The sequence below is a fragment of the Xenopus laevis genome, chromosome 7L, assembly GCF_017654675.1.
Source record: "Xenopus laevis strain J_2021 chromosome 7L, Xenopus_laevis_v10.1, whole genome shotgun sequence".
Lineage (NCBI taxonomy): Eukaryota > Metazoa > Chordata > Amphibia > Anura > Pipidae > Xenopus > Xenopus laevis.
The window spans coordinates 137,685,042-137,828,020 of NC_054383.1; the positions used below are offsets into that span (position 1 = coordinate 137,685,042).

The 142,979-nt window shown below is 43.3% G+C and overlaps 4 protein-coding genes across 11 annotated transcripts; 2 read left to right on the top strand and 2 right to left on the bottom strand.

Moving 5' to 3' along the window:
• Positions 1–1,456: 1,456 nt before the first annotated feature.
• Positions 1,457–5,099, top strand: LOC121395687 (serine/threonine-protein kinase N2-like). Its single transcript, XM_041569875.1, has 5 exons — positions 1,457–1,591; positions 2,182–2,324; positions 2,603–2,710; positions 3,576–3,656; positions 4,294–5,099. The coding sequence occupies exons 2-5, from the start codon at positions 2,184–2,186 to the stop codon at positions 4,489–4,491; spliced, it is 528 nt and encodes a 175-aa protein (XP_041425809.1). The 5' UTR covers positions 1,457–1,591; positions 2,182–2,183; the 3' UTR covers positions 4,492–5,099.
• Positions 5,100–20,425: 15,326 nt separating this feature from the next.
• On the top strand, positions 20,426–30,548 carry zbtb17.L (zinc finger and BTB domain containing 17 L homeolog). Of its 2 annotated transcripts, XM_041569876.1 has the most exons (15): positions 20,426–20,579; positions 21,848–22,054; positions 22,132–22,323; positions 23,371–23,499; positions 23,586–23,681; positions 24,074–24,456; positions 25,200–25,342; positions 25,413–25,713; positions 26,627–26,714; positions 26,800–26,916; positions 27,004–27,124; positions 28,793–28,923; positions 28,998–29,225; positions 29,344–29,433; positions 30,072–30,548. In XM_041569876.1, exons 1-15 carry the CDS (start codon positions 20,450–20,452, stop codon positions 30,332–30,334), a joined length of 2,619 nt encoding a protein of 872 aa, XP_041425810.1. In that variant the 5' UTR covers positions 20,426–20,449; the 3' UTR covers positions 30,335–30,548. The 2 variants fall into 2 exon arrangements, with proteins under 2 accessions (XP_041425810.1, XP_041425811.1); XM_041569877.1 differs by lacking the exon at positions 23,586–23,681.
• Positions 30,549–34,046: 3,498 nt separating this feature from the next.
• LOC108696848 (msx2-interacting protein) lies at positions 34,047–85,548 on the bottom strand. 6 transcript variants are annotated; one of them, XM_018226528.2, is made up of 15 exons: positions 85,159–85,548; positions 77,171–77,491; positions 73,974–74,444; positions 54,523–54,683; positions 54,143–54,343; positions 52,589–52,740; positions 51,188–51,358; positions 50,891–51,004; positions 50,094–50,207; positions 49,032–49,132; positions 40,864–48,529; positions 38,083–38,451; positions 36,381–36,575; positions 35,939–36,097; positions 34,047–35,190 (listed from the first exon to the last, which is right to left on the bottom strand). In XM_018226528.2, exons 1-15 carry the CDS (start codon positions 85,239–85,241, stop codon positions 35,059–35,061), a joined length of 10,410 nt encoding a protein of 3,469 aa, XP_018082017.1. In that variant the 5' UTR covers positions 85,242–85,548; the 3' UTR covers positions 34,047–35,058. The 6 variants fall into 6 exon arrangements, with proteins under 6 accessions (XP_018082017.1, XP_018082016.1, XP_018082018.1 ...); XM_018226527.2 differs by having other exon boundaries at positions 54,523–54,686; XM_018226529.2 differs by having other exon boundaries at positions 51,233–51,358; positions 54,523–54,686; positions 85,159–85,547.
• A 29,602-nt stretch (positions 85,549–115,150) lies between these two features.
• On the bottom strand, positions 115,151–138,659 carry fblim1.L (filamin binding LIM protein 1 L homeolog). Of its 2 annotated transcripts, none has more exons than XM_018226525.2 (8): positions 138,447–138,658; positions 129,871–130,063; positions 124,165–124,382; positions 121,793–121,967; positions 121,517–121,686; positions 118,276–118,454; positions 116,630–116,747; positions 115,151–115,659 (listed from the first exon to the last, which is right to left on the bottom strand). In XM_018226525.2, the coding sequence occupies exons 2-8, from the start codon at positions 130,058–130,060 to the stop codon at positions 115,549–115,551; spliced, it is 1,161 nt and encodes a 386-aa protein (XP_018082014.1). In that variant the 5' UTR covers positions 130,061–130,063; positions 138,447–138,658; the 3' UTR covers positions 115,151–115,548. The 2 variants fall into 2 exon arrangements, with proteins under 2 accessions (XP_018082014.1, XP_018082015.1); XM_018226526.2 differs by having other exon boundaries at positions 115,171–115,659; positions 129,883–130,063; positions 138,447–138,659.
• Between the last annotated feature and the right edge of the window lie 4,320 nt (positions 138,660–142,979).

Consider the following 142,979-nt stretch of genomic DNA (forward strand, 5'->3'; position numbering starts at 1 on the left):
TGTCCAGAACATCCATCGAGGACTATGACCTGCAGAAGTTACTTGGTGAAGGCGGCTTTGGAAAAGTGAGTTGATCTGTCCTTAAATAAGATAAAAAGACAAATGAGCAAATCTCTGGTTACTGAATGCATTTTCTTCACTGTTTCTATCACTCCAGGTATACCTTGCCCAGCACAAATCTTCTAAGGAAAAGGTTGCCATCAAGGCATTAAAGAAGGAAGGCTTACAAACAACTAAGCATGTTATGAGGTGAGTTATAGGGGAATGAATAGGGATATTTTGTATCTGTTGGGGGCCAAGCAGTTGGACATTATGCATTTTAAATGGAGGGCCAATCATTTAGCCAATGAGTGGAAATTTAATGTCATATTCTTGTATTTGTTTAATTTTTAAGGCTAAAACTAGAGAAGACCATCCTTGAAGAGGCTGAAAGAGAGAAGAACCCTTTCCTTGTTGGCCTATATGCCTCATTTCAGACCAAACACCACTATTGCTTGGCAATGGACTACTGTGCCGGTGGTGAATTAACCACCTATATGAAACCCCGAGCCTTTCCAAAGGAGACAGCTGTGTAAGTAACATTCTACTGTTAGGGACCTTCTAAGGGGTAAGATTTGTGCAGCACAATAAGTCCTGTACCCATGCAGTGCCATTGGAACGGGACCTGCTCAACATCTCAGGCTGAGCTGCAGATAGGGGGCTTCTGTTTGCTCCCCCAGAACCATTCACAGACAAGTTTCTGTTTTTTATTGGGAAATCTGCCCTTTATGTTTAATAGGGTGACCCTGTGCCCATTTGAGTGCAGGGAAAGTAATTGGGAGGAAATGGAAGTGGAAATAGAGAGCCTGGCTCAGTGAATAGAGATTCAGCAATAGTCACTCTGCATTTCTACATCAATAATATTATGTTTAGGAAACAACTCACACAAGTCTTTTTTGCTTTTTCTTTGTAGATTTTACGCCGGCTGTGTTGTTTTAGGCCTACAGTTTCTGCACGAAAGACACATTATTCACCGGTAAGTATGAATGAAATTTTACTAGCCACGTGCCCTTAAGGCAAACATGATTTATTCTCACGTTTTGATCAAGTGCTGTGAGTCCCAAAGCTGTTCCTATTGGGAAGGACTCAATCTGCCCTTGTTTCAAATATAATGCCCCCCCTGCTAGTGACTCCCATTTCCATTCCCTTTAAAGACCCCCGTTCCTTTGCCCGGGACAGATGTGATGTCACTGACTTCATAAAAACCAGCCCCTACTCATTTTACAGATGGATATAGAAAACTCCCTCTGTACCTTCAGCTCGAGACTTTGTTACCGTCACATAGTGCAATTATTTATTCCCAATCAATATTTATAGAAAATAATCTAGTGATCAGGAAAAAATGGATTCAGTTCAATCACTGCCTTTTTCATGATCATGTTTTGAGAAAACACATATTGAAAACCCCACAGTGATAATCCTGATTTGATAGTGTCCCTGTACTAAAGTAATAATGTTCTTTTGTATTATTGCAGAGATATAAAGCCAGATAATATCTTGCTGGACCGTGATGGCTACGCCAGGCTCGCTGATTTTGGCATCGCCAAGAAAAGTAAGATTTGGATCTTTCTGGGTGGAGGGTCAAGCAAATACATCTGTCCAGGACCTATTATATTTGAGACCCACACACCACATTTAAGTCTATCAGTCTTGGTACAGCTCATTGTTTTATATGTAGCAATTTATCTTACCATGCGCCTGCCACCATAACTAGTAACAAGCCTAAATAAGAAGAAAATACATATTCATTTATATTACACAAAAGCCATGAATATCTTGTAAATTATATCCTTATAAACGGTGACTAGTGATGTCATCAGTTATAAACGGTGAGTAGTGATGTCATTTTTGCCACATGACTCACTTAAACTTGTGTCTTATAATAAATAAAGTTCCCGTTGTTGGGTAATATAAGGATATTAGAAGTCACGTTGGAATTCCATGACCTGTATTATATGATCATGGAACATGACTTATAATATCCTTATATTTTACAATAGGAGGGACCTTATTCACTATATATTCATCTATTTAGATTTTGAGTAGACAAGAACATTGGGAACATGAATTACACAACAGTAAAAATGTAATGTATAAGGGGAAGCTGATTTCCAGCTACATTATGTGTTGTCTCTGTTTCAGCTATGGGATTTGACGGCAGAACCCGCAGTAATATAGGAACCTGTTACTACATGGCCCCTGAAATCCTCCGTTACCATGGCTACCGGAAATCCGTGGACTGGTGGGCACTAGGGGTGGTGATTTATCAAATGCTTCTCCACAAGGTAAGTGTCTGTTTCCAGTAGAATTGTTATTAGTTGTACATGGAAAGTAGCGCTGCTCATGTGCATCTTGTGCATCTCAAGTGGGATTAGTACATATTTATTGTGTCCGTGTTGTCGGCACATTTTCTTTGGCCTGTCTATACATATATATGAGCCAATAGTGCAGCATCATTGGAACTGAATGATCAGCTTCATGTAGTATTAAACTGTAGAACACTAAAACTTATCCTCTTAATGCATTGTTTCCTTTGTAACCAAATACCATTGTTCTTCTGTAGAAGCCATTTGATGGACGTAACATAGATCAGATTTTTATGAGCATCAAAAACAAGGAGCCAAAATTCCCAAAAAAACTGGATGAAGACGCCACTAGTCTTATAGAAAAAGTAAGTGTCAGCAATTTGTATACTGGGCTGTTAGTCTTTGTGTTAAGAGATATTGACACAGTCAGCGAGCGAGCCCACAAAGGGTCTCAATACATTTTGGAATGTTGGAGCCAAACATTAGAAATTCTACAATAGTACAACTATGGGATCCTATATCCAGAAATATATAAATTACTGGAAGTCCATTTCCATAGACTCAATGTTATGCAAATAATTCTAATTTATCTGTCATAACAAAACAGAACCTTATCCTAGATGATAACTAAGCAGCACAAAGCCATATTGGTGGCAAAACAATCCCAGTGGGTTTTAAAAGTTGATGTAAATGTCATTGGTATATAAAGTCAGTGTTTTCTGACCAATGAAACCATGTAGCAGGTTGGCTTGTGAATTCAATGCAAACAGATGGGCAGATCCTGCTTTTGATCACAATGACATTTACAGTTTAACTGAAAAGCATTGAATAAGTGTAAATGATATATACTGTATATTAGAAAGCTGCTTAGAAACAGACGGATACATTTGCTCAGTGTGGGACTGGCCCACCGGGATACCAGGAAAAATCACGGTGGGCCCAGGGGTCAGTTGGCCCTTGTGCTGCTAAATAAGCCTATTTCATGGCCTTTTCCTATTTCTTTGAGAACAAAGAGGCTAAATAGATGGAATAATAGATGATAAAATGTAAAGAATAGAGATTAGGAGAATAGAGGTTGAGTGAGGAGAGGAAGAATAATAATACTGAGAGTGGTCTATGGTTCTTTAGTGGGCTCCTGGTATAAGGATTTTGGGTGGGCCCCTGGTGTCTCAGTCCAACACTGCATTTACTTCTGGGTGTATAACGATATATACTTATATATATTTATAGCTCTTGAGGAAAGACCCAGACATACGGCTTGGAGCAAGCGAACGTGATGCAGAAGAACTAAAGGAATGTTCCTTCTTTAAGGTAAGTTTATATTTAACACATTTAACAGTCAGTATAAGAGAAATCAGTATATAGATTGTGACTGTTTGTTATTTTATTGAGGGAGGGGTAGAAATCATTACAGATCAGCCCCCATATTTATAGCAAATGAGAATTGTAATGATCAAGCAGGGCAGGTGCAATAGGGGTGATTCACATTTGTAGTGCTTTGTCCCCCTAAACCCCTACTGTAAATATTGTCAGATGATTCTTGATTCTGGAATCAGTTGTAGAATAGGACATAATTAGAGACTTTTATCTGTAGACATTTGTCTCAGTTATCAGCAGTTTTTAGATTTTAAGTCCATCTGAGCCAGAGACGCACACAGCTTAATATCTATGGGTGATGTTAATATATATATATATAAATAGATTGCCAAGGCTAAACCCACTTAAACTGTACAACATGTGCTCCAACTTGACTACATTATTAAAGTTATTGTGTCCCAGCAGCCATAATATTATATTTATTGCCATTGATGAGAACTCTAAATCCCATCATGGAACATATGGATCATTTGGCTAATGCCATGTCTGCTTGCTATTGACTTATAGCTGTGAATTATCATTTAACATGCACAGGATAGTAATCTTGTTACATTTATAATCTATTTTGAAGGAACTGGACTTTGATGCCCTTTCGAAAAAACTCATCAAGGCCCCGATCATTCCCAAACAGAAAACACCTGGATGTTTCCATAGAGTATTTCCTAGAGGTCCAAGGCAGGTTGTATTATCAGGAGAACGATATAAACCAGCACTTAAATTTGTAGAGAAGGAATTTGGAAACTTTGCTTGTTCTCCACTTTCACAATGACGGAATGCCGACCATCTTCACCAGGGTTGGACTGGGGGAACCCCCTCTGTCCTCCCTTTCTGAGCCGGCGTGCTGTGCTGCGTGTGCATGAGCGCCGCGTGTATTGTCCTTTGTCAGGCATTAGCAGCAGGAAGAAGGTGCGGATCTGACCCACAAGAGCCAGGGGCCCACCGGGTTTTTTCCTGGAGTCCCACCGGCCCAGTCCGACACTGAAATCCTGGGAAAAGAAAAGGTACAGTATATCATTGAGGTAAAGAACGGGACATCGATGTGGTCATGATCGGACTAGAAGAAGAGATTACAAGGTGACCAGGTGTAGAAGACAGGCCTAGGAAGAGGAACATCAAGCTTCTATGACTTACAATAATCCCCTTTTTTGTTTAAAAAAACCCTCCCTAACACCCCCTGAGCCTACTGTTCCCTCTTATGATTGGCACCATTACTGCCCAGTGGCCTCTCAAACAGTCGGCTGAGGGGGTGTTGGTGCAATAAATCAATAGGTTCTCCGACCTGTTGATTCATTGTAACGACCCCCAAACCCAGTTTAATGGCAGGCCATAGAGCCAAAGCAACTGGGCAACATTCAAACTCATGCTGGTGAGGGGGTGGGTGTGTGGGTGGGGGGAGGGTAAAAGCTTTTGCTTTGCAGCAAGGGTTAAACAAAGAATGTACTTTTGGGGATTATTGTAAGTTCTATTAAAAATTCTTATTATACTTCTTAAATTACTCAACATTCAATAAAAATCATTTTCTTTACAATAACCATGTGACGTTTATTTTGAGGATTCATCATTTTAGAAGCATTTTAGTTGGGGGGAACTTTGCCAATAATATATAGTTCTGTGTATTTGCTACAGATACAGTTCTAATAACCTTCTTTCAGTAGCACATGGGGAATCCAACAGTATCTCACACTTGATTTGTACTTAAAATGTTGTGCTCTCTTTATAGGAAATATTTCCAATGGGGAGGGTTTTTTTGTTTGTATAATTCAGTTTCTGTAACAAAACGTAGCCTTTTATTTTATGTGCAAAAAGGCGACTGATTTGGAAAGTCACAAATCTCCCAAATATGCCAATTAGAACTTTGCACCTCCCTGTGCAGGCAATTTGCAACATTTATTGTTCCCACACTTCTACCCCTGCTCTTTGTAAATGATAAAGGAATCCCATATTTAATAATTGATGTGGATTAAGCTCTGCTATAGTTCAGCACTACCATCAGGTCCGGACTGAGAATTAAAATAGGCCCTGGTATTTCAGGTACACAGAGGCCCAATCAGCCCACATAGAGGCCCAAACAGCCCCCACCAGCCCACTACATACTGACTTTCTATGGGACCTTATAGCAGCCCCTCTGGCATTTGCCAGAACCCACAGATTGCCAAGAGAACAATACTTCTCTTATCTAATATCTACTATGTCCTCCAAACCACAGCAGCTGTTTGCCACATTTAACTCACTCCTATGCCCCCCTCCACCCCCTCCACCTATTAATGTTACTGCCCAAGACCTTGCTCATTTCTTTAATGAAAAAATCGATCTTATTAGGCTGAGCATACCGTCCGACAACAATCTCAGACCAACGTGCAGTCCACTCACATCTACTTTGCACTCCTTCACCCCTGCAACTCTAGATGAAGTTAGCAAACTTCTAGCCAACTCAAAACCCACCACTAGAGATGTCGCGAACTGTTCGCCGGCGAACTTGTTCGCGCGAACATCGGGTGTTCGCGCTCGCCGGAAGTTCGCGAACGTCGCGCGACGTTCGCCATTTTGGGTTCGCCATTGTTGGCGCTTTTTTTTGCCCTCTCACCCCAGACCAGCAGGTACATGGCAGCCAATCAGGAAGCTCTCCCCTGGACCACTCCCCTTCCCTATAAAAACCGAAGCCCTGCAGCGTTTTTTCACTCTGCCTGTGTGTGCTGAAGAGATAGTGTAGGGAGAGAGCTGCTGCCTGTTAGTGATTTCAGGGACAGTTGAAAGTTTGCTGGCTAGTAATCGTTTTGATACTGCTCTGTTATTGGAGGGACAGAAGTCTGCAGGGGTTTGAGGGACATTTTAGCTTAGGTAGCTTTGCTGGCTAGTAATCTACCTTCTACTGCAGTGCTCTGTATGTAGCTGCAGTGGGCAGCTGTCCTGCTTCTGATCTCATCTGCTGACTGCTGCAATAACAGTAGTCCTTGTAAGGACTGCTTTTATTTATTTTTTTGTTGTTTTACTACTACTACTACTACTACTACTATAAGAGCCCAGTGCTATTAGTCTAGCAGTGTTGGGGAGTGGGACTGGTGTGCTAATCTGCTGCTCCTAGTAGTTCAGCAGCACCAACTTTAATTTTTTTTTTTTAATATTCATTTTTTTTTTATTTTACTTTTTTTTATTTTACTACCGCTGTAGTAGTGTATAAGTTGACCTTTTAGGCATTATTTGCCCTGTAGGCATTATTTGCACACTGTTTTCTTCAACCCGCCATCGAGCTGTGTGACCTTGTTCCCATTCTGTCTAAATATCCATAATATTACCGTCTCCAGAAAAAACACCGGAGTCACTTTTTTCAAGCAGCATTCATATATTTTACGTAATCCGTATCCACCGCTGTAGTAGTGTATACGTTGGCCTTGTAGGCATTATTTGCACACTGTTTTCTTCAACCCGCCATCGAGCTGTGTGACCTTGTTCCCATTTTGTCTAAATATTGATAATATTATCGTCTCTAGAAAAACCACTTGAGTTACTTTTTTTCAAGCAGCATTCATATATTTTACGTAATCCGTATCCACCGCTGTAGTAGTGTATACGTTGACCTTGTAGGCATTATTTGCACACTGTTTTCTTCAACCCGCCATCGAGCTGTGTGACCTTGTTCCCATTCTGTCTAAATATCCATAATATTACCGTCTCCAGAAAAAACACCGGAGTCACTTTTTTCAAGCAGCATTCATATATTTTACGTAATCCGTATCCACCGCTGTAGTAGTGTATACGTTGGCCTTGTAGGCATTATTTGCACACTGTTTTCTTCAACCCGCCATCGAGCTGTGTGAGCTTGTTCACATTTTGTCTAAATATTGATAATATTATCGTCTCTAGAAAAACCACTTGAGTTACTTTTTTTCAAGCAGCATTCATATATTTTACGTAATCCGTATCCACCGCTGTAGTAGTGTATACGTTGACCTTGTAGGCATTATTTGCACACTGTTTTCTTCAACCCGCCATCGAGCTGTGTGACCTTGTTCCCATTCTGTCTAAATATCCATAATATTACCGTCTCCAGAAAAAACACCGGAGTCACTTTTTTCAAGCAGCATTCATATATTTTACGTAATCCGTATCCACCGCTGTAGTAGTGTATACGTTGGCCTTGTAGGCATTATTTGCACACTGTTTTCTTCAACCCGCCATCGAGCTGTGTGACCTTGTTCCCATTCTGTCTAAATATCCATAATATTACCGTCTCCAGAAAAAACACCGGAGTCACTTTTTTCAAGCAGCATTCATATATTTTACGTAATCCGTATCCACCGCTGTAGTAGTGTATACGTTGGCCTTGTAGGCATTATTTGCACACTGTTTTCTTCAACCCGCCATCGAGCTGTGTGACCTTGTTCCCATTCTGTCTAAATATCCATAATATTACCGTCTCCAGAAAAAACACCGGAGTCACTTTTTTCAAGCAGCATTCATATATTTTACGTAATCCGTATCCACCGCTGTAGTAGTGTATACGTTGACCTTGTAGGCATTATTTGCACACTGTTTTCTTCAACCCGCCATCGAGCTGTGTGAGCTTGTTCACATTTTGTCTAAATATTGATAATATTATCGTCTCTAGAAAAACCACTTGAGTTACTTTTTTTCAAGCAGCATTCAGATATTTTACGTAATCCGTATCCACCGCTGTAGTAGTGTATACGTTGACCTTGTAGGCATTATTTGCACACTGTTTTCTTCAACCCGCCATCGAGCTGTGTGACCTTGTTCACATTTTGTCTAAATATTGATAATATTATCGTCTCTAGAAAAACCACTTGAGTTACTTTTTTTCAAGCAGCATTCATATATTTTACGTAATCCGTATCCACCGCTGTAGTAGTGTATACGTTGACTTTGTAGGCATTATTTGCACAGTGTTTTCTTCAACCCGCCATCTAGCTGTGTGTATTATCGTTTCCAGAAAAACCAACTGAGTTTTTGTTGTTGTTGTTGTTTTTTTAAAAATAATGCCAGGCAAAGGCAGGCCGCCACGCAGAGGCCGTGCTAGGGGCCGTGCTGCTATGCAATCCTGTGGCCCTAGCAAATTGCCCAGTTTTAAAAAGCCAATGACCCTGAACTCCCAAAATGCTGAAGAGGTAGTTGACTGGCTTACACAGCACACCCCATCCTCTACCGTTTCTAACTTTACCACAACATCCTCCTCATCCTCCACTGCTATGGCCACCCCACGTAACACTTCCTCCACCACCGGTGCCCCTTCTTCACTGGGGTCAGAGGAGTTATTTTCCAATGAGTTTCTTGAACTGAGTAATGCGCAACCATTATTGCCAGAAGAAGATGAAGGAGATGAGGACCTTACACCAGATTTAATTCTGGCAGAGAACACGATAGAGATGGACATAATGAGTGATGAGGAGGAGGTCCCCGCTGCTGCTTCCTTCTGTGATGTGTCAGAAGAAATTGATGCATCTGAGGAGAATGATGATGAGGAGATTGATGTTTTGTGGGTGCCTAGTAGAAGAGAGCAAGAGGAGGGTAGTTCAGATGGAGAGACGGAGAGTCAGAGAGGCAGTAGGAGAATAAGACTTAGAAGAAGCAGGGAGGACAGCCCGCAGGGATCAGTAGGGCAACAACATGTATCGGCACCTGTGTTCAGCCGGCCAACGCACCCGCCATTGCCGCCAATACCGCCAACTCCGCCAACTTCTACTGTTACCGCCAGATCGCACACTTCCAAAAAGTCAGCAGTGTGGGATTTTTTTAATGTGTGTGCCTCTGACAAAAGCATTGTAATTTGCAATGAGTGCAGTCAGAAACTGAGCCTTGGTAAGCCCAACAGCCACATAGGCACAACTTCTATGCGAAGGCACATGAGCGGCAAGCACAAAGCACTTTGGGAGCAACACCTCAAAGGCAACAGGCAAACTAAAAGCCACACTCCTTCTGGTCCAGCATCTTACTGCTCTACCTCTGCTCTCCTTGACCCGTCTGAACCACCCTCCACTCCGCCTTCCACCTTGACCACCTGTTCCCATTCCCAGTCATCTGCCACCAGCCAAGTTTCTGTGAAGGCCATGTTTGAGCGTAAGAAGCCAATGTCTGACTGTCACCCCCTTGCCCGGCGTCTGACAGCTGGCTTGTCTGCACTCTTAGCCCGCCAGCTTTTACCATACCAGCTGGTGGACTCTGAGGCCTTCCGCAAATTTGTAGCAATTGGGACACCGCAGTGGAAGGTACCCAGCCGCAATTTTTTTTCTAAAAAGGGAATACCACACCTGTACCAACATGTGCAGAGCCAAGTTACCGCATCTCTGTCACTTAGTGTTGGGCCAAAGGTCCATATGACTACTGACGCATGGTCCTCCAAGCATGGTCAGGGCAGGTATGTCACCTACACTGCCCACTGGGTGAACTTGGTAATGGCTGGGAAGCAGGGAATGGGTAGCTCAACAACAACAGTGGAGTTGGTGTCACCGCCACGGATTGCACGCGGTTCTGCCACCACCTCTACTCCTCCATCGCTCTCTACCTCGTCTTCTTCTTCTTCTTACTCTGCTGCTGGGTCCTCCTTCTCCTCCTCCACACCTGTGCACCCCCAGCTCCCCCTAGGCTATTCGACGTGCCAGGTACGCCGTTGTCACGCTGTCTTGGGGATGACGTGCCTGGAAAGCAAAAACCATACCGGATCTGTACTCCTGTCATCTCTGCAGTCACAGGCCGATCGGTGGCTGACCCCACACCAACTGCAGATCGGAAAAGTGGTGTGTGACAATGGAAGCAATCTGTTGGCAGCGTTGAGACTAGGCAATTTAACACATGTGCCCTGCATGGCACATGTGTTAAATTTAATAGTCCAACGTTTTGTCTCCAAGTACCCAGGATTCCAGGACGTTCTCACCCAGTCCAGAAAGGTGTCGGCCCATTTCAGACGTTCCTACACAGCCATGGCACGCCTTGCTGACATTCAGCAGCGCTACAACATGCCAGTCAGGCGTTTGATTTCTGACAGCCAGACTCGCTGGAATTCAACGCTCCTTATGTTGGAACGTCTGCTGCAACAACAAAGGGCCGTCAACGAGTACCTTTTTGAACTGGGTGGTAGGACTGGATCTGCACAGCTGGGGATTTTTTTCCCCCGTTACTGGGTGCTTATGCGCGATGCCTGCAGGCTCATGCGCCTTTTGAAGAGGTGACAAATATGGTCAGTCGCACCGAAGGCACCATCAGCGACCTAATACCCTTCGCTTTCTTCCTGGAGCGTGCCGTGCGACGAGTGACAGATGAGGCTGTAGACCAGCGTGACGAGGAGCTGGAAGCGCACGATTTCTGGTCGGAATCACCAGAACGAACCCAGGCACCTGCTGCAACGCAGGGAGAGGTGCCAGAAGTGGAGTCAGAGGAGGAAGGTGGCTTTGTGGAGGAGGAGGAGGAGGACCAACAGGAGCAGGCTTCCCAGGGGGCTAGTGGTGACCTTTTGGGGACCCCTGGTCTTGTACGTGGCTGGGGGGAGGAGACCGTGGATGATGCAGTCCTTGATAATGAGGAAGCGGAGATGGATAGCTCTGCATCCAACCTTGTGAGAATGGGGTCTTTCATGCTGTCATGCCTGTTGAAGGACCCCCGTATCAAGAGGCTTAAGGAGAAGGACCTGTACTGGGTCGCAACGCTACTAGACCCTCGGTACAAGCATAAAGTGTCAGAAATGTTACCAACATACCACAAGTCCGAAAAGATGCGGCATTTACAAACCAGCCTGCAAAACATGTTGTACAATGCTTTTAAGGGTGATGTCACTTCAGGAACTCATCAACATTCCAGGGGCAGAGGTGCCAGTAATCCTGCCACGAGCACACCTGCAAGGACAAAGCCCTTTGGCCAGTCTGTAACGTCAGACATGCAAATGTTTTTCTGTCCAAGGCAGCGCCACAACCCTTCTGGATCCACCCTCAAAGAACGCCTCGACCGGCAGGTAGCGGACTACCTGGCATTAACTGCAGATATCGACACTCTGAGGAGCGATGAACCCCTGGACTACTGGGTGCGCAGGCTTGATCTGTGGCCAGAGCTGTCACAATTTGCCATGAACCTCTTGTCTTGCCCAGCCTCAAGTGTGCTCTCAGAAAGGACCTTCAGTGCAGCAGGAGGGATTGTAACTGAGAAGAGAACTCGCCTAGGTCACAAAAGTGTCGATTACCTGACCTTTATTAAAATGAATGAGGGGTGGATCTCGGAGGGTTACTGCACGCCGGAAGACTTGTTCTGACTTCTATGCAGCTGTCCTTCTCTTCAAGCCTCATGACTCCACACACAGCTGTCCTTTAGCGTCCTCCTCCTCCCTCCGCCACCGTTACAAACTAGGGTGCAAACCCTACTGGTTTAATTTTTTCTGGCCTCTGTGCTTCAGTGGCTGCAACCAAAAAAACTGGGCAAACAATGTCTACAAGGTCAACGTATGGCAAAAAATGACTATTTTCAGCATTTATATGGCATATTTTTTCTGGCAACTGTGCTTCAGTGGCTGCATCCAAAAAAATGCATATTTTCTGCATTTATATGGCATAATTTTTCTGGCCTCTGTGCTTCAGTGGCTGCAACCAAAAAATGCATATTTTCTGCATTTATATGGCATAATTTTTCTGGCCTCTGTGCTTCAGTGGCTGCAACCAAAAAAATTTATGTTTTCAGCATTTATATGGCATAATTTTTCTGGCAACTGTGCTTCAGTGGCTGCGACCAAAAAAATTACTATTTTCAGCATTTATATGGCATATTTTTTCTGGCAACTGTGCTTCAGTGGCTGCGTCCAAAAAAACTGGGCAAACAATGTCTACAAGGTCAACGTATGGCGAAAAATGACTATTTTCAGCATTTATATGGCATATTTTTTCTGGCAACTGTGCTTCAGTGGCTGCGTCCAAAAAAACTGGGCAAACAATGCCTACAAGGTCAACGTATGGCAGTTGTTTAAAGAGAACAGTAGATTACTAGCCAGCAAAGCTACCTAAGCTAAAATGTCCCTCAAATCCCTGCAGACTTCTGTCCCTCCAATACAGAGCAGTATCAAGCAGATTACTAGCCAGCAAACTTACTATCATCTGTCCCTGAAATCACTAACAGCTCTCCCCCTACACTATCTCTTCCAAGCACACACAGGCAGATTTTTCAGATACATTTTTGCCCTTGATCCCCCTCTGGCATGCCACTGTCCAGGTCGTTGCACCCTTTAAACAACTTTAAAATCATTTTTCTGGCCAGAAATGTCTTTTCTAGATGTTAAAGTTCGCCTTCCCATTGAAGTCTATGGGGTTCGCGAACCGTTCGCGAACCGCTCGCATTTTTGCGCAAGTTCGCGAATATGTTCGCGAACTTTTTTTCCGACGTTCGCTACATCCCTACCCACCACCTGTTCCCTCGACCCCATACCCTCTCGCCTTCTCCACCCAATCTCTGATACACTCTCTCCTGCACTTACCCACCTATTTAATCTTTCACTCTCTACTGGTACCTTTCCATCATTATACAAACAAGCACTAATCACTCCTATCCTCTAAAAACCTTCCCTTGATCCCAGCTCTCCCACTAACTATCGACCGGTCTCCCTTCTTCCATTCGCATCCAAATTACTAGAAAGTCTTGTTTACAAACGCCTGATCCAGCATCTCACTCACAACTCCCTCCTCGACCCCTTGCAATCTGGCTTCCGCCCATCACACGCGACTGAAACTGCACTCACCAAAGTAACCAATGATCTTCTATTGGCAAAGTCTAAAGGTCATTATTCCATTCTAATCCTTCTAGATCTCTCTGCAGCCTTTGACACAGTTGACCACACACTCCTCCTTGACATTCTACACTCATCTGGCATTCAGGACACTGCTCTTTCATGGTTTACATCTTATCTGTCTGACCGTTCCTTTAAAGTTTCCTTCTCTAACTCTACTTCTACTACTTTCCCACTCTCTGTTGGAGTTCCTCAAGGCTCTGTTCTTGGCCCCCTGCTGTTCTCGCTCTATACAACTTCACTAGGGAAACTCATTCAGTCATTTGGACTTCAGTATCACCTTTATGCTGATGACACCCAACTCTACTTGTCTACTCCTGATCTTTCTAATTCTGTCCTTTCCCAAGTCACAGACTGTCTCTCTGCTGTCTCCTCCTGGATGTCACAGCACCACCTGAAACTGAACCTTTCTAAAACAGAACTCATTATATTTCCTCCAAGATCTTCCCCTGTCCCTCAGATATCACTCACCGTACACAACACCACCTTTCATTCCACCACACAGGCTGCCTAGGAGTCATCTTAGACTCTCATCTGTCTTATTCACCACACATTCAAACACTTGCAAAATCTTGCCGTATTCAACTGTGCAACATTGCTCGAATATGATTAAAACACTGATTCAGTCTCTCATCATCTCCCGCCTTGATTACTGCAACTTACTCCTCACAGGTATTCCAACAAGTCACCTTTCACAATTCCAGTCTGATCTAAACGCGGCCGCTAGACTCATTCATCTATCTCACCGCTCAACATCAGCTGCTCCCATATGTATGTCCCTTCACTGGCTCCCAATCTCCTCTAGAATCAGATTCAAATTACTTACACTCACATTCAAGGCCCTTAATAATGAAACCCCTCCCTATATTTCATCTCTAATCTCCAAATACTCTCCTTCACGAAACCTTCGCTCTGCTTCTGATCTTCCCTCACTTCTCCTCTGATCACTTCTGCCCATTCTCACCTACAAGACTTCTCTCGGGCTTCTGCTTTTCTCTGGAACTCTCTGCCACAAGCTGTCAGACTTTCTCCTTCTTTCCAAACTTTCAAGCGCTCCTTAAAGACCCATCTGTTTAAAGAGGCTTATTCGATGTACCTTAATTAATCATTGCTGTATCATAAATGACAAAATGTTTATATAATTGTAATGTCTCAATTGTACCCTAACCTTTTAGTTTGTAAACTCTAATCTCTAGGTCCTTCTAACCCTATTGTATCTGTAATCCTTGTCTGTTATCCACCATTTGTTCCCTGTTTGCTATAACTGCAGTAAAGCACTGCGTATCTTGACAGCGCTATATAAATAAATGATGATGATGATGACTACCATAGTTATATTCTATCTATCGGTTGGCTGCACACAGGTTCGCGGTGCTGGGGCAGCTGTGCGGGGGGCTTTTACATGTTCCTATGATTTTTATAGGAATTTGCCAGTATCGCTTTAAGTAAAACCTGTCTAAATTCTAGCTGATACAATGGAAGGAGAACAACCCCTTCTAAAGCTTCTCCAATTTGCTTCAAAATATTTTTCCTGACTCCAAGATGCAATTGGACCATTTTCTGGATTAACTTTGTACAAAGATCTTTAACCCTGTATTTCCTGTATACCCCTCACCCAGAAAGCAGGATGGCACAGTATAAATCCATGTTTAAATACCCCTAGAACTCATAGAAGAATGGCAATTCCAAGTATTAATACCCCAGAACTTATATCCAGATGACACAGTAGCAATTCCATGTATAAAACCCTCAGAATTCACAGTAGGATGGCACAGTTCAATTCCATGTTTAAATACCCCCCAGAACCCATAGCAGCAGTATGGCAAAGGGGAAATTCCATGTATAAATGCCCCACACTGCCCATACCTGGAGAAGAGACAAATAGATTAGTACAAATTAGCAGTGATTATCAGCCACTCACTGTCACCTAGAAACATTCTCAAGGGTGCCTGGTGGAGAGGTGGAATCCCAGTTAGCCACAGATCAGTTGCAAATGCAGCAGTGTGTACACAACCCACAAAGCCCACCCATATACTACCCACATAATCCTGCAATAAACAGACCTTATAACCCAACAATATACAGACCACTTAATCCACTAATATATAGCCCACATAAACCAGGAAAATGCAGCTCTTATAGCCCATTGATATACAGTTCACATAACCAAGCACCCAGACACTTGCAAACCATATTTTGCTGGATGCAATACAATGCAATTGCATAGACATCTGCCTTGATGTGCCAATGCCATGGTGCTCTGAAGCAAAACTAGTTAATGCTGGGCCCGGGCACAGGATGTGTCCCCAGTGCTACTTCTCCGCTTGCTCCCCGTAGTCACGCCACCTGCCTGCCACTGTATCTAATAGTAACTTTGTAAGTTAGGTTTAAACTTTTAAGTCTATATATAACCTGAATATGAGCTATCTTACATATCCCTGTATTCCCTCACTTGCTAAACACTATCCATTGATATATAGTTCACATAACCAAGCACAATGCAATAGAATGCAATTGCATAGACATCTGCCTTGATGCACCAACGCATGGTGCTCTGAAGCAAAACTAGTTGATGCTGGGCCTGGGCACAGGATCTGTACTGTCCCCCATACCCCTCTAAATGTGCTGGCTATTTTATGATGTGGCGCGATCTCTGTCTGGCCGTGGGGGAAGGGGGAATGGGCCCCTGTGCAACTTCTCCCCTTGCTCCCCCGTAGTTACGCCACCAGCCTGCCACTGTCTCCTCTTCTGGGCTCCCTCTCTGCAGCAGGTGGGGCTCACAGACACACACCAGCACACAAAAAAACAGCAAAAAAGAAACCCCTTCCAAATCGGAGGAACATTCAGGGGGGCTAGATCCTCTTTGGCCCCACTGGTTCCGACGCCTATGGTGCCAACTAACTATGTGGATGCAAGTGAAGAGGGGTGAACTTGAAAAACACTAAGCCAGTCCTGTTTATGTCCAGGATTGGGCCCCAGGGCAATTAGCCTAACCTCTCTATTAAGTGTTTAACTGCCAGTTAATCCAGAGGAAGAACATTTCAAGCCTCTCCATTTGCCTCAGAGGGGGGAAAATTCCTACCTGACTCCAAGATGCAATGGGACCAGTCCTTAGATCAACTTGTACTATGAGCTCTCTCCCATATCCCTGTACTCCCTCACTTGCTAAACACTATCCAACCCCTTCTTATAACTAATGTATCAGCCTGTACCACTGATTCAGGGAGACAATTCCACATCTTTACAGCTCTCACTGTAACAAACCCCTTCCTAATATTTAGCCAGAACCTCTTTACTTCTAATTGGAATGGGTGACCTTATGTCAGCTGGGAGGAGCTACTGGTAAATAAAGCATTAAAGTCTATGGGCGTCAAATTCTGTTTTTTTTTGTTGATGCACAATGCCATACAAGTATATGAGCATCATTTCCACGGCAAAACAAGGCAAAAAAGTTTGTCCGGCCATAATTATTATATGATCCCCTTATATATTTATACATAGTTATCATATCACCCCTTAAGCGCCTCTTCTCCAGCGTGAACATCCCCAATTTGGCCAGTCTTTCCTCATAGCTAAGATTTTCCCTTTACCAGCTTAGTTGCCCTTCTCTGTCCCCTCTCTAATACAATAATGTCCTGTTTGAGTGATGGAGACCAAAACTGAACGCCATATTCTAGATGGGACCTTACTAGTGCTCTATACAGTGGGACCCCCTCCTCCCGTGACTCTCTGCCCCATTTAATACAGCTCAAGACCTTATTTGCCCTTGATGCTGCTGACTGGCATTGCTTGCTACAGACTAGTTTATAATCTACAAGGACTCCAAGCTCCTTTTGCATTATAGATTTGCCTAGTGCAGTCCCATTAGGGATATAAGTGGCTGCATATTGTTACATCCCAGGTGCAAGACTTTACATTTATCATCATTGAATCTCATGTAACACTTAACTGCCCAGACTAACAGTTTGTCAAGATCATGTGCAAGTGCCACATCCTGGATGGAATTAATTGGGCTGGATAGTTTTGTGTCATCTGCAAACACTGAAACATTACTAACAATGCTCTCCCCTAAATCATTAATGAAAAAGTTAAAGTGGACCCAATTCAAAGCCCTGAGGCACCCCACTAAGAACCTTACTCCAAGTAGACAATGTTCCAATATTAACATGATATATATATTTGCCCTATGATATAGAGCAGGCGTGTCAGTGCCATGGAGTTTGTCTTGGCTTCTTTCGATCAGTCCAAAACTTGTATAGAACACATTTAATACAGAGCTCTGTCATGTTGTACTGGGGCCCTGGGGCCACATGGGATAAAGGGATGGCCTGGGATTCCTTATGCTCTCATTTTCTACTATTGCCCCAAAACATAGTCATAGACTGATTTCCCTTATTCTGGTATAATGATTTAAAGGAGCCACACTCTCAATCTGCATCATTTTACAGTTAATATACTTAAAAACCCTTTTGGTGTTAGTCTTAGCCTCTGCAGCAATGCACTCCTCATTTTCTATCTTTGCCTTCCAGATTGCACAGCATTTATTATAGTGTTTATATTCATTAAATGCAACTTCTGTCCCCACAGACTTGTAGTTATTAAATGCCTTTCTCTTCTTTCCTATTAACTTCTTTGTTTCAAATTAATTGAGAACAGTAACAATTTAATATCAGTTTAAATGACAACTATTTTGGTTCTGTGTTTTTAGCAGAAAACATAATGCCCCATTCTATGGTCTGAAGGGCAGCCTTCACAGTATTAAAATTAGCTTTTCTGAAATTCAGGGTTTTTGTTTCCCCAGTGTATAAATAAGATCACATTAGATCCCTATTACCCAGGGGTTTAATTACTTGCACATTTGCTATAAGTTCTGGGTCATTAGAGATCACTAGATACAATATAGCATTTTTTCTGGTTGGCTCCTCCTCAACAATTTGTGCCATAAAATTGTCATGCAATAAATGTATAAACGTATTCCCATTTACTGATCTGGCAGAACTGTTGCTCCAGTCAATATCTGGGTAATTAAAATCCCCATTAGCATTACCTTCCCCAAACTAGCAGCCTTTTCTATTTGCATCCGGAGGTTATCCTCCTCCTTGTCACTTACATTAGGGGGTCTATAGCGACTCCTACAATTAATTTGTTGGACTCTTTACAATCGGTGAAGAATTCCACCCATAAGACTTCTACCCCCTCATTTTCTCATCACGTAAAGTCTAAATAATCAGTATGGCGCAAGGTCACCTCTATTAAAGAATTTCATATGTATCAATCTACCTCTATCCAAGATAAAGGATCCAAGGTAAATTCCGGGACAAGACTCCTTAACTAGAGAACTGGGGTGGAGAGTAGCACAATTGTGTCACTCCCAGACAGAGGCTTACATAAGTCAGAATAAAATATGTCTGCAGGGATGTTTGTACTAGTTCTACTGTTCTACTGTTCCAATGGGGAATTGGGTCTGTAATTCATGGAGGTAAATTTGTAATTTCACGCCTTGGCCTTGGCAGGTGAATAACTGACTGATAAAATATAACCATAGCCTCAAATGAACCCAAAACCACAGTTTCTAGGATCACTGTCTGATTATCTATTGTCCATGACAAGCACCAGTGTGTATATACCAACTGCCTGGCTAACAAATAGAGTATGAAGTTGGGCAATGCAAAGCTACCTGCCATCCTGGGGGATTGTGAAGTGCCAAAAGGGGGCCAATCCTCTGCCCCTATGAATTTTGTACTATACTGAATAAATCACTGCAGTCAAGAAGATTTGGGCGGCACCTACAGGAGCTGTCACGCAAGGTTTCCTAAACCCAGAACAAGAGCCAAGGTACAGGTCACGGCTCATACTTCTGCCTATAACAGTCGCCTTTTGGACTGGGAGGAGTCCCCGCTTATTGGATGGCACCTGGTGTTAAACTGAGAGAACCCGGGCACAGGATCTGGGCAGGCAATGGAACCAGAGCGTAAACAGGAAGAACGGGGTAGAAGCAGAATGTAGGACAGGCCGGGGTCAGAACCAAGAGAATAGTAAGGTATCAAGTTAGAATCCAGGAACACAGTGGAAGTGCAGGAAAAAGGGTCAGTACAGGCAGCAGTTGTCAAGGTCAGAGTCAGGGACAGGTCAATACACAGGAATCAATACAGAATCACACCAGGAGCTATACAAGACAGAACCTACGTTTGGCAGCAAGAAAGGGACGGGTGCCCTTAAATATTTGAATTTCACACCAGCATGATGATGTATAAATGGGCGCACACAATCGGTGCACAAAAGGGGAGGGATGGGTGTCCCCCACTTCCCCAGGTAATATTACAGAATCTTAGGGAGGTAGATCAATAAGTTGCCTCTCATAGACCCACAATGTTACATATAGAACAATGCTCCGTGACTAACAGTATAACCTCTGGCTACTAACAGCTAAGGGCAAATGAATCATATAACACTGTATGAAAGTGGTGAATTAAACTTTCAGAACATTCCAGTTCCTTCATCAAAGCGAATTACCTAAAGTTAACGCTTGTTATGATTATCATCTTAGCCAATAAAGGTATCGCCTTTTTACCACCTTTGTTATGCCTCATATCAAACGTTTTACCCTAAACCTGCTAGAAGAGAAATAGATGAGAAATAAAGAGAAATAGAAGAGGAATAGAAGAGAAATAGAAGAGAAATAAGGGGACAGTCTTGCTTGTTGGCTAAAGTTAGAAGTCACTAAGTGTCAGTTCTTCATGGAGTCTGCTGTGCAGTAATATCTCCCACATATAAGGTTGTGCTGATACACAGCAATACCCATAGTAGGCAATCCCTAAGAATTCTATAGTTATAATTGGAAAATGGGTGGTTTAATTGGAATATGATCTACTAAAACTGTTTAAAACAAGTCTTTTGCCAGGTACAACAATGGTAGCTCTGGCATCCGGGGCATCGCGCGTTATCAACACGTCTGATCATGACGTTCCCGGAAATGCGACTGACGTGCAAGCGCTGTACTTCCGCCCCGACTGAAGATGGCGGCGCCCTTTGTCAGACCGTAGGTGTGAGCTCTGGTATGCGAGATCTGAGCCGGTCCGGGATCTCAGGTACCGGGAGCTGAGCGGGAAGTGCAGCTGTGAGGGCGGGGAGTGAAAGAGCCAGTGTCAGGGACGTGTCTGCCTCTGAGGGGTCCCAAGGAACCTGTTTCCCTCTTCCGGTCAGACTGGGCTTTGGGCAGCTTCCGGTGCAGCTGAGTCAGATGGGGAGTAGCTGAGGGCCCAGGGCAGTGTTGGGGTGCAGCTTCTATATGGGACACCCCGGGGCAGGACCAGGAATTGGGCCCCAGGGAATGCAGAGCTGTAGGGGCCCCAGGGAATGCAGAGCTGTAGGGGCCCCAGGGAATGCTGAGCTGTAGGGGCCCCTGAGAATGCAGAGCTGTAGGGGCCCCTGAGAATGCAGAGCTGTAGGGGCCCCAGGGAATGCTGAGCTGTAGGGGCCCCAGGGAATGCAGAGCTGTAGGGGCCCCAGGGAATGCAGAGCTGTAGGGGCCCCAGGGAATGCTGAGGTGTAGGGGCCCCAGGGAATGCTGAGCTGTAGGGGCCCCTGAGAATGCAGAGCTGTACGGGCCCCTGAGAATGCAGAGCTGTAGGGGCCCCAGGGAATGCTGAGGTGTAGGGGCCCCAGGGAATGCTGAGCTGTAGGGGCCCCAGGGAATGCTGAGCTGTAGGGGCCCCAGGGAATGCTGAGGTGTAGGGGCCCCAGGGAATGCTGATCTGTGGGCAGTTCCCAGTATAGATGTGACTGGCCCCTGGGTACATAACACAGGCAGGAGTTGGATTTCTTTGCCCTAGAGCAGGGGGTACAGTGGCATGTAGGGGCCCCAGGATATTTTCTCACTCCCTGTGATTTCAGGCACTTACAACTGGCACTGAGCTGAACACTGGTGGTTGGTCTCCTGTGGCCCCTAGTCATGGGGTACAACAGATCATTGCTGGGGCCCCAGTGAGAAACAGTTGTCTCTGATTGTGGCCATAGACGCATCACCAAACGAGCGGATCTTTCCCCGATATGCCACTAACGAGCATGACTATATCGGGGGTAATCTCATTGTTTGGCCGTATGGTCGAACGATCCGATTACGATGTGCAATGGGCTCCGGCGGGATCAGTCGGGTCAAAATCAAACCAGACCGATATCCGCCGGACGAAAGCTGTCGGCACTCTCCACACGTGATCCAAAAATCGTACAAATCGTACGAATCCTCAGTAGGATCTGTGTGTCTATGGGCAGCTGAAGTGGGTGACATGGGCCCCAGGTTATTTCTCTTGTTACCCAGCGTGTGTGACCCTCCCTGACCCTCCTTGTGTTTCTCTAGCCATGGATTTCCCTCAGCACAGTCACCTGGTTCTGGAGCAGCTCAATCAGCAGAGGCAGTTGGGGTTGTTGTGCGACTGCACCTTCGTGGTGGACGGGATCAACTTCAAGGCCCACAAAGCCGTGTTGGCCGCCTGCAGCCAGTACTTCCGCATGTTGTTTGTGGAGCAGAAGGATGTGGTGCATCTGGATATCAGCAACGCCGCAGGTACCGCCCACCCCATGACATCACTTCCTGTACCCACTGTCTGTGGCATCAGCTCATCCGCCTGTTCTGTTTGTCAGGCCTGGGGCAGGTTCTGGAGTTTATGTACACGGCACAGCTCAGCCTGACCCGAGACAACGTAGAGGACGTCCTCACTGTGGCCGGATTCCTCCAGATGCAGGAGATTGTAAATGCCTGTACTGCCCTGAAATCTCTCAGTATTACCCCCGGGGCAACTGCCACCTGCCTGGAGAGTCTCACACCAGTGCAAGGTAAGTACTGGGGGAGATTGGATTCACTTACCCGGTGGGAGGTTCCTGTCTGACCATGGGAAAGAGAACAGCCCAGGAGCAGGAAGTACAGAGAATCAGAGCTCTGTACCTGGGTAAGTACTGGGGGAGATTGGATTCACTTACCCAGGGGGAGGTTCCTGTCTGACCATGGGAAAGAGAACAGCCCAGGAGCAGGAAGTACAGAGAGTCAGAGCTCTGTACCTGGGTAAGTACTGGGGGAGATTGGATTCACTTACCCAGGGGGAGGTTCCTGTCTGACCATGGGAAAGAGAACAGCCCAGGAGCAGGAAGTACAGAGAATCAGAGCTCTGTACCTGGGTAAGTACTGGGGGAGAATGGATTCACTTACCCAGGGGGAGGTTCCTGTCTGACCATGGGAAAGAGAACAGCCCAGGAGCAGGAAGTACAGAGAATCAGAGCTCTGTACCTGGGTAAGTACTGGGGGAGATTGGATTCACTTACCCAGGGGGAGGTTCCTGTCTGACCATGGGAAAGAGAACAGCCCAGGAGCAGGAAGTACAGAGAATCAGAGCTCTGTACCTGGGTAAGTACTGGGGGAGATTGGATTCACTTACCCAGGGGGAGGTTCCTGTCTGACCATGGGAAAGAGAACAGCCCAGGAGCAGGAAGTACAGAGAATCAGAGCTCTGTACCTGGGTAAGTACTGGGGGAGATTGGATTCACTTACCCAGGGGAGGTTCCTGTCTGACCATGGGAAAGAGAACAGCCCAGGAGCAGGAAGTACAGAGAATCAGAGCCCTGTACCTGGGTAAGTACTGGGGGAGATTGGATTCACTTACCCAGGGGGAGGTTCCTGTCTGACCATGGGAAAGAGAACAGCCCAGGAGCAGGAAGTACAGAGAATCAGAGCTCTGTACCTGGGTAAGTACTGGGGGAGATTGGATTCACTTACCCAGGGGGAGGTTCCTGTCTGACCATGGGAAAGAGAACAGCCCAAGAGCAGGAAGTACAGAATTCTTTCTGATTGGATGGAGCTATGGATTGTGATGATGGTATTTTCCACAGGTGATGTGGCGCAGGGAGAGGGAGCAGTTCCAGGCTCTGCAGAGAATGATGGGAACAGAGTGGGAGAATGTGATGAGGCTGCAGTAATAAACCAGCATGGTCGGCACAGTGAGGAAACCTGTGTAGAGGGTAAGAAGTATTTGGGTAGGTTACACGTGGGGTAGTGTAAAATGTGCAGATTGTATAGGAATAGCCCCTGTGCCCTTTCTCTGCAGATAATGACATGAGGGATGAGAATCACAATGAGGAGAGTTTGGCTACAAGTGACTCTCCCCCCTCAGAGGAGCCGGTGCTCTTGGACCAACATGAAGGTGCCTCTTGTCTGGTGTCATGTGCTGGGAGTGTTGCAAAATAAGGGCATGCGGGGGGATCAGGTTATTATGGGGATCAGGAGATTGTGCAACTGGGTGACCCCTGCAGCTATACCTGCTTCCAGCACACAGTATTTATCTGTACTGAGCGACCCCTGCAGCTGCTCTCCTCTCTGCCTGCTCTGTGTGTATTTAACTAAATCTCTAGCTTGGGGGTAAAGCCTCTCACCCCCAGCTGAGGCACTTAGCTGTAACAATTTAGGGCTCTGGGGCCCCCCTATGCAATCACCACACCCATGTATCCTATTTAGTGATGTTGATTAACCCCTGATGTGCTGCTGCATCCACTATGAGCTGGGGTGACTGAGATGACAAGGAATGTTTCTGTTTAGACCCCCCAGATGTGGATAAGAAAGAAGTTGGAGTGAGAGCGGTGCCCCAGAACCAATCAGCCTGGCACGTCCCTGCTGGGGAGAAGGAAACAGGACTGGCCGAGGAGATATTGGCCGGACAAGCGAAGGCTGAGGCTCAGCAGGTGGGAGGGACTCCTGCAGCAGGACAAACAGACGAGCTGTGTGAGCAGGAGGAGGCGGAGGGACAAACTGAGGAAGATCCCGGGAGAGAGAATAAGGAGGCGACAGATGAAAATGAATTCGTAGCCACGGACTCTGGACAAGACACCTCCGGGGATTCCCTGCACCCACGATCTGAGGCAACTCCCTTCAGAGATCGTAATGAGTCCAGGCCCTACAGCTCCACCACTCACAAGTGTAAGGTGTGTTGTCTGTCTGTCTGTCTGTGCACACTCCCTATACCCTCCATACTGTACTGTCTCTTTAAAGGAGAACTAAAGCCTAACTAAAGAAGTAGGTAGAAGCCCACCACAGCCCTAAAGCAATAAAGATCTGTGTCTCCAAAGATGCCCCAGTAGCTCCCCATCTTCTTTTCTGCTGATTCACTGATTCACATGCTCTGTGCTGCTGTCACTTACTGAGCTTAGGGAGCCACTCACAATATACAGTACACATAGAATAGAAATGTCACAATATAAGGCTGATTAGTAATTAATACACATAATTACTACATGGCAGCACAGAAACCAGTGCAATTAGCATCAGAATTGAATAATCAGCAAACCTGTAGCATCAGCTTATATTACAGCCAGGGAAGCTCATTTTCTGCTGGATAATTAGTGACGAGCCCTAAGCTTAGCTTCTCAACAGCCAATCAGAGCCCACTGAGCATGTGAGTGTCACAGACACTTTCCAAGATGGTGACCCCCTGTGACAAGTTTAAAGTCCTGGATCATTGCTGCTCTTAATAAGCTGGAACTTAAGCCTTGTGCAATTCATTGTTAGGGTTTAGTTCTCCTTTAAGGGAAATAATAGGAACATAAAGCCTTGGCAGCTGTGTAACAATCTAAGTAGTGACATGTTGCCTAAGGCTGATGCTTTTGTACAACTCCCAGCACTCTCTGCAGGCCACGTGGCCGGGCTAATGAATGTGCTGTCTCTGCAGTTCTGCGGCAAAGAATTCACTCACACGGGCAACTTCACCAGACACATCCGCACCCACACAGGGGAGAAACCCTTCACCTGCCGGGAGTGTAACAAAGCTTTCTCCGACCCCGCGGCCTGCAGAGCTCACGAGAAGACTCACAGGTAGGTACTGGGGGTGGGTGGTGACCCCCTGTATATTAGTTCTGACATGCCCGTATCCTTCACTCTGTAGCCCCCTGAAACCCTACGGCTGCGAGGACTGCGGGAAGAGCTACCGCCTGGTGAGTCTCCTGAACCTGCACAAGAAGCGCCACACGGGAGACGCCCGCTACCGCTGCAGCGACTGCAACAAACACTTCACCACCTCGGGGAACCTGAAGAGGCACCAGGTGGTCCACAGCGGAGAGAAACCGTATCACTGCGAGTTCTGCAACCGCCCCTTCTCTGACTCCACCTCCAAAATGCGCCACTTGGAAACGCACGACACCAACAAGGAGCACAAGTGCCCCCACTGCGACAAGAAGTTCAACCAAGTGAGTGTGGGATTTAATTGGGAATTAAAGGGTAACTTGTGTGGATATAGCGATATGAACTTGCTCCCATAATCCTTTTGGTCTGATAAAGGGGCTTATTGTATATGAAGGGGGGCACTCACTATAGCTGGCTACGTTCTCCATTTATAAAGGGCCACATTGATGTTGTTTATTATTATAAGAGTTGTTCACCTTTAAATTAACTGTTAGTATGATGTAGAGAGGGATATCCTGAGCCAATTTGCAATTGCTTTTCATTTTTTATTATTTGGGGTTTTGACTTATTTAGTTTTTTATTCAGCAGCTCTCCAGTTTGCAATTTCAGCCATCTGGTTGCTAGGGTCCAAATTCCCCTAGCAACCATGCATTGATTTGAATAATAGACTGGAATATGAATTGGAGAGGCCTGAATAGAAAGATGAGGAATAAACATGAAGTAGAGATGCACTGAATCCAGGATTCGGCCTTTTTCAGCAGGATTTGGATTCAGCCGAAACCCGGCTGAACCAAATCGTAACTTACATATGCAAATTAGCGGTGAGGAAGGAAACAAAACAAGGAAGTAAAAATGTTTTCCCCTTCCCATCCCTAATTTGCATATGCAAATTCAGATTTGGTTCGGTATTCGGCTGAAACTTTCGCGAAGGATAAGGAGGTTCGGCCGAATCCAAAATAGTGGATTCAGTGCATCCCTAACATGAAGCAATAACAATAAATTTGAAACCTTGCAGAACGTTTGTTTTTAGATGGGGTCGGTGACCTCCAGTTGAAAGCTGGAAAGAGTCAGAGAAGAAGGCAAATAATTAAAAAAACTATAAAAAAAAAGGCCAATTGAAAAATTTCTTAATATTGGCCATTCTATAACATACTAAAAATTAGCGTAAAGGTAACCCGCCCCTTTAACTCATTACAGCTGGGAAACCTGAAAGCCCACCTGAAGATTCACATAGCGGACGGACCCCTAAAATGCAGAGAATGCGGGAAGCAGTTTACGACTTCAGGTAAAGAGGCAGGGCCCAATCACAAGGCTCCTTACACTGCGCCCCAAAACCCGCTCATCTCCCGTGTGTGCGTCCCCCCCTGTAGGGAACCTTAAGAGGCACCTGCGCATCCACAGCGGTGAGAAGCCGTACGTCTGCGTTCACTGCAAGAGGAAGTTTGCAGATCCGGGGGCGCTGCAGCGACACGTCCGGACTCACACTGGTACTGCCGGTTCTGACTCCTGCCTTTTGTAGCCGTCACTTCTGCTAAACCCCCAGATCCTTCATTTTCTGTGTTTGTCTGTGACAGGGGAGAAGCCGTGTCTGTGTATGATCTGTGGGAAAGCTTTCACTCAGGCCAGCTGTCTAATCGCCCACGTGAGGCAGCACACAGGGGAGAAGCCTTACGTCTGCGAGCGCTGCGGGAAAAGGTGGGTGACTGGGGCTCCATGACAACTGAGGCTGCCAGTGATACCAGGGACTTGCACACCTTTAAAGGAGAACTATCACAACAAAATAAAATGTAATATAAGCTTCAGCATACAGGAATAAGAAACTTTCTAAATACAACCAATTAAATATTCTGCATTGTTTCTGAAATAATCAAGTTTATCTTCACTATTCCTCTCTCAGCATCTGTTTCTCTTCATTCTGTCTTCATGCAGCAGTTGGGTGTCAGATATTCACTGACAGTTACATCCAATATATCTTATAGGGGGGCTCCTTTTGCCTAGAAGATGTTATTAGAGCTCACTCTATTAAACTCACCAGACATCATGTCTCTCTACATGCAGGATTTGTGCAAAAGGCAGGTATTTTGTTACATTTTGTTTGTACTGGAATCAGTTATTTGAGTGAGCTCTAATACATCTGCTAGGCAAAAGGAGCCCCCCTATAAGATATATTGGATGTAACTGTCAGTGAATATCTGACACCCAACTGCTGCATGAAGACAGAATGAAGAGAAACAGATGCTGAGAGAGGAATAGTGAAGATAAACTTGATTATTTCAGAAACAATGCAGAATATTTAATGGATTGTATTTATCAGTAAAGGAAGCTTATTTTAAATTTTCATTTTCACGATAGTTCCCCTTTAAGTTCACTTTTAGTATGTTATAGAATGGCTAATTCTTAGCAACTTTTCAAGTGGTCTTCATTATTTATTTTTTATAGTTTTTCAATTATTGGCGGCCTTCTTTGCATTCTTTCCAGCTTTTAAATGACTCCATCTAAAAAACTAAGGCTACAAATGTATTGTTATTGTTACTTTTTATTCCTCATCTTTCTATTCAGGCCTCTCCTATTCATATTCCAGTCTCTTATTCAATAATCAGTGCATGGTTGCTAGGGGAATATGAACCCTAGCAACCAGATGGCTGAAAATGCAAACTGGAGAGCTGCTGAATAAAAAGCCAAATAAGTCAAAAACCACAAATAATAAAAAATGAAAACCAATTGCAAATTGTCTCAGAATATCCCTCTCTACGTTATACTAAAGCCAATATCCCAAGTGGAGCTTGGAAAAGTACAGAGAAAACCACCAATAGAAGTGAAGGGAATTTGTTGTTGGGGTTTCTCTTTAATTCAGATATTCTGGCTGAGGAGAGAAGCTAAGGGCAAATATTACATTGATTTCTGCATCTTCTCAGGTTCTTCTTCAGACTCTTTCCAGCTTTCAAATGGGGGTCACTGACCCCATCTAAAAACAAATGCTCTGTAAGGCTACAAATGTATTGTTCGTGTGCTTCTTTGTATTTCTTATCTTTCTATTCAGGCCTCTGCTATTCATATTCCAGTCTCTTATTTAAATCAATGCATGGTTGCTAAGGTTATTTGGACCCTAGCAACCAGACAGCTGAAATTACAAACTGGAGAGCTGCTGAATAAAAAGCTAAATAAGTAAAAAAAAACACAAATAATAAAAAATGAAAACCAATTGCAAATTGTCTCAGAATATCCCTCTCTACATTATACGAAAATCCCTTTAAAGGACATAGTGGAGCTTGGAAAAGTACAGAGAAAAACGCCAATAGAAATGAAGGGAATGTGGGGCCGAGTAGAGAAGCTAAGTGCAAATATTACATTGATTTCTCTCAGGTTTGTGCAGTCGAGTCAGCTCGCCAACCATATCCGCCATCACGACAACATACGCCCGCACAAGTGCAGCATCTGCAACAAAGCATTCGTCAACGTGGGCGACCTCACCAAGCACGTGATCATTCACACTGGTGAGTGGGGGTCTGCCGAGTGCCTCCGTCTGTCCCTGCGAGGGTCAGTGACCCTGGATTCTTTTCTTCCCCAGGAGAGAAGCCGTTCTTATGTGACAAGTGCGGCCGGGGCTTTAACCGAGTGGACAACCTGCGATCCCATGTGAAAACCGTGCACCAGGGCAAGGCCGGTATGAAAATGTTGGAGCATGAGGAAGGGGAAGTGGATGAAGACGAGGTGAATATAGTGACCGTGGCGTCTGATGAAATGGTGACTTTAACCACAGAGACTATTGCTGCCACGGCCGTGACTGAGCTCACAGGTGAGAGATGTGCCTCAGACTCTGCATCTTCCTCAAGCCATGTGCAGGGGGATGGAGCTGCCATGCTGAACCCACAGCTTTGTGCTAAATATTCTAATCCTGTTTCCTCCTCTCTTAGTGGTTCCGGTCACCACTGCCGTGGCAGCAGATGAAACCGAAGCACTGAAGGCTGAAATTACCAAAGCAGTGAAGCAGGTGCAGGAAGCAGGTAATTGCTGGCAGGACTTGTTGCAGGAAAGGGAACCCCGTTAACTTCCAGCACCCCTTGGCTTGGAGCAGTGTCTGTTCAGTAAGGAGTGCAGAAGTCACAACTGCCATTGGCCCTGAAGATAGAGTGTACAGGGCAATTCTGATGGCTCTCTGGTGGGTTCTTGTGGTTATTTAGAGCTCTCTGGTGGGTTCTTGTGGTTATTTAGAGCTCTCTGGTGGGTTCTCGTGGTTATTCTGAGATCTCTGGTGGGTTCTCGTGGTTATTCTGAGATCTCTGGTGGGTTCTCGTGGTTATTCAGAGCTCTCTGGTGGGTTCTCGTGGTTATTCAGAGCTCTCTGGTGGGGTCTCGTGGTTATTCAGAGCTCTCTGGTGGGGTCTCGTGGTTATTCTGAGCTCTCTGGTGGGGTCTCGTGGTTATTCCTAGCTCTCTGGTGGGGTCTCGTGGTTATTCCTAGCTCTCTGGTGGGTTCTCGTGGTTATTCTGAGCTCTCTGGTGGGTTCTCGTGGTTATTCTGAGCTCTCTGGTGGGTTCTCGTGGTTATTCAGAGCTCTCTGGTGGGTTCTCGCGGGTTTTCTGAGCTCTCTGGTGGGTTCTTGTTGTATTCTGAGCTCTCTGTTTGCTGAATTCTCTGCAGATCCCAACACCCAGATTCTGTACGCCTGCGACTCCTGTGGAGAGAAGTTCCTGGACGCCAATAGTTTGGCCCAACACGTGAGAATGCACACGGCACAGGCACTTGTCATGTTCCAGGCAGACACAGACTTTTACCAGCAGTACAGCACACCAACCACGTGGCACACAGAGCAGGTCATACAGTCCGGGGAGCTTATATTCCGTGCGCGCGATGGGACCGAAGAACATCCCCAGGCTATTGATTGCCAGAGCCCAGTGGAATAGTGGAACCTCGGTGCCGGACACTGAGAATGGGGTGGGCACCGGGAAGCAGCAAAAACTGGTCATGTGCCCAACTTCATTGGCCATGGGGCAGGTTCTGGGAATGTCCAAGTGCAGAATGTTCATCTGTTTGGGACGCTCGGCTCTTGCTGGTGTATAAAGTGTACATGGGGGGGTCCCTAATGCATCTAATAAATATTGGTTTTTTTAATGAAAACAATTGGGTTTAGGGTCTTTCGAATGTTCATTCACCCGTTGTCTGGTACGTGGGTTGGAGTGTACCCAGTAAAGTGCATGGGTGGTGGAGCCCAGCTGACGGTTTCTCTTTGCCGGCAGGTGCCAGGGACCCAAAGTGAAAGAACAAACAGCACCAATGTTTCCCATAGACATCACTGTATCCCCTTCCTTGTCATTTCTCTGTGCCAACAGGGAGCCACTATTGGCTATGGTGGGAAGTTTAGTTGGCTGATGCCATAGAATGGCAACCTGGTGCCAAGACAAAGCAATGTCTATGGGGAACACTAGTGTGGCTTAATCCTTGTTGTTAAAGGAAAAGCTCTTGCTTTTCACTGATTGGTTACCAGGCAGCAACCAATCAGAGACTTGAGGGGAGTCACATGGGACATATCTGTTGCTATTGAATCTGAGCTGAATGCTGAGGATCAATTACAAACTCACTGAACAGTTATGTCCCATGTGGCCCCCCTTATAGTCACTGACTAACTCAGAGTTAGAGAGCTGCAAAGCAGGAAGTAGTGTTCTGGCTATTATGTTACACATCCACTCACTCCAGCCTTTATACATTACATTTTTGTCTCACTAACTATATTAGATACATTTTTTTTATTTTGCACAGTCTCTATTTGCCCAGTTTTTATTTTTATACTGAACTGTTCAGTTAAAGGGGTGGTTCACCTTTAAATTAACCATTAGTTTGGGATATTCTGAGACAATTTGTGTTTTTTGTTATTTAGCAGCTCTCCAGTTTGCAGTCAGCCATCTGGTTGCTAGGGTCCAAATTCCCCTAGCAACCATGCACTGATTTGAATAAGAGGCTGGAATATGAATAGGAGAGGCCTGAATAGAAAGACTAGGCTGAAAGCCTGCTCCTGATTCACTGTACTTCCTTCCCCTTTGGCTGTTCTCTTTCCCAGGGTGAGACTGGAACACTCCCCTGAGCCAAATTAATCAGTCAGGGAAAAGAATGGGCACGAGCCTCACAGAAATGGCTTGGGCTTTTGCATTGATTGTTGTGCCATGCGCAGTTGACTACTGAGATGAATGCAGTTGGGACCTAGTGCTTCCCCTCTGACAATAGGGAAGAGAGCAGCCCAAGAAAAAGAAAAGCCCCCTCCAGTCAGCACCTGAACCACGGAGCAAGGAAGAGAACCTAACAAATTGTCTGGACTGGGGGGGGCACACTAGGTTTGGGACTTATCAATATTTATATTTGAACCATGGAGCAGCCTTGATACTTGGCCAGGATGTGTAGATCACAGGTTAATAAAACTCTGGCCAATCACACCTCACCTCACACCCTGGCCAATGAAATGCTTTCCAAACATAATACCAACACAAATGTGTCCCTCATTTAATACTTAAAGAGGAGGTTGTTGTACATTTATAGAAAGTGCTCAGTGACGCTATTTCCTCCAATCACTTTACAAATGTTCTATTTTGCACAGGTCAGGGGGAGATGCTTACTAGACAGGGGGTGTGGCTTGCAGGTAGATCATGGCAGTTTCACACTGAGAATGCTGGGAGGTAAACACTCGTTTGGGACTGTTCCATCAGTTGATGATTTCTGACCAATCCCAAGGGCAGGTTAGCATACAATTTGCAGTAAAATTAAATTTAATGTTAAAGAGTTAAATGATGAGCTTTGACCCCCTCCCTGAAATCCCATTTGCTTGGCTGATACAGTAAGCAATACCTGGACAATCCACTCCTTGTAATTATTATAAATCCTGATACCTGGCCAATCCACTCATCGTTATTATTATTATTAATCCTGATACCTGGCCAATCCACTCCTTGTAATTATTAATCCTGATACCTGGCCAATCCACTCATTATTATTATTAATCCTGATACCTGGCCAATCCACTCCTTGTAATTATTATTAATCCTGACACAGTCTGCTTGGCCCAGTCCTGTCTCAGTCCCAGAAGGAACTATGGGAAAAAGGACAAGGGGGGAGTATTTATTCACATTGGAGACATCACCAGTGATTTTGCCCATAGCAACAAATAAGCAATTAGATGTGAACTGCAAGTTAGAAAACAAAAGCAAAGATCTGATTGGTTGCTATGAGCAGCATCACCAGTGAGGTTTGTTCCCAATATTACTATATCTGCCCCAAATTGTGGTATGTTCTTTGTATTTCACCTTCAGTACCAAGAGGTCCACTAGTGATCCCACCTCTCCCTTCCACTTACTCTAAAGCAATCTAAGCAACTTTGCAATTGGTCTCTATGTTTGAATAATTTCCCTTTCTACCCTGTCCCTCACAAACTGATTTTTTGATGGAGACACATTTTACGAAAAGTCAATTTGAAGGTAAACAACCCCCTTTAAAGGTTTTTTTTCACCATTACGTTAACTTTTAATATCATGTAGAGATGGATATTCTGAGACAATTTGCTTTCATTTTTATTATTTGTGGTTTTTGACTAATTTAGCTTTAATTCAGCAGTGTGGTTGCTAGGGACCAAATTCCCCGAGCAACCATACACTGATTTGAATAAGAGACTGGACTATGAACAGGAGAGGCCTGAATAGAAAGATGAGCAATAAACAGAGGCAATAACTATTAGGGAGGCACCGAATCCACTATTTTGGATTCAGCTGAACCCCCTGAAAGATACGGCCGAAAAAGTCACAGGATTTGCCTCCCCACCCCTAATTTGCATATGCAAATGAGGATTCGGCTTCAGCTGAGCAGAAGGATTCATCCGAATCCTGATGAAAAAGGCAGGATCCTGAAATCCCTAATAACAATACATTTGTAGCCTAACAGAGCATTTGTTTTTAGATGGGGTCAGTGACCCCCATTTGAAAGCTGGAAAGAGTCAGAAAAAGGCAAATAATTCAAAAACTGTAAAATATAAATATGGAAGACCAATTGAAAACTTGCTTAGAATTAACTATTCTATAACATACTAAAGGTTAACCACCCCTTTTAACCCTGTTCTCCCAGCCATTTAAATACAGTAGCCACTATACAGATCTTACCTCTGATCTATTATCCTCGTGCCTGTATACCTGGAGCAAAGTGTTCATTTTTTCCTCATCTACTCTGAATTTGGGGTGGCAACCCCAGATTCTGCTTTAACAACTCCCTGCTTTGCCACTCCTATCTACAGTGCAATGCTAAGCATCACGACTAGAAGTGACATCATGCAGTATGGCAGCCGATAACATGACATCATCCATTCCATCTCCCATATAACATTTTGGCTGATGAATATCAGAAATAACCAATGCTGGATAGGGGATGCTGGGAAGTGTAGTTCCCAGGATCTTAGTATATGCAGCCCACATCTGATAGACTGCTACTGGACTCCAATGCCCCTCATGCTCACATAGTAACTAGCAAAGGATGATGGGAGCTGTAGTTCATCATCAGCTGGTGGGATGCGGGTATCTCATAGCTGAGCAGCACTGCTCCAGCAGGGTTCTTTAGCCGCAATTACATGGGATGTGTAGAACGGACTTGTATCATTTTTTTTAATAAAGTTTGTAATCCAATGGACACACAAAAACAGGAGAATGGGGGGGGGGAGAGGGGGTTCCATAAATTAATGGGTGTCTGCAAAATAAAAAAATAAAACAGGCAGGAGGGAGGTAATAAAAGTCTCTTGTCCGAGTGTGTAACACTTCCACACGGATTGTGATGAGCAGATAATGTCTGAATGAAAAAAAAACAAAAAAACACTTACAAATGAGGGACAATACGTCTGAGTATGAAAATAAGATTTTTCTCTCAAAACACATTTTTTGGCACAGATTAAAAAAACGTATGTTGTGGGGATTTGATTTTCCTTTTAAAGTCAGTATTATATATATTTATATATATAATATATATTATATATGCTTTATATACACACAGCCACGGAGTCCTATAATATCCAAAGGAAGGAAAAATAGATCTCCCTTTTGTATGTTATTTTCCCATGTAAACTGTACAAAGAAGGGGGTCGCCGAGGAGTCCGCGGAGAAGGCCAAACTGGCTGCAATGTCCACAAGCAGGAAGCCCAGCTGACTATCTGCTCCAGCCCAATATTCACAGGTTCCCGCTCATGAGTCCAATGGCAAGTGATACTGTGTCCGGACGTTCCAATATCACAGCACGTTGCCAAAAAAAAAAATATGACACAAAGGAAAAAAAAAAACAAATTGATGTACAAAGTTTGGAGTCACTAATTTAGTGCAAAGGCAGATTCAGCTTAAAAAAAAAATAATAAAAACACAACAAGCACACGAACAGTAACCACCATGGAATATCCCAACGTCTCGCTGGTGGGATCTGGTGCCCCCACAAACCTGTCCATTGCCAGTCTGCTTCTAGCCGTGCATCAGGGATCCCAGGAGCAGTTTGTAAACATCCAGAGAAGCAATGGCAGGTCTCTCCAGCAAGGGGCGCCCCTCCCAAGCAAGTCGCTCGGCAAAAGTGTGTTCAGCTCCTGCTGTTTATGTGCATGGGTCCGTGATCACAACAGCAGAGCTCAAACCGACGCAATGACAATCATAAGGTGTGGGGAGATATTGGAAATGCTGGTCAGTAAATCCGGAGCTAGGCGGGACAGGTGACTTTCAGAGAACTCGCAGGGCGGGAATATTTGCAGGACGTAGGCGGGCTGAGAAGACAGAATTAAACATTGTCAGACACATTGAAGGCCAATTAAAGGATAAGTAAACCTTAAAAATAAGTGAATGTAAAATTCACTATTCTTTTGCAATGTACAGTCATTATTTTTATAAGGATACATGTACTGTTACTATGAATGAATTTTGTTACAACAGCGCCACCTGCTGGTCATTTTCCTCCCAGTCTGACCAGCAAGTAGTCAAGGAAGTTGTCAGGAGAAAGAAAGAGGCTGATGTTCTTCTGCTTAGGAATAAAATTAGAAACCTTTCTCACATCTTTCCTAAGCAGAAGAACATCAGCCTCTTTTCTTTCTCCTGACAAAATTCAGCAGCTCTCCAGTTTGCAATTTCAGCCATCTGATTGCTAGGGACCAAATTACTATAGCAACCATGCATTGATTTGAATAAGAGCCTGGAATATGAATAGGAGAGGCCTGAATAGAAAGAGGAGGAATAAAAAGTAGCAATAACAATACATTTGTGGACTTACAGAGCATATGTTTATTTAGAAGGGGTCAGTGACCCCATTTAAAAGCTGGAAAGGGTCAGAGGGTCAGAAGAAGAAGGCAAATAATTCAAAAACTATAAGAAAAAATGAAGGCCAATTGAAAAGTGACTTAGTATTAGCCATTATGTAATATACTAAAAGTTAACTTAAATGAATGAATTAATGAAGCAGCCATCCCTCCTAAACATGTGTGTGTATCCCCTACATATGTTACTGGCTGCTCTCGCTACCTGATTGGATCCTGGGTTGGGAACGTTAATGATGCCGGCTGCCTGTTTTGCCTGCAGGTAAGTGATGAAGGCGGCTTTCAGCGAATCCGTCTGGTTCACGACATCTTCCTGATCGCGGCCACAGGGAAGTGCGAGTAATAAACAGTAATCACTTTCCACCTAGAGAGAGAAAGAGAGGCCGTTGTGTTACTCTGAAGAAGCAACAAACACAAGTCTATGAATAGGGGTGAATTTTCCATGACTGGGCCCAGACTTGTGATGCCCCTGTTCTAAAGGGCTGAGAAGGAAGTGCCCCAACAGGCCAGGGAACTAATAATGTTAATTATAACACTCTAAATGACAATTGTTTGTCTGTGCTAATTACACTCATGTCTGTAGTTCAGCAGCAGTGTGACAAACACACAATGACATTGTGACATAAACTAACAGGAGTCCCACACACCATCATTCTTCGTGCAACCCCATCCAGCTGGGTGGCCTCCAGTCTCATGCGCTGAGCGATCCTCAGGGGCGGGCCTCCTTCAGGCGCTGGTAAAGAGCGATGTGCCAGGACGTTGTTGCCAGACACAAAATGTAACTGCACAGCAGCGGTGTCATTCTTCAGCGCAAGTAGTCCCTGCCATACAATGGGGTATTTCTGCAGGAAAGAAGCCAAAATGTCATTACGTGGCACAACAGACTGATAAAAAAAAAAAAACCTGCTGTCCTTCTGTTCCTCTAGAATGGGCAGTTTAAAGGAATTGTTCAGTATAAAAATAAAAACTGGGTAAATAGATAGTGTAGTGTCCTGGCTATTATGTTACATATTCAGTCACTCCAGCCTTTATACATTACATTTTTGCCTAACTAACTATATAAGATACATTTTTTATTTTGCACCTTTTAACAAGGTACATTTTAGAGGAACAGAAGGACAGCAGTTTTTTACCCAGTTTTTATTTCTACACTGAACTGTTCCTTTAACATTTTCTTTAGACAATATGGAACTGGTCTTCATTTCCTGTTTATGAATTATTTAGAATTGTTTTGCTGTGCAGCAATAATCAGGCAACAGTTAGTTACAACTAAGCTGAATGGTAAGGGTGAATTTCCCCTTTAATTTTACTTCTCATTCACTCTTGCCAAGGCCACTCACTTGTGGTCTGGTCTCTCTGTTCTACAAATAGCTGTAACATCAGCCGTAAAGCAAGACTCTGTTGCTGTTTTGTCAGCGAAAGGAGGGAACAGTTTGATGACAATACCCAGTGCAAGTACATACTAATATTTTATTATGGTACTGCCTTTTGAATACCAGGGGACACTAAAGGGTTAACTTGCTTTTATTGTAGTACAGGTCGGCCTATCAGGCTCCCAAATTATAGAGGTAGGGGAAAGCAGAAGCATTGTGGGCAGTTAGTGATTGTTGCTATAGCAATCTATTTGCCGGTTCAAATAAGCCTCTGCGCTACAAGATTTTGAGCAATTGTATATTATTTTACAATAACTTAAGGATGGCATCACCCTAGCCCCAGGGATTACACTCTCTAGCACAGAGAGGAAAAGTTTATTTAAAGGGGAACTATAGCAAAAATGAAAATTTAATATCAGCTTCATCACACTGAAATAAGAATTACTGAAATAATCAAGTTTATGTTCACTATTCCTCTCTCAGCATCTGTTTCTCTTCATTCTGTCTTCATGCAGCAGTTGGGTGTCAGATATTCATTGACAGTTAGATCCAATATATCTTATAGGGGGGCTCCTTTTCCTAGCAGGTGAATTACAGCTCAATCAAATTCCAGTATAAACAAAATCTAAAACAAAATAACGGCCTTTTTGCATAAATCCTGCATGTAGAGAGACATGATGTCTGGTGAGTTTAATAGCTGGAGCTCTAATACATCTTCTAGGCAAAAGAAACCCCCCCCCATATTGGATCTAACGATCAATGAATATTTGACACCCAACTCCTGCAGGAAGAGAATGAAGAGAAACAGATGCTGAGAGAGGAATAGTGAAGATAAACTTGGTTATTTCAAAACCGGTGTAGAATATTTAATTGGTTGTATATAGAAAGTTTCTTGTTTCAGTATGCTGAAGCTTAAATTCAATTTTCATGATAGTTCCCCTTTAATATGGGTTAGATGAAGATGGGGTGAACTTACTGTCAGCAGCTGCACCATATCTACAGAACGATGAGGGGCTTCTTGTTTAGGAGGAGACTTGAGGTCTGTCCTTGAGAGAGTGCTGGAGAGTGCCGGGGAGGACAGACAAATAGACTGCTTCTGAAGTGCTTGGGACTGATGAGGAGATGGCAGTTCTTGTTTCAAGCTGATGGCACTGGGTGAAGGATACGAGGTCTGGGGAGTCGGCAGATGCTGAATGCGGGAGTCCATTTGCCCCGTGTGCCTTTTAATAGCCGAGTGGTGAGTCTGCTCATTAACAGATGCTGGCGGTACTTTTGGGTCCTGACTTACTTGTGGGGTCTTGCTGCGTCCTGTATGATTTACATGTGTGTGTTCCCCATCTCCAACCTAAAATCAGAACACTCAGCAGGTTAAATATCATCAGAGGACATGGCGCTCTCAAACCTTCTGCAAGGCCCATATACACTTATACTTATAGCTTTATACTATCTCTCCATATAGATTATCAAAATGCTTGGGGGCTGTAGCTACTGGATTTTTCTTAGCACAGGGAGCTACGTATGCAGACATAGTTTTTATAATTTCTATGTATACAATACAAAAAAACTTCATAGACAATACAAAAAAGTTTAGGGGGCTGTTCCTGCTGAATTGTGCTTAGTACAGGGAATACCTATGCTGCCATAGTTTTATGGGATCTCTCTGTACAGACTATGAACAAACTTAGGGACTGTTCCTGCTGAATTGTGCTTAGTACAGGGAATACCTATGCTGCCATAGTTTTATGGGATCTCTCTGTACAGACTATGAGCAAACTTAGGGACTGTTCCTGCTGAATTGTGCTTAGTACAGGGAATACCTATGCTGCCATAGTTTTATGGGATCTCTCTGTACAGACTATGAGCAAACTTAGGGGACTGTTCCTGCTGAATTGTGCTTAGTACAGGGAATACCTATGCTGCCATAGTTTTATGGGATCTCTCTGTACAGACTATGAGCAAACTTAGGGGACTGTTCCTGCTGAATTGTGCTTAGTACAGGGGAATACCTATGCTGCCATAGTTTTATGGGATCTCTCTGTACAGACTATGAACAAACTTAGGGACTGTTCCTGCTGAATTGTGCTTAGTACAGGGAATACCTATGCTGCCATAGTTTTATGGGATCTCTCTGTACAGACTATGAACAAACTTAGGGACTGTTCCTGCTGAATTGTGCTTAGTACAGGGGATACCTATGCTGCCATAGTTTTATGGGATCTCTCTGTACAGACTATGAGCAAACTTAGGGGACTGTTCCTGCTGAATTGTGCTTAGTACAGGGAATACCTATGCTGCCATAGTTTTATGGGATCTCTCTGTACAGACTATGAGCAAACTTAGGGGACTGTTCCTGCTGAATTGTGCTTAGTACAGGGAATACCTATGCTGCCATAGTTTTATGGGATCTCTCTGTACAGACTATGAGCAAACTTAGGGGACTGTTCCTGCTGAATTGTGCTTAGTACAGGGAATACCTACGCTGCCATAGGGGGATCTCTCTGTTTAGGCTATACAGGGGAATATGTCCTTGGAATGTACTTAAGAACTACAAACCCCAGTACAAGCTAATTCCTTTGGACGTGGGCACTACAAATTACACAGGACTTAGTATAAATTTTTGAAAATAAGTCAAGGCTCTATAAATCTCTTTTTACAGGACTATAAATACAAGAGTAACTAGGAGCAGCCAGGCTTGTTGAAAATCTGTTAGCAAGGCATAGTACATAATGTTTATTATTCCACTTTGGACTGGACCCATTTGCAATACTTAAAGGGAAAATTCTCAGGGACACATAGAGAGTTAAGGTGGGGCACTCCCACCTCAGAAGGCCAGGGTGTGTGAGCACAGACCAACATCCACTTGCATTACACCAGCTATAAACCTCCGCAGCTCCAATGTGAATCCATTTCTGCCCAGAGCCTTCCCAATAAGGTCAAATGCAACTGTGTGTGTGTGTGTGTGTGGGGGAGCTATAATAAATATCATTAAAATAAACTTTGTTTATTAATCTGTGTGCTAACTACAGGCCTACAGTAGAATATCAAAAGCCACAAACATCCTGTAAATTATATCCTTATAAATGGTTATGTAATTCTGTCACATGACTGAAGCTTGTTTATTATAGCAAATAATGTAACATTGTAAAATATAAGGATATTAAAAGTCACCTTGGAGTTCCTGTATAAAATGTCATAAAACTCTTTAGTGACTTACAATATCCTTATATTTTACAATAAGGGGTACCTTACTCTTAATACTACTTAATATTCTCTCTCATGTAGAACACAAACAAATTGGGTCCAGACACCAAACTCACACCAGACCTCTTGCTAACACATTCGTTCTCTTTCAGCTGTTCAAAGGGGCTGTTCACCTTTAAGTTAACCGTTAATATGATGCAGAGGGGGATATTTTGAGACAATTTGTTTTCATTTTTTATTATTTGTGGTTATTGAGTTATTTGGCTTTATATTCAGCAGCTCTCCAGTTTGCAATGTTTTGCAGTCTGGTTGTTAGAGTCCAAATTTCCCTAGTATCCCATGCACTTTGAATTTGAATAAGAGACTGAAATATGAAAAGGAGAGGCCTGAATAGAAAGAGGAGTAATAAACAGTAGCAATAATAATTGTTAGCCTTACAGAACATTTGTTTTTAGATGGGGTCAGTGACCCCCTTTTGAAACCTGCAAAAAGTCAGAAGTAAAAGTTATTGTAAAGGTGAACCACTCCTTTAACTTCAATCAACTAGTGTCCTTACCTGTGATGGGGTCAGACTCCGAGTATGCAATCCAATGGACGAGGCACTGGAATACTGAGCGTGGGACAGCGGCGTTGGATGATAGTTCCGTATATCTGAGTACACAGGGCGATAATCACGGAAAGAACCCCCGGAGGGGTGGATGAGGGGCACTCCATGGGGTACGACTACAGAGGGAGACATGTTCAGTCCACTGGGAGGTACACCGAGGATCCTGGCATCAGTGTGTGGTGAATGGGAGCGTTTTAAATCCGACTGCTTTGCCAGGTCTTTTACAGGCTGTGGGGTTTTGCTGGTAGGAGGAGTTTGAACCAGTCCTTCTGGGGTCCTTGACTGCCTAGACTCCTGGTGGTGTTCACCAACAGCCGCCATGTGAGAGTGCATAATCATGCGGACATCCCGCGGTAATACCACATCTTGGGGCACGTACGGATCCAGCCGCATTCCTGATGCGGACATACGATATTCAGGCGGCATGACCAGCATGTCAGGCTGAACGTGGGCAGGGCCTCGAGGAATAGGGTGATGATAATGAACATCCTCGTCCTGAGGGTGCTGGGAAGACATGTTAGGAAGAACCATTTCTCTGTTACTGGCTGGCTGAGGGGTGGTGGATCTCTGGGGCTGCATCGCTGCTCTCGGTGAGTGAAGTGCTTCAGAGCGCATTGCGTACTGCATTCCTGGCAGTGGCGGGGTGTTTATTCTAACGTCCCCTTGGGACAGGTGGCCAAGAGACACTGGCTGGGTTACGCTATGAGGTGGCATGATGACAGTCTGCTCTGGGTGCATGCTAGACATGTATGGGGGGACAGACATTCCTGCCGCCAGCATAACAGAGGCATTGTTGTTAGTTAAGGCTGAAGAAGCTGTAACACTGGGGTGACATGATCTGCTGAATGTAGATGGAGAATGACTTGCTACAGAGGGTGAATGTGGCTCTTGCTTAACAACACTAAGATGTGGGAGGGCCCTCTCTGCACTGGGCGTGTTTGCTCCCGAGCTCACGTGGTTTGGTTCTGATTTCAGCTTTCCAGAAAATGAAGAATGGTGAGGACTAAGACCAGGACTTAGATTTGTTGGCTGAAGAACCTTGGATTCTGCTTTGGTGTCTGTGATCTTCTTGCTTGACGTCACCATCTGACTGTGCATGAGTACAGGGGGATTGGTTTGGGTCAGCACTTTCACCCCTCCTGCTTGAGACAACGCATTCGGAACATGACTTGACTCCATTGAAGAACGCTCCTGCTTGATGGATGATATTACAGGAGATGCATTAAAAGGTTGGTTGCCTGCAACTAGTGAATGTGCAGAAAAGCCTCCAGGAGTCGGAGGTCCTTTAGGAAGTATCTGAGACGGTGTCATGGGTTCTTGCTTAATTTGGGTCTTTGACACAGACTGCTGAATTTCTATGTCAACAGCACTTGCAGGAGGGATCTGGCTTATTTTTGCACTAATCCTTTGTGGTCCTTCAGTTTTCTGGCCAGAATATGACAGCAGGACAACCCCTTGGGAGGTCTGCACCCTCAAGCCAGGACTGGGACCAGTCTCAGAAGGCCTGTCTTCTATAATGGACATAGTTGGCTTCATGCATGGTCGACTATCATTTATATTTTGGCGCTGCTTAATTTTTGGAGAAGGTATACATGATGGAGCAGATGGAATCTGAGGAGAATGCTTGGTGATTCTGGGCATTTCTTCAGGATCAAAAGTGAGAGGCATCCTGCTTATGACAGAGGTTGCTTTTGGTGCAACAATGGTAACCTTTTCCTGGAAAACCGGAGCTTCTGCTGCTGGTGGAACCACAGCATTAATTAGAGGTACAGCAGATTTTTCTTCAGACACTGGTTTAATTGCCTCCAAAGGCCGGTGTGTGCGCTCTTCTGCAAGTGAAGTCGAGACAGGCTCAGAGATAGCACTTGTGACAATGGTAGTGGTAGTGCTTGATGAAGTGTATTTGGGTTCCATAAGGATTTTCCTCAGTGTGCTGGAACTTGTATCCACATCGGAGGCTTTTGTGTTTGGGGGTAGAGCAGGTGGTGGTGTTGAGATGGTGTTGCTATCTTCGTGTCCGGACATCCACTCAGGCATTATACTTGTGCCCGAATGAGAAAGGGTTGAGGTTAGCACAGAGGCAGGAGGCTTTCCAGGAGTTCCTGGCTGCACTGGAGGACTAGTGACAGGTGGGCTCACAGGTGGGTTTTCAGTGCTTGAACGCAATTTGAAACTGGTTTGACTAACATCGTCAATTAGAAGGGGCTGGGGCGATTGACTGGCATTCTTAAGAACAGAACTACATTCCTCTTTAAACTCTGGATCATTGTCTTGAGACGAGGAATTCACTCTTGGCTCCAGGGACTGCTTCTCAGGGATTAAAGAAGTAGTCAGTTCACTAGACTTTTCACTTTGCCCTTCGTCCGATTTAACCTTTTCATCTTTTACAGGAGACTGGCTGTGACTATTCTGTTCAAAGGAAGCGGCATCCGAAATTTCTGTCTTCTTACAGGCCGGACCCCTTCGATTGCGATGGCGAGGCATCTTTTTCCGAGGAGTGTGTTTAGGAAGGGTTTCCACTTCACGCAAAGGTTCTGCCTCCTGTGCAGAATTTGAAGACTCGCTGAAGTTTACATCAGCTTCCTTGGCATCTGTGGATTCTGAAGTTAACGGATTCAAAGTTGAAGAAGCAGATACTGTGCTCTCTGATCCCGGAGCAGAATTTGTTCCCAAGATGACATTCACTGCCTGGTCGGTCTCAGGTTCCATCTCTTCTGGCTGGGTCGTACTTGCAACAGCAGCTGGATCATTCGGGACTGTAGTTTCCCCTTCAGGTGGATACGGTGGGGCTGCTGGAAAGCTTTCTGCATCTGTAGATATATCGTATATTATGGAGCCAATAGCAGCTGCAAGTTCAGTTTCATTAGCTTGGTGTGCAGGTTTATCCCCATCTTCTTCAGAGCGAGTCTCTGGTACCTCATTTCCCTGGGCATCTTTATAAGCAGGAACATCGGTGGTTTCAGTGATCTTCTCAATATTTTCAACGGCTTGTTCAAGCTCCATCTGTAGAGCTAACAGTGTTGCTTCAGGGGACAGCTTGGGTGTTGTAGGAATGTCTTTGTCGGGCGTTTGAGGAAAAGTGTTCTCTGGCTGGTTTGAAAAGGTTGGTGCTACAGCATCCTCTTTTTCCGGACTTTTGGTTTTAACGGGTGAGACAACAGTCGGCTCTGTATCTTCAACTGGCCTCATGGCACCTTTCACCTCATCCACATTAAGACGGATTTCAATACCTTTTAAACGCACAACAGGCTTTGAATTCTTTGATCTTCCCACTTTTGGCTTGGAATTTTTGTCCAAGCGATTCTTCCGCTCTGTTATATCCACAATGGTATTTTCAGCAGGACAAACATCAGTCACGTCTTCCTTCTGTTCAGGCTTCTCTTCCACAAATGCTTCCCCTTTTCCCAATCTTGACTTGCTACTATCGTCAACAGGCTCCGATAAGTCATCTTCGTTCGATTCTCCTAAAGCATCCTGCAAAAGCTTAGGCTCATTCTTCCCCTTTTTCTGGCCACTAGACACAGGTGAATGTGCTAATTTTTGTGTCCGAGGGGACCGCCATCCCTCCGTAGGCTTCATCGATTCAGTTGACTCTTTACTTTCAATATCCTCAGGCTCTTGCTTTGACGCTTCTGCCTTAACAGGCGAAACCTCTTCACCAGTTTTACGTCTGACTTTTGGAGGGCGCCCTCTTTTGTTTGGAACAACTGCAGGAGTCTCCATAGGATCTTTCTCTAGTCTCTTTCTAGTAGACCTTGGTGTTTCAGGTTCCTTAACTGCTGGTTGAGTATCATTATCACCTGTTGTAGCATAAATAGATCTAACATTTCTACGCCTTGTTCGAGCCAAGGGCAAACTTGGTTCAGAGGTTTCAGTTTCTACTATAGAACTTGGTGACTTTGCTGCATTCCTTGCCCCTCTTTCTGGCTCACTTTTTACCTCCAGGTGTTTTGGGGTCTCACCTCGTGGAGATGTAGATCTGTTGCGTTTCTCTCGGTCAATTCTCACACTCTTTCTTGTTGCTGGTTTATCGGCAGTGTTAGCTCTTCTGTTTTTATATGTCTTTTTATCTTTTACTGGTGTATAATTTTCAGCTTCTGTGTCATTTTCAGAGCCAAGAGGTTGAGCATCTGGAACCACATCAAGTGTTTCACATTCTATAGCAGTACTTGCAACTGGAGAAGGTTTATCTTCTTGTAGGTCAGTGTTACCCTCTACACTTTTTACAGGCTTTATAGGACTTTCCATCTCTATTAATGAATTGCTGGGTGTTTCAGAGAAAGAAGTACCTGGAGTATGTGGTTTTGTATCCAGGTAAGAGATTTCATCAGGTACAACATCTTCTGGGCCAGGTGGAATAACCAGTACACTTACTTCTTCAACAACCTGTACAGCTTCTGATGGAACTGGCTGGTCTGCAGAAACTGAAGCAAAAACCTGAGCAGGCTTGGGTTCCTCTGGTGCTGGTTCAACTGGTTCTGCTGGTTTTTCCTCCTTTGCCAAAGAAGCATCTGGTAGAGCTTTATCTGCAGCAGGTGATAGTGGTTCTGACTGAGACACTGGAACAGGTGTTGGCACAGATGTCAAAGGAGATTTAAGCTCCTGATCTTTGCTTTCAGGAACTGGGTCTGGAGATTTTGGTTGGGCCTCTTTTTCCTCTTGTTTTTCAATCTCTTTGGGACTTTCTTCCCTTTCTTTTTCTTTTTGCTGCATTCTCGTCAGCTCGATAAAACGACTGTGAAAAAGTACAACTGGCTCTTGGACAAGATCAGGAGTACTGTTTATCCCATCGCAAGAGAACTGCCTCCAGTATGGTCGAACAAGGCTGATGTCAGTGTCCTCTTTCTTTTCCAGATGCTGCAGTCGTTTTGAGTCCTGCTCAAATATCGAACTGTGTAAGAACCGTGAGGCAAACAACTCCTGTTTCTCTTGTTCTTCTTCTTTGTGTTCTTTTTTATCATCAGATTTGCCATCAGAATCTGTCCGGATTTTCTTCTTTTTCATGTACCATGATGGTATTGGTCTTGGAGCAGAATCAACCTTCACTTTGTCTTTGGTGTTGCGAAAATTGGCAAACCTTTGGTCCCAGTCTAAAAAAGACCAGTTCTCTTCTCTGGATGAGGAAAGTGATTTGGCCCTTTCAAGCAAAGCTTTCGTATCAGGAGTGATAGTCTTGTCCAGTGCAAAAGAGTAAAATTTATTCTTTTCCAAAGAGCTGGAGATCTTTTCTTCCCGATCTCGCAGTTTTGCTTCGCTGCCTCTCAGTAAAAAAGAAAACCTTGAATTATCCAATATCGAGGAGTGTTTTGGAGAGCTGGCTTTGTGATCACTCTCATCGTCAGAGTCGGACTGAACCTCCCCAGGTTCTAGGTCTCTAGAGTGCTTTCTGATGCTCTGTCTCTTAACTAGATTGCTGGGAAAGCCAACATCGACCTTGTTGCACTCTTGCTTGATTTGGCAATCCCATTTGTACTCTTCTTCCGGACTCATGACAGGCATTTTTCCTTTATTTGGGTCAGTTATTTGTTCCTTCTTGATTGATTCACTAGAAATCAGTTTAAATGGCTCTTCTTTGATGGCTGGATGAAAAACTGTAGTCTTTTCATTTACTTTTGGAGACTCTTTAATTTCTTTCATTATCACCCGTGGGGAACTGGCTTCTTCATCTTCGTGAAGAGGAAATGATCGTACACTTGGGGAACAAGAAGTTCTTTCTGACTCATTGCTTATCTGACGGGAACTTCTGTAGTTTCTCTCCCTCTTGGTGTTGATTTCAAATTCCACCAGATCAGTCTTTTTTTTTTTACTCGGAGGAGAGTCATCAGTGACATCTTGAGGTGGCTTGCCTACCTCATGCACAAGGCTCCGACTTTCATAGTCATCAGTCTCTTTGTTTGGACTGCCAAATTTTTCAGACTTTAGTATTTCCATCTCCATCTGCTGCTTTTTACGGTTCTGCTCCATTTGCTTCCTGTAACTCTGCGTGTAATCGATATCAATAGCAAGCTTCTCATCTGCTTCTGACCTCTCCATTCCCAGCATTTCTCTTGGTGGAGGAAAGTACATCCTTCTATTATCTTCTTTTGACAGCTCCTTGTCAACATCTTCAGATAACTGTATATGCCGTTGCTTTGCAACACCTGTCTTTTTACCAGAGGTCTCAGATGATTCATACTGTTCATCCACCGGTTCCCCTAAACGGGACTGTACATCGAGGGTGGGTCGCATGCCAGGTCCAAGAGACAAATGCTCCTGGCCATCTTTGGGGCTGTTAACAGTAAATGGTCTCTCTGTTTTTATTTTGCGTATATCCCGTTTTGACAGTTCTTTTCTTGAACTTTTCCTTTCTGCCTCACCATCTTTCAGAATAGAAACATCTCTTGAAGAAACAGCATCTAACTTTTTTGAACAAGCCCGAGCATCATCCTCCTCTTGATTGCTTCGCCTTGTGTCAAATTTTGGTCGATCGCATTTTAAATTGGCATCAGCAAACCTCCTCTTCCGAGCTTCTAACTTTTCAAGATCGGCAGAGCTGGCACTATCTGCAGGCTGCTCTACCTTCAAGTGCTTTTTTACTTTCGGTTTACTGTCTTTCTCCACTAGTTCAACATGGCTTGCAAGCACCTTCTCTTTTGTAACTTTATTCCTTATTTCAGATTTCACTTGGTCAATTTTAAGCTGGTCCAGTCGTGGAATCTGGGCCTTTTGATCCACTGGTGGAGACTTGACAGACTCATTTTCAGGCTTGCCTTTAACTGCTTTCTCAAGACCTGGAGAATCAAAGACTTTCCCTTCTTTTTCATTTACTCTGGTGAGTACAACACATGGCATAAGATCCAGGCGGTTTTTGGATGTGGCATCCTTGTCGTTCTTTTCTTTGGATGGCTGTTTAGCGTTACTCTTCGGTTTCTCAAGGCTTACTTCCTTCTCATTCTCTTGATCAGTCTCAGAAGAGTGAGAGCTAGGAGAATGGTTTTTAGACTTTCGTTTTGTTCTATCTGGTTTGTCTTTCTCAGTTTTCTCAGTCTTTTCTTTTCTGGGTGGCCGTTTGTCTCCTCTTTCCGAATCAAAACTGCGGTCTTTTTCAGTTTTTTCATTTTTAGCATAGCGTTCTGCCCGAGCTTTGTCTAGTTTATCAAATCTTGAAGGGGAAAGAGAGCTACAGCTGCCACTTCGATCAGAGGAGCGGCTGTAAATTCTGCGCTCAGGATCACTTGTAATTCTCTCTGACTGCGATGGTGATCCCGTGGGGCTCTGAGGCCGCCTAGTGTGGGTTGGACTTTGGCTGCGCTCAGTTTGTCTCCTCTCGTGATCTCTCTCTCGGTCTGTTTCAAACTTTTCTCTTTCTCTCTCCCTCTCTCTCTGTCTGTAACTATATTCTCGAATATCTTGCTCGTATGGGTCCCGGTATTCTCTATATTCTCTTGGCTCATCAAAGCAACGTTGCTCATAGTAATCTCCTTGATAAGACTCCCACTCTGTGAAGAGCTCTCTGCTTCTTGTAGGATATTCTCGCCTAGATTCCTCTTGGTAGGTGCCTGGTGTCCTGACAGTTTCATAGTAGGTACGTTCTGCTGATGTGAATTCAGAAGATCCTCTTCTTGATTCATCAGTCCTATAAATACAGATGGATAGAGACTTACTTTAAAAACCTTTTTCTAGATAGGTTCAAAAATAAATGTAGCCAGCCAAGAAGAATATATACAGATTACTATGCGATTATACAAATTATTAGCCCTTGTCCAGTGACAAAGTCTACAGAGGGATGGTTGGTTTGCCTTGATGCTGTGTTGTTATTGGACTACTAAAAACACAGGGCTTTTAGGGTGCCCAAAGTAGCCGCATGTTCCATCTCCATAAGAGTGCAAAAAGTTTATTGGTTTTACTAGTATCCACCTTGATGTGCAGGATCAGAACTACCACTATGGATCAAAAAATAGACACCAGGAACGAGAACACTAAGGCTTTGGAGATGCTAGTTTGCAGTAAGCTTCTAATGGGAGCTCTCACACAGTTTATTCAGCTGAGACCATATCACAGAAGTATTATACATAAAAAAAGAGCAGTATGAATTCATCAAAAACATCAAATGCTATGTGTCAGCCACTACAGCATACCTTCTTTCTGAGATTATATCATAGATGTCTCTTATATCTTGTCCTGATGATTCCATAGACCCATAAAAAGCCAGCTGACTCTCCTGGTTTGCAAAGTCAACCTTTAAACCAAACAAAGTTGGGAGAGAAGATTATGAAAGTGAAGAATTAACACAGACCCCTGAAGAGCTAATGAATTCCACAACCCAAGTCAAAGGCAGCTTTATTACCAGTCAAGGAGTTAAAGGCAAATATACTATACTGGGACAGTGCACTGTTAGGTGATGGCATATCACAAAAAACATTAATGGTGAAAAATTTTCAGTGGAATATTCTTGCCATTTTAAAGAACTAACAAAGAGCCTGCCTGCATAGAATGTTCTTATAAAAATACTATAATAAAGCGGGGCGGAACATAGAGTATGGGACAAGGATGGACTTCCAACTGTTGCAGATAATTATCAATTAATATTAAGGCTTAGGCCAAACATGACCATACCTGCATTCTTTATGGTTTCACAATAAATAAAATGCGAAGCTTAACTCATTTATGCCAAGCAGAATAGTTCAGGAAGGAGGAGAGAGCTGCAGGGAAATGACAGAGCATGTGGCAAAGGCTCTATGGTTGGGAATATAAAGTTAAAAAAAACAGGGTGACGGAAATGTGTGTCAGCTTTTGTAAAGAATCCCGACTGTATGATATTATGTGTGTATACCCAACTACATGGGATATCTATTTTCTCTATAATGGAGAGATTGTGGGATTGGTCTGGGATCCAATTTCTGGGTTTCCGTGGTGCAGTGGTTTAACTGCTTACCAGTAACAACCGTTGTTTATGGAAACACCAAGAAGCTTAGAGACACAAGGCAAACACTATGTATACCTGTATTGGGCTCAATCCATACTCCCTGTATTAATAACAGCATAGACAAAGTTGTCATGGTTTCATATCCTTCCCTCATCATTATTAATATTCAGCTTGCCCAACAGCTATCATTATTTAGTGACTATTTTTTTAAAAAAAGGATAATATTTTAAGATTGTGATAGATTTGATCAATTATTAAGGTGGTCTCTGCACACCTTAACGTCACTCCCACCAATCTTCCTTCCCTTGGTCTCTTTTACAGCTGCTTGGGCATATTCAATCTCATTGTAGAGAACCAGGGCCATGCCTTTAAAGCGATCAAACACCACCTGTCAAAAAGAAAAAAAAAAAGCGTGCATAAGAGCCTCATCCCCTGGTGGGTTAAAAAAAAAAAGATCAGCAATCAACTCTGGTTTCAATGGTGACCGTGAATCAATTGCCTTCTTTATCCCACGCAGTCATTTTCCATAAAGGTTTCCAAGCAACATGGCAACCATTTTTAATTGGCCATAGTTTCCATATATTAAAGCTTTCTATCCAGGCTCTTCTCATGGAAGAAAATTAAATTTTCTATATATAATTTTATTGTTACTGGTAAGTCAGCTGTGGCAGTACTCCGACATTTGAATTCTATTGGCCATGCAAAGTAATGATAACCCAGATTATATAAAATATGTTACTTCATCTTAAAAAGGTATATATATATATATATATATATATATATATATATATATATATATATATATATATATATATATATATATATATATATACACTACTAGATTTACCAAGTGTTGTGGCTTTTGGTAAAGATGATACTTTATATTTGTGTGTGTACCGCAAACTGGTTATTACAAAAACGCAGTTGGACTACAGGCCAGGATTATTATGGTGTGCAAAATCGCTTCCCAAAATAAAGCCTTCTGAGTTTGACCAATTATGTAAGAAAAGAATAGGAAAGCATTTAGAAAGATGTAATAATCATAGAGCGCATTGCAAACCTCCAGCCTACCTTCACCACTGGTCCGTAACGGCAAAAATGACGAGTTAAATATTGTTCCGTGATGTTGGATGAAAGGCCATCAATCCATACGCAGTTTGTGGGCATGCTTTTTCCAAACCCCAGCTGCACAAGAAATGAGAGAACGGTGGCTGTAAACCAAGTCTAGTATTACACAGATTTCACAAGACCCCAATAATCTTGACGGAGACAATAAAACCCACAAAATTGTAAACAGTAGTTCCACTGTATCTCACATGCAACTGTAACCTTCTGTTACATATCACTCTATGCTGCAAGTACAAATACCTGCGTATTGGGCACACATGCACCGTGAGACGTGGAATCCAATACCTTTAGCCGGTTATTCCCCAGATATTCTCCGTCCATCTTCTTAATTGCTTTGCAGACGCTTCCAATATCAGAGTACTGCAGGAATGCATACTGAGGAACACCGTTCACTTTCTTAACGTCAATATCCTGGACATGGAACAAGATAAATAAGGTAAGATCAATGGAGCAATGGCAGCCTAGGTGCATTTCAGACTGGAGGCAAACTGGATAAACATGGAGACATAAAAAAGGGTATAATGTCATTGTATAGATGTTGTAAAGATGAAAATGAAAACTCTGTTACATAAAGAGTTAAAAAAAAAATAGTGGATAGCTGCTAAAATCAATCTAAAATAGAGGCCAAGCTGCAGAATGGTCTGCTCTACCCAGGGGAGTATCAGTAAAAGGGACAAAGCTACCCAGCTTCATGAATAAAGAAGCCCAAATGACCTGGTTTCCAATAGATAGCCTGTATTTTACATACAATTCAACTACATTAACAGTTAAATATTTACTGCATTGTGAAGAGTGAAGCAAGGGAGCATAGGCCTTCTCTTAACAAGGGAACAGACCAACACAACTTCCCTAAATAAAGGAACAGTAACATCAAAAAAGTGTTTTAAAGTAATACAAATATTTTGCAGGGTTCCCCTGTATTGGTAAAACTGCTGTGTTTGCTTCAGAAACACTACTATTGTTTATATAAATGAGATGATGTGTAGCAATGGGGGCAGCCATTCAAAGGCGAAAAAGTTCAGGTTACACAGCAGATAAGCTCTGTAGAACATAATGATGTTATCTGCTATCCACTATTTTTTTTTTTTTAACTCTTTATGTAACAGAGTTTTCATTTTCATCTTTACAACATCTATGCAATGACATTATAAACCTCAGGTCAGCATATTATTTCACATTATACAGAAAAAAAAATAAAATAAAGGAGCATGGCATCCATAATAGAGAAAGAAGTCATATGCATCCTAGGTTTACCTGTTCCCAGTAAAGGGAAAGCTCTTCTGAATAATTGCAAACAGTGTCAGCATTCCGTAAATGTATACAGAGAGGAAAAGGAGAACAGAAACAGCAGGTATGCTATCCACTATTTAACCTGTGCTAAATAGCCTTTTTTCAATTCCCGCCATTGCTGCACAGCAGCTTGTTTATATAAACTATAGTAGTGTTTCTGAAGCAAACAGATCAGTTTTACCAGTTCAGGGCAATACTACAAGATATTTTCATTGTTTGGTGTTATTGTTCGTTTAAGTAGACAGGGAAGGCTCATTAATAATTAGCTGTAGTCACAGAGCACACTAAAGGGAAAGCATGACAAGGTAAAGCCATGTAGTTTGGCGTATGCCTCACCACAGCATCACATACCACTATCTCCCCAAATCGCTGGAAAAGGTTGTGTAAGTCAAGGTGGGTCGTGGTCTTTTCCAGGTTTCCAATAAAGAGAGTTCGTGTTGCTTTTGGGTGAAACTCATCTATTCTTTCATCCAAAGGTCGAAATTCATTCTCACTTTCCGTTTCTGGAAATAAAAATAATGATTGCCATTTAGCTTGGTTCTTAATGGACTTAAAGGAGATGGAAAGGCTAAAAGTAAGTAAGCTTTATCAGAAAGGTCTATATAAATACACCAGTAACCCCTCAAAGTAATGCTGCTCTGAGTCCTCTGTCAAAAGAAACATCACATTTCTTTCCTTCTATTGTGTACTCATGGGCTTCTGTATCAGACTAACTGTTTTCAGCTTAAACCTCCAGGGCTTGGGCTTGAGCATGCTCAGTTTGTTCCTCTCTCCTCCCTGCTGTAATCTGAGCCCAGAGCTATAAGTGAGCAGGGAGAGACTCAGGCAGGAAGTGATGTCACACCAAGCTAATATGGCAGCTGCTACCCTAAACAAACAGAGAAAGCTTCTAGAGCTGTTTACTCAGGTATGGTAAAGCATTCTGCAGAATAAATATAGTGTTACAGCTTGCACTATTGTGGCTAATCTATTGGCAATAAACTGCTTCAGTAGCTTTCCTTCTCCTTTAAGAAATATTTAGCAACATGATGCAGCACATCCAGCCCCTAACAAGTACATATCTACCATTATGCACCCAAGAGATAGAATATTCCTTTACCATCATTCCCTTTCTAAAATAGGAGAGCTTTCTCTGTCACCCCGAGTTAAAGGAACAGTAAGACCAAAAAATTAAAGTGTTTTATCAAGTAATGAAAAGGTCATGTAGTGTTGCCCTGCACTGGTAAAAACTGATCGGCTTGCTTCATAAACACTACTATAGTTCATATAAACAAGCTGCTGTGTAGCCATGGTGGAAATTGAAAAAAGGCTATATGGGACAGGTTAAATAGTGTATAGTGTATAACAGATAAAACCATTATGTTCTACAGAGCTTATCTGCTATCTGCTGTGTAACCTGAGCCTTCTCTCTTTTGCATGGCTGCCCCCATTGTTACACAGCAGCTAATTTATATAAACTATAGTAGTGTTTCTGAATCAACACAGCAGTTTTAGCAGTGCAGGGCAAAGCTGCATTATATTTTTATTACTTTAAAACACATTCATTTTTTAATGTTACTGTTCCTTTACGGACTGCATCAAACAAGGACTTGCCAGCACACTGTTACCTACAGACGTATATGCCTGGTGATTGGTGAAGAAGGAGTCAGCACCCTCACAGAACAAGGAATGTACATTTTTAAAGAATGAACTGCAATAATTTGGGGGAAACCATCGACATGGTCCCTGCATTCATGTGCCCTTTTGTGTCAGGGTCTCTCGCTCTTAGGGCTGTATCTAAAAGTGCAGATCTTTCTTACATACTCAGTCATAATGCAAAAATAACCATAATTGCCTGTCAGAAATCAGTCACTCAACTGTTCCCAACTCTGGCGCATATTTGGATGGTAGAATTAGAGTGCATACCTAGTCCTACCCATGCAGTCACTTCGATCTGCATGCCAAAGAAGAGCTTTCCTTTCGACGCATTAAGTGCCTTTTCCTGATCCTCCTGCTGCCTGAAGAACACCAGGCCATAGCGCTCTTCCAACACACCGTGAATCTGTACCGACGTCACCTTTCCGTACTTCTTGAACTCGTGAAAAAGTCCATCTTTAAGGCTTGTATCTATTGACATGAAGACAAACCAGATCACTTTTGGGTTCAGCTGCAAAGAAAAAAAACCTAATTCTGAACTAACCGAATTATATTAAGTGTCCCTGGAAACAGGCTGTGTCCCAGATAGAATGCAAGGGCTAAGTACATAGATATGACGGAGATAAATTTGTTCCAGGCTCCCACGGTACCTGTAGAGCGAACAGGAAGATTCTGAACTTTGATCCCAAAACTTTTGCGTGGTTCATCTTTATCCAAGGAGAGGAGAGGCTGGGCAGGTGGTGGGGCTGGGACAGCAGCCGACTGCACTGAGCGGGTGGGAGACTCATCACTTGAGCTGCTGCTGGATTCACTACTGTAACAATAAAGAAATCATTGCTGTATAGACACACACTGGACATACAATACACTGCTACACTGAAAACACAGCTGCCTAAATAGGGGAGGCCTGCAACGACTATTCTTGTTGTATGATAATGAACCTGTGGGGTCGGAGGCATGTTGTATAAAGCTTCTGCTCACCAAACTTCACCACTACAGCTGAAATGCAACTCTCAGTATCAAACTGAAGATCACTGAAGGCTAAGGTAAAGGCTACACCATAGCCACCATCTTTTCCAGATTGCAACACATGACTCCTAAACGTTGCCACTTTCATGACTGCGCAGGAAAACGAAATGTGGCAAATCCGCTCTGTCCTGTGGGGCTACTTTACATGAAAGCCAGAAGAGGGCGCTCTATGAGCACAGACGCAGTTCAGAGCGAAATCTGCAATTGGACAGATGCAACAGATGCAATTGGACAGCAGGACATTGGGAAGAAGGACCACATTACTTTATATATAGATCTGTGCTTACTCACTAGCCCATTGATGCCAAAAGAGAATCCTATCCTGAGACCAGGGCACTAAAACCAGTGTATACACAGGGAAAGCTGTATACATCACATATAGGCAACAAGCCCTGCAGATACCATATTGCTTCAGAGGGGAGACTGGAATCTCAACAGCTTTTATTCACATGTATACACGGCTGTATGGCACATTAGTTATATTAGAACTTGTGTATAGGGAAGCGTTTCACTGGCAAAACATTTGTAAACACATATGAATTAGTAGCTCCCTTGATACACGAGATAGAGATGATAGAGATGATAATGATGATAGAGATAGACATGAGAGAGAGAGAGAGAGAGAGAGAGAGAGAGAGAGAGAGAGAGAGAGAGAGAGAGAGAGAGAGAGAGAGAGAGAGAGAGAGAGAGAGAGAGAGAGAGAGAGAGAGAGAGAGAGAGAGAGAGAGAGAGAGAGAGAGAGAGAGAGAGAGAGAGAGATAGTGAATAAAGTACCCCCTCTTGTAAAATATAAGGATATTATAAGTTACCGAGGAGTTTCATGACCATATAAAAACACGAGGCCGAAGGCCGAGTGTTTTTATACAGGTCATGGAACTCCGAGGTAACTTATAATATCCTCATATTTTACAACTGGGGGTACTTTATTAATTATAATACACAAATTTTAGTGAGTCATGTGACAGAAATGACATCACTACTCACCGTTTATAACTGATGACATCACTACTCACCGTTTATAAGGATATAATTTACAGGATATTCATGGCTTTTGTGTATTATAGATATATATATATATATAATATGCCGGGTGATACACAAGGGAAGGTGATTATATGCAGATTAGATGTAGCAAAGCCCAGGAAGACTTGTCTTCTTGGTGAGGCTGGTAGAACTGCCCGGGCAGCATTCTCTGAACTACTGATGTGACTGCAGATAAAGAGCTCCTTGCGCATCTCTATTACACATTCCCCTCTCATAACATTTATAGCACTCTATTTAACCCCGACCTGCTGCAGGCTTTCCTATCTCTAAGCACAGCTGTATATGACTGGGAATATCCTTGGGTGAATGTGATGTCCTGAGAGCACCCAGTAAATTTACAACCTATTTAAACTTCCTTTTCTCAAGTTATGACCAATGGGTCACAGACCAATCAGAGCACTAGGAATTTCTATGCATTTGCTGTACCCCTTTACCGACGACACCCCATATAAATCTATTCCTTGTGGAAACACTAGGCGCAATACAAGTTCAATGGGATCAATGTGAAAGGGCTGACAGCAATACACATATTTGTGTAAATAGTTACGTGCCTTGACTTGATTTAAAAGGGCAACTCCACCCAGAAACTGTTTTCTTTCATTCTAAGCATCTTCCCAATATCTATTAAAGGGGATGTTCACCTTCCAAACACTTTTTTCAATTCAGTTGTTTTCAGATTGTTCCCCAGAAATAAGAACTTTTCTCAATTACTTTCCATTATTTATTTTTGAACAGTTTTTCCAATATCTAAGTGTAAAGTTGAATGTTTGAGTCTGGCAGCTCAGTAATTCAGGCGCAGATTCTTGTTACAATTTTACAACATTTAGTTGATCCATTTCTCAGCAGAATCTCTGGTATTAGTATTAGTAACTATTGTATCAATTCTAACATGCATAATACATTTCCCACATTTTACATGATTTTATTCTGGTCCCTTGAAAAATGTAAAATGGGGGTTCAACTGTATTTGTAAATATGCTATGGGAAGCAGTGTATGTCTGGCTGTTTATATTCTCTGCAATGCTGGTCCTGACTCCTTAAACAATGTAGCAGAAGCTGATTAACAGACCTGAAGAAGATCTTTTTATACATTATTTTGTGGAGCCAAAACCAGAGAACAAAAAAAAAAAAAAAAAAAAATTTACAAACTACATAAAGAAAGACCCAAATTACTGGCTTCCGACTAGTCACCCTTTGGGTTTATTAAAGAGCAACCAAAACTCATATGAGTCACTGTGGCTAGCAGGGAAATTATTTTTAAACATCTGGATTATTTGGATACAACGGTGTCTATGGGAGACAGCCTTTCCATAATATGGAGCTTTCTGGATAACGGGTTTACAGATAACTGATCCCATAGCTGTATGTGAAATGGACAAAAGAAGAGCAATTGCAGGGGGAAGAGGGAAAAAAATGTAGAATGAGAAGGGGGTTATTAGTAGTAGTACAGGTATGGGATCCGTTACCCAGAATGGTCGGGACCTGGGGCTTTCTTGATAATGGATCTTCATACCTTAAGTCTACTAGAAAATCATTTAAATAATAAATAAACCCAGTAGGCTGGTTTTGCCTCCAATAAGGATTAATTATATTTTAGTTGGGATCAAGTACAAGCTACTGTTTTATTATTACACAGAAAAAGGAAATTATTTTTACAAATTTGGATTATTTGATTATAAAGAAGTCTATGGGAGATGGCCTTTCTGTAATATGGAGCTTCCTGGATAACGGGTTTACGGATAACAGATCCCATACTTGTATGTGAAATGGACAAAAGAAGAGCAATTGCAGGGGGATAAGGAAAAAATGTAAAATGAGGGGGGGTTAGTAGTAGTACAGGTATGGGATCCGTTATCTGGAAACCCATTATCCAGAAGGGTCCACATTATGGAAAGGTTATCTCCATTAGACTCTGTTTTATCCAAATATTACAAATCTTTCAACAGTTATTTCATTTTTCTGTGTAATAATAAAACAGTCGCTTGTACTTAATCCCAACTAAAATTTAATTAATCCTTATTGGAGGCAAAACCAGCCTATTGGCTTTATTTAATGTTTATATGATTTTCTAGTAGTAGTGGAAATTACAGAAAGATCCATTGTCTGAAAAACCCCAGGTCCCAAGCATCCTGGATAACAGGTCCTGTAGTAGTAGTTAGTAGTAGTAATAGTTAGAAGAAGAAGTAGTTAGTAGTAGTAGCAGCTCTGTGCTTTCTTGGGTGTAAGCTTACTGAACTATATTTCCCATGTGGTGGGCCACGTGACAGCACAGATCAGTAATAAATGTACAGGATAGACAAAAGCAATATCTTGTCAGTCAGGGTGGACTGGATCCACTACTGGGGAGATGTTTCTTTATGGGCCAATATGAGTAGGGTTGGGCTATTGCCATTAGGCTGGCAGACAGGAGTAACTCAATGGGAGGGCACAAGAATGTCATTTTGAATGCTTGCCTCATGGTTTAACGGTTTGACCTGGAGTAAAACGTGGGCATCGAACATGTCTGTGGGCTACGAAGACACCCTCATTTGCATGGAACATTCAGCACTGCTCCCCCTTTCCGTTTCTAGGACTATAGGAAAACAATTGTCACTGTGTCCTAGAGTGACTTTAATTTTAACTTAAAGGGATACTGTCATGGGAAAACATGTTTTTTCAGTTAATAGTGCTGCTCCAGCAGAATTCTGCACCGAAATCCATTTTTTAAAAGAGCAAACAGATTTTTTTATATTCAATTTTGAAATCTGACATGGGACTAGACATATGGTCAGTTTCCCAGCTGCCCCATGTCATGTGACTTGTGCTCTGATAAACTTCAGTCACTCTTTACTGCAAGTTGGGGTGATATCACCCCCCCCCTCAGCAGCCTAACAAAAGAACAATAGGAAGGTAACCAGATACCAGCTCCCTAACACAAGATAACAGCTCACTGGTAGATCTAAAAACAACACTCAATAGTAAAAGCCAAGTCCCACTGAGACCGGTTCAGTTACATTAAGTAGGAGAAATAGCCTTCTAGAAAGTAGTTGCATCCTAAAGTGCAGGCACAAGTCACATGACTGGGGCAGCTGGGAAACTGACAATAGGTCTAGCCCAGTGGTCCCCAACCAGTAGCTCGCGAGCAACATGTTGCTCTCCAACCCCTTGGATGTTGCTCCCAGTGGCCTCAAAGCAGGAGCTTATTTTTGAATTCCAGGCTTGTAGCCAAGTTTTGGTTGAATAAAAACCAGGTGTACAGCCAAACAGAGCCTCCTGTAGGCTACCAGTTCACATAGGAGCTACCAAACAGCCAATCACAGCCCTTATTTGACATTCCCATGGACTTTCTCATGCTTGTGTTGCTCTCCAACTCTTTTTACATTTAAATGTGGCTCACGAGTAAAAAAGGTTGGGGACCCCTGGTCTAGCCCCATGTCAGATTTCAAAATTGAATATAAAAAAATCTGTTTGCTCTTTTGAGAAATGGATTTCAGTGCAGAATTCTGCTGGATTAGTACTATTAACTGATGCATTTTGGAAAAAAAAAACATGTTTTCCCTTGACAGTATCCATTTTTAAGTTTGAAAAAAATAACCCTGATAAGGTACTGTGCCTAATAAATATGAGCACCGTAATAAGTGCAATAACTAGAGAAGTTACGTTTTCTTTAGTAGTTTCCCTTTAATACAAACGCTCACGAGAAAAATGATTGCAAGGCACAAGAAAGAGAGATTGGATATAGGAAAAGGCCTGCGGGGTGGGGTCGCTGATAGCCACAGGTAAAATATTTATTTAAAAATATAATCAGTGGAGATGACTGAAAATAGTGCTATTTATGATATTTCACCCTGATCCTTTTTTATTTCTCTACTTTGGCTCATGTCTGGAGGGGCTTTTTGGGAAAGCTCTTTCTGAATAGAGGAGGTCACCCGTCTCTCTCTCTCGAGACATCAGCAGTCTAAATACACTTCTGTGGCCACTTCATTGTTTGCATTTCTATTTCAAGGACAGAAAGTACAGGCAATATATACACGTCTCATATTTGCACTTCCAGGATTTTGACAAATAAACAATGTGACGTTCCAGGTCAACTCGTGTACATTATGGCAGAGCTGAAGCAGAACCACTGGGCTGGCCCAGTCACTGATAGGAGGGCACAATTTTGTTTTTTACATTCATGGAAACCACAAACATTCTTCAGACACCGCTGACCTAGACATGGATGTGAGAAAATCCAAGTTTTCCCGTTTTTGCTGCCACATGAGCAAGACCCCTATTTGCTGTTACTAAATCCTAACATGGGCTTGGACTAACACTGCCCAGTGCTATACCACATAAATGTACGCTAAGGAGCAGATTTATCAAGAGTCAAATTTAAAATTTGAATTCCAAATTCGAATTTTCACATTTTTTTTATGGTCAAATTGGACTAGGGAGTCAAACAAATTTGATTTAGATTTTCGAGATGTATCATACTCTGGCCCTTTAAGAATTCGAATATTCACCACCGAAAATGCCGATTTGCTGTTTGAGTCAATAGGAGAGGTCCAGGGATCAATTTGGAGTTGTTTGCAGCCTTCCGTTTTTTGTTTTTTTTTCTGAGAAAAACCTCAAATCGAGTTTTTAAAATTCTAATCAAATTCAATTTGAGTTTTCGGGTCTATTCAATTCATCAGACTTTTAAAAATTCATTTTTTTTTTAAAATAAATTTATGAGAGTTTAGGGGAGTTTTTAAAAACTCACATGAATTCGAAATACGGCCTTTGATAAATGTGCCTCTAGGTGGAAGGAAAAAAAAGTGGTAGTAGAGAAATGATCTCCAATAAGAGTAGATATTAGAGATGTAGCAGCTCTGGCACTGGTTAGTGCTCGGACAGGGACATATAAATAAAGGAAGTTGCTAATTATTAATCCTTATAATATGGGGGGGGTGCGAGAATTTACCTTCTGATCCATTAAAGGAGAACTAAAGCTTAACAAAAATAATTAGAAATGTTGCACATGATGTTTGTGCTTCTGTACCAGCCCAAGGCAACCACATCCCTTTAGCAGTAAAGATCTGTGTCTCCAAAGATGCCCCAGTAGCTCCCCATCTTCTTTTCTGCTGATTCACTGATTCACATGCTCTGTGCTGCTGTCACTTACTGAGCTTAGGGAGCCACTCACAATATACAGTACACATAGAATAGAAATGTCACAATATAAGGCTGATTAGTAATTAATACACATAATTACTACATGGCAGCACAGAAACCAGTGCAATTAGCATCAGAATTGAATAATCAGCAAACCTGTAGCATCAGCTTATATTACAGCCAGGGAAGCTCATTTTCTGCTGGATAATTAGTGACGAGCCCTAAGCTTAGCTTCTCAACAGCCAATCAGAGCCCACTGAGCATGTGAGTGTCACAGACACTTTCCAAGATGGTGACCCCCTGTGACAAGTTTGAAGTCCTGGATCATTGCTGCTATTGACAAGCTCAAACTTTAGCCTCGTGCAATAAGTTCACTATAGAAAATAGGGCTTTTTTAGCCATATCCATTTTTAGGGCTTAGTTTTCCTTTAAAAGAAACGACTCACAAGATCATCTCTGGTTTAGATTACATTGGCAAATGGGAGCTTGGGTGGAAGCCGACAGCTCACCTAGGTGTTTTAGTGCGGGTGTTCCAGAGCTGGAGAGACAGAGGACACATTTCAGATTCATGGCAAGTTCTCAGCTAAGATTCCATGTGTGAGTCAGATAAGGGAAACCCACGTGTAAAATGAAGCACAGACTTCTCAATGGCTCACACTATGTAATCAGCTGGCCGACACACACCACTCACGGGACTTATCAGCCACTGCTGGGGATACAGACAATAAGGAACCACAAGATATCCTCAAGAGCAGGATCTTTTTCCCAAACTTTAAGCCAACAATAAAACATCAATTTTACTGCCAAAATCACTAAAATAAAGGACAACAAAAAGAGCAAATTTTATTAAAAAAAAAAACAATTTGATCCCACTAACAAGGTGGGATTAGAGGCAGCAGCAAATACCTCTCAGAGAAAATATACTTCAGGGATTTATTGACCTTAAAGGGAAATGTAATATAAGCTTCAGCATACTAAAATAAGAAACTTTCTAAATACAACCAATTAAACATTCTATACTGTTTCTAAAATAATCAAGTTAATGTTTACTATTCCTCTCTCAGCATCTCTTTATTCTCTCTTCAGTTGGGTGTCAGATATTCACTGACAGTTAGATCCAATACATCTTTTGCCTAGAAGAGGTCACTCTATTAAACTCACCAGACATCATGTCTCTCTACATGCAGGATTTGTGCAAAAGGCAGCTATTTTGTTAGATTTTGTTTGTACTGGAATCAGTTATTTGAGTGAGCTCTAATACATCTGCTAGGAAAGGGAGCCCCCCTATAAGATATATTGGATGTAACTGTCAGTGAATATCTGACACCCAACTGCTGCATGAAGAGAGAATGAAGAGAAACAGATGCGGAGAGAAGGATAGTAAACATAAACTTGATTATTTCAGAAACAGTACAGAATTTATAATCATTTGTATTTAGAAAGTTTCTTATTTCAGTATGCTGAAGCTTATATTAAACTTTTATTTTCACGATAGCTCTCCTTTAAAAAGGACAAGTAACACTAAGCCTTGCATTATCATCCAACCTTTTTCCAGCCAAAGCCTGCAAAAAAAAAAAAAAAAGATCCTGCTTTATACTGCAGTGTTATTAGTAGTGCTGTGTTCAATCAGCCAGCTGATTGTATAGGAACTACCGCACAACACAAAAATATATCGGTGCTTGAACCCTATGCAGTTATTAGACAGCACCTCTCCCTCTATAATGAGATCTTTGGAAAATTAAATCTGTATGCACTTTAAAGGGATTCTGTCATGGTTTTTATGATGTCGTTTTTATTTCTAAATGACACTGTTTACACTGCAAATAATTCCCTGTACAATATAAAATGTCATTCCTGAACCAGCAAGTGTATTTAGTTGTAATATTGGTGTGTAGGTGCATCTCAGCTCATTTTGCCTGGTCATGTGATTTCAGAAAGAGCCAGCACTTTAGGATAAAACTGCTTTCTGGCAGGCTGTTGTTTCTCCTACACACTGTAACTGAATGTGTCTCAGTGGGAGCTGGATTTTTACTATTGAGCGCTGTTCTTATATCTACCAGGCAGCTGTTATGTGGTTACCTTCCCATTGTTCTGCTGATGGGCTTGCAACGCAGAAATGACTTGGAACACCTGGGAAATGGACAATATGTCAAGCCCCATGTCAGATTTCAAAATTACATTTAAATAAAAAAAAAAACGGTTTGCTTTTTTGAAAAATGAATTTCAGTGCAGAAGTCTGCTGGAGCAGCACTATTATAGGATTTGCTTTGAAAAAAAAAAAAAAAAAAAACTGTTTTCCCATGACAGTATCCCTTTAACACTTGGGTAGGTTGTAAGCCACACTGTGTTACATAACAACCTGCTAAGCTACCCATTTAACTGATTATCCCATGTATCACAGGACTGTGGCTAGACAGGAAGGGCTGTGTGAGCCAGTGGAATTCACAGCATGGGGTAAGAAATGGAAAGGGCCCCCGAGGTATCGTAGAATAAAAACACAATTAGTAAACAGTATGACAAGTAGCAGTAGTAGGAGGGCTGTTAGGCTATAGGAGCCCCATGTGTGAAACTTCATGGGAATGGCCCCATCCATGACAGATCTGTAGTTCAGCAACGTTGGCACAAGAGAAATATCGCAGACTCAATCACTACAAGAAGTACAGCAATAGGGGTCGCTTCTGCAGTTGAATAAATAATAAATATGCCTGTTGCTTTGTTCATCTAGAGAACTGCATTAATAAAAAGAGAAAGCTATATTCATTATTTTATGTGAAAGCTGATGGGAGCAGATCCTTCTCCGGTCACATCTATAGGTTCCCTGAACAAAGTGAAACTGCCGTGATGGGAATCGTCAGCAATAAGAAGTAAAGATTGCAAGTTCTTTCGGTCAGGGCCCTCTTTATAAATACAAGCTGATGATAATAAGGAAGCAGAGGTATGGACAGAAGCTAAGCCACTGCCTAGTTGCACCATATCCGGGTTAATAAGGAGCCAGTTGAGACATCAGAAGTGAGTACTAGCCCATCAGGCACGAGCCCCTCCCCCACCCGGCGCTGGGAGGAGGAAGTGCACGGAGAGGCCTTGGGAGGTGGCCCATAGCCAAATAAAACTGGATTATTCCAGCCCAGACTGGTTACACATATACAAACAAGGAGAGCCACAGCAAGTTGCTGGATTTGGCTGAACCGAGACCAGAACTCCAATCACTCCTGTCTGGAGACACCGGCCTGGCATGGCTGCAACACACACACACTCTCACTCACTTACACGCATACATACACACATATACACACGCATACATATACACACTCTCACACACTCACACACACTCACACACACACACACACACACTCACACACACTCACACACACTCACACACACTCACACACACTCACACACACTCACACACACTCACACACACTCACACACACTCACACACACTCACACACACTCACACACACTCACACACACTCACACACACTCACACACACTCACACACACTCACACACACTCACACACACTCACACACACTCACACACACTCACACACACTCACACACACTCACACACACTCACACACACTCACACACACTCACACACACTCACACACACTCACACACACTCACACACACTCACACACACTCACACACACTCACACACACTCACACACACTCACACACACTCACACACACTCACACACACTCACACACACTCACACACACTCACACACACTCACACACACTCACACACACTCTCACACACTCTCACACACTCTCACACACTCTCACACACTCTCACACACTCTCACACACTCTCACACACTCTCACACACTCTCACACACTCTCACACACTCTCACACACTCTCACACACTCTCACACACTCTCACACACTCTCACACACTCTCACACACTCTCACACACTCTCACACACTCTCACACACTCTCACACACTCTCACACACTCTCACACACTCTCACACACTCTCACACACTCTCACACACTCTCACACACTCTCACACACTCTCACACACTCTCACACACTCTCACACACTCTCACACACTCTCACACTCTCACACTCTCACACTCTCACACTCTCACACTCTCACACTCTCACACTCTCACACTCTCTCGCTGACACAGACTCTCTAGATACAGAAGTTGCCGTTGTGCTTCATTCCCACGCACACATGACATATCAAAGATCAGCCCTCATTATTTTGCAAGGGGGGGGGGAATAAGACTGCCCTTTGTATTTTTAGTTCAGAAAGAGAATTATGCAAAACCCACAAACGCACAGGATCTGACATGCGACCACGGCCTTTTCATGCAGACGACTTTCCCCTTTATTCGTGGAAACTCTGTTTAGCGTCACTGCTTTCTCTGCATGGATCTGGCTAATCTGTCTGAAACAGCTGCTTAAAGGCAAAAACAATGTTAATAATGGGGGGGGCGGTGTTGCATAAATGTAAATGTAATAGATAAGCTCCACGCGGCTCCTGGGACTCAGCTGCTGAACAGCTTCTTTATCCTTGTCTGGGGGAAAGCACATTAGATGTGAGTACAATGTGAGCAAGTCACTGTATTATTGTGGTCTGACATAGGGACACACACTCACAGGGATTGGTTGTGCCCCGGCGCTACATTGTTTCAAGTCAGACTGATTCTTTGTCTCTCACAATATCCTCTAGACTGATCCATTGTATCTCACAATATCCTCTTATATGGGATACACAGTAACTTCCCGGGTAGATACCAAATGCTTTGCCATGAGCAGTAAGTAAGCAGCCCAACAAGCTGTATATAGAGCAGCACCACTCCCCTGATATACACTGACATTACAGAGCAAGTGCCACGTAAAGTCTACTCATCTTCCAGCCTGTCTCATACATTATCTGCCTGATTGCATCAGCCTCGTGTTTACTGGGAAGCACTAAACACCACTTATTTAATAAGCTCAACTCTTGCTGCACCCGCTGCACAAAGCCAGGGAAATGGGAGCTATGTAATAAGGACCGGGGGCAGGAGACCGACTAACTTGTGTAACATTGCACAATAGATCTGTTACATCTATAACTGCATTCTAATATATATATATATATATATATAAATCTTCTCATGGACCCACACTCCATACACACACAAATATCCTGCAAATTATATCCTTATAAAGGGTGGTTATTAATGACATCAGTTATAATCGGAACTTAGTGATGTCATTTCTGTCACATGACTCACTGAAAGGTGTGTATTATAATAAAGTGCCCCCTTTTGCAAAATAAGAGGATATTAGAAGTCACCTCGGAGTTCCAACCACTTGGCCTCCAGTCTTCCGCTTTTATATAGTCATGGAACTCCTCAGTAACTTATAATATCCTTATATTTTACAATACACGAGATACAGAGAAGGAATGTTCTGGGCACACAATAAGCTATACCCTCATACTGTACTGTCTAAGGGAATCAATATGGCACCTCCTCCTCCCATATGTATAAATACAAATATACAGAGAAGGAATGTTCTGGGCACACAATAAGCTATACCCTCATACTGTACTGTCTAAGGGAATCAATATGGCACCTCCTCCCATATGTATAAATACAAATATACAGAGAAGGAATGTTCTGGGCACACAATAAGCTATACCCTCATCTAAGGGAATCAATATGGCACCTCCCATATGTATAAATACAAATATACAGAGAAGGAATGTTCTGGGCACACAATAAGCTATACCCTCATACTGTACTGTCTAAGGCAGGGGTCCCCAACCTTTTTCACTCGTGAGCAACATTCAGATGTAAAAAGAGTTGGGGAGCAACACAAGCATGCAAAATGTTCCTGGGTGGCGCCAAATAAGGGATGTGATTGGCTATTAGTAGCCCCTATGTTGACTGGCACCCTACTGGAGGCTCTGTTTGGCAGTACATCTGTTTCTTATGCAACCAAATCTTGTCTCCAAGTCTGGAATTAAAAAATAAGCACATGCTTTGAGGCCACTGAGAGCAACATCCAAGAGGTTGGGGAGCAACATGTTGCTCACGAGCTACTGGTTGGGGATCACTGGTCTAAGAGAATCAATATGGCACCTCCTCCTCCCGTATGTATAAATACAAATATACAGAGAAGGAATGTTCTGGGCACACAATAAGCTATACCCTCATACTGTACTGTCTAAGGGAATCAATATGGCACCTCCTCCTCCCGTATGTATAAATACAAATATACAGAGAAGGAATGTTCTGGGCACACAATAAGCTATACCCTCATACTGTACTGTCTAAGGCAGTGATCCCCAACCAGTAGCTCGTGAGCAACATGTTGCTCTCCAACCCCTTGGATGTTGCTCTCAGTGGCCTCAAAGCAGGAGCTTATTTTAGAATTTCTGGTTTGCAGGCAAGTTTTAATTGCATAAAAACTAAGTAAAGTGCCAAGTAGAGTCTCCTGTAGGCTGCCAGTCCACATAGGGGCTACCAAAAAGCCAATCATAGCCCTTATCTGGCACCCCATGGGACTTTTCCATGCTTGTGTTGCTCCCCAACTGTTTTTACATTTGCATGTGGCTCACAGGTAAAAAAGGTTGGGGACCCCTGGTCTAAGGGAATCAATATGGCACCTCCTCCTCCCATATGTATAAATACAAATATACAGAGAAGGAATGTTCTGGGCACACAATAAGCTATACCCTCATACTGTACTGTCTAAGGGAATCAATATGGCACCTCCCTCCTCCCATATGTATAAATACAAATATACAGAGAAGGAATGTTCTGGGCACACAATAAGCTATACCCTCATACTGTACTGTCTAAGGGAATCAATATGGCACCTCCTCCTCCCATATGTATAAATACAAATATACAGAGAAGGAATGTTCTGGGCACACAATAAGCTATACCCTCATACTGTACTGTCTAAGGCAGATCGGTCCAACTGGCCAAGTCTGCCTGTTGTGTCCGTCCGTTTAAACCTCAAATTCACACCGTTATCCTGTCTATTGCTCACACTTGTGACACCTCTATTGTTCACATCCTAAAGCTCTGTATTTATCATACAGCCCTCCAGCAGCCATCATATTGCCCCCAATCTTTACCTGTGCCAGCAGCAGCCAAAAATAAATTTGATCGCATCATATATACCTGTGCCAGCGCCCAGCCCAGCAGCAACAGCAAACATATGGCCCCCAAATCTGTACCTGGCTGTGTCAGCAGGAAGCTTCACACTTTCACAGTAATAGAAAATGTCTTCAGTTCAGTGCAACTGTGCAAGGCTGAGAGCAGCGAGAGTCACACTAAGCAGCCCCCCAGCTCTCTGTCACCCAACCACATTAGTGACGTAATTGACGCATTTACACACGTCACGCTGCACTGCCGCACTTGCTGGCAGGAGGGGATTCCACCCGACTGAGTCACCATGATTACTGAAACAAATTATTAAATAAACGCTTGAAAAAAAAATGTGATATGTGTAAAGAACTTATTAGAAATATATTTTGGCCCACCAAAACGGTTTTAATAAATTGATAGCATACAGGGTAGTAGCAATAATCTTATAGCACATACTGGTGGCAACAGGAACACTGTGTCCTTCCCAACCTGCTCACAACTGCTAGAAGCAAAGGCTTTCTCACATCATATTCAACCAAACAAAAGCACTATACTCTTCCCCACCAAGGCAACAATGTCCAACATGCAGGCACTCAGACAAGCAGGATACCAGTGGGTAAGGACAGGAGTGTAGCACAGCTCTCCTCGTATGCTGTTGAGCAAAACAGAAATATACAAAGGTGCCAAAATGAACTTATAGGAACAGTAACAACTAAAAATGAAAGTGATTTAAAGTAATGAAAATATCAGGTAGTGTTGCCCTGCACTGGTAAAACTGATCTGTTTGCTTCATAAACACTACTATAGTTTATATAAACAAGCTGCTGTGCCATGGGGGCAGCCATTCAAGCACAGGATACACAGTAGATAACAGATAAGTACTACTATAGTTTATATAAACAAGCTGCTGTGTAGCCATGGGGGCAGCCATTCAAGCACAGGATACACAGTAGATAACAGATAAGTACTACTGTAGTTTATATAAACAAGCTGCTGTGTAGCCATGGGGGCAGCCATTCAAGCACAGGGTACACAGTAGATAACAGATAAGTACTACTATAGTTTATATAAAAAAAGCTGCTGTGTAGCCATGGGGGCAGCCATTTAAGCACAGGATACACAGTAGATAACAGATAAGTACTACTATAGTTCATATAAACAAGCTGCTGTGTAGCCATGGGGGCAGCCATTCAAGCACAGGATACACAGTAGATAACAGATAAGTACTACTATAATTTATATAAACAAGCTGCTGTGTAGCCATGGGGGCAGCCATTCAAGCACAGGATACACAGTAGATAACAGATAAGTACTACTATAGTTTATATAAACAAGCTGCTGTGTAGCCATGGGGGCAGCCATTCAAGCACAGGATACACAGTAGATAACAGATAAGTACTACTATAGTTTATATAAACAAGCTGCTGTGTAGCCATGGGGGCAGCCATTCAAGCACAGGATACACAGTAGATAACAGATAAGTACTACTATAGGTCATATAAACAAGCTGCTGTGTAGCAATGGCAGGAATTGAAAAAAAATATATGGCACAGGTAAAGTAGTGGATAACCGATAACACCATTATGTTCTACAGAGCTTATCTGCTGTCTGAGGTGTAACCTGAGCCTTTTTTCCTTTGAATGGCTGCCCCCATGGCTACGTAGCAGCTTATTTATATAAACAAAAGTAGTGTTTGTGAAGCAAACAGCAGTTTTAGGGTAAGGACACACGGGCAGATTCGGGGAGATTAGTCGCCCCGTCGACAAAATCGCCTCATCTTCGGGACGACAATCTCACAAACTGCCTTCCCCTATCTTCCCGCAGGCTATAATGAAAAATCACCAGTGGGATGGCACTCGCGGCGATTCGTTTCCCAAACTCGCCCTAAGTTTCCTCGTCAGGCAACTTCAGAAAACAAAGCGCCCCAAGAAGAAGTGATTTGTTGCCGGGGCGACTAATCTCCCCGAATCTGCCGGTGTGTCCTTACCCTTACTAGTGCAGGGCAACACTGCATTATATATTTATTACTTTTAAACATTTTTTGATGTAACTGGCCCTTTAAAGAGGATGTTAACCTTCCAACACCTTTTTTCAGTTCAGTTGGTTTCAGATTGTTCCCCAGAAATAAAGACTTTTTCCAAGTACTTTCTATGTTCTATGTGTGACTATATGAGCACTTCTAGTACTGTATTGTGCATTGGGCAAGACTGTAAAAATATAATGGTGTCAAACTGCACTTCATGTCTGCAGACTATACTAGCACTTAATGAATTCTTGCTGTGAAGAACAGCCTCATGTACTGTGCATTTCTTATAATCAGCCCGAGCGAACGGAAGATCTAGGGCTGGCAATGTCAGCAAGCAGTGAAAGAAATATCATTATCTGTGAATAATGAAATAAAAAAGGTGCTACTCCTCTTCATGCTTCATATTGAGTTGTTGTGTCTATTACTCTTACTCGCTCCCTTCTGGCTGGATCTGCAGTTTCTCTGCTACATGTGATGCATGTATGAAATTACAGCAGGGTTAAACCAAGGACATAAAGGATTGCCAAGGTCGCTGGAAATGAAAGGGTCTTGTGTTACTGCTGATTGCAGCGATTTGACAGTACGTGGGACATGACTCTGAATGAGAAAATGTGCTTCTCGGGCACATGCCTTGAAAGGTCATATAAATAAAAGACGTTGGCATTTTGCTGCTACTCTTCCCTGCAGAAAACCATCATACGTGTAACGGTGCATGTTACTCATCGCAAGCTATCAAAGAGCTCTCTTGTTTTTCCAGGCCTTATTCATTTTGATACCGTGAAAGCTTAGCAGGTCAGATTTCAAACAGAAGCGTGGAACTCATACAGATACACATGACATGCCTAAGATTCTAGACCCAGCTCTGATTTCAGGATGCGCTGGTCACTGAACTATCAGTAAGAGAAGACCCCCAAGTATAACTCTTACTGCCCAATATTTCAATCTGCTAATCTAACCCACAATGAGAAAAGGTAATTTTCATTTCATTCCATTTTATCCAAATAATCCAAATTTTTAAAGGGGAAGGAAACCTAGTCGGCGCAAACCCCCCACCCCCCCTCCCGTTTGTTGCCCACCCTCCCTCCTCCCCCCTGGCCTACCCGTCCCGCTGGGCAAATGCCCCTAACTTGTTACTTACCCTTCTGCGCAGGTCCAGTCCAGGGAGTTCACCGACAACATCTTCCTCGCGATCTTCTTCCTTCACAGCAGGAAGATCGCGTGGAAGAAGATGTCATCGGTGAACTCCCTGGACTGGACCTGCGCAGAAGGGTAAGTAACAAGTTAGGGGCATTTGCCCAGCGGGACAGGTAGGCCAGGGGGGAGAAGGGCGGGCAACAAACGGGAGGGGGGGTGGGGGTTTTGCGCCGACTAGGTTTCCTTCCCCTTTAAAAATGATTTCCTTTTTCCTCTGTAGTAATAAAACAGTAGCTTGTACTTGATCCCAACTAAGATATAATGAATCCTTATTGGAAGCAAAACCAGCCTATTGGGTTTATTTCATGTTTATATGATTTTCTAGTAGACCTAAGGTATGAAGATCCAAATTATGGAAAGATCAGTTACCTGGAAAACCCCAGGCCCCAAGCATTCTGGATAACAGGTCCCATACCTGTAGAGACATTCAAAATACAGGTACTGATATTACCTGTCTGACTGACAAACCGACCAATATCCACAGTACAAATATATTGGTTGGGCTTGTCTGTCCGACATACACGTGCTAAAAATCAACTTTGTACAGTTTTATCTGTAAGCCTATGGCCATCTTAAATATTATTATATTATTTATATTATTTATACAATCAATCGGCTTCCATACTGCATCATGTAATACTAACTGCTAGTGATTATTCATTGGTTTCCATATCTTTTCCAAAAGGAAAACAAGGAATAAATATACACACACACACACACTCCTTTCTATAAAGCATGGGGTAGGAATTTTGTTGGAACTATCCCTAAGTAATACCAGTGAGCAAGCAAAAACCTAGCCATTTCAGTTTAATCTGTTATTATTTTAGGGATGCACCAAATCCACTATTTTATGATTCGGCCGAATCCTTTGTGAAAGAATCAGCCGAATACCGAACCGATTGATAACTGAACCATATTTACATACGCAAATTAGGGAAACAAGGAGGGAGAAAACCTTGAGCAGTGCGAACAGCTAAAAAAAAAATTAATTCCTTGTTTGTGTGACGAAAAGTCACGTGAGCTTTTGGATTTCGAGTCTGTTCGGCCATTCACATGGAATCGGCCGAATCCTGCCCAAATCCTGAATCTTGCCCGAATCCTGGACCACATCCTGCATTCAGTGCATCCCTATATTATTTAGCAGTTACTAAAAAGATAAATAGATGCACTTTTACAGGTCATCTCTGCAACTTCTGCAAGTCCAGAAAATGCAAAACTACAACTCGCAATAGGCAAAAATGATAAGCAAATGAATCCAATGTCTCATTTTATACAGCCTGCATCTGCAGAGAGGGCAGCCGTGTACAAATTGTATTTCAGTATTTAAGGGGCAGATTTTGTACCTGAGCCCCACCAAGGTCCAACCCCCCCCCCCCCCACTCAAATCCTATGTTTGTCAAGCAGCTGCTTCAATAAATTATGCATGGCAGCAAACAGTATGTTGATGGCACCAAGGCTGCACACAATAGATGTGAATAATAAATGCCCCATTAGGGATTCTGTACACCCAAAATTAAATCACTAACTGCCAACAGATGATTCAGGAATTAGAATAAAAGAAGCAATGCATATGAACACTGCCCTTCAGTCAAGATCACATCAGTACGGGGTTAAATAGCTTCAAGAACCTAAGTATACAGAATTGAGACTACAACAAATACTGAGATTGATCACCAGAATTCACCAAACAAGGCCTGTTGCAGTGCTGCACCCAAAAGCTCAGACATGAGAAAACTATAATATTTACAGACCACTGGAGCCAGTGAAATCATAATTTCTGGGTCCCAAAATACAGCCTTACCCCACCCCTCCACATCTGCCAAGTAAATGTCACCTCTTCAAACTCACATATCCAGTGTAGTCAAATCGAACATCAATTGTGTTTAGATGTAACCAGCTTAAACCTAAGGCTCCAGCATGGAACTACAACTCTCTGCATTCGGATGACCACAGGTTATATTTTAACAGCAGCTGGAGGGTCAAGGGTTCAACAAGACTAGTAAAACCCAATAAGTTTGTAATAAGAAAATGCCAAATCCTTGAGACTGCCCGTCACTGGCACAGCATGCGTATTGGTAGACTGGGCAAAGCAGTGGTCCCCTTGAATGGTTAAAGTCTCGTCCGCTATTTTTAGGTCATTTCCACAAAATAATCCATGTGATCTTTAAAGTGTGGTACACTTAACATTTGCAAACAAGGAATCTATTATCAAACATTGCTCTGTGTAACAAGTTTGGGATGGATTTGGATTCAGACAGTTTTACTGCAAAAAGTGTCCACCAAACTAAAAAACATGAAAAATGAGTTATATTTATACTGAGAGCTACGTTGTGACAGTGAAAAACAAATCATCAATTATTTTCACAAGAAATTCTGCAAGTTAGGTAAGTGACTTAGAAGTTCATTAATTTTAGAAAGCAGGTTATAAAAAACCTCTCTTTCAACTCTTATTATTCTGCTGAGTCACTGACCTAGCAAGCAGAGGTGATAAGGAGGGGAAAAGTTGTCCAGATCTCCACATGATTACACTGCTCAACACAAGTCTAATCCATGGATTTGCAGGGGTTCGATGAAACTATCAGACCTACCTGTCACTACTGGTACTACTGCTGCTGCTGAGTGAGTCACTACTAGAGGATCTACTCCTGGATCCGCTGCCGCTGGGAGATCTGGTTGGCCGTGATGCTTGGCTAGCCAACCTTTGAGGAGACTGGTTCCTAGATTGGGATGAATGGGGAGACCGGCTCCTGCTGTTCTGGTAATTCCGTTCAGGGCGTCTCCCTCGTACCTCCCGTGAAAGTTCGCTTCTGAAAATATCCCGGTGAACAACACTGGGTAATGTAAATGCCTCTCGGGTCCTAGATTCATATCGGGTATCGTGAGTGTCAAAGCGGGTAGGGCTTCGCCTAGAGTTATAGTATATTCCATGCTGTAAGGTCCGTTCTCGAGCATCTCTATAGTAATCCTGATCGTAATGTCGTGTTCGATCAAATCCTGTCCCCCGCTCATGGTGTCCATAGGCACTGTGTTCATACGTTCGCTCCCTTGTATCAGAAGCTCTGCACAGACAAAAGGGAAGAGTGCTTTAGTTGGCAGAAATGAAAGGGTTTCATGAGACACACAGTTCATGCAAACAAATGAAAAATGAACAAAAGGTTACAAGCCTGAAACTGCCAAAACACTCAGTAGCAAGACCATTATTTATAGGACTTTTCCTGGAAATTATTGACTGTGAATAATAAAAACCTTTAGTACTTTCACAGAGAAAGAAGTTTTTTTAAAAAAAAAAAAGTAAATACATTGCTACAGCGGCTAAATAATAATAATACAAACCTAACGACATCTATGTGCATGGTTGAACCAAGCAATAACTAGGATAATTACTGAAGACTGCACTGGGCAAACATAAGAGCATGCTTGGAAAACACAATGGGCAGCTGTAAGCAAATCTGCGGCAAGCGTGTGGCTGACGCTCAATTGCTTTCATCACTGCAGACATACAGCCAGACAAATTCTGTATTGGTTATTGACATGGACCAATAGCTAACTGTTAAGTGCAATCACTTAAAATATATAAATATATATATTGCTATAAGGCTAACAATCTGCTTACACATATACACTGTCCTTTTGGGGCAGCAAATTGCAATCCCACAATGCATCTATTTCAACTGACAGATTTACAGCTCAGTATGAACTATCAGACCTATCCTTAAAAGTAGAAGTGGATGTTCATGTTGTATACAAAGGGAGGTGTTTACATAATTCTACATTTAAGCATAGTTAACCGAGTACAATACATGTTGTTTAATATCTGGAAGCTAGTTGAGAGTTGTCACTTCCTGGAAATTATCCTGCGTTTGTTATGCTACGAGGCTTGCTGCTTTGTTTAGTATCTCAATGTATTAATGTGTTATAGAAACATAATATGGCTTTTTTAACATGATAGGTTGTTAATATTGCCCATCTCTGATCAGTCTGTCTTCTGAAGAAACAAGTCGATTCCTTTATCGCAGGTTAAAAAAAAAAAAAAAAAGTAAAAAATCTTTGCTGCTTCACTTGGTGCAGGATCGGTAAGTCTTCAGTAATTACCCCCTCTTCGCCCAGCCAATGTCTTTGGCCTAGATTTATTGGTGTTTAATTATACGTTTTATTTAACCCAAACCTTAAACTGCATATTGTTTAGACTTATAATAATAACTAATAAACTCAGTATCATTATTTCTACAGCTTCTGGAAAGACAGGAAAGTCTCTCTAATAATGAAATAGGAAACTTCAACAGTGAAGAATGAGAAAAGCATTAGGGAAAAGTCAGACGCAAGATTCCCAGCTATACACACACCAAAAAAATTATTTGTTAATTGCTATAGTAAAGGAGAAGAGGAGAAAGCAGAGACGGAAGGCCTGGAAGTTCTACTATTTAATACACATATATATATATATATATATCTATTAATTCTACTGGGGTTAGTGGAAATAAAGGGTGACGTGGGTTAGGATAGGGGCTAATATATATATAGGGCAGCACATACCAACCTTTTCCAAGTGAGGAAACACGACCTAAATCCCAATTAAATCTAGGGAGTGATTTGAGAACATAACTTCCCCAATTTGGTCCCTTTCATGGGTAATCCACCTTCTCAATGAGGCAAAATGGCAAAGGGTTTCAAAAAAAAGTTTGTTTTTTTTAAAAAAAAAAAAACCACGCACCAAAAACACTTAGTTAGAAGACGAAAAAGTAAAAAAGCCATAATAAAACCAATCCAGAGGGTTGAGCCATCCTATGGTTTGAAAAAAAAAAAAAATACATCTATATATATGTATAGAAAAAAATCCATCCCCCATATTTCATTTTGATCCACTGAGGATTTGTTAAAAAAAAAAAGTCAATTCCTATTAATCAAGCAGCTGGTTAAAAAAAGCATGTCTTCTGGAATCCAATGGATCCACGTTTAGTCTAATTAAGCCATTCTTTAATTTAGGTAGATTGTAGAGATCCAGGCCAATTATTTTCCTGCACCAAAAGCCAAATATTAAGTCAAAAATACCCATTTAAAGAAAAAATTGTGTGTGTGTCTAGGACTGTTCTTTTATAACGTTTAAGAAGTATAATATCATTGCAGCACAAGTCCAGTAAATGTCCATAGTTCAACAAATAATACATATCCCAGAGAAGAGTTCCACATGTGGCCCTTTTGGTATATCGGATACGCAAGCCATGTGATAAATCCATTTGTGCAAGTGCAGTCTTCAGCCTTCCATCTTCACTTGTATATTCCATATTCTTTTGGGTGCACAATCCAGTCTCCTACTTGGCTGAAGTGCATAAGTCTGTTTATGATCAATCCAGTTCCAACGCTAACATCTCTGCCATAATCCTACAATGCTGCCTACTGTAGACTTTATGGAATATCCCACTCCAGTAACCGTTTCGTTTAGATCGTTGAATCCTTGTAAACTCCATGGATAAATCCAGAGCAGCGGTACCATCCACGAACGGGGAGCAAACGGTAAGAATCATTCCAGAACGCAGTCAAAGCCATGCAATACTTCCAGAGAAGGACTGAAGCTTAAGCGGACACATCCAGCCAGCTGATTGGTCAATCCTTAGCAGATCCACAAGAACCCAGCCATTAGAATAAGAATTGTTTCCAAACCCATGAGGAAGCAAACAGATCTCCCAACATTTTAAATCCATCTGGGGGCCCTATGTGAGTTTGTTTATTTTTTTTTCCTCATAATAATAAAAACAAAATACCTGCCTAGAGTAACCTTACAACTTACCCATCGAGTCTCCGTTCATAACGTCCTTCCCGTGCATGAAGGGATTGTGGGGGGACATAAGTGGGCCCTCCAGCACTTCCTCTGAACCCAGAAACCTCTCTACTACGAGACGTTATGGAAACTGTATCATCCAAAACTCGAGCGGCACCCGGAATGGTGCCTGGTTCATTGTAATCCGTTCGAAGGTCTCTGTCTCCCATTTTATTAACGGCATTGTGTGCCTTCTGTGCACTTTTGATATCCACAAAATCCACAAATGCGGCCACGCCACCATCAGATCCCCTCTTGGGCAAAATTTTGACACTTTCAACACGTCCGTATCTATAAAAAGCAAAGAGAAAAAAAAGGGGGCGGGGGAAGTCAATGTTATGGTTAGATTTTACAATAAAGTTATATTTAGGGCAAGGATTAATATTGGCACAAAACCATTAGGAAATGAAACAGATATGGAATAAATAACCAGTATGCAGGACTTTGCAAAACTCACACACTTCATCACCCACAGGCCTAATTAAAGGACAAACTTACTGGTCATGTTGTTATGGACGCACATTAGAAATGCTGAATCAGTCGGAGCAAAGGATAATATTGCTAAATACCAAATATTACACAATAAGCTGCACATTGTATAGCAGAATTCTGGGATTCTTTTACTGCATGGCTACGCATTGTAGTTCGTGAGTTGCTCATGGCATGAAACACAACTGAATATCATATCCAGATGTAGCACAAAGCTCTTTGTGAATATTTCAGAAAAATAGGGATAACTTTCTCTGGCTTGTGCCACAAACCCATCTGGAAGTCATTTCAGGCCACTTGCAATTTCCAGCACCCAATGGAGAAACATTCTCTACATGCAGTCTTGGCTATTTCCCCCCCATATGATATTCCTTATATGTATATAGACATTGAAACAGCAATAGAGAAAAGTACAAAAAAAAAAAACCCACTAAAAATGCATCAAAGAGCGAAGTGTGAAACAGCTATTATTTCTAAAACAGCAACTAGTCAATAATAGTGCCCCATCAATGAAGCCTATAGCTGGTAGTTATCCACAAGCGTTGAGCCCTCCATCATAAGGAAGGGACCGTGAAGACCAGGGTCCATCAAGTGGATTTCTTGCCCCCATATATTTACTTGTTTAAATGTGGTGTTCCCATAATTAGCATTTGGGGCCTTTGCATATACTGCAAATATTTATAGCCTTGAGATGATAGTAGCTAAAGCGGATGCTATGACCAAATTCAAAGTGTCTTCATTACTTTCATTTGTGTGTGTGTTGCATTTAATTTGTGGCAATTTCACGAGGTCTACAATCTTAACTTTGCATCTGAATTGTGTGGCAGAAAGCCACGACTTACAGAAATAGGACTTCATGTTTGTGGTTATGGGGGGTAAAGCAACAGGAAGAGTTTTATGGCTACATCTGAGGAAATGAACTATTACTTGCAAAAGGGAAATTGCTGAAACAAATACAAAGATGCAGGTTCACCCCATACAGAATTCTCTCATTATAGATCATATAGCAGCAGAAGCAGAGGCCACACAAATGATTTGCATTACTATTTTAATGTGCATAATAGTTACTCCTGCACAGTTTATAATGAAAAGGCTGCACAGTGGTGGGATTCTTTAATGCACCCGAAATCTCTGGATAACTGAAGAGGTTACAATTACTATGGGTCAGAACAAAACGTGCTTACACTGGCATAAACAATGTATATTATTGTGTAAATTGGTGTAGTGGCTGAAAAACTTGCACCAATACACTTGCATGGGGTATTCATGTGACTATATGGATTTACTCTTTGGTAGAAAGAAGGACACGTTATACAGCTGCTTGGGATGCCCGTGGCTGATTTAACTAGGAGAGTTAAAAGGATAAGGATAAAATATTTACATTTTGTGAACCTCTATGCTGACAGAAAATAGCAGGACACTTTAAAATCTCACCCATCTGTTTAAAGAGGCCTATTCGTTGTACCTTATTTAATCATTGCTGTATCAAAAATGACAATGTGTTTATACAATCCTAATGTCTCAATTGTACCCTAACCTTTTAGTTTGTAAACCCTATTGTATCTGTAATCCTTGTCTGTTATCCACCATTTATTCCCTGTTTGCTATAACTGCAGTAAAGCACTGCGTATCTTGACAGCGCTATATAAATAAATGATGAAATGATGATGATTATTTAGGGGTTGTTCACCTTCCAACACTTTTTTCAGTTCAGCTGAAACATTTGACTGTTTTTCTATTATTTGATGTGTAAAGTGCCATTTTTCACCATCTAAAGCAGCACTGGGGGGGGGTCTCTTTAAACTGATCTAAATGTATACATTTAGGGGTTGATTTTGAAAAGGCTGAATGTTTTTTAACCTCTAAATTTGAATATTATATTGATTTAAGAAAATATTAGAATATCTAAAACTCGAACAAATATTACCGACCCCAAAACTTGAATTGAATTAGACTAAACTCGAATCGAGTTTTATCTCCAAAAAAACCTCAAATGTCAGGAAGGCTATTAACATCTTCAAATGGGTCACTGGACCACTGCCATTGACTTGTACATGAACTCGGCAAGTTTTAGGTGGCAAATAGACTAATTTGAATTGTTCCCAGGGTTGAGGTATGATAAATCTGGAAATCGAATTCGACTTTGGATTATTCCCAATTCACATTTTTTGACAAAAAAAAATCAACTCGAAAATTTGAATTTCCAATTCAAACCTTAAAAAATGTGCCACCTAAATGAAAATTTCTTATATTTGTTCCTGCTGAGCAGAATGCCTGGGTTTCATTAAAGGCAGCCGTTAGAATTGATATAAAAGTTACTAATACTCCAGAGATGCGGCTGAGAAATGTATCCACTAAATGTATCCACTAAATGTATCCTCTAAATGTATCCACTAAATGTATCCTCTAAATGTATCCTCTAAATGTATCCACTAAATGTATCCACTAAATGTATCCACTAAATGTATCCACTAAATGTTGCAAAATTGTAACAGTTAAGAATCTGCACCTGAATTACTGAGCTGCCAAACTCAAACACCAGAGACACAGACTTTAAACTTTAAACGTAGAGTTTGGAAAAACAATATAAAATGGAAAGTAATTGAAAATGGTATTTATATTTGGGGAACAATCTGAAAACAACTGAACTGAAAAAAGTGTTTGGAAGGTGGACAAACCCTTTAAAATGAAATGGTATTGTAATAAAAGGGCAAACTGCAGATGACAAAATCCCACAAACTCCAAATAAATACCATGATTGCCCCACTGCTTTACTGCATTACAGTAAAACCAAAAACAAAGCTGTTATTTAGTTGAAGAGCACATAATACATAGCCAAGTGAACTACAGCAGGACTTTAAGCATAACCAGCTCAAGTGTTGTGACTTATCGGGCACTCCAAGCAAAGGCGGCATTAGTCCCACATAAAGGCCCTCTGTAAATGCCACCCTCCAATCCAATAGCCATATAACCACCAAACCCACTGGAAACATATGGTCTCTTCACAAACAGCCCAAGCAAAAGGTACTCACTATAGCAGGAGTATGTCCATCAGCCAAATGTCTGGGGGCAACACTAACCAGCACAAATGAAGATAAAGAGAAGCAAATCCAGTGTAAACCACAAACAGGAGAATACAAATAGAGTTTGAAACAGTCACTTCCCATGGGAAACAACTGAGAATAATGAAGCAGAAGGATATAAGAGAAATGGGATACGGGTTACCCGACAAGCCATTAAAGCTATAAATCTAGGTATTAGGGAGACAAATGGGGAATATCCAGAGTTTGTGGGAGAGCTCTGGGAGAAACACTAAGAGGAGTCTGAGAGGAAAAAGAATATTCACTGTTTTTATTTGCAAATGTAACTGGAAAAAAGCTGTTGCACAAAAAAAACCCCATTTTTATTTTTCGAGAGCAGAAAAAAAAAAACAATTAACACACACATAGCTATATATATATAGCTATATATATATATATATAGCTATATATATATATATATATATATATATATATATATATATATATATATATATATATAGATATATATATATATATATAGATATATATATATATACACACACACAAATAAAACACACACACCCTATATACTAATACATTATACTGCTGCTGTGTATATTATATATATATATATATATATATATATATATATATATATATATATATATATATATATATATATATATATATATATATCGAATGGAAAGCAAGCCTTATATCAATAATATATCCTGGGTGCTAGTCAAAACAGGGTAAAATAAAAAATGCTGCAGCGACAGCACTACAAGGGATTTCAACAAGATAATGGTGAAACAAAAAGGTTTATTAATATACAACATTTCAGTTCCTAATTGGTACTTTCAATAGAGGGGTTTTTTTGTTGTTGTTTTTTTTTTTTTAATCTTATAAGCCCCTTTTAAGCATTTACAAAGCATCCCCCCTCCCAACAATCATATTCAATAATATAGAGCCGTCGAAACTCCTTACTAAATATACACAGCCATATTATCCAAACATCCTCCTGCAATATCTGCAGCTTTCCCCTCCTTGGATATAAAATCTACTCTAAACAAATGAAGGCAGAGCTTTCCAGACAATTTGGGCTGAAGCCAGCCGCCGTGTCCTTCCAGTCTTTGGGAAGAGTCGACCCTCCCCGGAGCTCGCAACAGAGGTTACAGATATATGAAACCACAATCTTTAATTGGCACTACTTCCAAAATCTTAAAAACCAACAACATTTCTTTCAGTCTGGCCAGCCACATACTGCATAGAATCCACCGTTTAACTGCAAGGGGGGGGAAAAACAGCAATTTTAAATAGTTAGTTAAATAATCAATGGTCTCTTGAGGCTGCACTCCATTAGCTGCATACAGCAATATTGCCCAGGTTGTGTGTATTTAGGTAACTAACATGTACATGGGTAAGGGCATCTCCTGTGCCATACAGTCATTACAGTACAGAAAAAGTAAAAATGTCCATGTTTGATAAAGGGATAATATTGTGATTCAGTGCTTTATAATGAATCTGTGCATAGAGAAAATATAACAATTTAATTTTAAAATTTCAGGCTAAACAGGGACAATATTTCAGTTGCTAAATATTTTGTTTGAGGATCAACTGATCAGTTGGATCATTTAGAACCAATGTAATTACCAGTGAAGAGGAGAACAGCGAGAAGACCTACGCTGCCAGTTAAAAGGTAAATGTTCCCAAGAGTAATTCAATTGAATATTTGCCCCTTTTTTCCCATTCCAGAGGGTATTCTCAGACCCCTGCAGCAATCACAGCCCGATTCAAATGTAAAAAATACACAGCCCATATATGCGAGTCAGTGGTCAATGTTACCAGACAATACAATCGCTTCCCACCATTATTAGACAAAAGGCTGTTTATACCCGTTGAACTTTTTTTTTAAATTAATTTCAAAATAAATACATCAGACATCAAGAAAATAAATTACCAAAACGAAGGCTTTTTTAACATGGCTTATAATGCAATCACGCTCAGTAAGTTGACTGGTATCGCTCAATATCGGGGGGGGATGGGTGGGAACCAGAGCCAAAAATGTACACAAAAACAGCTCTTTTGAGCGGCAATTGTGGGGCGAGGGGTGCAGCATTTTAAATACAAACGCATTTAGGTGTTTGGGAGAAAGCACCGAGTTGTTGACTATTCAGGAAGCCAATGAGTGGCAGAACCATAAACAAAAGTAGCTGCTATTTTTCTCCTAAACCCGTATTTATAAAGCGCATAAAAGGGAAAATAAACGGCATTTTTGCATGTGAATCCCTGCCTTGACGGAGCATCTCTTAGCAACATCACCCTGGTAACACGAGCAGGGTATTTAAAGCGATTTTCGGTTGCTGCGAGAGCATAGCAACACCAGAGCTTTATTTGCTCAGTCCCACAGTGAGCAAACTGCCAGCCTAATGTTCTGAACAGCAAAGTGCTGACACTTGCCCCCGGCAGGGCTCTGTGCGTGATACGCCTTGGTGCTTGCAATGGCTGGGAAGGTGCTAGGCGCCATTTTAAGGAGATCCCTTCCAGCAAGCCCTGCAATGTGAGAGCCCGGGCGGCAGTTGGTGGAGGGGGGGGGGGAGATGACTGCAGGCAAGCACACGGATTAGCCCTGGGAATTAACCATACAAGGACACTTCACAAAACCAGTTGTACTACCTTAATACAGTCTGCAAATTAATCTGGGACTGTTAACCCCTTCATAGCCTGGGAACTGCTGCACTTTCCTAATTATTCTACATGTTAAGGTTAAAGTCTCTGCCAGGGTATTTACACCAGCATTTAATAGCCCTGATCAACCAACGCTGACCCAGGTTCCCACCATCCTAATCATGTAAAGCCCCCCCTCACACTCACTTGAGAAAGGGTTGGGGAGGGGTGCTTAATAGTTCACTACAGTGGTTGACAGAACTTCATTCTGCCCCAGTAGAGGAAAGTAAACTGGCTGATCAGGGCATCTGTTTCACAGGGAGTGGAACCACCTGAAAACTAGGGTGCCCATGCTTAGGCAAGGGATGGGAGTTTTAGGTGCAAGGGATCAGATCCAAACAATTCACAGGTCGGTTCAATCTCGACACTGATGGAGCCTGAGAAAGTTTAGGGACACGTAATCTCACCTAATTCCCATGACAAGGACAGGCCATATTCACACGGACAAACATACCTTTAAGGGCCCATTCATCTCAGTGCACATGAACCAAGAGACAAACCCTACGCCCCCTGATACACAGTGCCAAAAATGCCAACCCAGATATCAGCTTCCCACGCTTTAGACCCAACAGAAATAAGCACACCCTACGATTCAACACTCACCCACACCAGATAGACACACTTATGCCTGACCAGCACACAAGTAACCACATACACCCCCAGCCAGCAACAACATTCACACGTGCCAAAACCCAACCACAATTGTGATGTATCCCCCAAGCACATAACTTGCATCATGCACCCTACTCACACAACTACACTGTACCCCACATGCTCAGGTAAACCTTACCCGACTCACAATTACTAGTGAGCACACAGCCAGCACAAACCCACAGCCCTGCACAATGCGCACACACACACGGGCCCTGTACACACAACTAACATCATTACAGCCTACACTGTACCAAGATGGGCACACACTACTAGAGGTAGCCATAGTAAGTACTCGTACCAAGATCCAAACATACGAATAAAGAGATTGGTCCCACTAATGGGATATGACCAGAATACAGCACTTACAGGTTTCCCAAAAATAACAATTGTACATTTCAGGGGCAGTCACCCTATTACACACTGCATCACTGGGAATCACACACTTTGCTCCATAGGAAGCCACAAATAACTGCACTTGTTAGAGCCCAGGTGCCACAACAGCCCACTGCAGCCCCAGAACCAACGTCCATTCCAGTCCACCAAAATGCATTGATTGATCGAATACAGGGTACCAATCACGTACAAGTCTGCCTCCCCTAAACAGCAACACTAGTATATTCCTGGTCCCCCAAAAAGGGCAGTAGTGGTTTATTCCATGCACCTCAAGCCATAGGTAGAGCCCAGAGAGCAGCATTGGTTGGTACACTCAAAAATGGGATCCCCAAAAAACAGCACTGGTACGTTCCAGGTCCCCCAAGATTAGTATTGAGATACTGGAGACCCCCATACAGATTCAGTTGTACATTCCTGGTCCCCCACAACAGCAACGATACATTCCGGGCGCAGATCCCCCAGTGATATCCACTGCCCTGAAGACCAGCACTGTTACATTCCGAGACCCACCTCCAAAGCTGTAGAACAGGTACATTCCAGGTACCCAGAAAAAGCAGCATTCCAGGCGTAGAAATCCCCCTAGTTTGTACTGGTACATTCCGGGTAGGTTGCAGGTACACATGCCCGGGCCGCCCCAAACTCCCGGAGGAGGGGGGAGCAAACAGCCGCACTCACCGTTTGAAATGCTCGATAATTTTTTCGTCGCGAACGTTCTCGGGCAGGTTGCCCACCCAGAGGTGCCTGGTTTCCCGGACCATGCTGGCTCAGTGTCCGGCTCATACAGCCGCGGGAGCTCGACTGAAGAAGTAGCTTCGGGCTGCAAAGCTGAACATTGGCGGCAGCACAGACACAGGACTCCGGCCAGGTAATATCCTGCTCCCGGGGCTCTGAGGGGGTTATTTCTTCTGCTTCTCCCGCTTCCCCCTGCTCGTTACTCCGCCGTGTCCCGGTCACACACTCACAAGCAAATCCTTCGCGCCGACACCGGCTCTGCGCATGCGCGGCGGGCACTGAGGTGAATGGGGAGCTGAGGGGGTGGAGGAGGGCGGGGCGGCTAACTGTTCTGCGCCTGCGTACTAAGGTTGGAAAAAGGCGGGGCTGCCCACTAATCTGCGCTTGCGTGTTAAATTGTGGGTAGGCTGGGCTGGATGGTTGAAGTGAGTCTGCGCGCTGGGGCTGAAGGGGGATGGGCAGGTGTAAGCGCTGGGAAAAACACAGGGAGGGGGTCTGTCTACTTGTGGAGCGTTATGAGTCTTACAGACATTAGTAGTACACGTGGGAAAAACACTCAGTGTGTATGTGGATGTAGATATTTGCTGTCTGGGCTGTAGAGCTTACACTTAAACCTGTGCGTCATCTTTTTAGTATATTATCGATTGGCCAGTGCTAAGCAACCTTTGGCCTTCATTTTTTCTTTTTTTATACTTTTTGAATTATTTGCCACCTTCTTTTCACCCTTTTCAGCTAAAAAAAAAAAATCTTAAAAAAACACTCTGTAAGGCTACACATGTATTGTTATTGTTACTTTTTATTCCTCCTCTTTCTATTCAGGCCTCTCCTATTTATATTCCAGTCTCTCAAATCAGTGCATGGTTACTAGGGGAATTTTCACCATAGCAACCAGATGGCTGAAATTACAAACTGGAGAGCTGCTGAATAAAAAACGAAATAAAGCACAAATAATAAAAAATGAAAACCAATTACAAATTGTCTCAGAATATCACTCTCTGCATCATACGAACAGTTCATTTAAAGATAAACATCCCCTTTAAGGGAGGTTTTTGTTGTTTTTTTACTTGCATTAAAACAAAAAAAAAACATGTGGTCAGCGGCTTCTATTCTGTTGTTAGCCCTCATTATGCAGTAAGGCTGTGTAACCTGCACATAGAGGTGTATCTGTGATTGGGCAGAGGAGTACACCCTAAATTGAAATCCATGCGGGAAAGTACCTTGATGGGGAGAGACAATACAGTTTGCTGGGGGGTCCGGGAGAGAACTGCAGAGCTCACACACACGGCCTCCTCTATATACTGGTAAGTGCTGTAAATGGCAGAGCAAGGATTTACAGAGAGCAGCTTCATGACCAAAGGGCACCTATTACCTAGGACCAGGGCCGGAACTAGGGGCAGGCAGAAGAGGCACCTGTCTAGGGTACAACTATGGGGGGCGGGGCACTGGGCAGGTAGGAGAACTAAAGCTTAAAGGAGAAGTTAACCCCTTATTAAAAAAAACTACCCTACATAGACCACCCTCTTTCCTCCCCTCCAGCCTAGCTGCTACCCTGGGCAAATGCCCCTAATTTTTTACTTACACCTCAGTGCAGATTCAGGGCATTGGAGTTCACGGGCGCCATCTCCTCCTTCTTCGGTCTTCATCGCGTCTTCTGGCGCTTCGGCAATTTCAAGACTTTCGGCGCATGCGCAGTTGACAAAAACTGCTCCAGCTGTACTTGCGCCGATACGGAACTTACTTCCTGGTGAAGACAGAAGAGAAGACGATGGCTGCTGTGAACTCTGTAAATCTGCACCGAGGGGTAAGTAAAAAGTTAGGGGCATTTGCCCAGGGTAGCAGCTAGGCTGAGGAGGGAGGGGGGGTCTTTTTAGGGTAGGGTTTTTTTAATAAGGGGTTTACTTCTCCTTTAACTAAAGAAGCAGGTAGAAATGTTATACATGATGTTTTGTGCTTCTGTACCAGCCCAAGGCAACCACAGCCCTTTAGCAGTAAAGATCTGTGTCTCCAAAGATGCCCCAGTAGCTCCCCATCTTCTTTTCTGCTGATTCACTGCACATGCTCTGTGCTGCTGTCAATTACTGAGCTTAGGGACCCACTCACAATATACAGTACACATAGAATAGAAATGTCACAATATAAGGCTGATTAGTAATTAATACACATAATTACTACATGGCAGCACAGAAACCAGTGCAATTAGCATCAGAATTGAATAATCAGCAAACCTGTAGCATCAGCTTATATTACAGCCAGGGAAGCTCATTTTCTGCTGGATAATTAGTGACGAGCCCTAAGCTTAGCTTCTCAACAGCCAATCAGAGCCCACTGAGCATGTGAGTGTCACAGACACTTTCCAAGATGGTGACCCCCTGTGACAAGTTTGAAGTCCTGGATCATTGCTGCTATTGACAAGCTCAAACTTTAGCCTCGTGCAATAAGTTCACTATTTAAAATACTATTTTTAGCCACATTAATTTTTAGGCTTTAGTTCTTATTTAGAGGGACACCTGCCTACCCCTAGTTTGTGTTTGTTCCTCTGCCATTCTCCCCAACCTTGCCCTCCTCTCTGTTGCTCTCCCCTGTCACTGTGGCCACTATGGGGTGGGACGAAGTGGCTGTCCGCGTCTGGTCAACTTGGCTCAGCATTGCCTAGGACTGAAAACTGGGTCCCCATCTGTCTCTTTAATACAATTACAAATACAAAGCACTTTCTACAATAGAAAATACTTATTACACTAAAGTAAATCATTGATTTGAAATCAATTTAGGATCCCTAGAGAGAAAGGTAGATGTGAGGGTCGGGGTTGCTGTTGTACAAGAAGGGGTTAACGAGGCAGAGTGCAGCTAGATTGCAGCGTTTGGCCAGGTTGTCTCCCTCTAAAGAGGCTCATTCACTACCTAGAGGCACAAACCCAGGAAAATCCTCCTGCTCTGTCAGGCCCGTGTTTTATTCTCATAATGCAGCTGCCCAGGGGAGGGGGGGGGAAAGGAATGGCTTGGGGGGGGGGGTTGGCTGAAAGAAACACAATCTTTGTGCTCTGACCTTTCATAAAGGGGCTGACCTGTGGGGCCCAGTAGGGAAACAGGCCCGAGCCAGTCTCTATCAAATTACAATTGGGAAAGCCGCCTTTTTAGCTTCTCAAATGTAACAATGACGACCAGCTCTGACCTTCCCTTTGTTACAGTGAAACACTGCAAGTATGTCTTATAGCAAAAGAATATCATGTAAAAGAGGTTTAAAGGCAAAAATACCTAATGGAAGAATTGTAAACTACACATTTAAAGTTACAAGTAAATATAGAAAGTGGAAGTCTTTTTTTTTTTTTTTATTGTCTGCCTTGGCGGTTTTCCCTCTTTTGCAACAATGCAGCTGAAGCCAGAAGATTAACAGAACTGAGAAGAACCGTGCAAGAGCGACTTCCGCAACATTGTTTCACAAGTCTGAACTACAGTTGCCACCTTTTCTGGAAATAAATACTGGCCTTCATTTTTACTGGCCAGGCCAGTACAACACCGGCCAGGTGGCAACCCTAGTCTGAACCAGGGAGAGAAGAACAAAATATCAGTAACAATTATAATTACAAATAACTTTCAGATCATAGAAAATGAGTAATTCATATATATATTGGAAAGGTTCTTAAAACTCATTAGACAAAATTGTATTTACATCCCCTTCCGTTCTTTGAAGTGGGCATCAGGCTGGGCACATTTGCTCTTCCAATACATTCGGAACACAGCAAGACAAAAAATCACCGTTTCCCTAGTTGACTACAGTAATGTTCCTCAAGGGCACATATTTCTAGAGTTGAAATTCCAATTATTCTGTATTATTCAGCGGACTTCTTCAAACAGGTCTCACTATCACGTTTTCTAAATTTAGCTGCCCACCAGCTGTTGTGGAACTAGTCACAGACCTCCACAAGATGATGTTCAAGGGCATCATTCAAGCAACTGCTGTTTGAAAGATGAGAACCTACAACTATGGCTTCAGATGGAAAGTACTTTTTATTTGCCGGAAGAGAATCCTACTAAACAGACATACAAAGGGTGACCGGTGGCAGACGTCTTCATTTAGCTCAAGTGATATGGAGAGAAGTTTTAGAGTTGCAAAATTCTCCAAATAGTACAACTATTCCTGGATAGCGGTGAAACCCAAGGAGATACTGTCGTTGAAGATACAGTGTTCCTGCACATTATGCTCATTCTTAACTGGAAACGTCAGCAGAGTTATTTTTAGTGTGTGTGTATAAGGGGGGGGGGTCCAAGCATGCCCTTTAATTTAGCACTACGAGTCCAGGAAAGGTTGATACAGAAAGCAAATATAGGCAACTGTTGCCCAGTCTGCACTCTTTGGCTGTCAGGGTACAAGATCAAGCACTCACTCACAACAGATAAAGGTTTCCAGGGAGTGCTACCTATACTTTATTTAATGGGTCTGGTTGTCCCAGACTATACCACCATTATATACAGCATTGGGTTCAGAGTTACAGAGACAGCAGTGCACAGGCCAACCGGGGGGAAGAAATTACTAAAAGTTTGTGTTATCCAAACTGTAGCCATTTGGCTGTCAGTACTTTTGAGGCTTTAGGGCCACCACCCAAAAGTACAGGTAAGAGTAATGTTAGAGTTCAATCTCAGTGTGGGGGGGATGGAGATACACAGGCCAATCCAGATACACAGGCTATGAATGAGCTGGAACTTGTGTTGAAGGAGGCTGAGTTTGGCAACAACTGTAGTGTGGTTGGGTGCAACCTTAGGCATGGTCTTTTTATATGGTGGTCCTTATATAGATAAAGGTTTATATAAAGGATACTGATGATGGAAAACAGTCCACAAGCCACTTCATTATGGATTTCACAGTCTATTGGGCTTATGTAATGAGTTCTATAGAAGGCTCAGGAACCTATGGTGGAAAGCCATTACCATAGTTGGCATTCTGGGTTGGCACTTTACACGGCATACTCCACATGGCTCTTCTTTCACTGCATACATTTCATTGACACAAAGAATGAGTTGTTCTATTTTAAAGTCTTGGGTGTGATTCCAGTACTTGAGTGCCCCGTGGTCTGATTACCTAGGCCTAGGGCAAGAGGAAGAGTAGAAGAATTGAGAGGATTAACAAAAACAGTATTTTAGTAAGTGAGCTCAGAGGGGAGAGGTCAGAAAAGTGTTCCTATCACAGTCAGGTCGTAGGTCAGGGCTATGGGGGAGGTTCAGAAACAAAGCATGGTCTAAGACAGGTAGCCACCAAGGAAGGTCAAACAACAGGCAATGGTTCATCAGTTAAGTTCAACCAGAAGAAAGACAGAGGTGTGAAAGGTAACCTGGTTGGTCTCTTCGGAGCTGAAAATCAATTAGGAATGAATTGGCCATGCACATCAGATGAACCGTGACCCTCAAATCAATTGCAGTCAGAGGTGTGTACCCTCCTGCTGAGTCTGGAGACCCTAACAAGGACACATCCAATCTCTAATCCCTCTAAAGATGATTATGTATTTCTCAAACTTCTGTTGAGCAAAGTAGTCCTCTCAATACAAGACTTGGAGTTGCTTGCAATGCGTGTGCAGCACCTGCTCCTTCACAAAAGCCACTCTACTGATGTCATCACCAAAACTGAGGCTCACAAAGCTGATTTGTTAACAAGAGTGATTTCCTTTTTTTTCCAGCAAAATGATGTTTGATGCAATATAACGCATCATCATAACGACCAATCAGATGTTAGCTTTCATTATCCTGTATGTTTAGGAATACTGGTCTGGCACAAAGTATGTCAGTAGTGGGACTACTGTCTAGGTGTTAAGGAAGGGTCTCTGCTTCAGGTACTCCCTAGGGAGCTTTGTCATAATTAATCTAAATGGATGACAGCTGAAATCCAGAAATCCATGGGTTTACTGCCATTCCAGATTCTGCATGTTTAACCCTTTGTAATTCTAGGGCCATGTGCAATAGATTCATTACTCATTACATGAATTCACAGCATGCACAGCTTTCACAGCACCCATCAGATGATTGACACCTAACAGTACAGACTGGCATGCATGCAGGAATCCACTGCCTTCACAAGAACAATGCCAGTGCTGTCTGTTGGTATATATCGAGCTGCAGGGATCACAGCAATTCATGACAGTTTGGCCAGCTCCCTGTGGCACATGCAGCTTCCCCCTCACAATGCAGTGCCAGTGTCCCAGGTAACAGTACTATTAAGGGACAGCCAATGAGTGAGCTGGTACTGGTGCTCAGCAAGACTAGTGAGGAGCTACTGACAGTGTGTGGGTGGAAGGTCAAGCAATAAAGAGGGGCCAATGATGCTCCATAATACAAAACTGTCAGTTGTATGTTCAGTGGAATAACTATAGGAGGAGCAGACCCTGCAGCTGCACTGGCGGGGTACACCTGTCAGGGCAGAATGGGGGGCACAGGCAGAGTGGTAAGGGGTGTAATTGAATCCTAATCGGATTTGGTCCTGGCAAGTTGAATTCTCTGCTACATTTGCATTCACTAGAATAACATCCCCATGCTGTTCCACACACAGATAAATAACATTCTGGAGCAGAGATTTTGTAGCCAAATGTACAAAGAGCAGTAGCATCAACACTGTACTCATTTGTGTCCCTAAAACAACCTGTATTTGCATGGAAGTGAACCCATATGGAAACATGTGAAATGTTTCCCAAGCGGATGCAAATGGGTCAGTCCTTGCCAATGTATTCCTGTGCCAGGGGTAGAGTAGTGGGTGAGCAGCGAGCGCATGGAGAGTAAAGAAACTTCACCACCGTGCCCCACAGGTTTATGTGCAAGTACAAAAGAGCCTGGCATAGTGTTTATAGTAAAGCCAGAGGAAGGAGCAGTAACTGTGGGGCTGTGTGCATGGTAAGGCAAGCTGCTGTTGGGATAAAGGTTATATGTGGGACCGTGTGTATATCAATGTAGGATAGAATCAAATTAAGGTGTAACTTTGTAGCCTCATTTTGTTTGTGATTTAGTTTTCCTTTAAGCAGCACTCAGTGTCAGTAGAAGGCTGTGTATATTTATTACTAACCCACCGTACAGCACCAATAAATGATGGCCTAAAATGGCCAGTACTGCAGAGCTCCACTGACCCACTGCTGACCCACTTTCTGGTACCACAAGGTCTGAACCACGGCACAATTTACAGCTCCATATGGACATGCCCTTCACAATGTATTGTAGCGTTGCACAGTATAAACGATATTTCTTGCTACTTTTATATAATAGGTTTCAACTCTAAGGGCTCTTACTCATGAGTGTTTTTACCTGCGCTCCCCTGCGTTCCGTTTTTCTGCGTTCAGCCGCAGGGGAGTGCTGGAATAGACGCATTTCATTATTTCAAATGGGGCTGTACTCACACAGGCGCATGTAGGCGCCGAACGCAGGTTGAGACGCAACATGCTGCATTTTTCCTGCGTTCGGCGCCTACACGCGCCTGTGTGAGTACAGCCCCATTTGAAATAATAAAATGCGTCTATTCCAGCACTCCCCTGCGGCTGAACGCAGAAAAACGGAACGCAGGGGAGCGCAGGTAAAAACGCTCATGAGTAAGAGCCCTAAGGGTGGTGGCATAGCTAGAATTTTCTGAGCACCGCAGCAACCATTCTAGAGTTCCTTTGGTAATGTGGTTATCAGACGAATACACCTGTCTATAACCCCGCCCTCTATCAATTCTAGTACCCCTGGACGGAACTAGAGGGGGCAGTAGAGGCACCTGACTAGGGAGCAAGGATAGAGGGGCACCAGGCACACACCTCATGCATGTACCAGGAGGGGTGACATAGTCATCCAAGTTACCTAGAGCGCCAGGCTGACTTGGCCCAGCACTGGTAGCACATCATTATTATTAACATATATTTTTAGAGTGCCAACATATTGCAGATTGCTGTAAAATAAATGTGCTTATACAAAGAAATCACAAGAATTATATAGATATAACATACAGCATTACATACATAACAACCGGTACTGGTACAAAAGGAAGGACCTGCGCAAAAAAAGCTTACAATCGAAAGGGAATGAGACACAAGGTGTGGAAGTGGGCAAGATCAAAAATAAACAGGTGAGCGATGTAGCATATGGTATTGCATTTGGTAGCTAAACAGAGTGAGGGGAGGCTCAAGTGGTAACTTGCCGTCAGCGAGGACTGGGGTCCACCATCAGAGCTTAGAGCACAAACCATTTCTCTTTCATTATTCTCTCCATGCCTCTTCTTTCTGTTGATACAGAAATAGGGAATGGACATGGTATAGGCACACATGACTAAAGGGTTGGGTGAACAGGACCCACTGGCACCTAGGCCAACGGTCAGACTTTCTGTTACCCTTATGGGCCAACACTAGCATGTATGCTATTTTACTGGACTAGTCCTGCTACTTGAGTTCAAGGCTACTGAAGGGGTTGTTCACCTTTAAATTAACTTTTAGTATGATGTAGAGAGTGATATTCAATTTGTAATTGGTTTCATTTTTTATTATTTGTGGTTTTTGACTTATTTAGTTTTTTATTCAGCAGCTCTCCAGTTTGTAATTTCAGCCATCTGGTAGCTAGGGTCCAAATTACCCTAGCAATCATGCATTGATTTGAATAAGAGACTGGAATATGAATAGGAGAGGCCTGAATAGAGGAGTAATAAAAAGTAAAAATATCAATAAATGTGTAGCCTTACAGAACATTTGTTTTTTAGGTGGGGTCAGTGACCCCCATTTGAAAGCTGGAAAGAGTCAGAAGAAGAAGGTAAATAATTCAATACCTATAAAAGAAATAAAATAAAGAAGACCAGTTGAAAGGTTGCTTAGAATTGCCCATTCTATAACATACTAAAAGTTAACTTATAGATGAACCAACCCTTTAACAGGGAAGAAAGAAAAAGATAGAATGCTGGTACAGGTATGAGGTCTGTTATCCAGAAAGCTCTGAATTACTGGACAGCCATCTTCAAGAGACTCCATTTTAAGCAGATAATTCAGGTTTTTGAAAAGAATTTCCTTTTTCTTGGTTATAATAAAACAATACATTGAACACAATCCCTGCTAAAATATAATTAATCCCTACTGGAGGCAAAACAATCCTATCGAGTTAAATTTACGTTTGAATGATTTAATTAGTAGACTTAAGGTATTGTGATCCAAATTACACAAATATCCCTTATCCAGAAAACTCATGTCCCGTGCACACTGGATAACTGGTTCCATACCTGTATTAATCCCTGTAAAAGGTGGCAAAACCAACTGCAAATAATGCAACAGCACCCTGACCCACTCTCGTGGGAATAACTGCCAAATACTGGACCGGGCCCAACAGAAACTGTCATTCAGAATTCTACAAACTGCCCCATATATGTCATAAAAGTAATTGAACCTGAAGGAGGTGCCAGACCCCAAAAACTTCTCTCAGGCTTTAGGATTGTTTTGCTGGCCTCCAGGCAAACGTAGAGTGGGAAAGTATCTTGTGAGATTTTCTTGAACACTTCTCCCAGGGGGGTTTAGGGTTTCAGCGTTAGTGTTTGGGGATTTCTGAGAGACACTTGAGTTAAGGTTTATGGAGAGGTGTTAATTTAGTGCCGACTTATCCATCATGCACGTCTAGAATAGTCAACGGCGCATTCCAGAACGGGTAGCTGAGCTATGTTTAGGAAACGGTTTGGTAAGAGAATATGTTTGAGTGCAGGTTAAGTTGCTACTTCATGAGGGATGGGCACAGGCCCGGACTGGCAATCTGTGGGTTCTGGCAAATGCCAGAGGGGCTGCTATAAGGTCCCATAGGAAGTCAGTATTTAGTGGCCTGGTAGGGGCTAGGGTTGCCACCTTTATTAAAAAAATTTACCGGCCAGTGGGGGACGGGCACCAAAAGGGGGCGGTCCGTGACGCTAAAAGGGGGCGGAGCTACATCGCGCAGCGCTGGAAAAAAGGTAAGTTCTTTGCGATCTTTGCAAATTGGGGGCAGGCCAGGGGTTTTTTTTTAAAGGGTATTACAAATTACTGGCAATTGTATTGCCGGTAAATTTGTAATACCGGCCCCAGCCTTGGCAGGTGTTTTACCGGCTAGGCCGGTAAAATATCGGCCAGGTGGCAACTCTAGTAGGGGCTGTTTGGGCCTCTGAGTGGGCTGACTGGGTCTTTGTGCACCTGAAATGCCAGGGCCTATTTTAATTCCCTGTCCGGACCTGGATGGGCAAGTGGTGTCGCTGAACTGCAGGCGCCACAAAAAACTGTAATTACTGGTAGGGTTGTATTTTACTGGCCTGCCCAGTAAAAATGATGGTTGATCCTAATGTTATGAATAGGGAAACATTATAAATATATAGGAAGGCCGGTATTTTTTCCGGAAAAGGTGGCAACCCTAACTACTGGAGGGACAGCTTGACGAAATCGAATTTGAGATCACCATCCCCAGTAACCAAAGAGGCATCGAAGGTAAACAAAGTGAACATTCAAGAAAGAAACAGGATCTAAATGAGGCAGCAATGGGGCAGCTGTGCAAATCCAGTGAGAAAAGCAATTAACGTCAATTATTTACACTTTCCTGACAGGAATACAGCCCTCAAATCTTAGGTTAGGAGACTAATGATGATTTTATTTTCACATGAGGGGGAGGTGAGATTTGTCAGGCGGAGACATAATCCCTGAGGTGCCAAAGTCTCAGGCAAACAACATCCCCTCCCTAGCAACAACATGACAGCAGCGAGGGCGCAGTGCGCATGTGCAGAACTCAGAGCCGTGTATGGGGTTTCCTACAACGCGCAAGCGCGAATCTCTATCCCAGGCCGGCTGTCTATTAGACACATTTCCTGTCAGAATGCTGTAGCTGCGCATGCGCCTCTCTGCGGCAAACCTAGGTCTCTGCGGCTGTTCTACGCAAGCGCACAGATCAGGGCGGCGGAAGGTTCTAGAAGAGCGGAGACAGAGTGAGCACGGGCTGAGAAGAGATTGGGTTCCCGGGCAGATGGCGGTCACCCCGGCTAGGATGGTGGGGGGTTAATAAAATTCCTCGGTGCGGTGTGTGTGTCGTTGGCGGATCTCAGAGGATTAATATAGGAGTACTGTGCGGTAGCGGATTGTAAAAGCTGTGTATGATCCCCAGATGAAGGCACGGATACAAGCCGGAGTGCTACGAGCTGTACATTACACCGTCACCGCAGCTTTGGGTTCAAAGCCGCCTGCCGCCATTTTGTGAGGCCGCCTGGAACTTCTCGGCCATTTTGTACGGGGAGCGGCGCATGCGCAGTGCGGGGCTAATGGCTGAGGTGACTGCAGGGACAATAGGCAGGCGCTCAGTGTCAGTCTGCTCGTGTGTTGCTCACTGTGTGTTTGTTACAGACGAGTATTTGTGTACGTGTGTGTCACACTTATGCTTTTTCTGCTGTGGGACTTACATGCTTGTCTTCTGCTGACTGGGGGAACACATCTACATCATTCACCCATTGTTTGTCTCCCACCTGTAATGTATCCCCTGTATATATATATATACACCTGTAATGTATCCCCTGTATATACCTCCCTGTGTCTCCCACCTATAATGTATCCCCTGTATATACCTCTCTGTGTCTCCCACCTATAATGTATCCCTTGTATATAACTGTCTCCCATCTATAATGTATGACCTGTGAGTAAGTATGTGTGTCTCCCACCTAATATATCCCCTGTATATACCTCCCTGTGTCTCCCACCTGTAATGTATCCCCTGTATATACCTCCCTGTGTCTCCCACCCAATGTATCCCCTGTATATACCTCCCTGTATCTCCCACCTGTAATGTATCCCCTGTATATACCTCCCTGTATCTCCCACCCAATGTATCCCCTGTATATACCTCTCTGTGTCTCCCACCTATAATGTATCCCTTGTATATAACTGTCTCCCATCTATAATGTATGACCTGTGAGTAAGTATGTGTGTCTCCCACCTAATATATACCCTGTATATACCTCCCTGTGTCTCCCATCTATTATATATAACCCTGTATGTACCACTGTTTCCCACCTATAATGTATCCCCTGTATATACCTCTGTGTCCTACCTATAATGTATCCCCTTTGTGTAAGTCTGTGTCTCCCACCTAATATATACCCTGTTTATACCTCCCTGTGTCTCCCACCTATAATGTATCTCCTGTATATACCTCTCTGTCTCCCACCTATAATGTATCCCTTGTGTGTCTCCCACTTATAATGTATCTCCTGTATATACCTCTCTGTGTCCTTCCTATAATGTATCCCCTGTATATACCTCTCTGTGTCCTACTTATAATGTATCCCTTTGTGTAAGTCTGTCTCCCACCTAATATATACCCTGTTTATACCTCCTTTGTTTCTCCCATTGATAATGTATCTCCTGTACATTATTCTGTGTGTTTCCAAACTATAATATATCTCCATTTGTTAGTCTTTGTGTGTCGCAGATATACCCTGTATGTTATTCTCTGTGTGTCAGCATACAGTATATTATATCTATTTTCAGGTTAAAATCCCGTGCCCAAGGTATTGCATTGCTGTGACTGCAGTCTTGCACAGGACTTAAGGGCAACAGTGAAAACAGATCTTGTGTGCTGCACACTTTTATGCAGCGAGTGTGTGTGTGTGTGTGTGTGTGTGTGTGTGTGTGTGTGTGTGTGTGTGTGTGTGTGTGTGTGTGTGTGCAGCTTTGTCATCTCTATACAGCTATTGTGCTGATAGTGCCAACCTCCTTTTACACGCAGTGCTGTGCGTTTCTTCTCGTTGCCCAGTGAGAGTGACACTCGTTTGCACAGAGTTGGCCTTTTACATGCATGGGTCTTGTAGTATATACATATATATATATATATATATATATTTGTGTAATTGCACTGTGTCCCCTGCTGTACACTTAGTGTGTAATATGCGTAAGGCTACTTTTGTATTGGTGTTTACACGTTCATTATGGAGACTTGTAGCTTTGTCAGAACAGTACATATAAATAGCAAGACTCTAAATGCGCTGCTTTGACCACCCTGAAAGCGATGATTTCACAAATTGTATTCGGTTCCTCTTTCTTTAAACAGATGGTCCCTGACAGTTTGGTAACATACAGTAGTTAGAAAGCTAAAATATTTTCCTTTCCCTAAATACTTATACACTGAATATTGCACCCACATCTTTGGCACCACTATGTTACAATACACTGTGCGTTATAGTTCACATCCGTCTTTGCCCCTGTGCTTGTCTCTAACTATAGTCTGGGGAGTCTTTTGCTGACCTCTAGATAACATTTTATTATACTCTGACCCTAGAATGTGTAGTATAGTGTATTATTATCCCCCTATATGATAACGGTTGCACCACACAGATCTATAGTGAGCAAACATTGCAACCAGTCTGAAATCCTCCAAGAGCATCCCAAGCTGATGTGTAGACCCCTTGGTTGGGGGCTGGAGCAGTTGCAGGAGCAACTCCACCTAGAGGCCAATCGAAAAGGTGGCCATACACAGGCAGATTTTGATTCTACAAATTCCATTTTTCTGTTGGAACAAGGCCTGCAACTTTTCGTTGATGCAGTCTTCTATCCGGCCACTGGCATAGCAGCAATTATGATCCGATTGTTGGGCCAAGAACCAAACAATTGGTTCTAACCACCTATAGGTGGTTGTATTAGTGAGATAACCACGAGTTTGGCAACCTCATCTAATAAATGGATCTTATCATCCGTGGTCACTTCTAGATGACTTAAGCTGGCTACAGAGGTGCACATTCTATCTTCATATCGTACAGTTCCATCTTTTGACCTGCAACTAACCATTCAGTTTAAAGGGGAAGTAAAGTCTAAAATTGAATAAGGCTAGAAATGCTGTATTTTGTATACTAAACATAACCATGAACTTACTGCACCACAAACCTAATCAAACAAATGATTTATGCTTTCAAAGTTGGCCACAGGGGGGGTGGGTCACCATCTTGTAACTTTGTTACATCTTTGCAAGACCAAGACTGTGCACATGCTCCGTGTGGTCTGGGCGGCTGCTTAGGGATCGTCATAAATGATCAAACCAGCACAATTCAAATATCTGCCAGCAAGACTGATTAATAATCAGAATATACAGACTGCGCTGGGTCCTGTGTTGTCATGTAATCTAATGTGGATTTTATAGTTTTTGTATTGTTTAACACAAACTTTCTCCAACTCTGCAGAACCAGTGGCTGCAGCAAAATAATCCTCCAAATAGAATCCCAGTTTATCTGTTTAAATCTGGCTCCATGATCTTTGTCCCTGCAGCTGGAGTTGGAAACAGTAAAGGGGATGTAAAGGAAAAAATAAAATCCAATACAAATCTCTACACAGTCGCCGACTGCTCTACAGGGAAACAAACAAAGCTGCTTGAGTTCTGCATGGCTGGGAAGTAAGGCGGGGGCTCCCCCTGCTGTTCATAAGTATGATTGTTTCCCTGCAGAGCAGTTAGGGACCGTCTGACAATTCCTATCCACAGCATTAAATGAAGGGAGAATTTCACTGCATACAGTCGGGTTTCTTATAAAAACGGTAGACATTTTTAAATTAAATTATATTGGAGATATGTTTCTTTTTCATTAAAGAAAGTAAAAAATGTATTTTATTTTTTTGTCTTTACATGCCCTTTAAATACAGCAGTAAATTAACAAATTAGACAAAGTTCTGGCCATGAGCGCAATTGTAGGAAACATGTCCGACAAATACTAGTCATCCGCTGATATCGTCAGATAGGCAATACATGCAGAGATATTATCGTTAGCCAACAGAAATAGTCTAATCCAGGCATGTCCAAAGTGCGGCCCAGGGGCCAATTGCGGCCCGTTTTTAAATGTACACTGGCCCTCAGCCTCCATCATGAAATGAATAATAATGAGGCCCCCCAGCACAGTGCGATCAGGAATCCCATAGCAGTAATATTAAGGCACATTAGTGAAATGATCTGACACGTAGAGACGGGCTGTTTTAGCATACTTCTTTAGGGCTGAAGGTGTCAATAGATGTACTGACGTGCCATACAGTAAACTAAAGAAGTATGGCTTCACTACGTTCCAGTACGTGTATATTACTAACACCTTCAGCACACAGGCAGCAGTATAGACCAAGTGGCAGATCATTTCACTAATGTGCCCAAATATTACTGCTACGATTACTCGATTCCTGTAATTTAATGTTAATAGTTCAAAGAATGTTGGGCTGAATGGTCGGCCCCCACACATTTTCACTTCACCAAATCTGGTCCTCGTTGCAAAAAGTTTGAGTGCCCCTGTTCTAACCTGTCCCATAGCCATGGTACGAAAAATGCCTGGACGATCCACACACAAAACAAATTTTCATTCAACTCTATCTTTGCGTCTATGGTCAGCTTAAGACTAATGGCTCATGGCTTGTATACTCCGCTGGTGTAGCTGCATCATGTTGTTTTAGTGCCGGAGTTGTTCTGTTCCTGCAGGTGTATGGAAAAGCTGCCCATAAGTACGGATATAATAGTATTATTTTCAAGATGTGAATGCTGCCGATGATCTTAAAACAGATCTATTGAATGGATATTGGTTGGTTTAATGATCAAAGAAGCTGGAAAATGTCCTCTGCTGATGCACCGTCTCGCCCTGGGTTTTGTACTCTGCTGTATAATAAGGGATATTATCAATGACACCAAAAACTGATGATGTGTATCCTGTGTGTAGGAACTTACACTCTACTGTGGCCAGGAAAGATCTCTTCCCGATACAGTAGGGAAACAGATCATGTTGAAATTCAGTGTGGTGCTATTTGGAATATGAATATTTGGGATAACAGGATTCTTAGCTTGTGGGAGAAAATGGGTTTTATGGATATTTTATGTGTGTATGTAACCTGTGAGTAGCTGTGTCTTCTCTTCAGGGCTTGTATTGTCCCTTTCCAGCCTTCCGTGGGCTTTGCACTTTGCTCGCACACCCCAAAGCCTCTCCTCTTTAATTATGCGCCCTATGTGCTTATCTTTCCTTGGGGGCAAAGGTCCACAAGCAGAGTGAGCTATTTCTGTTTGCTGTGCCAAAGCCTGTGAGATAAGTCCCATCCCATGTTCAAGGGGCAGCCGGCCTCGGCTTTGTTGTTAGGATCCGATTTCAGTATTACCCCATGCACTTATGTTTTATATGATGACTAAAATGCTTAGGGGCGCTTTCCACAATCTTCCATATCACCTCGTATTGTATTTTAATCCCACCACAACACATTTTACACATATATGTGCTACTGAGGATATGGAGTGCCTTTCCTACAGGACCCAAGTACTGGTGTGAAAGGGCGATGTCCTGGAACCGCTGCCCAAGATCATGCCGTCCATGTGTAAAGGTGGCCAAAGACGCACCGATATTGTGCAATATTGTGCGTTGCGTGTATGGCGGTAGAGGAGCTGACCAATATCGGCAGAAGACTTGGATATCGATTGGGCTGGATGGGGAATTTTATTTGGGGCGCCTTTGAAGGCCACTATTAGTGCTGAATCTTTGGATACAGGTAGAATTGTTTCTATAATGTATATCTTGACGATTTGGCACTAACACGTCTATTGAAAACAAACGCTCTTTGGTCGCAGGAAATATCGTTCTTTTTACATCTATGTCCACCTGAAGCATGGGGCCAGATGCAGCCCACTCTTCTCTCATTATTTCAGACTGTTCCAATCCTTGCCTTTGGATGCAACGTACAGTAAAGATAATCCAGTTGCAGTTGGGACTGAAACCCAGGACTGACTGAGCCCTCGGTCGCTTCTGACCATTCCATTCAACTGAATAGAAATTTCTCTTTTTTTATGGTTCTCTGGAGAGAGTATCAGTTGGAGAAGTAGACATCAGAGGCCCCCTAGCAGCCACTGGGTTTGTTGCCACTTGCTTGGCTAATATCTTCATTAGCCTTTATTGTGATGAGGCAGATAGGGAACAATGTATCAAGTTAAAACTCCTTTCCCACAAATATTGTCTTTTATAATACAGTAAAGACCGCCGTGGAACCTACATGCCCAAGGATGTAACATCTAATTATTGTCTCCCTCTTATATCAGCAGCGGCCCATACAAATAGATCCTAAATCAACTGTTCTGTTTCTTAAAACACTCCGCAACAGAATTTTGTTAGCGTTTACAACAATCTGTGTTTGGAGAACCTTTTTTGCATTTTATGTGTTTTAATTATTGTTTTCTATAATATAGAAATTAAAATATCTAGTGTGATACCCACCGGAACAATTACCCCTCGCAAGGTTTGGGCTGAGAAAATCCATTTGCTGTATGTAAGTAGTACTGTAACATTAGTGAGTGTAAGAGCTCATCTCCTTGTATATTCCTGTAGTAGTGTCACTACAGTCCATTGGTTTTGGGAAGATCTGTCTGTATTCCCAAAATCCAGCTGTGTTTGAGTTTGTTCACAAGAAGTGAAGAGAGCAAAGTTTATTCTCCCCGATGAAACGGTTGGACTTTTTTGCTTTTATTTACACGTGAGCCTGTTCTCTGTGTGTGAACTGTGTCTTCTGCTTCTGGACCGCTTTACTCTTATTCTTATTCTTCCACGTTAGTTCATATCCTCTTTCAGTTTCATACGAGCCGTTTTCACCGAAAAAGAGCTTTCGAGTGCGAGGCTGTGTGGTCACTTCCCCGCCATGTGTTCCGTGAGAATAAAACAACTCATCCCATGTCTTGTTAAAGTGTTCTACATATATATTTACAGAGGTTGCCCCTCATTTCCCACCCCCATGGCATTTGGAGGCACCGGACTCTACCATAGCCACAAACCAGTGGTGAATACTTGGCGAGTTCTAGAGGAGGCACTTTAAAGGGATCCTGTCATCGGAAAACATGTTTTTTTTCAAAATGGATCAGTTAATAGAGCTACTCCAGCAGAATTATGCACTGAAATCCATTTCTCAAAAGAGCAAACAGATTTTTTTATATTCAATTTTGAAATCTGACATGGGGCAAGACATTTTGTCAATTTCCCAGCTGCCCCAGGTCATGTGACTTGTGCCTGCACTTTAGGAGAGAAATGCTTTCTGGCAGGCTGCTGTTTTTCCTTCTCAATGTAACTGAATGTGTCTCAGTGGGACCTGGATTTTACTATTGAGTGTTGTTCTTAGATCTACCAGGCAGCTGTTATCTTGTGTTAGGGAGCTGTTATCTGGTTACCTTCCCATTGTTCTTTTGTTTGGCTGCTGGGGGGGAAAAGGGAGGGGGGTGATATCAGTCCAACTTGCAGTACAGCAGTAAAGAGTGATTGAAGTTTATCAGAGAACAAGTCACATGACTTGGGGCAGCTGGGAAATTGACAATATGTCTAGCCCCATGTCAGATTTCAAAATTGAATATAAAAAAACCTGTTTGCTCTTTTGAGAAATGGATTTCAGTGCTGGAGCAGCACTATTAACTGATTCATTTTGAAAAAAAACGTTTTTTTCTCATGACAATATCCCTTTAATGTTATGGCTTCTGTGAATGGGGACACTGTTATTTGCATTTCTCCTGACTCTTAAAATGTACAGGACAGGGTATAATACTGCTGCCTGAACTGTGAGTAGGGTCGCCACCTGGCTTTTATTGGCCAGTAAAAATGCTGGCTGATCCCAATGTTATCTATAGGGAAAAAACATAAATATACAGGAAGGCCTGTATTTTTTTTTTACCAGAAAAGGTGGCAACCCCTAACTGTGTGTCAGTGTGACTGTAGCGGCTGCTGTTTGTACAGAATGTTGTTCTATTGTGTGACTCACAGATTCCCATAATCTCTAGTTCCAGCTTGGCACACACACACGTGGCTTCTCTGCTTGTTATGGCCGTGGAATGCTAAGTAGGCAATGTGGGTAGGGGGTGGGCTTCTGCGCAATTGTTTGCCGCAAGCAACATTTCGGAGTTGAGGGAGCACCTCCCGGAGTATGGGGGAAGGGCACGCTCTCATGAGCAGCACACATTTGCTTTGTCAGGCTGCTGCAGGCGCTCGGCACTATGGATTATAGGCCACAAGTGAGAGGGCGGCTATAATGGGACAGTAAGAGAAACAGTCTGGGATGTGAAAACATATAAATAAGCTTTGACTGACCCCAATCCTTGCACCAATGAGTGTTGCTGAGTTCACCAGTTCTTTCTTTCTGACTCAGGTCCAGAACCAAACTGTGCAATTTTTTGGATGGGGTTTTTTCTGTTTTTGCAGCCAGTAACATCAAAAAATTAAAAAAATAAAAAATCAGTATACATCAGGAATAAAAACACCAAGACAAATTAAACTTTAAATTTGCAAAGTCTTTATTAAGAAATAACTTACCGTCTGCACTCACCCTCTGACCTTCCCTCCCCTCTTTTTCCCCTTTATTATTTCAACTACACACTTCCCAACTGTCCCTTTATCGGAGGGACAGTCCCTCTTTTGACAGCTCAACCCGCAGTCCCTCATTTGTACTGGAAAGTCCCTCTTTTCTCTGCACTGAACAGCCAGAAAAAGAAACAAAGTTTCTCGCTTAATTGGCTTTTAGCAGAGAGCCCAGAACAGCCAACAGGTGCAAATAAGATACTTTGTAACAATTTTGAAACACAAAAACACAGTTTAGATAAGGAGAAATATTTTCAAACTTTCATAACCTGCCACATTTTGTAAAGCAAACATGGTAATTAGGGGGTGTGGTCACAAAATGGGGTGTGGTCAAAAAAATTAATGCGCTATGTGCGGAAAAATTTTTTCTCCCTCTTTTTACTTCCAAAATGTTGGGAGGTATGCTACTAGTTCACTTTTTTTTTCTCCTCTCTTCTAATAAAGACAATGATACGCTTATATGTTCAATACAAACGTTTATTGGATACATAGAGATATGTTTATAGCAGTGCCTGCAAGTTTTGACTGTACCATAATGTAACTGAAACTATCATACATGTGTTAATATAATGCTTGTAAGAGTCTTTACGGAAAATAAAATACTTCAAATAAAACTAGAAATAACTTTTAAAATTCTAAATTTTCCTCTTCAGAAAGTGATCGGTCGATCCATCGTGCGGCGCTTGATTTCTCCTCCCTGCCTTTCTTATAGGAGATAGCCAGGGAAGAGAAATCGAGCGGCGCTCAATCGATCGTCGCCATGTCGCCTTTTCTGAAGAGAAGTGGAGTTTGGGTAAGTTATTTCTTAATAAAGGCTTTGCGATTTTAAAGTTTAATTTGTCTTGGTTGATTTTTTTCCATGTATACTAACGAATATTTTTAAACATTTTTTTGATGTGACTGGTCCTTTAAAGGAGAAATAAACCCTAAAAATTAATATGGCTAAAAAAGCCCTATTTTCTATAGTGAACTTATTGCAGGAGGCTAAAGTTTGAGCTTGTCAATAGCAGCAATGATCCAGGACTTCAAACTTGTCACAGGGGGTCACCATCTTGGAAAGTGTCTGTGACACTCACATGCTCAGTGGGCTCTGATTGGCTGTTGAGAAGCTAAGCTTAGGGCTCGTCACTAATTATCCAGCAGAAAATGACCTTCCCTGGCTGTAATATAAGCTGATGCTACAGGTTTGCTGATTATTCAATTCTGATGCTAATTGCACTGGTTTCTGTGCTGCCATGTAGTAATTATGTGTATTAATTACTAATCAGCCTTATATTGTGACATTTCTATTCTATGTGTACTGTATATTGTGAGTGGCTCCCTAAGCTCAGTAAGTGACAGCAGCACAGAGCATGTGAATCAGTGAATCAGCAGAAAAGAAGATGGGGAGCTACTGGGGCATCTTTGGAGACACAGATCTTTTCTGCTAAAGGGCTGTGGTTGCCTTGGGCTGGTACAGAAGCACAAAACATCATGTACATAAGGCTCTTACAGAAGAGTGTTTTTAGCTGCGCTGAATGCATGAAACCGGAACGCAGGGGAGCGCAGCTAAAAACGCTCGTCTCTAAGAGCCCTTATACAATCTTTTTGTTCAACCCACTGAATTAAAGCTCAAAGTCTGAGTCGTTTCATTTAAAATTCATTGTGGTCATGTACAGAACCAAAATTAGAAAAAAGTTTTCTCTGTCCAAATATGTATGGGCCTAACTGTATAAATAATTCCATAGAGTGCTGTTAAATATATATATATCTGTGGGTGGGCTGATCAGCGCCAGATGCAGTCTAATTACTGATATATACAATGTAATTATTGAGCTGATGTCATGACACATCAGACCTGGGGGGTCAGATACTGGGAATTAATTACTCCAGAATTTAATAAAAAGGGTTTTTCCCAAGGAAACCTGATAAAACAGCTCTGAAACTAATTGGGAACAAAGCAAATAGGCACGTGGGTACAAAACATACAGGATAATGTACCCCCTGCGGTTAGTTACAAGGATATTGCAGCGGGTGTGAGATTGTACAGAAAGGGCCACACACCAAGAGTATTTCCCAACCCTCCCCTGACTTTATGTGCTGGGCCAAAGGGTAAATAAACCCTGTATGTATGAGGTATGTGTCATATATATATTTATATGTCTGTATTGATTATATGAGTGGGAGCTGCCATGGTTGTTGTCACAATTGCCCTCTGTATCATTTTATTTTAAGTACTTGTATGAACCTGGTTATACTGGTAGGGATAGTACAGGATCGTATAAACATCTCACTGAAGTTGCTGTATATAATCCATAAGATTAAAATGTACCCATATGCACATTAAAGAAAAGATTCATTCCTAAATGTATCATAGTAGGCTTTTATTTATATATATGTTCAGGATGGACCAGCACTCCTAATGTTTTCAAACAATTTGTTGGGTCATCTCTCAGGTATCCAACGTTTCGGCCCATCCTTGATAAAGGCCCCAACGAGGGCCGAAACGGATACGCGAGTGATGACCCAATAAATTGTTTGTTTGAAAACATTAGGGGGCAAATTCACTAAGATTTGTAGTTGCGCCAGCGTCCGCTTAACCACACTTCACCAGGCGTATTTCCGCCAGCGCTACGCAAATTCACTAAAATCCGAAGTTGCACTCAGAGGAAGCGTAAGGTTGCGAAGTTGCACTAGTGTTAATTTGCCAAGCAAAGCGAAGTTACGCTAGCGATGGTTAATTTGCATACGGCGGCAAGTTGAAGTTACAATGGAGGAATATGTATCATCACTACACAAGCCTGGGAAACCTTCAAAACAGCAAATAAAATGTTTATTTTGCCCTACACATGTGCCCACTGTATAGTTAAGGTGCCATGAGTCAGGAAATGTAGGGGGGAAGGAGGGGAGCCCCAAAAATAAATTTCGATCTTTTTCAGCCTATCACCAATAAAAAAAGAAAAACCGCCAGCGTTTTTTGGGACTTAGAAAATTTTTTAACTTTTTTTGAAGCAATCCCTATCTACTCTATTGCACTTCGCCTGGTCTGAGGTGGCGAAGGAAGTCTGGCGTAAAAGGTAGCGTTCAGAAAAATGCGCGCGTCAGTGAATTTGCGTAGTTACGTCCGTTGCACAAATTCGCCAGGCGTAAAGGTGTGAAGTAACACTAGCGAATTTATGCCACTGTCAGTTAGTGAATTGGCGAATTAACAAAAATGCGCTACGCTAGCGAATTAACGCTAGCATTAGGCGCTTCGTTCTTTAGTGAATTTGCCCCTAGGAGTGCTGGTCCATCCTGAACATTGTACACAATATTTGCCCAAGAGCCCACAATTGGATTCAGATGTAAGAGTGCGAGTACTTTTCAAATCATTATATAGTGAATAAAGTACCCCCTCTTGTAAAATATAAGGATATTATAAGTTACCGAGGAGTCAGTACAATATAGAGACCTGTGTGGATCCAGTTGGTCAGACTGCTTCTCCCCAGATCTGCAACTGGACCTTATCCTCAAGGGGTTAAATGAATTCTCATCTCATGAACTGGAGGTGATGGGTCCCTGGGAGGCAGATCAACCAGCTCTTAATTGGGAGACAGTGGTGGGTATTTGCCCCAGATTAATGCCCAACCTTTACACAGGTACCACTCACAGTCAGTAATGCCACTGCTTAGTATGTGTGACACTGGCACCCTTAGTGACCCCCACAGGCACCCTTACTTACTCTAATAACTAACCTGGGACCCCGGGCCAGAAATCCTTTTCTCTAAAATATGCACTGGCCCCTAAATTCTGCAGCCGTCCTGTAGTTGGCCCCTGTTAACCCCAAAGTTCCGTCTTACTCCGCCCATGTGTATTCTCTCCAAACAATGTCATTATTACACCCCATTCCCCCCATTTAGCACAACCCCGTCCTGTTCTCGTTGTGCAGACACAAAGGGTTAAAGGAACAGTAACACCAAAAATTAAAGTGTTTTAAAGTAATGAAAATATAATGTAGTGTTGCCTGTACTGGTAAAACTGATCTGTTTGCTTCAGAAACACTACTATAGTTTATATAAACAAGCTGATGTTTAGCCATGGGGGCAGCCATTCAAGCACAGGATACACAGTAGATAACAGATAAGTACTACTATAGTTTATATAAACAAACTGCTGTGTAGCCATGGGGGCAGCCATTCAAACACAGGATACACAGTAGATAACAGATAAGTACTACTATAGTTTATATAAACAAGCTGATGTTTAGCCATGGGGGCAGCCATTCAAGCACAGGATACACAGTAGATAACAGATAAGTACTACTATAGTTTATATAAACAAGCTGATGTTTAGCCATGGGGGCAGCCATTCAAGCACAGGATACACAGTAGATAACAGATAAGTACTACTATAGTTTATATAAACAAGCTGCTGTGTAGCCATGGGGGCAGCCATTCAAGCACAGGATACACAGTAGATAACAGATAAGTACTACTATAGTTTATATAAACAAACTGCTGTGTAGCCATGGGGGCAGCCATTCAAACACAGGATACACAGTAGATAACAGATAAGTACTACTATAGTTTATATAAACAAGCTGCTGTGTAGCCATGGGGGCAGCCATTCAAGCACAGGATACACAGTAGATAACAGATAAGTACTACTATAGTTTATATAAACAAGCTGATGTTTAGCCATGGGGGCAGCCATTCAAGCACAGGATACACAGTAGATAACAGATAAGTACTACTATAGTTTATATAAACAAGCTGATGTTTAGCCATGGGGGCAGCCATTCAAGCACAGGATACACAGTAGATAACAGATAAGTACTACTATAGTTTATATAAACAAACTGCTGTGTAGCAATGGTGGAGATTGAAAAAAGTCTAAATGGCACAGGATAAATAGTGGATAACAGATAACATTATGTTCTACAGAGTTTATCTGCTGTGTAACCTGAGCCTTTTCTCCTTTATAGCTGCCCCCATTGTTAGACAGCAGCTTATTTATATAAACTATAGTAGTGTTTCTGTAGCAAACACAACAGTTTTACTAGTGCAGGGAAACACTGCATTATATATTTATTACTTTAAAACAATTTCATTTTTTGATGTTGCTGGTCCTTTAAGGAGCCGTGCTTGTGTCAGAGGAATGCAGTATTACCCAGCACTATTAGCTAATAAGCAGCTGCTGTAACAAGAGGATAATTCCTAATTAGCACAGCTACTGCACACATCCAGCCAATAGGCACAATTGTACATACATATGAACGGCCAATCAGATTTTTTGTGCTGTATAAATATATTGTGCTGGTCCTGCCATCTAGTGGTCAATTCGAAAATAAGGGAAAGGTCATTTCTGTTTTCATTTCAGATGACTATGGCTAGTGCTGCTGCCCCAGTTTGGGCCCTCGGGAGCAGTTACAAACCTCCCAACATTTTGGAAGTAAAAAGAGGGACAATTTTGTTTTTTCGCACGTAGCACAACAACATTTTCTGATCACGCCCATTTCCGTGGCCACACCCCCTAATTACCATGTTCATTTTACAAAATTTGGCAGGTTATGAAAGCTTGAAAATAATTCTTATCTAAACTTTTTTTTTGTCTCCAAATTGTTACAATAGTATCTTAGCTGCAGTTGTGGCTGTTCTGGGGTCTCTGCCAAAAGCTAATTAAGTGAGAAACTTTGTTTCTTTTTCTGGCTGTTCAGTGCAGAGAAAAGAGGGACTTTCCAGTACAAATGAGGGACTGCGGGTTGAGCTGTGAAAGCGGGACTGTCCCTCGGGACAGTTGGGAGGTATGCAGTTGCGGGATACAGTGTTCTGCAGGGGAAATAGTTGCCATATAGTGTTGGAAACTCAAATCTTAACGTTGTGCTGCAGTAATACTAGGGCTTGTACTATATGGTGCAGGGACCCTACAATAGTGTGTTAAACTGAAACAAGGGGATACAAATGTGTTGGGGGGGGATACACTGTGATTTAGGGGCACAGGACAACAAGTTTAATGGTGGCCATACAAGGGCAAGTAAAGCTGTCGATATCAGTCGTTTGGACCAATATGACAGTTTATCTGGCCGTGTATGGGGGCTTCCGAAGGGTCTTCCCGATCGATATCTGGCCACTATATCAATCAGGAAGGTTTGATTTTTACCTGACCGACCCGTCGGAGTATCGTAATTCGATCGTTCCCATTACTGGCATATCGGGAAAGATTCGCTCGTTTAGCGATGTCGATGTCTTTGCGTCTATGGCCAGCGTAACTGTAACTTTATCTGAAGGTCCCACCCTGTCACTGGAATGAAACACTTACTCTTTGTGCTACTTTACTACAACAGGTAACCCTAATTGCACTGTCTGTTCTCCCTGTGTACAGCTGTGTGATCATCACTGCCCGGCGTGTAAATAACTTCGACTCACACCCTATTGTGTTAATCCTGAATGAGTAACACCTCTTGTACAATCACCTGGTTACACCAATCAGATGCTTTGGGTATAAAGAGCCAGTTGTGTAATCCCAGGACAATGGGGAGATTACAGCACCCACTTTATTGTTTTACTGTGTGTCATTATAGGGTGTATAGAGAGAGTAAATTATGTGTAAATAAGAGCAAACTCATGTTATGAGTATAGTAATGTGACCAACACACTCCCTTCCCAGAGATTTATTATTATTATCCACTGTTACTATAGGTACCATCTCTCCCTACTATACCTGCTATCCCACAGTCACACTCCCTTCCCAGAGACTATTATCCACTGTTACTATAGACACCATCTCTCCCTACTATACCTGCTATCCCACAGTCACACTCCTTCCCAGAGACTATTATCCCACTGTTACTATAGGCACCATCTTCCCTACTATACCTGCTATGCCCACAGTCACACTCCCTTCCCAGAGACTATTATCCACTGTTACTATAGGCACCATCTCTCTCTACTAACCCTGCCTATCCACAGTCACACTCCCTTCCCAGAGACTTTATCCACTGTTACTATAGACACTCTCTCCCTACTATACCTGCTATCCCACATCACACTCCCCTTCCCAGAGACTATTTATCCACTGTTACTATAGGCACCATCTCTCCCTACTATACCTGCTATCCCAGAGTCCACACTCCCTTCCCAGAGACTATTATCCACTGTTACTATAGGCACCATCTCTCCCTACTATACCTGCTATCCCACAGTCACACTCCCTTCCCAGAGACTATTATCCACTGTTACTATAGCACCATCTCTCCCTACTATACCTGCTATCCCACAGTCACACTCCCTTCCCAGAGACTATTATCCACTGTTACTATAGGCACCATCTCTCCCTACTATACCTGCTATCCCACAGTCACACTCCCTTCCCAGAGACTATTATCCACTGTTACTATAGGCACCATCTCTCCCTACTATACCTGCTATCCCACAGTCACACTCCCTTCCCAGAGACTATTATCCACTGTTACTATAGGCACCATCTCTCCCTACTATACCTGCTATCCCACAGTCACACTCCCTTCCCAGAGGACTATTATCCACTGTTACTATAGGCACCATCTCTCCCTACTATACCTGCTATCCCACAGTCACACTCCCTTCCCAGAGACTATTATCCACTGTTACTATAGGCACCATCTCTCCCTACTATACCTGCTATCCCAGAGTCACACTCCCTTCCCAGAGACTATTATCCACTGTTACTATAGGCACCATCTCTCCCTACTATACCTGCTATCCCACAGTCACACTCCCTTCCCAGAGACTATTATCCACTGTTACTATAGGCACCATCTCTCCCTACTATACCTGCTATCCCACAGTCACACTCCCTTCCCAGAGACTATTATCCACTGTTACTATAGACACCATCTCTCACTACATACCTGCTAGTCCCACAGTTCACACTCCCTTCCCAGAGACTATTATCCACTGTTACTATAGGCACCATCTCTCCCTACTATACCTGCTATCCCAGAGTCACACTCCCTTCCCAGAGACTATATCCACTGTTACTATAGGCACCATCTCTCCCTACTATACCTGCTATCCCACAGTCACACTCCCTTCCCAGAGACTATTATCCACTGTTACTATAGGCACCATCTCTCCCTACTATACCTGCTATCCCACAGTCACACTCCCTTCCCAGAGACTATTATCCACTGTTACTATAGACACCATCTCTCCCTACTATACCTGCTATCCCACAGTCACACTCCCTTCCCAGAGACTATTATCCCACTGTTACTATAGGCACCATCTCTCCCTACTATACCTGCTATCCCACAGTCACACTCCCTTCCCAGAGACTATTATCCACTGTTACTATAGGCACCATCTCTCCCTACTATACCTGCTATCCCACAGTCACACTCCCTTCCCAGAGACTATTATCCACTGTTACTATAGGCACCATCTCTCCCTACTATACCTGCTATCCCACAGTCACACTCCCTTCCCAGAGACTATTATCCACTGTTACTATAGGCACCATCTCTCCCTACTATACCTGCTATCCCACAGTCACACTCCCTTCCCAGAGACTATTATCCACTGTTACTATAGGCACCATCTCTCCCTACTATACCTGCTATCCACAGTCACACTCCCTTCCCAGAGACTATTATCCACTGTTACTATAGACACCATCTCTCCCCTACTATACCTGCTTATCCCAGAGTCACACTCCCTTCCCAGAGACTATTATCCACTGTTACTATAGGCACCATCTCTCCCTACTATACCTGCTATCCCACAGTCACACTCCCTTCCCAGAGACTATTATCCACTGTTACTATAGGCACCATCTCTCCCTACTATACCTGCTATCCCACAGTCACACTCCCTTCCCAGAGACTATTATCCACTGTTACTATAGGCACCATCTCTCCCTACTATACCTGCTATCCCACAGTCACACTCCCTTCCCAGAGACTATTATCCACTGTTACTATAGACACCATCTCTCCCTACTATACCTGCTATCCCAGAGTCACACTCCCTTCCCAGAGACTATTATCCACTGTTACTATAGGCACCATCTCTCCCTACTATACCTGCTATCCCACAGTCACACTCCCTTCCCAGAGACTATTATCCACTGTTACTATAGGCACCATCTCTCCCTACTATACCTGCTATCCCACAGTCACACTCCCTTCCCAGAGACTATTATCCACTCATTTTATTTTCATTCCCTGACTTGGATTTGTGCAGTAACTCAGAGCTACCAGCAGGTGTCAGTGTAACACTAGTCTAAGCAGAGTTCCTGTTAGTTTTACACAAAGCAGCAAATTGACTAAAGATGTAGAATTTGATATCATTGTCAGTACATTGTGAGTTGGGGGTACAATCCTGACTTCTATCTTTATATCACGTATAACAGTTGGCCATTGAGTGTGTCAGGTGAAGAATTGCGACTCTCTGTCTGATCCAACAGAACAGAAGAAAGGTGATTCCTGCACTGCTGGTTACCCCTCTACCTCACTGTATGTGTTTATTTTTATCTATATAGCACCAGTTATGTACACAGCCCTGTACAGCAGAACAGTTAAATAGGGATGCACCAAATCAACTATTTGGGATTTGGCTGAATCCCCAAATCCTTGGTGAAAGATTCGGCCGAATACCAAACCAAATCGGAATCATAATTTGCATATGCAAATTAGAAATTAAAAAGTGAAAGTAATTGCCTAAGGCATAGAGGAGGGACAGACAATATTTGATTGACAGCTGAGATGTTTAAATGAACTTACTGCAGCTATGAATGTTTTAATAAAAAATAGAAATTGGATTTCATGTTTAATTTGAAAAGACTTTTATTATACAGATTTTTGTGTCTGGGTGACAGGTCCCCTTTAATTTAGGGTAATTATCTGTAATGGAGTTTGTGCAAAGCAGAAAAGGAAAGAGCTGATTGGTTGCTGCGTGTCCCTATACACAAGTCAGTGATATTAGGTGTGAGCTCCCCCCGTGCCAGGCAGGTGTCTCTGTGCAAAACCTTGTTGTACATAGGAAAGAAAACTGCGCTCCAATCAGATGTATTTATTAAAGGTATCGCTCCAATCACTGGAGTGTATTTGCATTTCGACAATCACAGCAGGAAACTCATATATTCTGCAATGGTCCAACTGAAGGTGTCAAACCTGGGGGTCCCCCGGCTGTGCCTACAACTAGACTTGTATGTCGCACTCCTGGAGGGCCCCAGGTTTAATTTCATGATGTGTTTCCTGAGGCCCATGGGCATTTACCTCCATTTCCCCCATATGACATTTAGTCCTTAGTCCCTTATTAACCCTTGCCTGGCTCACAACATGAGATCTGACAGTTCATTCACATTGGAGAACGTGAATCCATCACATCATTTACAAGTGTATTTAGTTGTAATATTGGTGTGTAGGTGCATCTCAGCTCATTTTGCCTGGTCATGTGATTTCAGAAAGAGCCAGCACTTTAGGATGGAACTGCTTTCTGGCAGCCTGTTGTTTCTCCTACTCAATGTAACTGAATGTGTCTCAGTGGGACCTGGATTTTACTATTGAGTGTTGTTCTTAGATCTACCAGGCAGCTGTTATCTTGTGTTAGGGAGCTGCTATCTGGTTACCTTCCCATTGTTCTGTTGTTAGGCTGCTGGGGGGGAAAGGGAGGGGGTGATATCACTCCAACTTGCAGTACAGCAGTAAAGAGTGATTGAAGTTTATCAGAGCACAAGTCACATGACTGGGGGCAGCTGGGAAACTGACAATATGTCTAGCCCCATGTCAGATTTCAAAATTAAATATAAAAAAATCTGTTTGCTCTTTTAGAGAAATGGATTTCTCAAAGAATCACATCAGCCTGTGGCTACAGACACTGAGCATCATGGGAATTCTGATTTGCACTTGTCTCTGTTTCCCATTCTGTCATGTGGTTTTGGCTTTCGTGGGTGGAGGGAAAAGCCCCACAGTTCATTTTCCAGCCAACACAACGAGTGCCATGTTGTGACTGTCGCTCATGTGCAAAAGAGCAAAGATTCAGCAAAAATAGTCCCCCCTGCACTGTGGCCGGTATGTGCATCACATGGCAGCTCCTTTAAGAAAGCTCCTCCTTCCAGGATAAGTGACAGGACTTGCACAGCAAACTGCCTTTTAGTGGGAAACATCCAGTCTCTGTCGGCTCCAGGGACAGGGAAATGTCACATCTCTGCAAGAGAATAATCCAAATGGAACATGTCTAATAAATGCCGTTACATTTCATTCTCTATTTAATTCACTTACCCAGGGGGAGGTTCCTGTCTGACCATGGGAAAGAGAACAGCCCAGGAGCAGGAAGTACAGAGAATCAGAGTTCTGTACCTGGGTAAGTACTGGGGGAGATTGGATTCACTTACCCAGGGGGAGGTTCCTGTCTGACCATGGGAAAGAGAACAGCCCAGGAGCAGGAAGTACAGAGAATCAGAGCTCTGTACCTGGGTAAGTACTGGGGGAGATTGGATTCACTTACCCAGGGGGAGGTTCCTGTCTGACCATGGGAAAGAGAACAGCCCAGGAGCAGGAAGTACAGACAATCAGAGCTCTGTACCTGGGTAAGTACTGGGGGAGTTTGGATTCACTTACCCAGGGGGAGGTTCCTGTCTGACCATGGGAAAGAGAACAGCCCAGGAGCAGGAAGTACAGACAATCAGAGCTCTGTACCTGGGTAAGTACTGGGGGAGTTTGGATTCACTTACCCAGGGGGAGGTTCCTGTCTGACCATGGGAAAGAGAACAGCCCAGGAGCAGGAAGTACAGAGAATCAGAGCTCTGTATCTGGGTAAGTACTGGGGGAGATTGGATTCACTTACCCAGGGGGAGGTTCCTGTCTGACCATGGGAAAGAGAACAGCCCAGGGGCAGGAAGTACAGAGAATCAGAGCTCTGTACCTGGGTAAGTACTGGGGGAGATTGGATTCACTTACCCAGGGGGAGGTTCCTTTCTGACCATGGGAAAGAGAACAGCCCAGACCTCTGATTCTCTGTACTTCCTGCTCCAGCCCATTCAGTATGGGGGGTAAGTAGTTAACATTAATAGTAAATACAGGGGTGCACAACCTGTGTGTGTAGCCCTAAGGGAGTGGGAAAGTGAAATTTAGACCCCTCTATAATACACTACATAATACACTAATTTGCCTCTTACCTCACAGCGGTAACAGTTCTCATGGTAGTTGTGACCAAGGCACTCGATTTTATAGGAGTCATTCCCGTCTTTTGGGATGATGGGGTCGTTGCAGGCGCTGCAGATTGGGGCAAATTTCCTGAAGCAAAAAGTTTAAAGACTGAAATAAATGAAAAAAAAAAAACCCCACAATACCCCAATGTCACTGCTGTTGTGCTACTTAGAGAGACAGCTCTACGGGCAACACACTAAATAATGTCATAAGAGAACAATTAAAGGATTAGGTTTAGTAGCTCTACAGCCTCATAGATTTCTGGAAACAATTGGTAAGAGGGTTGGGAGTTTTATGGTTGTACTAAAAAGTCTTTCCTTTCTCTGCAGTGCAGCAGTCCTGTCCTGCTTTATGGCAGCTGAGATTCTAGCTAACTGTATAACAGAACATTCTGTCCCAGTGGCTGCACAGATCCTAACTGATCCCCATTGTAAGCAGCAGTCCTGTCCTGCTTTATGGCAGCTGAGATTCTAGCTAACTGTATAACAGAACATTCTGTCCCAGTGGCTGCACAGATCCTAACTGATCCCCATTGTAAGCAGCAGTCCTGTCCTGCTTTATGGCAGCTGAGATTCTAGCTATCTGTATAACAGAACATTCTGTCCCAGTGGCTGCACAGATCCTAACTGATCCCCATTGTAAGCAGCAGTCCTGTCCTGCTTTATGGGCAGCTGAGATTCTAGCTATCTGTATAACAGAACATTCTGTCCCACTGGCTGCACAGATCCTATCTGATCCCCATTGTAAGCAGCAGTCCTGTCCTGCTTTATGGCAGCTGAGATTCTAGCTATCTGTATAACAGAACATTCTGTCCCAGTGGCTGCACAGATCCTATCTGATCCCCATTGTAAGCAGCAGTCCTGTCCTGCTTTATGGCAGCTGAGATTCTAGCTATCTGTATAACAGAACATTCTGTCCCAGTGGCTGCACAGATCCTATCTGATCCCCATTGTAAGCAGCAGTCCTGTCCTGCTTTATGGCAGCTGAGATTCTAGCTATCTGTATAACAGAACATTCTGTCCCAGTGGCTGCACAGATCCTATCTGATCCCCATTGTAAGCAGCAGTCCTGTCCTGCTTTATGGCAGCTGAGATTCTAGCTATCTGTATAACAGAACATTCTGTCCCAGTGGCTGCACAGATCCTATCTGATCCCCATTGTAAGCAGCAGTCCTGTCCTGCTTTATGGCAGCTGAGATTCTAGCTATCTGTATAACAGAACATTCTGTCCCAGTGGCTGCACAGATCCTATCTGATCCCCATTGTAAGCAGCAGTCCTGTCCTGCTTTATGGCAGCTGAGATTCTAGCTATCTGTATAACAGAACATTCTGTCCCAGTGGCTGCACAGATCCTATCTGATCCCCATTGTAAGCAGCAGTCCTGTCCTGCTTTATGGCAGCTGAGATTCTAGCTATCTGTATAACAGAACATTCTGTCCCAGTGGCTGCACAGATCCTATTTGATCCCCATTGTAAGCAGCAGTCCTGTCCTGCTTTATGGCAGCTGAGATTCTAGCTATCTGTATAACAGAACATTATTTACTGCATTATATTGAGACAAATAACTAAGAAGGAAGATATTTGGGAAGATACTTCTATCCCGGTGAACCTGGTACCTGTAATAATCCTCCGCACAGTACACGTCATTGAATTCATCCACAGCAAAACTCTCATCAGCGATTCTTCTCTGACACACCACACAGGTGAAGCATTCTGGGTGATACCCATTCCCCATGGCACGAACTATATGCTGTTTGATTAGTAGCTGACACTTGGCACATTTGTCTAATGTTTCCTAAAAACACACAGAAATGGTAAGAAGTCACATCAACACGTTCCTTTGCAAATGATCACAGAGAGGGAGCTGCCATATTGCTATTTACCCACCGAGGCTGAAGCAATTAAATAGCAAAAATAGATAAAGATTTATTGGCCTGTGAAACAGTCTATCAATTCTCACTCTAATTAAAAAATACCAATATATAAGCATTATGTGCTGTGTTATACGCTTTAGAAGCCTTTCCCTTTATTCCTGGAAGATAAACCGTATTTCTGAATTGGGTGAAGTATCCCTTATAATATCAGAAGTTACTCATGTATTATAAGGGATAATGTACCCCCTACTGTAAATGATAAGGATATTAGAAGTCACTGAGGGGTTGTTCTGTGACCATATAAAGGCACAAGGCTGCAGGCTGAGTTATACAGGGAACTCTGAGTATCACTCATGTATTATAAGGGATAATGTACCCCCTATTGTAAATGATAAGGATATTAGAAGTCACTGAGGGGTTGTTCTGTGACCATATAAAGGCACAAGGCTGCAAGCTGAGTTATACAGGGAACTCTGAGTATCACTCATGTATTATAAGGGATAATGTACCCCCTACTGTAAATGATAAGGATATTAGAAGTCACTGAGGGGTTGTTCTGTGACCATATAAAGGCACAAGGCTGCAGGCTGAGTTATACAGGGAACTCTGAGTATCACTCATGTATTATAAGGAATAATGTACCCCCTACTGTAAATGATAAGGATATTAGAAGTCACTGAGGGGTTGTACTGTGACCATATAAAGACACAAGGCTGCAGGCTGAGTTATACAGGGAACTCTGAGTATCACTCATGTATTATAAGGGATAATGTACCCCCTACTGTAAATGATAAGGATATTAGAAGTCACTGAGGGGTTGTTCTGTGACCATATAAAGACACAAGACTGCAGGCTGAGTTATACAGGGAACTCTGAGTATCACTCATGTATTATAAGGGATAATGTACCCCCTACTGTAAATGATAAGGATATTAGAAGTCAATGTAGTGGGACTGTCGGTGGAGTCCATTGAATGGGCTCTACACATTTATCCAGATGGGTGTCACATTTGCATGAGCACCAGCCCTTAAGTTCACTGTGTAAATAATAGTATAAGGTAGTGGTAGGAAAGGGTTAAAGTTACTTCTTTCTGTAACATAATAGTTTCATTTATAGGTGAACTGCCCCTTTAAACATGTTCTCGTTTGTCAGGACTGAGCGCCACAGACACTGAGCGGAGAGATGACGTTATTTAATATCCGGTTTCTCTGCAGTTTGGCCGTTTCTCACTTCTTTAGATTTGGGCCCCGGGAGACAAATAAAATTGGGGGGTACATTTACATGCGGCTCTCTGGAATCTGCGGCGCTGGCAGAAATGCGGGTTTGTCGTTCTCCTGCCAATAACTTAATTGCAGCTTTGCGCTTTCTCCTCTTGTATCGACGCCCCTACAATGTGCAGTTTGGGGGACTTGGATCCAAATGAGTTTCAGCTCCCTGGGTCAGCAACGAGCCCATGATGTAAGGACTAGTGAGATAATGTTTGGGCATGGTATATACAGGGACCCCACACGGGAGTAGTGGGGAGGAGAGCAGCACTTACAGTATCAGTGGGGAGGAGAGCAGCATTTACAGTATCAGTGGGGAGGAGAGCAGCACTTGTAGTATCAGTGGGGAGGAGAGCAGCACTTACAGTATCAGTGGGGAGGAGAGCAGCACTTACAGTATCAGTGGGGAGCAGAGCAGCACTTATAGTATCAGTAGGGAGGAGAGCAGCACTTACAGTATCAGTGGGGAGGAGAGCAGCACTTACAGTATCAGTGGGGAGGAGAGCAGCACTTACAGTATCAGTGGGGAGGAGAGCAGCACTTACAGTATCAGTGGGGAGCAGAGCAGCACTTATAGTATCAGTAGGGAGGAGAGCAGCACTTACAGTATCAGTGGGGAGGAGAGCAGCACTTACAGTATCAGTAGGGAGGAGAGCAGCACTTACAGTATCAGTAGGGAGGAGAGCAGCACTTACAGTATCGGTGGGGAGGAGAGCAGCACTTATAGTATCAGTGGGGAGGAGAGCAGCACTGATAGTATCAGTGGGGAGGAGAGCAGCACTTATAGTATCAGTAGGGAGGAGAGCAGCACTTACAGTATCAGTGGGGAGGAGAGCAGCACTTACAGTATCAGTGGGGAGGAGAGCAGCACTTACAGTATCAGTAGGGAGGAGAGCAGCACTTACAGTATCAGTAGGGAGGAGAGCAGCACTTACAGTATCGGTGGGGAGGAGAGCAGCACTTATAGTATCAGTGGGGAGGAGAGCAGCACTGATAGTATCAGTGGGGAGGAGAGCAGCACTAATAGTATCAGTGGGGAGGAGAGCAGCACTTATAGTATCAGTGGGGAGGAGAGCAGCACTGATAGTATCAGTAGGGAGGAGAGCAGCACTAATAGTATCAGTGGGGAGGAGAGCAGCACTTACAGTATCAGTGGGGAGGAGAGCAGCACTTATAGTATCAGTGGGGAGGAGAGCAGCACTTATAGTATCAGTGAGGATGTTGCCCGTGTGATCTCATTGGTAGGTGCTGCCACGCTCCAAAACCTTAAAGTGGTTGTTCATATTTAAATTAACTCTGAGTATGATGTAGAGAGTGGTATTCTCAGACTATTTGCAATTGGTTTTCATTTTTTATTCAGCAGCTCTCAAGTTTGCAATTTCAGCACTCTGGTTGCTAGGGTCCAAATTTCCATAGCAACCATGCACTGGTTTGAATAAGAAACTGGAATATGAATAGGAGAGGCCTGAATAGAAAGATGAGGAATAAAAAGTAACAATAACAATACATTTGTAGCCTTACAGAACATTTGTTTTTTAGATGGGGTCAGTGACCCCCAATTGAGTCAGAATGAGAATAAATATAATTAAAAAAAACAATAAAAAATAAATAATAAAAACCAATTGAAAAGTTGCTTAGAATTGGCCATTCTATAAATACTAAAAGTAAACTTAAAGGGGAACCACCCCTCCCACCAGATGTTTTGCTCCTCCCTTTACCTTGTAGCAATGCTCACAGAGGGGTTGTCCGTCCGTCTGGTAGTACAGTTGTCCGGCCAGCAGGCGGGAGCACTTTCTGCAGGTGAAGCAGTTGGCGTGATATTGTTTCTTCATTGCTTCAATGACGGCACTGCTGGAGGGAATTGCTTTGTGGCAGAAGGCGCAGATATCTAAAGGAAAATGTGCAGCCGTTACTACAAATCCCATGATCCCCCCCTGGTCCTAGTTACATCACATGACCCTTCCTGTCCTACCCATTGTGCCGCAAAGCCTTACCGTTTGTCAGAGGTGCATGATGGGATGTCTGGGTGCTTCCAGCCTCTTGCTTTGCAGGGAACCCATTTAGGTTCTGTTTGTCAGGGGCCACAGTGTCTCTCCTGTGTGGGTCGGTGGGCACCGGCGTGTTGTTCTGTGGGATGGGGGGCTGCGCTGACGGCACAGAACTGGATTTCTAAGGGGAAAAAATATTATTGTGAGAATGAAAATAAAGTCAAGTCTCCATCTCCCCTACTGTCATTATTGCCCCATTTTGCCCTACTGTCACCCTCGTCCCCTACATTCTCTCTACTTAACACTCTGACTTTACATAACCCCACTATGTGCCCCGCCAAATCCAACTCTACCAACTGCCAGTCCCCAAAAACTTCCCCTTTAACCAGATGATCCCAGTGTTTGTAATGTGGAATTCAGTGATTCTGGCCTTTATATATTCCTGCTGTAAATCATACTCACTGGTATTTGGACAAAACCGGCTGCTTCCTCCACCCTGACTGCTACCTCTGCCCCTTAGTATCAATAGGCAAATGCCAACCCCTGAGTAACAATGCGCTGCTGCCGCCCAGAGTAACAATGCGCTACTGCCGCCCCTGAGTAACAATGCACTACTGCCGCTCCTGAGTAACAATTTACTACTGCCAACCCCTGAGTAACAATGTACTACTGCCGCCCCTGAGTAACAATGCGCTACTGCCGCTCCTGAGTAACAATGTACTACTGCCAACCCCTGAGTAACATTATGCTACTGCCACCCAGAGTAACAACGCGCTACTGCCTCTCCTGAGTAACAATGTGCTACTGCCGCTCCTGAGTAACAATGCTCTACTGCCGCCCCTGAGTAACAATGTACTACTGCCGCCCCTGAGTAACAATGTGCTACTGCGCTCCTGAGTAACAACGTGCTACTGCCGCCCCTGAGAAACAATGTGCTACTGCCTCTCCTGAGTAACAACGTGCTACTGCCTCTCCTGAGTAACAACGTGCTACTGCCGCTCCTGAGTAACAATGTACTACTGCCAACCCCTGAGTAACGATGTACTACTGTCGCCCAGAGTAACAACGCGCTACTGCCGCTCCTGAGTAACAATGCGCTACTGCCGCCCCTGAGTAACAATGCGCTGCTGCCTCTCCTGAGTAACAGTGCGCTACTGCCGCCCCTGAGTAACAATGTGCTGCCGCCGCCCAGAGTAACAATGCGCTACTGCCTCGCCTGAGTAACAATGCGCTACTGCCGCCCCTGAGTAACAATGCGCTGCTGCCTCTCCTGAGTAACAGTGTGCTACTGCCGCCCCTGAGTAACAATGTGCTGCTGCCGCCCAGAGTAACAATGCGCTACTGCCGCCCCTGAGAAACAATGTACTACTGCCGCCCCTGAGTAACAATGCTCTACTGCCGCCCCTGAGTAACAATGCTCTACTGCCACCCCTGAGAAACAATGCGCTACTGCCGCTCCTGAGTAACAATGTACTACTGCCAACCCCTGAGTAACAATGTACTATTGCCAACCCCTGAGTAACAATATGCTACTGCCACCCAGAGTAACAACGCGCTACTGCCTCTCCTGAGTAACAATGTGCTACTGCCGCCCCTTTGTAACAATGCTCTACTGCGGCCCCTGAGAAACAATGCGCTACTGCCACCCCTGAGTAACAATGTACTACTGCCAACCCCGGAGTAACAATGTACTACTGCCAACCCCTGAGTAACAATGCGCTACTGCCGCCCCTGAGTAACAATGTACTACTGCCGCCTCTGAGTAACAACGTGCTACTGCCGCCCCTGAGTAACAATGTACTACTGCCGCCCCTGAGTAACAATGCGCTACTGCCGCCCCTGAGTAACTATGTACTACTGCCGCCCCCCTGAGTAACAATGCGCTACTGCCAAAACTGCACAATAAACTAAAGGTTTTCTCTACATAAGGAGTGAATTGTAGAAGAAATGACACTTCATTAATGTGATGAGTAAGAACCCGACCTGCTGCTGCTCCTCACTGGCTGGTGTGTGCACAAGGCCAAGGGCCACATTGAACTGAAGAGAATGAAGATGAAGATGAAGAAGAGGAGGAAAGAGAATGTGAGGGATAAAGAATAAGGAGTCAGAAGAAAATGTCTGTGTTGTACCATTCTCGGTTCCCCATTACAGTCAATGGACAATCTTGTGATGAGCTAATATGGCAGCACCCAATTAACATAAAGTTTCAGTTTTGAGCCCCCGAAGAAAAGTGGGCAGCCCTGGGATGTACAGCGCTGCTGTCTGGAGGTGCATTTGCTAGATTTAACTAGGAATAGTGGGGATGAAATAATAAAACTTAGCAGAGGCAAATACGTCCATCTTTAGACTCCTTGTTTGTCACTATGGTTGTGACTTACCTTGTGTGCAGCGGGGTGGGCCAGTTCCAGTTTCTGCAGTTCTAGACTCAGCAAGTCACTGATTGAAGGAGGAGGAAGATCCGGGTGGGGGTTTCTTGGGTTCTTAAAAAAGACTGGAGGTGGTGGCGGGGGTGGCTGAAGATCTGGGCTGAGGCAGTCCTCCTCAATGGGAATGTCATCCAGGAAGGAACATGGAAAAATCGGAACCTCTGGAGAAACTGGGAAGAAGTAAATTGAAACTCATCTATTATGTACAGAGAAGGAATGTTCTGGGCACACAATAAGCTATACCCTCATACTGTACTGTCTAAGGGAATCAATATGGCACCTCCTCCTCCCATATGTATAAATACAAATATACAGGAATGTTCTGGGCACACCCTATAAGCTTCACATTAAACTGTCATATAACTTTACTCATACTGTAATGTACTGTATATATGGCTGAGAGTTACATCACATTCTCTCTTCATTGCCTCCCTATACCTGAATAGACTCCATGTTCATAGAGGGCCAATAAGAAGACATTCTTTGTAGCCCCCCTGCTTCCTGGACTCTATTGTCAGCCATTGTGTCCCCAGTGGGGCCCTAACCCCCAGGCCTCAGATAACTGATATGAGTGGCTGGAATGTCAGGAATTCCTTTACACTGTCCGTGCCCCTATCTGCAGCCTCATCACAATAACTGGATGGCAGAGGAGGAGGGGCAGTGGGCGGGGCCTCCAGTTTCTCACAGATAAATTCCTTTGGCATATTTCCCATCTAATCTCAACAGACATTGACTGGAATCCTAAATAACCACCAACATAATAATAATTCTGGGTACGACTCTCCGCCGGGGGGACAGTGAGCTCAGCCATACTAACTAACTGCATTGAGTCCTTTGGAATATGTTGGTTTTTATAAAGAAATGAATAAATAAATAAGGTAATGTGAGTAGCTGCTCCCAAATAGATACAAGTGTCATGATAATGTTATCTCTGTCTGGATCTGCAAGTGTGGGTCGAGCAAAGATGTGGCCTTGGGGACTACATGCCTAGACCTGTGTAACTGGCAGTTAGGAGAGCATTCCAGTAACAGAGCAAGATGGTGACCTAAAATAAAAAGGAGACAGTAGGACAAGATGGAGACAGTAGGGCAAGATGGAGACAGTAGGACAAGATGGAAACAGTAGGACAAGATGGAGACAGTAGGACAAGATGGAGACAGTAGGACAAGATGGAAACAGTAGGACAAGATGGAGACAGTAGGACAAGATGGAGACAGTAGGACAAGATGGAGACAGTAGGACAAGATGGAGACGGTAGTACAAGATGGAGACAGTAGGACAAGATGGAGACAGTAGTACAAGATGGAGACGGTAGTACAAGATGGAGACAGTAGGACAAGATGGAGACAGTAGTACAAGATGGAGACGGTAGTACAAGATGGAGACAGTAGGACAAGATGGAGACAGTAGGACAAGATGGAGACGGTAGTACAAGATGGAGACAGTAGGACAAGATGGAGACAGTAGGGCAAGATGGAGACAGTAGGACAAGATGGAGACAGTAGGACAAGATGGAGACAGTAGGACAAGATGGAGACAGTAGGACAAGATGGAGACAGTAGGACAAGATGGAGACAGTAGGGCAAGATGGAGACAGTAGGGCAAGATGGAGACAGTAGGACAAGATGGAGACAGTAGGGCAAGATGGAGACGGTAGTACAAGATGGAGACAGTAGGACAAGATGGAGACGGTAGGGCAAGATGGAGACAGTAGGGCAAGATGGAGACAGTAGGGTAAGATGGAGACAGTAGGGCAAGATGGAGACAGTAGGACAAGATTGAGACAGTAGGACAAGATGGAGACAGTAGGGCAAGATGGAGACAGTAGGGCAAGATGGATACAGTAGGGCAAGATGGAGACGGTAGGACAAGATGGAGACGGTAGGACAAGATTGAGACAGTAGGACAAGATGGAGACAGTAGGGCAAGATGGAGACAGTAGGGCAAGATGGATACAGTAGGGCAAGATGGAGACGGTAGGACAAGATGGAGACGGTAGGACAAGATGAAGATGGTAGGGCAAGATGGAGACGGTAGGGCAAGATTGAGACATTAGGACAAGATGGAGACGGTAAGGCAAGATGGAGACGGTAGGGCAAGATGGAGACGGTAGGGCAAGATGGAGACAGTATGACAAGATTGAGACGGTAGGGCAAGATGGAGACGGTAGGGCGAGATGGAGACGGTAGGGCAAGATGGAGACGGTACGGCAAGATGGAGACAATAGGGCAAGATGGAGACAGTAGGGCAAGATGGAGACAGTAGGGCAACATGGAGATGGTAGGACAAGATGGAGACGGTAGGGCAAGATGGAGACGGTAGGGCAAGATTGAGACATTAGGACAAGATGGAGACAGTAAGACAAGATGGAGACGGTAGGGCAAGATGGAGACAGTAGGGCAAGATGGAGACAGTAGGACAAGATGGAGACAGTAGGACAAGATGGAGACAGTAGGACAAGATGGAGACAGTAGGACAAGATGGTTACACTAAGCAAAATGTCAACAATGGATTAAGATGAAAAGTAAGGAAAGATGGAGACTTTGGCTCTGGGTTCCACCACCAGAAATTGCCCAGATGGAAAGAGATGGTGACACCGCTGCTCCCAGTAATGATTCATGTGATTGTCTGATTTGTGGCCCTAAACCCCAGTTCTTCCTATTGATTGGCTGGTGTAGTGGGGAAGTGTCTCAGTCAAGCTGGGACTGTGAGGGATCTGAGGGCCAGTATGTAACACGCGTGGGAATCATGTGGCCCGTGTGACTTTATAAACATGTGGAGCGTGAGATGGAGCTGCAGTACAGCCGCCCCCACCAGCATATACACTTGTCTGATCAAGCAGAGAGATTATAAAGTAATTACAGTTCAGCAATGCGGCAGATTGATCATGTTCCTGATACTGTGAGGCACATTTATTAGAGGGGTCCGTGTACCCTCGTCTGTTCCATTCCCTTCCCATATGGGCCATTCACTTGTCTCTCCAGTATGAATTGGAACATCCAGTAACATTTGTTATTCTACATCAACATCTCCAAGTCCTTTCCTGGGCACCCCGGGTACCGATAGTAACTCACTGGTAATAGTGTACCCCCCAAACTGACTCCCCCCTAATCTACAGTCTTCTCTCCCACAGGGGCAGCAATTCCTTCCCATGTATCCCAGACCTGGGGGGTAGAATTCCAGCCCAGGGGGTATATTCCTCCTCCGATTAGGAATCCACTCCCAGGGCGAAAACAATGGAGAGGCAGGTACCAGCCACAACTCCCTACAGGCACCAATGTACCTTCTGCTATAGAAACTGTAGCATTTTAATCCATCCCTGGAGATATCCAGTATATTATACAGGGAGAGGAAAGAGTGAGAGACATCCAGTATATTATACAGGGAGAGGACAGAGTGAGAGATATCCAGTATATTATACAGGGAGAGGACAGAGTGAGAGATATCCAGTATATTATACAGGGAGAGGAAAGAGTGAGAGATAACCAGTATATTATACAGGGAGAGGACAGAGTGAGAGACATCCAGTATATTATACAGGGAGAGGACAGAGTGAGAGATATCCAGTATATTATACAGGGAGAGGACAGAGTGAGAGATATCCAGTATATTATACAGGGAGAGGAAAGAGTGAGAGGTATCCAGTATATTATACAGGGAGAGGACAGAGTGAGAGATATCCAGTATATTATACAGGGAGAGGAAAGAGTGAGAGATATCCAGTATATTATACAGGGAGAGGAAAGAGTGAGAGACATCCAGTATATTATACAGGGAGAGGACAGAGTGAGAGATATCCAGTATATTATACAGGGAGAGGACAGAGTGAGAGATATCCAGTATATTATACAGGGAGAGGACAGAGTGAGAGATATCCAGTATATTATACAGGGAGAGGACAGAGTGAGAGATATCCAGTATATTATACAGGGAGAGGACAGAGTGAGAGATATCCAGTATATTATACAGGGAGAGGACAGAGTGAGAGATATCCAGTATATTATACAGGGAGAGGAAAGAGTGAGAGGTATCCAGTATATTATACAGGGAGAGGACAGAGTGAGAGATATCCAGTATATTATACAGGGAGAGGAAAGAGTGAGAGATATCCAGTATATTATACAGGGAGAGGAAAGAGTGAGAGATATCCAGTATATTATACAGGGAGAGGACAGAGTGAGAGACATCCAGTATATTATACAGGGAGAGGACAGAGTGAGAGATATCCAGTATATTATACAGGGAGAGGAAAGAGTGAGAGGTATCCAGTATATTATACAGGGAGAGGACAGAGTGAGAGATATCCAGTATATTATACAGGGAGAGGAAAGAGTGAGAGATATCCAGTATATTATACAGGGAGAGGAAAGAGTGAGAGGTATCCAGTATATTATACAGGGAGAGGACAGAGTGAGAGATATCCAGTATATTATACAGGGAGAGGAAAGAGTGAGAGGTATCCAGTATATTATACAGGGAGAGGACAGAGTGAGAGATATCCAGTATATTATACAGGGAGAGGAAAGAGTGAGAGGTATCCAGTATATTATACAGGGAGAGGACAGAGTGAGAGATATCCAGTATATTATACAGGGAGAGGAAAGAGTGAGAGATATCCAGTATATTATACAGGGAGAGGACAGAGTGAGAGATATCCAGTATATTATACAGGGAGAGGAAAGAGTGAGAGGTATCCAGTATATTATACAGGGAGAGGACAGAGTGAGAGATATCCAGTATATTATACAGGGAGAGGAAAGAGTGAGAGATATCCAGTATATTATACAGGGAGAGGAAAGAGTGAGAGACATCCAGTATATTATACAGGGAGAGGACAGAGTGAGAGATATCCAGTATATTATACAGGGAGAGGACAGAGTGAGAGATATCCAGTATATTATACAGGGAGAGGACAGAGTGAGAGATATCCAGTATATTATACAGGGAGAGGACAGAGTGAGAGATATCCAGTATATTAAACAGGAAGAGGACAGAGTGAGAGATATCCAGTATATTATACAGGGAGAGGACAGAGTGAGAGATATCCAGTATATTATACAGGAAGAGGACAGAGTGAGAGACATCCAGTATATTAAACAGGAAGAGGACAGAGTGAGAGATATCCAGTATATTATACAGGGAGAGGACAGAGTGAGAGATATCCAGTATATTATACAGGGAGAGGAAAGAGTGAGAGATATCCAGTATATTATACAGGGAGAGGACAGAGTGAGAGATATCCAGTATATTATACAGGGAGAGGAAAGAGTGAGAGACATCCAGTATATTATACAGGGAGAGGAAAGAGTGAGAGATATCCAGTATATTATACAGGGAGAGGACAGAGTGAGAGAGATCTGGGTATATTATACAGGGAGAGGACAGAGTGAGAGATGTTTATTACACAGACAGGGGTCACAGAGAGGGGGGAACATGAGAGATATCTGTATACGTTACATATAGAGGGGAGGCAGAAAAAAACATGATGTTTCAGATTGTAAGCTCTATGGGGCAGGGATCTCCTACCACGTGTCTCTTTGGCACTAACCATTTAATCTTTCATGTAAATTTGTGTATATTTGTATTTATTTATTATAGTGATATATGTTTGTTCCATTAGTGTTTAATGAGCAGATACTGATACTGATACTCATTTACCTCCATTCAGACCTTGTTTGTTGTCCCTCCAGGGCAGTTCCTCTGTGTCAGGGGCTGGAGTGTGGGGCAACTGGGCAGCCAGTCTGGGGGTCTCATGCTGGGTGGGGGGATCCTTTCTTTGTGAACTTTCCGGTCTCCATGGGGGCACCAGAGTGATTTGCACCGAAGATATCATCCGCTTTCCCGACATCCCCTACCAGGGAACACAAAGGTGTTAGAGTCCCTGCTGTGGTGTATCTGGTTTCCCAAACAAGCCCCACCAATGGCCTATTGATTACAGGAGCACCAGCCCATTGTCATTTATCTCATAGAGAAAGTGAATGAATTATTATATTCCGGCACCAGTGTGGCCAGTTGTTATTTCCTAATCATCTCTCATAGTCCCCCTACTGTGTTACAATACCATTAGCAAGAGGGGGTTTCAGCAGCAGAAAAGTGGGAAAGACAATGGGGGTTTAAGTAAATATAGAAAAATAAATAAACAAAAATCAGATGGTGCAGACTTTATGTCTTTAGTAAGTGGCTGAGCTTTTTGTGCTGCTGATTTCCAGTCTGGGATCCAAAGTGGCAGAGTTATTACTGATCTGCAGGAACAAGGCAACGCTTGGAAGGAATCAGTGATCAAATTAATTCTTTCAGGTTTTGGCATCTGGGAAATCACCCTGCACCCGGCGAGTGTTGGCAAAGCTCCCTAACCGCACCTTAGTTGCACATTCCCTCTGCGCCTCCTGCTGCTCCCGGGTAGATTCCTTCAGTGATTCACTTCATTCTCAAGCTGATTAAGCAAAAGGCTTCCCATAATGGTATTTATCATCATCCCCACTCACAAATACACACACACTCACATGCACACTCACATACACACTCACACACACACACTCATATGCACACTCACATGCACATGCACAAACTCACATGCACACACACTCATATGCACACTCACATGCACACACACACATTCACATGCACAAACACACACTCACATGCACAAACACACACTCACATGCACACTCACATGCACACTCACATACACAAACACACACTCACATGCACACTCACATGCACAAACACACACTCACATGCACACTCACATGCACAAACACACACTCATATGCACACTCACATGCACACTCACATACACATGCAAACACTCACATGCACACTCACATGCACAAACACACACTCACATGCATAAACACGCACACACACATTCACATGCACAGTCACATGCACACACACTCACATGCACAAACACACACTCACATGCACAAACACACACTCACTCACATGCACAAACACACACTCACATGCATGCTCACACTCACATGTACACACACAGATGGGTTTAGCAGCAGGGCAGCTCCTACCCATATACATATACAGATATTCTGGGGCCTCAGGGTCCCAGATCAAGCATGAAAAGTCAGAAGCTTTTTGAGCATTAGATGATGAATCAAGTTTGAAACATTTCCAGTAGCCCCAGGTTTAGTAAAGGGTCGGTTGTGACCCACAACCGACCCTAACCCGCCCTTCTCCAGCCCGCGCCCGCACTTCCGAGGTCCTTTTATAAACCCGCACCGACCCACCCCGCCGATGATGTCACAAAAGGGGCGGGGTGAGACTATAAAACCGGACCCGAACCCAGCCGACCCGCGGGTCCCAGGTCGGCCCGCACATCACTAGAAGGGAGATCTTGCTTAGGTAAATTGGGAAGAAAAACTGAATGCTGGTCAGGCCAAGGTTCTGCGGTGGAAACAATAGAAGCTGACCTATAGAGAAAGGGCTGACATTATCCAGACTTTTCTGATTCCGGTTTTCCTTTTCGTTTTATATGTCTTTTTACTGCCAGAATCTCTCTATGTCCAGATCCAGAGCCTGTGTTTTCAAACGCTTTGGGGAAGTAGACTCAACGCTGTAAAAAGGGGATCACTTTCCTGCATTAGTGCAATTTAGAGGTTTGTCTCCATCTTTAATACCTTGTATTATAACAGACCATAGGAGAACCGACTTAATCACATAGGTAATCATTTTAAAATTGGTCTTTATTAATTGAACTCAATTGGTGTTTTTTATAAAGTATCACTATTAATTAAAATTGATTTATTAGAATGTTTAATGAATTGCAGCTTTATTCATTTGACCGTATAATATAATTTAGCACATAGCACTTTGGTGATCTTCATATAGATAAGCGCAGGCACTTTACAGGTTTTTAGTTAATTATTGGCAGCAGCGTAAACTCTTTTAAGTGATTCTAGAATATAAAGACATACGGGATTTTACTTTTCTTTTCTCTTTTTAAATTAATAAAATATATCAAATTGGTGATTGTTCCCCGCTGTGTCTTTTCTTAAGGTGAGAAGTTGCTGAGAATATACAACCTTGTGGCAGAGTCAAAGAGCTTCGGATAAGAGGAGGCAGTGGCGTAACTAGATATTACTGGGCCCCACAGCAAATTATTTTTCAGGCCCCCAAAATGTTTAGAGGTTGACTTGTTTCTCCAATATTTATTGAAATTGTATATGAATTAGGGCCTCGTGGGGTCCCTATACCTCCTGGGCCCCCCTGCAGCCGCAGGGTCTGCTCCCTCTATAGTTACGCCCCTGAGAGGAGGCCTTGTACTCACCTACCTGCAACAGGTGCTAAAAATCATGAGAAAAAAAAAAGTTTAAGCTCTGAGGACTTGAGATCGCACATATCCAATTTGTTTCTCCAATAAGTGTCAGAGATTAACCAGAGGAAGTGTTAGAAGACATATCTCCCAACATTTTGGAAGTAAAAAAGAGGGACAAAAAAAATTTCCGCACATAGCGCAGCAACATTTTTTGACCACGCCCCTTTATGTGGCCACACCCCCTAATTACCTTGTCCATTTTACAAAATTTGGCAGGTTATGAAAGTTAGAAAATAATTCTCCTAATCTAAAGTGTTTTTTTGTGTCTCAAAATTGTTACAAAGTCTCTTATTTGCACCTGTTAGCTGTTCTGGGCTCTCTGCTAAAAGCCAATTAAGTGAGAAACTTTGTTTCTTTTTGTGGCTGTTCAGTGCAGAGAAAAGAGGGACTTTCCAGTACAAATGAGGGACTGCGGGTTGAGCTGTCAAAAGAGGGACTGTCCCTCCGAAAAAGGGACAGTTGGGAGGTTTGAGAAGAAAGTATAAAGATGCTCACAGAAAAGAGATTGCCCAAAAAGTTCTGGCACATTGCATGGTTGTCATTGCAAGGCAAGTTATTCGTTAGAGGTAACTTGAAATATCGAAATGTCGCAGATAGAGAATGTCCTTGGGGTTGCAAAACTGAGGAATCTCAGGAGCAGTTTTAGTTGGATGGATTGTGTAGTCCAGAGGTCAACACAATCCATCAGCCGTGAGCAACATTCAGATGTAAAAAGAGTTGGGGAGCAACACAAGCATGAAAATGTCCCTGGGTGGTGCCAAATAAGGGCTGTGATTGGCTATTAGTAGCCCCTATGAGGACTGGCAGCTGCAGTAAATCTGGTTTTATACAAATAAAACTTCCCTCCAAGCCTGGAATTCAAAAATAATCACCTGCTTTGAGGCCCCTGAGAGCAACATCCAAGGGTTTGGGGAGCAACATGTTACTCACGAGCTACTGATTGGGGATCACTCGCATACCTCCCAACATTTTGGAAGTAAAAAGAGGGACAAAAAAATTTTTCCGCATGTAGCTCAGCAATTTTTTGACCACACCCTTTTTGTGGCCACACCCCCTAATTACCATGTTTGTTTTACAAAATTTGGCATGTTATGAAAGTTTGAAAATATTTCTCCTTATCTAAACTGTGTTTTTGTGTCTCAAAATTGTTACAAAGTATCTTATTTGCACCTGTTAGCTGTTCTGGGCTCTGCTAAAAGCCAATTAAGTGAGAAACTTTGTTTATTTTTCTGGCTGTTCAGTGCAGAGAAAAGAGGGACTTTCCAGTACAAATGAGGGACTGCGGGTTGAGCTGTCAAAAGAGGGACTGTCCCTCCGAAAAAGGGACAGTTGGGAGGTATGCACTCGTGTAGTCTCTCATTCAGTAAGGGAAAGTGTAGCAAACCGTCTGAACTTAAAAGTTTAATGGAAAAACTTGGACTTCTCCCAATTCTCTTATAGAGTCATAAGAAGTCACAGAGCCAATAACAGAAACAGAATGACTTTACAAGAATTTCCGTCACACGTTATATGGCACATGAGATGCAGGACGACAAACAGTCCGATTCATTTGTCAACTGAAACAATAACAGAAATCATTTGCAGAGACATTGGAATTATAAAAACGTTGCAAACCCCTTTAAAAAGATGTTGGATGACTTCTAAAGATTATGTATCAATGTATTTGTTTTGATTCGTTTTTGATATTTTGTAACTGAAAATTTTAAATAAAATCCCTCCCCATATACACAGAGCAAACACCAGGCTACACTCAGTACTTCCCTTCAGCGTAAGAGATACTTCCCCTTTAATGTAAACCTTTCCCAGACCACACATTCAGGTTCCGCCCTGATACTGAGCTCTGGGCCCCACAGCTGCATTTGTTGATTATTCTGATTATTGAGTGGTTCTGGGTGTGCCGGGCGGCTGTGTGTTTACTGTAGGTGTTGCACAAGGCTGACACCCCCTTACTTGTTACTGTTTAGCCAAGATCTGCACTTTGCCTGCTGAGTCGCCGGTACCAACCCGAAAGGACAAGATGGCACAGGCCTGAAAATGGCATTGGATCCGGATCCAGGGGAGCCCAGCTGAGCTCTGGCACTAAATCTGTGCACATTGGCCAATATATATATTGGGGATATAATGGGGTTGGGCCCCAGCATATTATCTACCCCTGGAAATCCAAAGAAGTGTTATGCCTCTAACTAGGGTCTAAATGGGTTAAAGATCTCACAGGATTCTGAGTTTTATGGTATAAAGTGACCCAGAACAAACTGCAGGATAAATACAGGGCCAATTCCATATATAATACCCCAGAACACACAGCAGATAAATACAGTGCCAATTCCATGTATAATACCCCAGAACACACAGCAGATAAATACAGTGCCAATTCCATGTATAATACCCAGAACCCACAGCAGATAAATACAGGGCCAATTCCATGTATAATACCCCAGAACACACAGTAGATAAATACAGGGCCAATTCCATGTATAATACCCCAGAACACACAGCAGATAAATACAGTGCCAATTCCATGTATAATACCCAGAACCCACAGCAGATAAATACAGGGCCAATTCCATGTATAATACCCCAGAACACACAGTAGATAAATACAGGGCCAATTCCATGTATAATACCCAGAACCCACAGCAGATAAATACAGGGCCAATTCCATGTATAATACCCCAGAACACACAGCAGATAAATACAGGGCCAATTCCATGTATAATACCCAGAACACACAGCAGATAAATACAGGGCCAATTCCATGTATAATACCCCAGAACACACAGTAGATAAATACAGGGCCAATTCCATGTATAATACCCAGAACCCACAGCAGATAAATACAGGGCCAATTCCATGTATAATACCCCAGAACACACAGCAGATAAATACAGGGCCAATTCCATGTATAATACCCAGAACACACAGCAGATAAATACAGGACCAATTCCATGTATAATACCCCAGAACACACAGTAGATAAATACAGGGCCAATTCCATGTATAATACCCAGAACCCACAGCAGATAAATACAGGGCCAATTCCATGTATAATACCCAGAACCCACAGCAGATAAATACAGTACCAATTCCATGTATAATACCCAGAACACACAGCAGATAAATACAGGACCAATTACATGTATAATACCCAGAACACACAGCAGATAAATACAGGGCCAATTCCATGTATAATACCCCAGAACACACAGCAGATAAATACAGAGCCAATTCCATGTATAATACCCCAGAACACACAGCAGATAAATACAGGGCCAATTCCATGTATAATACCCAGAACACACAGCAGATAAATACAGGACCAATTCCATGTATAATACCCCAGAACACACAGTAGATAAATACAGGGCCAATTCCATGTATAATACCCAGAACCCACAGCAGATAAATACAGGGCCAATTCCATGTATAATACCCCAGAACACACAGCAGATAAATACAGGACCAATTCCATGTATAATACCCCAGAACACACAGTAGATAAATACAGGGCCAATTCCATGTATAATACCCAGAACCCACAGCAGATAAATACAGGGCCAATTCCATGTATAATACCCAGAACACACAGCAGATAAATACAGGACCAATTACATGTATAATACCCCAGAACACACAGCAGATAAATACAGGGCCAATTCCATGTATAATACCCCAGAACACACAGCAGATAAATACAGGGCCAATTCCATGTATAATACCCCAGAACACACAGCAGATAAATACAGTGCCAATTCCATGTATAATACCCCAGAACACACAGCAGATAAATACAGGGCCAATTCCATGTATAATACCCCAGAACACACAGCAGATAAATACAGTGCCAATTCCATGTATAATACCCCAGAACACACAGCAGATAAATACAGTGCCAATTCCATGTATAATACCCCAGAACACACAGCAGATAAATACAGGGCCAATTCCATGTATAATACCCAGAACACACAGCAGATAAATACAGTGCCAATTCCATGTATAATACCCCAGAACACACAGCAGATAAATACAGGGCCAATTCCATGTATAATACCCAGAACACACAGCAGATAAATACAGGGCCAATTCCATGTATAATACCCCAGAACACACAGCAGATAAATACAGGGCCAATTCCATGTATAATACCCAGAACCCACAGCAGATAAATACAGGGCCAATTCCATGTATAATACCCCAGAACACACAGCAGATAAATACAGGGCCAATTCCATGTATAATACCCAGAACACACAGCAGATAAATACAGGACCAATTACATGTATAATACCCCAGAACACACAGCAGATAAATACAGGGCCAATTCCATGTATAATACCCCAGAACACACAGCAGATAAATACAGGGCCAATTCCATGTATAATACCCCAGAACACACAGCAGATAAATACAGTGCCAATTCCATGTATAATACCCCAGAACCCACAGCAGATAAATACAGTGGCCAATGCTGTGTCAGGTCCTGTAAAGTAATAACATGGTGCTGTAGATTCTGTTTGGTTCTGGTGCAGGATTGTAGATATGTTAAAGTAAGGATTTGGTATGAACTTTCTATAAGGTACTGGTGTTTGGTTCTGTAGGAGGGTTTGTTGCTGGGTTTAAGGTGCTAGTGCAGGAGTGTATGATCTATATGGTTCTGTATGGTACTAGTGGGTCAGTGGAGGTTCTGTAGTTTATATAAGGTACTGGTGGGTCAGGGGTAGTATATAAGGTACTAGTGGGTCAGGGGTAGTATATAAGGTACTAGTGGGTCAGGGGTAGTATATAAGGTACTAGTGGGTCAGGGGTAGTATATAAGGTACTAGTGGGTCAGGGGTAGTATATAAGGTACTAGTGGGTCAGGGGTAGTATATAAGGTACTAGTGGGTCAGGGGTAGTATATAAGGTACTAGTGGGTCAGGGGTAGTATATAAGGTACTAGTGGGTCAGGGGTAGTATATAAGGTACTAGTGGGTCAGGGGTAGTATATAAGGTACTAGTGGGTCAGGGGTAGTATATAAGGTACTAGTGGGTCAGGGGTAGTATATAAGGTACTAGTGGGTCAGGGGTAGTATATAAGGTACTGGTGGGTCAGGGGTAGTATATAAGGTACTAGTGGGTCAGGGGTAGTATATAAGGTACTGGTGGGGCAGAAGAGATCAGATAAAGTCCTGGTGGAGCAATGGATGTTCTGTATGGTACTGATTTAGGAATGAGGTTTGTGGAAGTAAGAGACTGAGGTTCTGCTAATGGGGTGCAGGTTCAGTATGGGACAGGGAACTGTTGGACGGATCCTATTCTTCTGGAGGTGACACTTAGTGAAACCCTTGATCTCCCCTCGCTGCCGGCCAATCCCTGAGCAGGAAACTCAGTCAGGGACACGCGTGTGAATCGACACAGCCCAGGATCTGAATAACTGCTCAGTAATGTACAGAACAAACATGAAACAATTTAATGATCAAACAATAAACCCAGTCCCTTCCTACTCACAGATTTACCTGTTCCCTGCAATTCTATTGGCTGCACAAACCCAATTTCCCAGCAGCCTCAGTGTCAACATTTTTGTTTAGTAATAAAATTCCATTCTTCCGCCAGATGCCCCTCTCCCCTGCCCCCCCCCCAGGGGCATCTCATTTCCTCCCCCAGGTAATAAATCATTGCTGGGCGACTGCACCGGAATTAATGAAGCCACGACACCCAGTGTTCCCTTCTCACCTCTGTCCCAGATTTAGTATAGTGGGAATGAACCCGGGGTGGCACCTCCTGGATAGTGGGGTCCATACTGATCTGACACTTACCCCGTGCTGTGACCCCCAATCTGCTGCCAGGAAATCCCAATGTCACAGGGAAATGACCCCCCATATTCCCACCCCACAGACAGGGGGAAAGGGGTGGAAGCACCTACCTGGCTGCAGAGGTGGCTTTCCTGGGTGCTTGTGAGTGTGTTTGGGGGGTGCCAGTGAGTGTGCCAGTGAGTGAGCCAGTGAGTGTTAGCGCTGGGTGTGTGGGAGTGTTAGAGAGTGTGTCTGCGCTTGTCTCTCGCTTCCCAGAACAATAGGAGAGTGTCCTGCTTTGTGCTGCTGGGACCCAGCCTTTCTGCAAGGGGTCAATGAGGGAGGCCGAGCCTCTATACTGACATCACTCAGCCCCTCCCACTCTCCTGGGGCCCCGCCCCTCAGACCTGTCTTACCATAAAAGTTGCAGCAATGTGGGAGTGTGGGACAGTGTTACCTGCTGATCTGATTATTCATTTACACTAGAGACCCCCTCACCCGCCTGCAGCTATTGGCCCTTTGTCCAGTCACATGTCTCGGCTTAACCCCTTACTCTCTGTACAATCAGCTGAATGTACCTGAATAGACACAAAGGCTCCACTCTGTCCCACATACCAGCAATCTACAACTCCCTGCACCTCCCAGAACCCCAGCATATCCACTACTACTCCCAGAATTCTCTAATAGTCATACACTGGATCTCTAATATCCTTATACTGTAACTGGGTCCCAGCCTGATCCATTGGATCTCTAATATCCTTATAGTGTAACTGGGGCCCCAGCCTGATAAACTTGATCTCTAATATCCTTATACTGTAACTGGGGCCCCAGCCTGATAAACTGGATCTCTAATATCCTTATACTGTAACTGGGCCCCAGCCTGATACACTGGATCTCTAATATCCTTATAGTGTAACTGGGGCCCCAGCCTGATACACTGGATCTCTAATATCCTTATACTGTAACTGGGGCCCCAGCCTGATACATTGAATCTCCTATATCCTTATACTGTAACTGGGGCCCCAGCCTGATAAATTGGATATCTAATATCCTTATACTGTAACTGGGCCCCAGCCTGATACACTGGATCTATAATATCCTTATGCTGTAACTGGGCCCCAGCCTGATACACTGGATCTATAATATCATTATACTGAAACTGGGGCCCCAGCCTGATACACTGGATCTCTAATAGCCTTATACTGTAATTGGGGCCCCAGCCTGATAAATTGGATATCTAATATCCTTATACTGTAACTGGGCCCCAGCCTGATACACTGGATCTATAATATCCTTATACTGTAACTGGGGCCCCAGCCTGATAAATTGGATATCTAATATCCTTATACTGTAACTGGGCCCCAGCCTGATAAATTGGATATCTAATATCCTTATACTGTAAGTGGGCCCCAGCCTGATAAATTGGATATCTAATATCCTTATACTGTAACTGGGCCCCAGCCTGATAAATTGGATATCTAATATCCTTATACTGTAACTGGGCCCCAGCCTGATACACTGGATCTATAATATCCTTATACTGTAACTGGGGCCCAGCCTGATAAACTGGATCTCTAATATCCTTATACTGTAACTGGGGCCCCAGCCTGATAAATTGGATATCTAATATCCTTATACTGTAACTGGGCCCCAGCCTGATACACTGGATCTATAATATCCTTATACTGTAACTGGGCCCCAGCCTGATACACTGGATCTATAATATCATTATACTGAAACTGGGGCCCCAGCCTGATACACTGGATCTATAATATCCTTATACTGTAACTGGGGCCCAGCCTGATAAACTGGATCTCTAATATCCTTATACTGTAACTGGGCCCCAGCCTGATACACTGGATCTCTAATATCCTTATACTGTAACTGGGGCCCCAGCCTGATAAATTGGATATCTAATATCCTTATACTGTAACTGGGCCCCAGCCTGATACACTGGATCTATAATATCCTTATACTGTAACTGGGGCCCAGCCTGATAAACTGGATCTCTAATATCCTTATACTGTAACTGGGCCCCAGCCTGATAAATTGGATATCTAATATCCTTATACTGTAACTGGGGCCCCAGCCTGATAAATTGGATATCTAATATCCTTATACTGTAACTGGGCCCCAGCCTGATAAATTGGATATCTAATATCCTTATACTGTAACTGGGCCCCAGCCTGATACACTGGATCTATAATATCCTTATACTGAAACTGGGGCCCCAGCCTGATAAATTGGATATCTTATATCCTTATACTGTAACTGGGGCCCCAGCCTGATACACTGGATCTATAATATCCTTATACTGTAACTGGGGCCACAGCCTGAAACATTGGATCTCTAATATCCTTATACTGTAATTGGGGCCCCAGCCTGATAAATTGGATCTCTAATATCCTTATACTGAGGCCCAAAGATATACAATTAAAATATAAAGAAAATCCTGGGCTGCAGAGCTGACTCTTGTTCCAATAGGTTAAGTAATGCTGGTGATGACACAGTGATGCTTCTGTTGTACTTCAGCTCCCAGCATCCTCCTTGTGACCTCACAAATATATAATATAATGAACACTGTATCCCCATTTTTAATACATCAAATCCTGTGATTTTCTGACAGCAGCCCTCCCCCCCAGCTGTGCCCCCCCCACTGTCCTACTGAAGAGCCGACATTTCCCCCCCCCAGGGAGTCTGACCCAGTCATTAATTATACACTTCCCCCACCAAAATCAAGAAACACCATTCCTGTGCCCCCCCCCTTCTGAACTGTTCCCCCCTCCCCCATGACGCACCCCCCCCCTCCACAGCCATAAAGTGATGCAGCGCCCCCAGTGGCCAAATTGTTATTGTAACTGCTGAAATGTCCCAAACAATTCAATTAAATATGCAAATTACATGCAAATATCCCCTCATTATACATTATTATTATTATTATTATATGTGACTGCCATAATGTATTTATAGGTAAAGCCTGTTATTAGCACTTTCACCACTAGAAGGCGATCTTGCTTCATAATAGTGTAACAAGAACAAAGCCATAAACTTGTCACCAAGCCCCACCCCCTGCCCCATCATGGGAAAGAGAACATCCCAGGGGGAGGTTCCTGTCTGACCATGGGAAAGAGAACAGCCCAGGAGCAGGAAGTACAGAGAATCAGAGCTCTGTACGTGGGTAAGTACTGGGGGAGATTGGATTCACTTACCCAGGGGGAGGTTCCTGTCTGACCATGGGAAAGAGAACAGCCCAGGAGCAGGAAGTACAGAGAATCAGAGCTCTGTACGTGGGTAAGTACTGGGGGAGATTGGATTCACTTACCCAGGGGGAGGTTCCTGTCTGACCATGGGAAAGAGAACAGCCCAGGAGCAGGAAGTACAGAGAATCAGAGCTCTGTACCTGGGTAAGTACTGGGGGAGATTGGATTCACTTACCCAGGGGGAGGTTCCTGACTGACCATGGGAAAGAGAACAGCCCAGGAGCAGGAAGTACAGAGAATCAGAGCTCTGTACCTGGGTAAGTACTGGGGGATATTGGATTCACTTACCCAGGGGGAGGTTCCTTTCTGACCATGGGAAAGAGAACAGCCCAGGAGCAGGAAGTACAGAGAATCAGAGCTCTGTACCTGGGTAAGTACTGGGGGGGGGGGATTCACTTACCCAGGGGGAGGTTCCTGTCTGACCATGGGAAAGAGAACAGCCCAGGAGCAGGAAGTACAGAGAATCAGAGCTCTGTACCTGGGTAAGTACTGGGGGAGATTGGATTCACTTACCCAGGGGAGGTTCCTGTCTGACCATGGGAAAGAGAACAGCCCAGGAGCAGGAAGTACAGAGAATCAGAGCTCTGTACCTGGGTAAGTACTGGGGAGATTGGATTCACTTACCCAGGGGGAGGTTCCTGTCTGACCATGGGAAAGAGAACAGACCAGGAGCAGGAAGTACAGAGAATCAGAGCTCTGTACCTGGGTAAGTACTGGGGGAGATTGGATTCACTTACCCAGGGGGAGGTTCCTGACTGACCATGGGAAAGAGAACAGCCCAGGAGCAGGAAGTACAGAGAATCAGAGCTCTGTACCTGGGTAAGTACTGGGGGAGATTGGATTCACTTACCCAGGGGGAGGTTCCTGTCTGACCATGGGAAAGAGAGCAGCCAAGGAGCAGGAAGTACAGAGAATCAGAGCTCTGTACCTGGGTAAGTACTGGGGGAGATTGGATTCACTTACCCAGGGGGAGGTTCCTGTCTGACCATGGGAAAGAGAGCAGCCAAGGAGCAGGAAGTACAGAGAATCAGAGCTCTGTACCTGGGTAAGTACTGGGGGAGATTGGATTCACTTACCCAGGGGGAGGTTCCTGTCTGACCATGAGAAAGAGAACAGCCCAGGAGCAGGAAGTACAGAGAATCAGAGCTCTGTACCTGGGTAAGTACTGGGGGATATTGGATTCACTTACCCAGGGGGAGGTTCCTTTCTGACCATGGGAAAGAGAACAGCCCAGGAGCAGGAAGTACAGAGAATCAGAGCTCTGTACCTGGGTAAGTACTGGGGGAGATTGGATTCACTTACCCAGGGGGAGGTTCCTGTCTGACCATGGGAAAGAGAACAGCCCAGGAGCAGGAAGTACAGAGAATCAGAGCTCTGTACCTGGGTAAGTACTGGGGGAGATTG

Excerpts from the sequence above, each read along its gene's own strand:
- LOC121395687 (XM_041569875.1), top strand. The coding sequence starts at position 2,184 with ATGGGATTTGACGGCAGAACCCGCAGTAATATAGGAACCTGTTACTAC. Across the intron at positions 2,325-2,602 it reads ATCAAATGCTTCTCCACAAG|AAGCCATTTGATGGACGTAA; the intron begins GTAAGTGTCTGT and ends GTTCTTCTGTAG. Across the intron at positions 3,657-4,293 it reads AGGAATGTTCCTTCTTTAAG|GAACTGGACTTTGATGCCCT; the intron begins GTAAGTTTATAT and ends TCTATTTTGAAG.
- zbtb17.L (XM_041569876.1), top strand. The coding sequence starts at position 20,450 with ATGACGTTCCCGGAAATGCGACTGACGTGCAAGCGCTGTACTTCCGCC. Across the intron at positions 27,125-28,792 it reads TGCGAGCGCTGCGGGAAAAG|GTTTGTGCAGTCGAGTCAGC; the intron begins GTGGGTGACTGG and ends GATTTCTCTCAG. Across the intron at positions 29,226-29,343 it reads GGCCGTGACTGAGCTCACAG|TGGTTCCGGTCACCACTGCC; the intron begins GTGAGAGATGTG and ends CTCCTCTCTTAG.
- LOC108696848 (XM_018226527.2), bottom strand. The coding sequence starts at position 85,241 with ATGGTCCGGGAAACCAGGCACCTCTGGGTGGGCAACCTGCCCGAGAAC. Across the intron at positions 54,687-73,973 it reads AGTAGTACCAGTAGTGACAG|TAGTGAATCCAGCAGCAGCT; the intron begins GTAGGTCTGATA and ends TTATTGTTACAG. Across the intron at positions 36,576-38,082 it reads ATATGGTGCAGCTGCTGACA|AAATACCCCATTGTATGGCA; the intron begins GTAAGTTCACCC and ends TCTTTCCTGCAG.
- fblim1.L (XM_018226525.2), bottom strand. The coding sequence starts at position 130,060 with ATGTCGGGAAAGCGGATGATATCTTCGGTGCAAATCACTCTGGTGCCC. Across the intron at positions 118,455-121,516 it reads TCTGTGAGCATTGCTACAAG|GAAACATTAGACAAATGTGC; the intron begins GTAAAGGGAGGA and ends GTGTGTTTTTAG. Across the intron at positions 115,660-116,629 it reads AGAACTGTTACCGCTGTGAG|AGATGTGACATTTCCCTGTC; the intron begins GTAAGAGGCAAA and ends ATTCTCTTGCAG.